Source organism: Aplidium turbinatum, chromosome 16 (assembly GCF_918807975.1).
Source record: "Aplidium turbinatum chromosome 16, kaAplTurb1.1, whole genome shotgun sequence".
Lineage (NCBI taxonomy): Eukaryota > Metazoa > Chordata > Ascidiacea > Aplousobranchia > Polyclinidae > Aplidium > Aplidium turbinatum.
This window is the reverse complement of record NC_137487.1, coordinates 9,772,078-9,898,920: the sequence shown is the minus strand read 5'-3', so window position 1 is coordinate 9,898,920 and position 126,843 is coordinate 9,772,078. Positions and strand designations below refer to the sequence as shown.

General features: G+C 37.7%; 6 protein-coding genes and 1 long non-coding RNA gene across 7 annotated transcripts; 1 reads left to right on the top strand and 6 right to left on the bottom strand.

Moving 5' to 3' along the window:
- The first annotated feature begins 24,236 nt into the window (after positions 1 to 24,236).
- On the top strand, positions 24,237 to 36,739 carry LOC145785186 (uncharacterized). The gene is made up of 12 exons (XM_082596879.1): positions 24,237 to 24,403; positions 26,396 to 26,480; positions 26,882 to 27,009; positions 27,540 to 27,639; positions 28,473 to 28,597; positions 28,949 to 29,080; positions 30,104 to 30,177; positions 30,720 to 30,868; positions 32,153 to 32,245; positions 33,968 to 34,058; positions 35,919 to 36,032; positions 36,123 to 36,739. Exons 1-12 carry the CDS (start codon positions 24,237 to 24,239, stop codon positions 36,737 to 36,739), a joined length of 1,875 nt encoding a protein of 624 aa, XP_082453005.1.
- A 6,227-nt stretch (positions 36,740 to 42,966) lies between these two features.
- Positions 42,967 to 71,824, bottom strand: LOC145785534 (uncharacterized). The gene is made up of 28 exons (XM_082597191.1): positions 71,807 to 71,824; positions 68,159 to 68,319; positions 67,551 to 67,661; positions 67,054 to 67,205; positions 63,722 to 63,884; positions 63,014 to 63,137; positions 62,759 to 62,925; positions 62,091 to 62,268; positions 61,190 to 61,341; positions 60,694 to 60,842; positions 59,702 to 59,841; positions 59,117 to 59,331; positions 58,237 to 58,404; positions 56,610 to 56,804; positions 56,060 to 56,252; positions 49,463 to 49,590; positions 48,902 to 49,077; positions 48,272 to 48,362; positions 47,891 to 48,008; positions 47,524 to 47,670; positions 46,725 to 46,856; positions 46,409 to 46,526; positions 45,950 to 46,089; positions 45,547 to 45,681; positions 45,158 to 45,297; positions 44,840 to 44,939; positions 44,381 to 44,511; positions 42,967 to 43,424 (listed from the first exon to the last, which is right to left on the bottom strand). Exons 4-28 carry the CDS (start codon positions 67,155 to 67,157, stop codon positions 43,341 to 43,343), a joined length of 3,588 nt encoding a protein of 1,195 aa, XP_082453317.1. The 5' UTR covers positions 67,158 to 67,205; positions 67,551 to 67,661; positions 68,159 to 68,319; positions 71,807 to 71,824; the 3' UTR covers positions 42,967 to 43,340.
- LOC145785185 (uncharacterized) lies at positions 67,512 to 79,050 on the bottom strand. Its single transcript, XM_082596878.1, has 9 exons — positions 79,015 to 79,050; positions 74,103 to 74,276; positions 73,685 to 73,915; positions 73,012 to 73,241; positions 72,505 to 72,660; positions 72,159 to 72,266; positions 71,807 to 71,946; positions 68,159 to 68,319; positions 67,512 to 67,661 (listed from the first exon to the last, which is right to left on the bottom strand). Exons 2-9 carry the CDS (start codon positions 74,265 to 74,267, stop codon positions 67,512 to 67,514), a joined length of 1,341 nt encoding a protein of 446 aa, XP_082453004.1. The 5' UTR covers positions 74,268 to 74,276; positions 79,015 to 79,050.
- A 1,438-nt stretch (positions 79,051 to 80,488) lies between these two features.
- On the bottom strand, positions 80,489 to 84,178 carry LOC145785184 (uncharacterized). Its single transcript, XM_082596877.1, has 9 exons — positions 84,142 to 84,178; positions 83,536 to 83,671; positions 83,176 to 83,406; positions 82,834 to 83,012; positions 82,172 to 82,302; positions 81,762 to 81,883; positions 81,275 to 81,398; positions 81,016 to 81,169; positions 80,489 to 80,554 (listed from the first exon to the last, which is right to left on the bottom strand). Exons 1-9 carry the CDS (start codon positions 84,172 to 84,174, stop codon positions 80,489 to 80,491), a joined length of 1,176 nt encoding a protein of 391 aa, XP_082453003.1. The 5' UTR covers positions 84,175 to 84,178.
- A 7,341-nt stretch (positions 84,179 to 91,519) lies between these two features.
- Positions 91,520 to 93,652, bottom strand: LOC145785144 (uncharacterized). Its single transcript, XR_014291133.1, has 2 exons — positions 93,613 to 93,652; positions 91,520 to 91,786 (listed from the first exon to the last, which is right to left on the bottom strand). It is a non-coding gene; the product is annotated as an uncharacterized LOC145785144 (long non-coding RNA).
- Positions 93,653 to 96,699: 3,047 nt separating this feature from the next.
- On the bottom strand, positions 96,700 to 98,060 carry LOC145785183 (zinc finger BED domain-containing protein 5-like). The gene is made up of 3 exons (XM_082596876.1): positions 97,898 to 98,060; positions 97,405 to 97,716; positions 96,700 to 96,755 (listed from the first exon to the last, which is right to left on the bottom strand). The coding sequence occupies exons 1-3, from the start codon at positions 98,058 to 98,060 to the stop codon at positions 96,700 to 96,702; spliced, it is 531 nt and encodes a 176-aa protein (XP_082453002.1).
- Positions 98,061 to 100,117: 2,057 nt separating this feature from the next.
- Positions 100,118 to 109,619, bottom strand: LOC145785501 (uncharacterized). Its single transcript, XM_082597152.1, has 6 exons — positions 109,420 to 109,619; positions 108,671 to 108,813; positions 108,090 to 108,139; positions 105,933 to 106,152; positions 104,069 to 104,176; positions 100,118 to 101,040 (listed from the first exon to the last, which is right to left on the bottom strand). Exons 1-6 carry the CDS (start codon positions 109,505 to 109,507, stop codon positions 100,231 to 100,233), a joined length of 1,419 nt encoding a protein of 472 aa, XP_082453278.1. The 5' UTR covers positions 109,508 to 109,619; the 3' UTR covers positions 100,118 to 100,230.
- Between the last annotated feature and the right edge of the window lie 17,224 nt (positions 109,620 to 126,843).

The following is a 126,843-nucleotide window of genomic DNA, read 5'->3' as shown; positions in this document are numbered from 1 at the left end:
TCAAGAAAAAACAGTTCATTCATTAATGCCCTTTCTCGCCTAGAGTGCACTGTAAGGGAATTCAAGGAATGCTTTCTGAAAGTTCACTGCACAGGATCAGCGCATTGTGAAGGGTTCTTTTGATAAAACTTTCTCAACAACTATACCTCGCATCGATAGACATTCATTAGTCTACAACAACTTGCTGTTGAGAAGCATCTTGAACAGGAATTGTCCGCCTAAAAATAGTTCAAAATTGTTAGAGTTTTTGAGAGTTACAGGGAAAATCACATGCGGTTATCAAGCAACACTATTTTTTTGGACTTTTTTACATCTGGCAACGCAACTTTTCCTGTCATATTGAGGTAGGCACTTTAAACATGAAGATATCCAATTCAACCACGAAGCTACGCTATTCATGACGTTATCAAGGTTACGTTTCTAGGAAGAACAAATGTAAGATATTTTCTCTTCACTGCATAAGTTTTGCAGTTCATGTGTTTACGAGTGGCAGTATATTGATAAATGCCCTCTTTGACGGCATAGCAGCTTTCTCCTGGCGATTCATCAACTGCAATTGATGTACTGGAAAGTTTCTTAGCTTAAAATAATATAGAAAAAACACCTTATTTTGGAAAACATTTTGGTGATTTTATATGCCCTTGCAAAACACGGTGGCTCCAAGTTTATTGTGACGTAACAATTTACTGAAATCATCGCCCCTTGGGATTGCCTACAGAAACAACATTCCATGATTTCATCAAAAATATTGTGTTCGATTTGTTGCTTCTTTATTATAATTTGGGAATTTCAAAACATGTAGAAATTTATCTTAATTAAGCGCACTTGTGCCCGAAATATTATCTGACAGTTTGTAGCCAACGTTGGGCAAAAGTTCTGTTCATCTGTGAACTTGGGTTGTTTTGTCAGCCAGTTCGGACTTATTTAGTAAGTCGAGATTTGTAGAATTCGGACAAGCAGCTTTAAAGAGATTGCTTCCAATGTGAGTACAAATTGATTGCTAATTTGATTGCTAAATTTAGCCTAATTGATTGCTAAATTTAGCCTTTGCCATGTGTTAATCGTCTGACGTATCTAAGCTGAACATATCTATCACTATCAGTTTTGTACGCGCTGTGTTCATTTGTAAAAGAGCTTACTTAATGACACAGTTTTATTGCGCATTATCTACGTATCGTAACGCGTTATTTTTATTTGTTATAGCTGAATTGTAACCGCATTGGAATCCTGTGTAAAGAATTTCAGACTGTAGCTGTTGCCGAAATTCACCGGCTTACTTGGCAAAAATTGGTATGGACATTTTAATAATGTGATATTTATTGCTGATTTAATGTATTGTTATTCACACTATCTGTCCGTAAAGCGCTAAAGGTCGACGCATATTCACGATGGATGTAGCAGTGTAAGAACTCACATTAATCTGCCTTGTAGTTTTAGTTTAGGCAAATGCGTGATTTGTGCTTTTATGTTATTTCAGAAAACGACTTCTTTGATCACACTCCTGTTCTGATCACTCGGGATTGTGGTTTGAGAGACTGTTGACAAAAACGTCAAGTATCATTGTAATTTCGCTCCAATTCAATAAACCATTTCCATCTATATTCGACAACAGTCGGATTGCCTTTGCGGTCGAGCCTAGTGATATAGGAGAATATCACAACAAAGAAAAATGCAAATCGTAGCTAAAAGTTAAGTCATCGGTTGACTTGGCGCAGACAGTTAAGGCGATGGTAGTCATGTCATTGACGTGGGTTTGATTCCCGCAATTGCTCTTTTTTTGTTCTGTAATTACTAGGGCCCGCAAAAGTCAATAAAGTCAAAATTTTTTAAAGACTTCGTTTATCCACGAATCAAAGAATAAAGTTGTTTTCAGCACCGTTTCTAAGAGGGACTGTTTCTAAGAAGTTTATAGGTCAAATAAAGTCAAACTTGACAATAAAGTCAAAATTTTCAATATATTTTTTTTTTTCAATAAAGTCAAAATTTGTCAAATTATAGTTTTTGATAAACTTTTGTGTTTCTTGAGAGTAATTTTTGTCAAAATCCTTGTGGAAGCATTGTAAATCAGGAACTGCGACACAGTTAAACCATATTAACCCATAAAAGCAGGAAATGTGTCACAAAGCCCACTTAGATCAGCAGCCTACGTATTTGAATAATTTTTATAAAACACTCTTTCTTCACAAACGTGGTAGAAGTCTTTTCGAAATTTAACAGTTTGGATTTTAAGAATAGCCTACTGATATTCTGTACCGTAGTACAAAAATGCCTATAAGCAAGCTAAATCGTCTTCAGCAAAAGTTAGACAGATTTGTCGAGATTTTCTCATCGCCAAAACACACGACCCACTTTTTATAATCTATTCTATAAAACACCTTGACTTTTCAACAAAATATTACGTTTGGATCTGAAATCGACAGAATATTACATTTGAGAAATTGGTATCAATTCAAGAAATAACTGTACCCTCTGTTACAGACGGTTGTTCGCCTGGTCAAACGTCATGTAGAAACCGTTCGGGTCTACTGAATATTACGTCATGGAAATTCCTAAAACATGAGCCAAAATTGCACCATCGTCCGTAAGACTCGTGTCAATCCTGTTGAAACCGGTTTAAACATGAAATGTTGCGTCGCCTTTGAGTTATCACAAATTTTTCTGATTCATTCTCGAAGTTGTTTGTTGGAAGTCGGTCGCACATTTAACTGGTTTATTTGGTGCTTGCTAGCTGGACAAATTCTCCGTCTTTTATCCAAGTAATCTGTATCGTAGTGACAGTTTTGAGGTGTAAGGCGTTGCACCAGTCATTTCGATAGCCGCGGGCTAATTTTACTGGAATACACTTTGAATAGACGTTTCGAAGGTGTGTTTATTTTTCGGTCATTACGTACAGACAAACGGATCCGGGAACTTTATGTTACAATTTTCCCACGAAGAATTATGGTTTACCGTTGTGACCATAAAAAATAAAAGACGATTCTTGTCAGTTGGTAGGTCAAGAAGAAATTAAAGCAAAAAATAAAAGACGAGTTCTTGTCAGTTGGTAGGTCAAGAAGAAATTAAAGCAAGAAAAATAAACGACGATTATTGTTAGCTGATGGGTCAAGAAGCACTTGAAGGCATAAAAATAAACGACGTGTTTGTTGTCAGCTAGTGCAGAAGAACTAATTAGAAGTACAAGAAATAATAAAAGAAGATTTGTTGGTTGGTAGTCTACACTCTTACAGAAGCAAAGAAAAGTAAAGACATTTCTTCTCAGTTTGGTACTGAAGAAAAATAACTTTGACATTCATTGGCAAGAAAGAAGATTAAAAGACAATCCATCTGTGCTTGTAGATTCAAATGGAAGAATCCAAGCAAGTTTTGTGGACTTTAGGACTTCATACTCGTACAGCTACGGTATCGTGCATTTAAATTCTTTTTTGTATTTTTACTGTCTTTGCAGTTAAGTTTTTTATAACTACTGTAGCCTAATAATTTTGTGTGTTTGTGTAACTTAATTTTTTTTAATTGTTAAATTTAGCCCCAACATTTAATATGTCTACACTCGGTGGCGACAAGGACTCGACCGCCGTCGACTCGACTGAGTTTAAGCCTGATGATGTTCTTTGCGGTCGGGCAGGCCATTCTGGGGAGGGACCCATTAACGATGAGGCTAAGTCAGTTCGAGAGGCCCGGCATCTTAGACGGGATATTTTGACTCAAATTGGGAAACTTTCTGTAGCCCTAGGTTCTTTGAGTGATAAGCAGGAACTGTTAATTTTTAGATCTAAGTTATCTACTTTAGAAGAGGAATTACGGCATTTCCATGCTCTTTTGACTAAAATCTTTAACTCTGCAATCTTGGCAGAACTTCGTGATAGGGTAGATCCCGAATTTAACTCGTTAAAAAATAACTTTGAACAAAAAGAAAGTGAGTTCTCAGATATGTTGGATGCTGACATACATCCTGAGGATAGCGCCTCAAATGTAAGCACTAGGATGTCTAGGACTTCGTCTCGGATAGTGGCACAAATTAACCTGCAGCTAAGACGAGAGGAGCTCCAGATACAAGCTGAGGCCGAAGCGAGAGCTGCTGAGGCTGCCGCGAGAGCTGAGGCCATTCGAGCTGAGGCTGCCGCGAGAGCTGAGGCCGAAGCGAGAGCTGCTGAGGCTGCCGCGAGAGCTGAGGCCATTCGAGCTGAGGCTGCCGCGAGAGCTGAGGCCGAAGCAAGAGCAGCTGAGGCCACCGCGAGAGCCGAAGCGAGAGCTGCTGAGTTCGCACTCAAAGACGCTCAGTTGAGGGCTGAACAACGTAAAGAGGTAGTTTTAGCTGAATATCGATCAGAGGCGGGCTCCCGGCGTAGCTCTAAGAAGAGCTCTTCTAGGCATTCAAGTAATGAACATCAATCGCAGTTTAATTTACATAACCTTTTCCAAACGCCCGTTCAACCTGTGAGTAGACCAGGGCAATCCACACGTTTTCCAGCTGTTTCAGGAGGTCTCGGGGCCGCGGCTAAGGGTCTTCCGAATGCTGTAGAGCCAAGGTCTGCGAATTACAACCGAACTCCTCCCCCAGAGCGTACAGGTCACGGGGCCGCCATTAGTAGTAATGCTTTGCCCCTTCACAGTTTTCTGCGCCGCTAGGTTTTGATCGCCCAACTACACGTAATTTGGGTGGTTGTGAGAGGCGTATTGCGTCTCCTGATTTTAACGTGTGTGAGGATCGTGGTCGGGCTGTGCATGTGACTGAGCCCACTCAGCCCCTTAAGGGATATAGCTTGTCTTCTCCCGCTAAATCGAGTTCTTAACAGCAGGATTGCTTTTTTGAATACCAAAATAGTAGGACGTTTTTCGATAAGGCGGCCTTGATTGGTTACGATGGTAATAATATGCCATTTATCTTCTTTAAAAATCGTGTTACGGCCTTAATGGCAGCTTCGCCCTTTAAGGGGACTTGTTTGACTTTGTTACAAGCAGCTTGTGTTAGAACAGCTGCGCAAACGATTGCTAATTTGGTTTCTGACACCCCTGGCTTGTCAGAGGAAGACAGGATAGAAATGTCGTTAGCTCGCTTGTCCCAGCGTTTTGGGGTTCGTGGAGGTCTTTTTGCAGAACCGGAAATTAGAAAGTATCGCTATGGTAGCAAATTGACTTCGACCTCTTCCAGTGATCTGAAAGAGTTTAAAGATGAATTATCGCAGTGTTTGCTTTACGCGCAAGCTTATGGTCAGCGTGACAAATTGGAAGGACGTTTTGTTTTGGATTTGGCTAAGCGACTCCCGTTTGACGCTAAGCAGCGTTATCTTGACTTTTTAGGTGATCAGTATGGTGGCACTAATGAGCCTACTTTTCAGAGTTTGTTCGATTTTGTTGTGCGAGAGGAAACGCGTAAGTCGACTGATTTTAGCATTATGCTAATGGGCGATTCTGGTGAGTCGCAGCAATTTAAAAAGTTTGGCAAAGGAAAATTGCCTTCATGTCCGGTTAGGCAGACGTCGGTAAAACCCCACGATGATGTGATGTCAGGGAGTTCGCAGTACTCGACTGTTGTTGGCGCACCGCGCGGTGGTGAAGCCAGACGTAAAAACCTACCGGCATGCATTTGTTGTTCGTCACGTGGTCAAGTTGAATATCATTTTTTGTCTAATTGTAAAGAATTTTTGCGCTTGACACCTAAAGATCGGAGAGATGTCATTGTGAAAGCTGGCAAATGCTTGAATTGTTTGCGCCAGCATATGGTTAGGGATTGCGTTCATGCAAATAACTGTCGTAAGTGTGGGCTTAACAACGATAGGAAACACTATTTTCTTCTGCATGATTTTTATGTGACGTCACGTGATTCTCTGGATTCGGTTGGGAAAGATGATGCTCGTGCCAGAGTTCCTGTGCGTAATGTTAAGATTGGAAATGTTAAAGCAGCCTTTAACCGCGTTACTGCTGCTCGTGTTTTGAATCCAATGACTGGCAAATCGAAGTTGGTGTATTGTCAGCATGATCCTGGTTCGCAGTTGACGTTTGTTTCGAGTGATTTGGTGTGTGAACTTGATCTTAAACCGTACGATAAAGCGTCGTTTAAAATGGATACCCTGGCTGGTCAGAAAGCTACTTGTGCTGACCTTGTCAAACTCAACATCCAGTCGTTAGAGACAGATGAACTGTTTTGTGATATAACTTCGGTGGTTAACCCAGCTTGGGCTGATGATGTTAAAACTTTACCGCATAAACAAGATTTAAATGGTTTCCGTCATTTTCATGACGTGAATATGTTTCATTTGAATGATTGTAGTACTGTAGATGTACTGATTGGCAACGACAACGCTTATTTGATGTGGGCAAAAGAAGAACGTGTTGGTGAAAATCGTAGTGAACCGCATGCTTTACTCACTCCTCTCGGTTGGTTGGCTTGTGGTGGTAAGTCACCCTTAGAGGAAAGCGTTGCTAAAGTGTGCAGAGTGCAGACGTCTTCAGAGTCGGATGTCATCTCTGGCTTTCAGCGTAAAATTGAGTCTCGTGATATGGAAATAGCAGACCTGAATAAAGTCATTCAGGATTTGACGTTGCAAAATGAAACCTGTGAATTGTCTCGCAATGATAAGTTGGCTAGAGAACTTGTTGAACCGAATATTGAGTTGAAAGATGGTCGATTTGAGATACCTGTTCCGTTGAAGAAAGATATTGATCTACCTAACAATTTTGTGTTGGCGTCAGATAGAGTTGCTGCTTTAAGGAAGAAAGCTTTAAAACAACCTGAACTTCGTGATTTCCTTACTGACACCATGAAAGATCTTAAATCAAATGGCTATATTGAGCGTACTGGTGAAGCAGGAAATGTCAAGGGATTTAAATGGTATTTACCATACTTTGTTACGTCACAATTAAAAAAGCGCATTGTTTACGATGGCAAGTCTGAATTTCGAGGAACTTGTGTTAATGATGTAATGTTTTCGGGTCCTGACTTGTTAAACCCTCTGGTAGATGTCTTGGCTAGATTTCGGCTTGGTAGATTTGGTCTCATGGCTGATGTGACTAAATGCTTCTTTCAAATAAAGTTACCTGAGTCGCAAAGGGATTTGTTTCGTATATTGTGGTTTGAAGATGATGACCTTGAAAATGGTAGGATGGTACCATTTCGTTTTTGTGTACACCCTTGGGGAATAAAGAGTAGCCCGTATATCGCTTGCTTGGCTATAAAGAAAATGATCGAGCAGAATCCCAGCAGTGCTGGTGAATTGACTCTCTGCAATATTGCAAATAATATGTACATGGATGATTTTATATTTTCGGCTGATAGCTTAGAGGAAGCTCAGCAAATCACTCATGAATCAATTGCTTTGTTTGATAGCCGTGGGTTTAAACTTGGTAAGTGGAGTGCTAACAAGGAGGCTATGATTGTCTTGTCAAATTTGGATAATGAGATGCTTTCACCTTTGATTCGTGACATTGACTTTCAGACTGAAAATATGACTTTGCCATCAGCGAAGACATTAGGTTGTGTGTGGCAAACCGAGTCTGACGAGATGCGTATCGCATGTTCCTTAAAGCCCTTAGCTAAACACACGCGCCGAAGTATGCTCAGTCAGCTTGGACAAAATTTTGATCCGCTAGGCTTTGGAGCGCCATTTTTTCTAAAAGCACGCCTTATACTTCAGCAATTGGCGATAGACAAGTTTGATTGGGACACCGAGGTCCCTGATAGCTTTGTTAAAGAGTGGGAGTCGTGGCTTCGCTCTTTGGACCTGCTTAAGGATTTTTCGTTACCGAGATGGTATTTTGCAAACTCTGGCAGTGCCGTTCGGATCGTGGACGAACGCCCTTTGGTACCTTTGAGTGACGACCCTAGGGATTTTACTGTCATCACCCCTGCCTCACTTTTGACCCCATACTTAGACCCATACTGTGCTGTTGGGCAACCACATGATCGTGACCAATTAAGAAGGGATTATCGGTTCAATTTGTCACTTTCTCAGCAGTTTTGGAGTAAATGGATCGATTTTTACTTGCCAGGTCTTCAGGGCCGGAAAAAATGGCTAAAAATGGCCGAGAATTTGGAGCCTGGTCAACTTGTAGTGGTAGGTTCTCTCCAGGACATTGGTAAACGTGGGAAGTATCAACTTGGGAGGGTGCATGAGGTAGTTCCACAAATTAGGAAAGGGAAGCCTGTGGTTCGTAGAGCTAAAGTTGCCGTCTGCAACTATGATGAGAGTACGGGGAAAGTGAAAGTAGACTATGTGTTGAGGGATATTTCGTGCCTCGCCCCCGTAAAGAACACCTAAGTGTTAGGGTTTGAGCCTGGTTTTGTCTGCGGTGGCCGACACTTGTCTGAGCCCAGAACAGTCGGTTATTATCGCAATCATTGTATATAGCATCATTTTTTGCGTGTACCTAATACCTATGGTACCAACTTCATGTATCGTCGTGTTTATTCTTATTGCTGTTCATTCTTTGCATGCCCTTTGTATTTGCGTATTAACTTAAACGTGAGTGATTCAAACAATTTGTGTATCATGTGTTTTTATTCATTGGCTCACAATTGTCGTCAATTCTTTTTTAGTTATGCCATGTCAGACTGTCATAACTAGGGGCCGCTATGTTACAGACGGTTGTTCGCCTGGTCAAACGTCATGTAGAAACCGTTCGGGTCTACTGAATATTACGTCATGGAAATTCCTAAAACATGAGCCAAAAATTGCACCATCGTCCGTAAGACTCGTGTCAATCCTGTTGAAACCGGTTTAAACATGAAATGTTGCGTCGCCTTTGAGTTATCACAAATTTTTCTGATTCATTCTCGAAGTTGTTTGTTGGAAGTCGGTCGCACATTTAACTGGTTTATTTGGTGCTTGCTAGCTGGACAAATTCTCCGTCTTTTATCCAAGTAATCTGTATCGTAGTGACAGTTTTGAGGTGTAAGGCGTTGCACCAGTCATTTCGATAGCCGCGGGCTAATTTTACTGGAATACACTTTGAATAGACGTTTCGAAGGTGTGTTTATTTTTCGGTCATTACGTACAGACAAACGGATCCGGGAACTTTATGTTACAATTTTCCCACGAAGAATTATGGTTTACCGTTGTGACCACCCTCTACAAAATAAGCAGTTTCGTTAGGTGAAAATAAAGTAAAAACCTGATAAAAATAAAGTCAAAAAAAGTCAAAAACAAAACTATATTCTGCCTCACCGAAGCCGAACTGTGACAGTGTGGATCAGCCATAAAAATAGTGGATTACCCGAAGTCCAAGTTTAAAACTCGACTGTTTTATTGATTCTTTGATTGCTAAGATCAAGTGTATTTATACTAGAAGAGGACTTCATTTGTTTGAGTAAGTTTTTAAAAGTAGTTCTAATTGATGGGGTATGTTTTACAGTCATAAGATCAATCGTTATACACTTTTGACATCGCACCCACTGCATCAGTACTTGATTTTACTTAAAAAATTCAGTAATTTGCTTGTAACTTTTTTTCTGTACATTTTTAAGACAAAATTCTTTGAAAATAAGATAGAAACATGTTACTTCTGCAGCATTTAAGCCAAAAACTAACTTTCTAGTATGAGCAGTTATCGTATCGAGATATGACAAAATTAGCTATTTTCAGCTCGTTTGGTGAAATTGCACGGCCACTAGAGGATGCAAGAACCCAAAATTATGATAGAAGTATTTCATTTGATATTTGGGGCCATATATCAAGACCACTTTTTGAAATTCAATTTTTTTTATTTTTCACTCCACCCTAATATACACATGTTACTATTTACAGCTTTATGAGGCTTTTGTGTAATGATATAAAGTGGTGTTAAAACTTAAAAGCACATGCACATACTTTTAACCGCTTTACTACATCTTTTCTAGACCTAGGTTTTTTTAACTCATCTGGGTTTTTTTGAACACACGATCTAGGTTTATTGGAAATTTGTTGCTGGCATCCCTGGTAGTCATATACCGGTAACTTAGCTCAACATTATTTCAATTACCGGTACTGTATAATAAATCTTTTATGATTTTATGCAGGCATTCAAGTTAACTAAACTTTTTAAGGTATGGTAGGTTAGTGACAAGAATACACAGGCCACTTATGAAAAGAGTGATTTTTGTGTAGCTCAATAATGTTTTGGATCAAAGTAATTTTCGTGTGAAATGTGATGCCGTAACCAAGGTTCAAGTATAATCAGGACTTCATGTGCATATACCAGAAACAAAGGAGATACTGCAAAACGTTTCAGCAAGTAGTTAGCACTTGTGCAAGTATTTATGTACACTGTGGTGATTTCAGAGTTATTATAGTGGTGTGTACAGTAGTGTGACGCTTTTTAGATTTTTTCATTTACAGTGAGTGGACAGCTTTTTCTGCCCTTGACATCACTAAGTCGTAAATGCCCTCATGTTACCGTATTTTACGGACCATAAGGCGCTTTTTTTTCCTCATAAATTGATCGTGCGCCTTATGGTCCGATGCGCCTTATGTATGACCACCGTCATTCTGGCAGAATAGTTTTTCCGCTTTCCGCCTAAAAAAGTCATCCGTGAATAAGTGCGAGGCATAAAATGCGACCTGACATACCTTCGAAAAACCTTAAATAAAACAATAACCCGCAGCACGTGCCACTTAAACTTTACATGCATCGGATTCAGTATTAAATTACCTTTCCAGGGATGTGCATCAATAGGTGGGCATTTGGAAGGAACTCCCAGCAGAACGCTCCAAATATGGAGGATATATTTACGATAAACATTAAAATAATACGATTTTTGCATAATAGACAACTCTTCAAACATCTTCGAATAGAACTATAATCCGCAACACGTGCCACGTAAATTTTACATGCATCGGATTCAGTATTAAATTACCTTTCCAGGGATGTGCACCAATAGGTGGGCATTTGGAAGGAACTCCCAGCAGAACGGTTCAAAGATGCTGGAGGAAATATTTACGATAAACATTAAAATAATATGATTTTTGCATAATTGACACCTCTTCAAACATCTTGAAATAAAACTTTAATCCGCAACACGTGCCACGTAAATTTTGCATGCATCGGATTCAGTATTAAATTACCTTTCCAGGGATGTGCACCAATAGGTGGGCATTTGGAAGGAACTCCCAGCAGAACGCTCCAAAGATGGAGGATATATTTACGATAAACATTAAAATAATACGATTTTTGCATAATAGACACCACTTCAAACATCTTCGAATAGATATATAATCCGCAACACGTGCCACGTAAAATTTACATGCATCGGCTTCAGTATTAAATTACCTTTCAAGGGATGTGCACCAATAGGTGGGCATTTGGAAGGAACTCCCAGCAGAACGCTTCAAAGATGGACGATATATTTACGATAAACATTAAAATAATATGATTTTTGCATAATTGACAACTCTTCAAACATCTTGAAATAAAACTTTAATCCGCAACACGTGCCACTTAAATTTTGCATGCATCGGATTCAGTATTAAATTACCTTTCCAGGGATGTGCACCGATAGGTGGGCATTTGGAAGGAACTCCCAGCAGAACGCTCCAAAGATGAAGGGTATATTTACGATAAACATTAAAATAATACGATTTTTGCATAATAGACACCACTTCAAACATCTTCGAATAGATATATAATCCGCAACACGTGCCACGTAAAATTTACATGCATCGGATTCAGTATTAAATTACCTTTCTAGGGATGTGCACCAATAGGTGGGCATTTGGAAGGAACTCCCAGCAGAACGCTTCAAAGATGGACGATATATTTACGATAAACATTAAAATAATATGATTTTTGCATAATTGACAACTCTTCAAACATCTTGAAATAAAACTTTAATCCGCAACACGTGCCACTTAAATTTTGCAAGCATCGGATTCAGTATTAAATTACCTTTCCAGGGATGTGCACCGATAGGTGGGCATTTGGAAGGAACTCCCAGCAGAACGGTTCAAAGATGCTGGAGGATATATTTACGATAAACATTAAAATAATATGATTTTTGCATAATAGACACCTCTTCAAACATCTTGAAATAAAACTTTAATCCGCAACACGTGCCACTTAAATTTTGCATGCATCGGATTCAGTATTAAATTACCTTTCAAGGGATGTGCACCAATAAGTGGGCATTTGGAAGGAACTCCCAGCAGAACGCTCCAAAGATGGAGGATATATTTACGATAAACATTAAAATAATACGATTTTTGCATAATAGACACCACTTCAAACATCTTCGAATAGATATATAATCCGCAACACGTGCCACGTAAAATTTACATGCATCGGATTCAGTATTAAATTACCTTTCCAGGGATGTGCACCAATAGGTGGGCATTTGGAAGGAACTCCCAGCAGAACGGTTCAAAGATGCTGGAGGAAATATTTACGATAAACATTAAAATAATATGATTTTTGCATAATTGACACCACTTCAAACATCTTGAAATAAAACTTTAATCCGCAACACGTGCCACTTAAATTTTGCATGCATCGGATTCAGTAATAAATTACCTTTCCAGGGATGTGCACCAATAGGTGGGAATTTGGAAGGAACTCCCAGCAGAACGCTCCAAAGATGGAGGATATATTTACGATAAACATTAAAATAATACGATTTTTGCATAATAGACACCACTTCAAACCTCTTCGAATAGATATATAATCCGCAACACGTGCCACGTAAATTTTGCATGCATCGGATTCAGTAATAAATTACCTTTCCAGGGATGTGCACCAATAGGTGGGAATTTGGAAGGAACTCCCAGCAGAACGCTCCAAAGATGGAGGATATATTTACGATAAACATTAAAATAATACGATTTTTGCATAATAGACACCACTTCAAACATCTTCGAATAAATATATAATCCGCAACACGTGCCACGTAAATTTTGCATGCATCGGATTCAGTATTAAATTACCTTTCAAGGGATGTGCACCAATAGGTGGGCATTTGGAAGGAACTCTCAGCAGAACGGTTCAAAGATGCTGGAGGATATATTTACGATAAACATTAAAATAATACGATTTTTGCATAATAGACACAACTTCAAACATCTTCGAATAGAACTATAATCCGCAACACGTGCCACTTAAATTTTGCATGCATCGGATTCAGTATTAAATTACCTTTCCAGGGATGTGCACCAATAGGTGGGCATTTGGAAGGAACTCCCAGCAGAACGCTCCAAAGATGGAGGATATATTTACGTTAAACATTAAAATAATACGATTTTTGCATAATAGACACCACTTCAAACATCTTCGAATAGATATATAATCCGCAACACGTGCCACGTAAAATTTGCATGCATCGGATTTAGTATTAAATTACCTTTCCAGGGATGTGCACCAATAGGTGGGCATTTGGAAGGAACTCCCAGCAGAACGCTCCAAAAATGGAGGATATATTTATGATAAACATTAAAATAATACGATTTTTGTAATAAAATAATTCTTATATCAAAGCGCTGTCAATCAAGAAAGAAAAACATACAACATCCTGGAATGTGGTATTCATTTCACCATATAGGCAAATTAACATCTTAACTTTTTTTTATTTTTTAAAATATATCCTCCATTTTAAACGTTATCTTGATGCATGGGGGAACTGCTTTAGACTACTTCTGCGCCGGTACTAGCTTCAATACGCCATATTGTCCACGCTGGCGTCAGTGGTCGGATAGTGGAATGGTAATCAAGCTGGTCTAGCACACTGAAGGTTCTTGGTTCGACGCTCCTCTAACGCGCTTGTATAAAATGCAAAAATCGCATTATTTTAATGTTTATCGTAAATATATCCTCCATCTTTGGAGCGTTCTGCTGGGAGTTCCTTCCAAATGCCCACCTATTTGTGCACATCCCTTGAAAGGTAATTTAATACTGAATCCGATGCATGCAAAATTTAAGTGGCACGTGTTGCGGATTAAAATTTTATTTCAAGATGTTTGAAGAGGTGTCAATTATGCAAAAATCATATTACTTTAATGTTTATCGTAAATATTTCCTCCAGCATCTTTGAACCGTTCTGCTGGGAGTTCCTTCCAAATGCCCACCTATCGGTGCACATCCCTTGAAAGGTAATTTAATACTAAATCCGATGCTTGCAAAATTTAAGTGGCACGTGTTGCGGATTAAAGTTTTATTTCAAGATGTTTGAAGAGTTGTCAATTATGCAAAAATCGTATTATTTCAATGTTTATCGTAAATATATCGTCCATCTTTGAAGCGTTCTGCTGGGAGTTCCTTCCAAATGCCCACCTATCGGTGCACATCCCTTGAAAGGTAATTTAATACTGAATCCGATGCATGTAAATTTTACGTGGCACGTGTTGCGGATTATATATCTATTCGAAGATGTTTGAAGTGGTGTCTATTATGCAAAAATCGTATTATTTTAATGTTTATCGTAAATATATCCTCCATTTTTGAAGCGTTCTGCTGGGAGTTCCTTCCAAATGCCCACCTATTGGTGCACATCCCTTGAAAGGTAATTTAATACTGAATCCGATGCATGCAAAATTTAAGTGGCACGTGTTGCAGATTAAAATTTTATTTCAAGATGTTTGAAGAGGTATCAATTATGCAAAAATCATATTATTTTAATGTTTATCGTAAATATATCCTCCAGCATCTTTGAACCGTTCTGCTGGGAGTTCCTTCCCAATGCCCACCTATTGGTGCACATCCCTGGAAAGGTAATTTAATACTAAATCCGATGCATGCAAAATTTACGTGGCACGTGTTGCGGATTATATATCTATTCGAAGATGTTTGAAGTAGTGTCTATTATGCAAAAATCGTATTATTTTAATGTTTATCGTAAATATTTCCTCCATCTTTGAAGCGTTCTGCTGGGAGTTCCTTCCAAATGCCCACCTATTGGTGCACATCCCTGGAAAGGTAATTTAATACTGAATCCGATGCATGCAAAATTTAAGTGGCACGTGTTGCGGATTAAAGATCTATTCGAAGATGTTTGAAGTGGTGTCAATTATGCAAAAATCGTATTATTTTAATGTTTATCGTAAATATATCGTCCATCTTTGGAGCGTTCTGCTGGGAGTTCCTTCCAAATGCCTACCTATCGGTGCACATCCCTTGAAAGGTAATTTAATACTGAATCCGATGCATGCAAAATTTAAGTGGCACGTGTTGCGGATTAAAGTTTTATTTCAAGATGTTTGAAGAGTTGTCAATTATGCAAAAATCATATTATTCTAATGTTTATCGTAAATATATCCTCCATCTTTGGAGCGTTCTGCTGGGAGTTCCTTCCAAATGCCCACCTATTCGTGCACATCCCTTGAAAGGTAATTTAATACTGAATCCGATGCATGCAAAATTTAAGTGGCACGTGTTGCGGATTAAAATTTTATTTCAAGATGTTTGAAGTGGTGTCTATTATGCAAAAATCGTATTATTTTAATGTTTATCGTAAATATATCCTCCATCTTTGGAGCGTTCTGCTGGGAGTTCCTTCCAAATGCCCACCTATCGGTGCACATCCCTTGAAAGGTAATTTAATACTAAATCCGATGCTTGCAAAATTTAAGTGGCACGTGTTGCGGATTAAAGTTTTATTTCAAGATGTTTGAAGAGTTGTCAGTTATGCAAAAATCGTATTATTTCAATGTTTATCGTAAACATATCGTCCATCTTTGAAGCGTTCTGCTGGGAGTTCCTTCCAAATGCCCACCTATTGGTGCACATCCCTGGAAAGGTAATTTAATACTGAATCCGATGCATGCAAAATTTAAGTGGCACGTGTTGCGGATTAAAGATCTATTCGAAGATGTTTGAAGTGGTGTCTATTATGCAAAAATCGTATTATTTTAATGTTTATCGTAAATATATCCTCCATCTTTGGAGCGTTCTGCTGGGAGTTCCTTCTAAATGCCCACCTATCGGTGCACATCCCTGGAAAGGTAATTTAATACTGAATCCGATGCATGCAAAATTTAAGTGGCACGTGTTGCGGATTAAAGTTTTATTTCAAGATGTTTGAAGAGTTGTCAATTATGCAAAAATCATATTATTCTAATGTTTATCGTAAATATATCGTCCATCTTTGAAGCGTTCTGCTGGGAGTTCCTTCCAAATGCCCACCTATTGGTGCACATCCCTGGAAAGGTAATTTAATACTGAAGCCGATGCATGTAAATTTTACGTGGCACGTGTTGCGGATTATATATCTATTCGAAGATGTTTGAAGTGGTGTCTATTATGCAAAAATCATATTATTTTAATGTTTATCGTAAATATATCGTCCATCTTTGGAGCGTTCTGCTGGGAGTTCCTTCCAAATGCCCACCTATTGGTGCACATCCCTTGAAAGGTAATTTAATACTGAATCCGATGCATGCAAAATTTAAGTGGCACGTGTTGCGGATTAAAGTTTTATTTCAAGATGTTTGAAGTGGTGTCTATTATGAAAAAATCATATATTTTAATGTTTATCGTAAATATATCCTCCATCTTTGGAGCGTTCTGCTGGGAGTTCCTTCCAAATGCCCACCTATTGGTGCACATCCCTGGAAAGGTAATTTAATACTGAATCCGATGCATGTAAATTTTACGTGGCACGTGTTGCGGATTATATATCTATTCGAAGATGTTTGAAGTGGTGTCTATTATGCAAAAATCGTATTATTTTAATGTTTATCGTAAATATATCCTCCATCTTTGGAGCGTTCTGCTGGGAGTTCCTTCCAAATGCCCACTTATTGGTGCACATCCCTTGAAAGGTAATTTAATACTGAATCCGATGCATGCAAAATTTAAGTGGCACGTGTTGCGGATTAAAGTTTTATTTCAAGATGTTTGAAGAGGTGTCAATTATGCAAAAATCATATTATTTTAATGTTTATCGTAAATATTTCCTCCAGCATCTTTGAACCGTTCTTCTGGGAGTTCCTTCCAAATGCCCACCTATTGGTGCACATCCCTGGAAAGGTAATTTAATACTGAATCCGATGCATGCAAAATTTACGTGGCACGTGTTGCGGATTATATATCTATTCGAAGAGGTTTGAAGTGGTGTCAATTATGCAAAAATCATATTATTTTAATGTTTAACGTAAATATATCCTCCATCTTTGATGCGTTCTGCTGGGAGTTCCTTCCAAATGCCCACCTATTGGTGCACATCCCTTGAAAGGTAATTTAATACTGAATCCGATGCATGCAAAATTTACGTGGCACGTGTTGCGGATTAAAGTTCTATTCGAAGATGTTTGAAGTGGTGTCTATTATGCAAAAATCGTATTATTTTAATGTTTATCGTAAATATATCCTCCATCTTTGAAGCGTTCTGCTGGGAGTTCCTTCCAAATGCCCACCTATTGGTGCACATCCCTGGAAAGGTAATTTAATACTGAATCCGATGCATGCAAAATTTAAGTGGCACGTGTTGCGGATTAAAGATCTATTCGAAGATGTTTGAAGTGGTGTCAATTATGCAAAAATCGTATTATTTTAATGTTTATCGTAAATATATCGTCCATCTTTGGAGCGTTCTGCTGGGAGTTCCTTCCAAATGCCCACCTATCGGTGCACATCCCTGGAAAGGTAATTTAATACTGAATCCGATGCATGCAAAATTTAAGTGGCACGTGTTGCGGATTAAAGTTTTATTTCAAGATGTTTGAAGAGTTGTCAATTATGCAAAAATCATATTATTCTAATGTTTATCGTAAATATATCCTCCATCTTTGGAGCGTTCTGCTGGGAGTTCCTTCCAAATGCCCACCTATTCGTGCACATCCCTTGAAAGGTAATTTAATACTGAATCCGATGCATGCAAAATTTAAGTGGCACGTGTTGCGGATTAAAATTTTATTTCAAGATGTTTGAAGTGGTGTCTATTATGCAAAAATCGTATTATTTTAATGTTTATCGTAAATATATCCTCCATCTTTGGAGCGTTCTGCTGGGAGTTCCTTCTAAATGCCCACCTATCGGTGCACATCCCTTGAAAGGTAATTTAATACTAAATCCGATGCTTGCAAAATTTAAGTGGCACGTGTTGCGGATTAAAGTTTTATTTCAAGATGTTTGAAGAGTTGTCAATTATGCAAAAATCGTATTATTTCAATGTTTATCGTAAACATATCGTCCATCTTTGAAGCGTTCTGCTGGGAGTTCCTTCCAAATGCCCACCTATTGGTGCACATCCCTGGAAAGGTAATTTAATACTGAATCCGATGCATGCAAAATTTAAGTGGCACGTGTTGCGGATTAAAGATCTATTCGAAGATGTTTGAAGTGGTGTCTATTATGCAAAAATCGTATTATTTTAATGTTTATCGTAAATATATCCTCCATCTTTGGAGCGTTCTGCTGGGAGTTCCTTCTAAATGCCCACCTATCGGTGCACATCCCTGGAAAGGTAATTTAATACTGAATCCGATGCATGCAAAATTTAAGTGGCACGTGTTGCGGATTAAAGTTTTATTTCAAGATGTTTGAAGAGTTGTCAATTATGCAAAAATCATATTATTCTAATGTTTATCGTAAATATATCGTCCATCTTTGAAGCGTTCTGCTGGGAGTTCCTTCCAAATGCCCACCTATTGGTGCACATCCCTGGAAAGGTAATTTAATACTGAAGCCGATGCATGTAAATTTTACGTGGCACGTGTTGCGGATTATATATCTATTCGAAGATGTTTGAAGTGGTGTCTATTATGCAAAAATCGTATTATTTTAATGTTTATCGTAAATATATCGTCCATCTTTGGAGCGTTCTGCTGGGAGTTCCTTCCAAATGCCCACCTATTGGTGCACATCCCTTGAAAGGTAATTTAATACTGAATCCGATGCATGCAAAATTTAAGTGGCACGTGTTGCGGATTAAAGTTTTATTTCAAGATGTTTGAAGTGGTGTCTATTATGCAAAAATCATATATTTTAATGTTTATCGTAAATATATCCTCCATCTTTGGAGCGTTCTGCTGGGAGTTCCTTCCAAATGCCCACCTATTGGTGCACATCCCTGGAAAGGTAATTTAATACTGAATCCGATGCATGTAAATTTTACGTGGCACGTGTTGCGGATTATATATTTATTCGAAGATGTTTGAAGTGGTGTCTATTATGCAAAAATCGTATTATTTTAATGTTTATCGTAAATATATCCTCCATCTTTGGAGCGTTCTGCTGGGAGTTCCTTCCAAATGCCCACTTATTGGTGCACATCCCTTGAAAGGTAATTTAATACTGAATCCGATGCATGCAAAATTTAAGTGGCACGTGTTGCGGATTAAAGTTTTATTTCAAGATGTTTGAAGAGGTGTCAATTATGCAAAAATCATATTATTTTAATGTTTATCGTAAATATTTCCTCCAGCATCTTTGAACCGTTCTTCTGGGAGTTCCTTCCAAATGCCCACCTATTGGTGCACATCCCTGGAAAGGTAATTTAATACTGAATCCGATGCATGCAAAATTTACGTGGCACGTGTTGCGGATTATATATCTATTCGAAGAGGTTTGAAGTGGTGTCAATTATGCAAAAATCATATTATTTTAATGTTTAACGTAAATATATCCTCCATCTTTGATGCGTTCTGCTGGGAGTTCCTTCCAAATGCCCACCTATTGGTGCACATCCCTTGAAAGGTAATTTAATACTGAATCCGATGCATGCAAAATTTACGTGGCACGTGTTGCGGATTAAAGTTCTATTCGAAGATGTTTGAAGTGGTGTCTATTATGCAAAAATCGTATTATTTTAATGTTTATCGTAAATATATCCTCCATCTTTGGAGCGTTCTGCTGGGAGTTCCTTCTAAATGCCCACTTATTGGTGCACATCCCTTGAAAGGTAATTTAATACTGAATCCGATGCATGCAAAATTTAAGTGGCACGTGTTGCGGATTAAAGTTTTATTTCAAGATGTTTGAAGAGGTGTCAATTATGCAAAAATCATATTATTTTAATGTTTATCGTAAATATTTCCTCCAGCATCTTTGAACCGTTCTTCTGGGAGTTCCTTCCAAATGCCCACCTATTGGTGCACATCCCTGGAAAGGTAATTTAATACTGAATCCGATGCATGCAAAATTTACGTGGCACGTGTTGCGGATTATATATCTATTCGAAGAGGTTTGAAGTGGTGTCAATTATGCAAAAATCATATTATTTTAATGTTTAACGTAAGTATATCCTCCATCTTTGATGCGTTCTGCTGGGAGTTCCTTCCAAATGCCCACCTATTGGTGCACATCCCTTGAAAGGTAATTTAATACTGAATCCGATGCATGCAAAATTTACGTGGCACGTGTTGCGGATTAAAGTTCTATTCGAAGATGTTTGAAGTGGTGTCTATTATGCAAAAATCGTATTATTTTAATGTTTATCGTAAATATATCCTCCATCTTTGGAGCGTTCTGCTGGGAGTTCCTTCCAAATGCCCACCTATTGATGCACATCCCTGGAAAGGTAATTTAATACTGAATCCGATGCATGTAAAATTTAAGTGGCACGTGCTGCGGGTTAATGTTTTATTTAAGGTTTTTCGAAGGTATGTCAGGTCGCTTTTTATGCCTCGCACTTATTCACGGATGACTTTTTTAGGCGGAAAGCGGAAAAACTATTCTGCCAGAATGACGGTGGTTATGTATGGATCAAGTGCGGTAGTGCTTTATTGCCTACACTCAAAACCAGTACCGATACTACTATTATATATGGTCCGGTGCGCCTTATGGTCCGGTGCGCCTTATAGTCCGGTGCGCCTTATGTATGAACAAAAAACTAATCAAAGCAATTTATTGACAGTGCGCCTTATAGTCCGGTGCGCCATATGGTCCGTAAAATACGGTAATAAGAGTTTGATTTTATAAGCATGGCAAAGCAGAGCTCTCTTACTCTTTGTTTGAAGCTGGTGCAGGAATCTGTAAAATTAAAACATGAATATCTAAAAAAAGTAGGGCAACTCGATAAATTAATATTTACCACTATTAATATTAAATTAGTTGGAAGTTTTAAATATATATTATACGGTACCGGTATAGAAGAAATTTAGAAGAATCAAAATTAATGCATGGAATCTGTACAAAGTCTCTACGGTACCACAGATGGCATACCTAAACTTTGAAAAAGTAAACACACTTCATGGTCACTATACCCGCTTTTTCACCAAGAGTATAATACTTTCTTAAAACAAAGTCAGAACAGAACTTAGGAAAAAACAACTATGAGAGGTCCAGGTATTTTGAGCGAAGTTCTAAGCCGCCCCGATAGCTCAATTGGTTAGAGCGTCACTTCTGGAATGAAGAAACTTCAAGACCAAGCGGCGCTGGTTCGACTCTTGGGGTGTCCGCTTGAGCAACGCACGCTAAGGACTGCTCCCCATTCAGTGGCATTTAATGGATGGAATAATTCCCCGGCAACAAAACTTCAACAATCGGAAACTTTACTCTGTCAATCTCGGTGACCAGGCCTGCATCAGTGATTCAAAGCCTCTACAAGTATGCGAAACTGCCGGGTGCAACCTAGTTCATACCTTGAACAGTTCATACCCTCAGTTTGTACCCTGAAAAGATCGAGAGAAAAATTAAAAAAAGCCGAAGTTGCTGATTGCAGTTTAATAGCACAAAGCCGAAGTCGCTGATCGGAGTTTCCACAAACAACTCGAGGGTTAGCGAAAACTGCAATCAGCGAGGGTAAGGGTTAGAGAGCATAGATTACTCGATGGTTAGAGTTAGGGTAAGCGGGAACTGCGGTTATCGAAAACTGCGGAAAATTTTTTGCGGAAACTGCAATCAGCTAGGGTTAGAGCATAGATTAGTCTATAATTAGGGTTAGCAGAAAGTGCAGAAAAATGTTTGCGGAAACTGCGATCAGTGAGGGTTACGGTTAGCGGAAACTGCGATCAGTGACTACGGCTTTGTGCTATCTTTCTCGCGATCTTTTCAGGGGGAAAATTTTAAAACGTTTGCAGAAACTGCGATCAGCGACTTCCGCTTTTTTAATTTTTTCTCTCGACCTTTTCAGTGTACGAACTGACGGTAAAAACTGTTCAGGGTACGAACTAGGTTGCATCCGAAACTGCCAGGATTAAGCTCTGCAAGAAGCTTTCCGAGGATAAGGATTCAATCAAATCAATCAAGCAGTCTAAAAAATCTATCTACTTGGTCCTTCAAAAAGCAACACAAAATGTACGGTATCTAATGTCCAGTGGCGTAGCTAGCGAATGTGCCGGAATGTGCCGCCAGGGGCGGATTCAGATTTTGCCGCCACTTCAAGATAAAGCATGTGAAAATGAATTGCGTTTTTTTATCAGATTATAATCAAAATCAAAAATCGTAATCTGAAAGTGCCGCCCCCAGACGTGCCTTCCCAGGTGGTCTGCCCCCCCGCCCCCCTAGCTACGTCACTTCTAATGTCTCAAAAAAGCATAGTTTTTTATACTGTGAGGCATTCCATTATAATTCAACAAATTTTAGAAAGAAATGTAACCACTAGGTTTCAAAAGGTGTTGGTTTTGATATATTTTGTTGTTTTCAAAATTTGAACTTAGGCAAAAAAAATTTTGAAAATCGGACAAGTGGTTTTTGAGATATCGCGTTTTGAAATTTTGTTTCTGTCACTAGGTGGCGCTGTTGGTGATCCCAATGTTTTTTGATTTTAGGGTTATATTTGGGGTAGAAAGTTGGTTGAAGTGTCTATTCCACCATTTTTCATAATGCAGAATTCAAAAATGGTCTCAAATTTTAGTCTAAAAGCATTACCCAAGGAGTTATGGGGCATTTTAAAAAATTTGGGAACCAAATGCCAACCCTCATATTGTCATGTGGGTAACGAGATATCCCGAAAAAAAATTCTGTTCTTAAAAGTTTCTTGCATATACTTCATGATAGTATAATATTTTTTTATGAGACTTTTGTCCTTTTTGCACAATGCAACCTTATATCAAAGATCTATTAATGCAATATTTGAATGATGCTTGCTTATGATGTTACAATAACAAATTACAGATTTCCTCAAAAAACTTTTTTTCATTGTGAAAATTGCCCGGGAAAACAAAATTTGACTGCAATTTTGAAACAAGGGCTGGTTTTCCCAAGCAATTTTCACAAAAAATAAAGTTTTTTGGGAAAATTTGTAATTTGTTATTGTGACATCATAAGCACGCATCATTGAAATATTGCATTAATAGATCATATAACTTCTCATGCAAGTCTTTGATAAAAGGTTGCATAGTGCAGAAAGGACAATAGTCTCATAAACAAACAGTATATTATTATGAAGTATATGCAAGAAACTTCAAAGAAAAAAAAAATTTTTGGGATATCTTGTTACCCACATGGAAATTTGGGGGTTGGCATTTGGTCCCCCAATTCTTTTTAAATGCCACACAACTCCTTAGCTAATTCTTGTAGACTAAAATTGACATCATTTTTGAATTCTGCATCATGAAAAATGGTGAAATAGACACTTCAACCGACTTTCTATCTCAAATATAACCCTAAAATCAAAAAACATTGGGAACATCAACAGCGCCACCTAGTGACTGCCACAAAACTTCAGAACGCGATATCTCGAAATCCGCTTGTCCGATTTTCAGAATTTTTTTTTTGCCGAGATGAATTTTTCACATACTATGACATATGCTTTAGTCATCAAAATTGAAGACTTAGTAGTTATTTGGATTTGTTGAATTATAATGGAATGCCTCCTGTGTGAACTGCGAAGTATTTGTGATATGTTACTGCAAAAGCCTAAATATATGTTAGTGCTGCTGTGTTAGAATGTATCTTGATTGTTTTTTTTTTTATGGTTATGCTTTCCAAATCAAAACATTGAAGTAAAAAAACGCCTATTTGCTAGTTATAATCAGTATGATATTATAAGTTATATATTTTCTATAAGAATAACCTACCATACTCATTACTCAGTTTGCATTGATAATATTTTGTTAGTTTGCAACAGCTTGGTTACTCATTACGAATGTACGGTAATTTGACACATCGAATAGCACCTAAATGACCGGGCGCTACAGTGCGTGCAGCTGAATATCCTGATGCGACAGTGTGCGCACCTATTTGGCAGGCACCTAACTGTCTGCACCTAAAAGATGTGAACCCATTAATTTCTTCATGGCTAGTGTGTCTACTGTAACTACTGAATGAAAAAATAAACTTAATTGGCTATAAATTTGTGTTAATATTTCAGCAGTTAAAAAACTTCTAAATCTACTAATCTAGGCTCATTTCTGTGATGTGCAATTTTGTTTATTGAGGGGATTTGTAGCATAATTTTCAGAATGAATGATTCGGTGTTGTATGATGACCTGCAAATGATCAATTATGATCAAACCAGCGTGTCAATTGAAACTAATGGTCACCAAAGCAGGCCCACACAATCTTCAGCCCAGAATCAAAAAGATTTTAGTCTCGCTTCCTCGTCTAGTGAAGGAAGTCTATCTCAAAGGTATGTTCAAACAGCATAATCAACTTAATATGCAGTAGGCTATGAACTTTGTATATGATGATTAGCTTAATGTGCTTACTTAGAGACACTATTTTAGAGATTGTTTTAAAAATGATTATCACAATGTTGTACAGTATTATCATTCAAAAAATAATATAGAAAGCAACTCATGTCAAACTAGTAAAGCTGACTTTTAGCATTGTTTATCTCTGAACTGATATGATATAGACCAGTGGTTCCCAACCTTTTTTGGTATCAGGGCCGAATTTCAAACTTCAGAGTACGTCTGGAGCCGCATGAAAACACTCAAGTAATTATAACAAAATTTTAAAGCATGAAAGCATGAACCAACGAATAGCAACACTAACAGCGGCAATAACTTACTGCTTTTCTCAGTCTGTTTTATAGGACCTACCAGAAATTTTACACGTTTCGAGGTGTGTTGAACATCACACCATATCAACCTAATTATTTTACTTAAATGTTTATGATTCACAATAAGTAGACAATGGGCCATTCACAACAGTATAAAGTAGGCTACAAGGTGTAAGATGTAAAATGAAAAGTTCACTGACAGTGCAACCTCTACGACACAACGACAATGCAGTTTGTAAACAATTTTGACTTCGTAAACAATTTTGACAAGTCAAAAAATAATCGCCCTAATTATTATAAATAGATTTTTTATATTTTTTGTGGGATTTTCAGGGGTCAATGAGAGCCGCGGTTGGGAATCACTGATATAGACTATTACTAACTGATCTATTGTGTTGTGCCTTTTTTTATTATTATGACATTAAACAAAGAGTTATATACGGTACTATAGCCTATAAAAAAATGATAGAAATGATATATAGCCTATATTGCAATATTGGATGATTTTAAACTAAAACGTTTTTGAAACTTAGCAGCTGATATTATATGCTTGTAGTTTTCTATTGATTAGTTTTTGAAAAGACAGTCCCCAAAATTCAAAAAACAGTATTTTGCCTAAATTGACTATCTGTGATACTCTCTGCTTTTTAACCAAATAGGCTATATATATCATACATCTCACTTTTTGGACAGCTGCTTCAGCAACACATTTCCGAATTTTCCGGTTTAGGTCATTTTTTCACAGTATTCTATCAGTTTTTCGCTATATGTCGTTTTGTGTTCCATGTCCAAATAGGCCCACAGTTTTTTCATGTGTGATATTTCCAACTTCAGCCTTAAAATCGTTCAATACCGGTACGAGTTGATCAGTTGTTTTTTTTTGTTTTTTTTATTGTTATACAACTGTATTCTAATTTTTGTAAAAAGTTTCTTTGCTCTCCTCGCTTGCATTCTCATTTAGAGCATACACTTGTATTAACAACATGTTGAAAGGGTTTGTACTTATTTTTGTGCAAAGAATTCTTGTTTAGTCGATCACTCCCCTGAATAATCTCTTTTATAGCGGAATGGCCCAATTCGGTGAGTCCGATTCGGTGAGTCCGATTCGGTGAGTCCGGTCCCTTAACGGGGGATTTTTTCAATTTTTTTTTTTAATTATTGGGTACCGTGGCCTAATTATCATTGCCGTTTTAGGGTTAGGGGTTAGAGGTTAGGAACTCACATAATCAGACTCACCGAATCGGACTCACCGAATAGTAGCAGACCCCTTTTATAGATAGTGTAGTTCCCTTAAACATATGCTGCCGTGAGATTTTGGTGAACTTCAATCCCCACACAAACAATTGTATTTTAACCATGAAACGCTATTTGACAGCGTGTTCTCACAAATCAGTCATCTACGAGAAAGACCGTCTCCGAATTAAGATATCCCCGAATCGTCAGCTCCGAATCGGGCCATTCCGTATAATCTCAAACCTTGTGGTTTGGGATTTACGAATCTTATGAAATGGAATGATTTGAGCCTTTAACCAGGATGCAATCAACTAAAGTCGCCTGTTTGTTTCAGTTGTTTGGTTACTTGCAATGTTTCAGCAAAAAAATACAATTATATTGCAGCAGCACCAGCACAGATTCCGAGAAAAGTTGCTCTGATAATGAAAAGGGAGTAATTCGTCACACTATCTTACCCGAAGAAGACAAGGTACAAAGCTGTTGTATATAGAATATAGATCTAGTATTTCATTTTCTGCTTTATACTAGTTTCACATGTTTTTTTTACAGTTTGAAGCGTCTCCTTATTAAGATATATACCTTTGTTATTTTAATGTACTGTAGGTTAAGCTTTCGTGGTGTAGATTTTATAATTGGTTGGGTAATAAGTAGTCTCCATGGTCACTACTCACTATTCAATGCATGTCATTAAATATTTTACCTTGGTTCATCTGGATATTTTTGTTGTACTAGCAACATTTTTTCTTTTAACTTTTATTACTGTAAAGTAGTAGGTTATCTTTGCTAAATATATGTAGGAATTTTTTTCTGCGAGTTTTGTTAATAGGAAATAATAAAACTGTCCTGATAACTGTGAAAGTGATGTTGCAGATGATGATGTCCTTCACTCCATCGGCCGGGGACGACCAATGGATGCCACAAGAGGATAACATTGATGGTGCGACGATCACTCTGGAAACTACAGATCGTCATCTCAAGAAGGATGTCAAACGTTTTAAGTATGTTCAGTGTTCACAATGTGATTTTGGTCTGTACTTCTGTCTGTATGAACCGCTTTCATTTCCCAGTGAAAACTCAAAGATGTATATAAATTGACAACAGTTAACTGTAGTACCGGCGCAGGAAAAACATTTTTTAGTAATCATATCCAACCAGCGATAGTTGTAAAGTGACTTTCTATTAAAGTAAAAATGTATGCTGTGGTGTATGTACGTTAAAGAATAAAGTACGCCCATCATGCTCTTGTGTATTAGTTGTTTCAAACAAAAGTTAGTGTTGGGCTTGGGTGAATTAAGGACTTTGCTGAGTCACAAAATATTAAGGCTGATGAGTTAAGTTTCTCAATTTTTTTCAACTGTCACGAGGATTGAAGCTGCTATTTCTAATATTTACACATCCTTCCGACGTTTAACTTATTGCTAAACATCACGCATAGAGCAGTCAACATACAAGTCGTTTTTTTGCATTGAATCAATGTAAAAGAAGCGATACATTTTCTGGCTAGTGATCGACATTTTATTTTTTTTAGATGCTTCTACACAGGATGCACCCGTATGTACACAACCGCTGGCAATCTGAAATCACACCAGAAAACTCACAGAGGAGAATATTTTTTCACATGCAATCAGGTAGTTGTGTTATACCGTAAAATACTCTTTCCCTGTCGGTATTGGTTGGTAGTTTGCCATTGTGCTTAGTTTTTACTCGTGATTATCTTTATCATTATAAACAAATTGTGACAACATAGGTCGCAATGTTGACTTATAGGCTACCATGCTGATACAGGGATCCTACCGTACTTGATCCTTTGAACATTCAATACACTACATTCATCCTGTAGACGTAGAATCAATGTAAAGAGAACGGACTTTGGCCGCTAGGATTGTATCTTTGAAACCCAAATTCTGAGTAGCTTGGTACAGCATAGGATTACTTTTGTATATCTACTCTGTTTGGGAAAAATGATTAATGAAGTCCCCCCTATCATTTTGATCAATCATGTAACACACAGTAGTTATTAACGCTTAGCTACTGTGGTTGCTTAACTGGCAAATCAATTCTTTTTTGCATTGATTCAAAGTTTAGTGGAAAGTGTGACGGTCTGATTTAATGTTGCAAAGTGCTCAATAGCTGCATACCGTACTTACTTGAATTTCGTTGTTGCAATGCTATTTCATTGTGCGTTATTTCTCTGAGATATAATGTAGGTTGCACATGGCTATGTGTTTTGAAGTATTGTATATAGATTTAAGTTTTACATCTATTTCGTCTTCAGCTCGAACAGAGTTAGTTGTTTATACTGTATCACGTTACATGTTGTTTTGCTTTCAATTTTTTGTTGATGCAAGAAATCTTAAAACTACCTAGTGTGCAAAATTCCCTCTGAATATCTCTTACTTGAAGTTCATTTATGCGTTATGCACGACGGATCCTGTACAAGAAAGCTTCATTGTTGTTTCAGGAAGGATGCGGCAAAGCATTTCTCACAAGCTATAGCTTAAAAGTTCACATTAGAGTCCACACAAAGGAACGTCCTTACCAATGCACGGTTCAGCAATGCGAAAAGGCATTTAATACCCTCTACAGGTGAAAGCGAGTTAGTGAAAATTCTTTCACGTCGTATTTGTCGAATCTGGCCTCTTTGGCGAATTTAATTTCTTGTGTAATATTAACATTAAATATTAGTCTTCCATCGATTTATTTTTATCAAGTTTATTTTTGTGTAGGTGAATAACTGAATATAGGCCTACTATACAGTCTTGCTGCATTGGACATCAGTCTTTGATTAATTCATTCATTAAGTTTATTTTTGTGTAGGTGATACTGATTATAGGCCTGCCGTTGCAGCCTTGCTGCATTGGACTTCAATTTTTAGATTTCTTTCAATTAATCTTCATATTAATTTGTGAGATTAAATTTGTCAAACTTTAAACACAGATTGAAAGCTCACCAGAGAATCCACAACGGGGAAACTTTCAATTGTCAATCTGATGGTTGCACAAAGTTCTTCACGACATTGAGCGATCTCAGAAAGCATTACAGGACACACACAGGAGAAAGGCCATACAAGTAATGGTTTCAATAAACTATTTTAAGATTTTTCAGGGCTCATGATCTGTTGCAAAGCTGTATTCGTTGAAAATGGGATATATCAAATTAAATTTCTTCCTTTTGAAGTACGTTGCTTGAATCATCTTAATGCTATATAATGTCAAGATAACGTTATTGAAAGTGTATTATTGCATATACTGTACCAGCATAGTGCACTGTGCAAACACAAATTCCAGCTAATAAATTGCCAATTGAAGGTTCAAGTGCTTGATTCTGAATTTGAACGATGCGTTGTATGTTTCATCACGCCTTGAGACAAAGTTGAGCGAGCGCACAAGCCACGTCTTTTAGACCAGTGCTTCCCAACCGGTGGGTCGCGACCCATTGGTGGGTCGCGAAGCTGTTTCAGGCGGGTCGCGAAGCATTTCTAAATGTTACTGAATGTTAAATTTTTCTAAAAAATACCGTCACTACTATGGATCTCACAAGCAGCAGTTTGATCTTGAGTTGAATAGTACTGCGCCTTCGCCATCGCTACTCTTCTCTTCACTTCATTCAATGTTGACTTTCCACTTTCATGGATTGTGCACCCTATTTTCTACTAGGTCGGAAAATTATTGCATTATCATTACGTAACAATTATGCAACAATGTAAAAAATATGTAACAATTAGATGTGTTGTGTCGCATTAACTTTTTCAGTACCTACGCCAGTAGTGAAGATACCATAATAAACATGTCCTATCTCATTGTGGGTCGCACAATAAAACTTGCATTAAAAGTGGGTCGCGAACTGAAAAAGGTTGGGAAGCACGTGTTTTAGACGTCATTAATGTAAACAGCATCAAAGGGTGTATTGGTTTAGTATGTCGCCTTGGCTTATTATTGGTATCTGGTTACGAACTTTCTTTGTCTTTGTCATGTGGTTTCTTAACATATCGTCATCCATACCTTTGTTTAAACTAATTACGGTAGTTTTATTTCAACCAATACAGAAGTGGTGAAATTACTGGAGAAATTCTTACGCAACCTTCTGCAATAGGTGCAATGTCCCAGATTGTAGCAAGGCTTTCACAGTCAGCCATCATCTCAAGTCTCACATACGAAGTCATACAGGTAATTTGGCTCTATAATGTTCCCTTTTGTAAACGTTATCAACTTATCATCACTAAATAAAGCAGCGGCATCGACAGTTTCCGTACGACATCCAACGTTTTATGACTCGTGTTACTCTTGTAAGACTTGAAACTATCTTTTGGTCGCTGCTCAGCATTTACCTAGCCAGCAAATCATTTTTTTTTGCATTGCAGACGTTGAATCATTGTAAAAAAGAACGAACTTATGCAGTTTAGCCAACTTTTACGCATCGTAGCTTGATGTCCAGCAATTTGTAACTGCTGCGTTAAATCAGATATTGCCACGTCCAGCAGCACTCGTTTCCAGCTACATAAATTAACTGTTCAAAGTAACCTTTGTACTGTTCTACCGTTTCTTGATATGGAAGGGCAGGTCTGACTTTGTGAAGATGGTCATTGGTCACACCACCAGACCCCATGAAACAATGGTCCTTGAACGGTAACCCTAGCAATTTGGAGAATGTGGTGTGCAGTATTCTCAATGCATAGTACTAACAGTAGCAACCTTTTTGACTTGTGTAGGGGAAAAGCCGTTTGTTTGTGTGGAGGGGGGATGTGAAAAAGCATACGCCACTCAGCACAGTCTCAAGCAGCACAAATCCAAAGACCACAAGGAAACACAAAACAACGCCAGCTCCAGCACACTTTCCCCTCAAAATATATATGACTTGGTAAGTTGAAGTTTAACGTTTTGTATAGATTTCGCTTAAGTTAGTTCTAATTATGAACTGAAGTAACTTTAACAATACAATATAGAAACGCATGAGATTTTCTTAAATTCAGTCTTGACGATCGCTTGCTATCACAGCGAAGGCCAGAAATAGCAGTGCAAACGTGCTTCTGAAATTACATATTTTTTCATCACTACCGAATTGGTGAAGTTGTTGCTGCTCGTTTGCTTTGTAAATATTTGATTTTCTTACTCTAAAGTCTAAAGCTATGTCTGGACAGTGACACCGTATTTTCTCAAAGTCTCGACCATGTTTTTCTATTGGCTTATCTCAAAGGCTGTATTGACGATTGCTGTAGAAGTTCGTAAGGCAGCAATGATAATTTTCTACTTTTTTGTCGTGTGAAGCCTTCTTCCATCGACCAAGGATGGAAAAGCTCTATTCTTTACCACTTTTGGGCCGATGCGTAATGTTTAAGCTCGGTTTTTGCCTTAAGCAACTTCAGCTGAGGTGTCTCGCCCTCTCAAGGCTTTCGAAGTAAGAAAATTAGTGGGATACAAGAGGCCCAGAGGGTTTGGTTTTGAATTAATGCTAGTTATGTGGCTCACAAAAAGTCTGCCTACAATATTGTGAACAATAGTAAGTAAATAAATAGAATTAAAAGTGACAGTCGTCTATACACATTGAAACGTAGTGGTATGTTGCTACTTGATTCAAGGTTACAGGCCTCTAAGCTCCTTTATTTTTCTGGCGACCAAGCATGGCCTACGAGAGCTTCTTCTCAGCCGCTCAATTCTTGCGCCTGGCAACTAAAATAAAAAGTCCGATAAAAATCTTGTTTTTAAAAATTCGTTAATTGATATCGTGTTTTTGCGTTCACTCAGGTAAGAAGAGCGCAAACAAGGCTCTGAACATATTTGCAGTTGTATTTAAATGCGCTGCATCCCAAGTAAATGTAGAGCTAGTCTTCGAGAAACGTAGCAATATTTCTCGTCGGCGTGAGTGACTTTGCCTTATTTGTGAAAAAGATGTTGCTAATATGAGTGAAGAGAAAAAATTTCATGTACGAGCGCAAGTGGAGAAAAAAGTTTCTAATTCCAACGGAAAGAAGAAATGTTAGCTTGTGAAAGCAGGTGATCAAGCATGGCCTACCGACGCGATGGTTTCGGAATACGGAGGCCATTTAACGACCTCTCGGTAGCCATGACCGCCGGAGCTTGGAGGCCTGCAGCTTTCTTTGAAATGTTTTAAAGTGTGAAATGGTATAATTTTCTTCTTAATTAGGACAAGGCAGCAGAAATGCTGCTAGTGGCCGCCAATTCCCAAGGAAGCGACCTACCTGGCGATTTCGACAGCACTTTGATCGCCCACATGCAGGTTCGCAATTGAATATCTTTTTCAACTATTTCAATACATTACTTTGACCTTCTTGCGCGCAATGGCTTTTTTGACAAGAAGAAGGTTTATTGAACAGGTTTCAGGCTGAAAAGTCCAGGGTAAGGAGTTAACAGATTGAAAACTTCGCTCGATCGATCTTTCATTTGCTAATTTTGTGATGAGAAATTGATTGACAAAGCACACAGAAGCTTTTACGTCTTTGTTATTACTTTTTGTTGCACTGCAAAGTGATCTCACAATAATGAGCATGAAGCATTGTCCCATTAAAAGATGATGTTTTGACGTGGATTCAACAAAACACCATGTTTATACGATGTTGTGGAATTGACTTGTGTTTTTGCAATGCAACGCGTTCTGCTGGATGGTTTGTTATCATTTTCAAACCACCCAGTTGAAACGGTTATTTTGTGATTGGTATGCAAACACGTAGTAACTGTTGGTGGTTGTTGCGCAGTTAAGAAGATTATTGCTGTATATTAGGCAAATCAGTCGTATTTTGACATTGATTCCATGTCTGAAAACGTATTTTAATGCTTAGTGAATATCCACTCTGAATACCGTTACGATCTTCATTGTTTGATCATTCAGATTGTAAACGACATTTTTCTTAAAAGTGAACAGAGACAATGAGGATTGCTTTTCCGTAATCATAAAGGTTAAAGTTACTAACCCAGTTTGAAGTATGTGTGGAAAATCTTAATTACAGGAATTGCTTGTTCCTATTTTTCTCATTGTCAGCTTTTAAATCACAGCGGAATGGAATTGCAACTCTCTGTTCTAATTATACACTGGGATTTCTCTTTGGCTTGTTTTGCGATTTTTTTCCCAGCTTCGTTTTTACGTCCGTAGACGTTAAATCAATGTAAAAGAACGAATTTGCTGACTGGGTCGGTACAGTTTTTAGTTGTGGTTTAGTGACGCAACATTCTCGCTTAACCAGTCATTCGACATGGCCATTGCTGTCATAGCGAGCCGAGTATAGTTGCTACTCTCTTTAAAACCTTAACAACCTGTTTCACCTTTATTGGGATTCTCAGAAGGTTCTGAAAAACATGTAAAAATACAAAATTGGTAATACTTTAATATGGTGAAGAATATTATCTTAACCCTCCCTACCGTAGAACTACCTTCGTAAGAACCGTAGAAAAAAAGCTAAAAGCCATATTGCCATATATCGAAACAGCCAAAGGCAGTTTATGTAAACTACGATTCGGGTGGTCAAAGTGTGACACAGCAGTTTAATTTTTAGAGCTTGATATCACGTGGTACACAGGTTGCCTTTGGGCTAAGGCTTTGGTTATCGTTACTCGTTCGTATAGATTTTTCTCTACGGTCGACTAGAGCGGTGTAGTTTTCTGAACCATCTTTTTATTTGAACTGTATATGATTTGGCCTTGCTACTGCTAGTTCAAACAATGAACTTAAATTTGGTTGTAAAAAGTTAAAGTAAAATGTTTTTACTGCTGATTTTAATATTTGTTTAACCTGCAGCACTGAATGAAAAAGCAGATTTGTTCGAGCGTCCAACTTTTAAAACGTTTTTCTTTAACTACAAAATACTAGCAGTTTTCTGTTGCAGTGAGACCATTGAAGTTATGGAGATGATGAGAGTGCCATATGCAAAAAATTGAAATGTGATGTAAAAATATTGTTCAAATTATGATCTAAGGAAATTTCTAACCACCATTTAACTTCTTGTAGGACTCCGGTTGGTCGTCCGGCCATATGAGTGATTCGTCTTTGTCATCTGCCAATTCCGTTTCTGCACCTATGCCTACCGCTACGATTGGAGGTGAGGTTTGCTTAGCTACTAGTAAATGCATGCGTTTTTTTTTTGAAAGGTTTTGTGCTGAGTGAAAGGTAAACGCTTTATCCCGCTGTGTACTTCGCTGTGGTGGGCTCTTTCGAAATTTTAATGCATTGTACGAACGTTTGAAATTATGGAAAACGAAATCGATTTTGGTGCCTGGGTTTTTTAACTTCAAGAACTGTTATACCACGACGGGTTTAGACTACTTCCGTTTTTCATACGTTTTTATTATGCCACGTCATCAATGCGTTTTAATGAAAAGTCAAGTTATGTTAGTTTGGAATTGGTAAAACTTTTTTTTTTAATGTATAAATGGGATCCTACGATTTATACCTTTCTGATAGCAAACATTTTGCAAGATTATAAAATGGGCTCAGATACCCTGCCAGAAAACCGTTGCGTTTTTTAATTGATTCAACGTCTCCCAACGTTAAATTAATGCAAAGAAGGACTAATGTGTCGGCTGGGATATAGATATATAGAGTGTATCGATTCAATTCCTAATTGCGTCTAGACGGTTGTCATTTTTACCGGAATAAGTTTTTTTAAAATACTTTGACTCCATGCCATCACCAGTACGATTGCATGAGTTCCCAGACGGCAAAATCCGTCATTTTTTTATATTTAAATCCAAATCTAACCTTGATTACGTGTCGAGAGAAACACTGTGTTTAATTCTAGTCTGTGTGACCATTTTAAACTCACGAGTTGATGTTATCCACAGGTTGACCTCCAGTTGACAATTTTTCATGCATATCTTACACCGTTTGTAGAATGGTTGCACGTATTTATTCGTTTCCGCTACCAAACGAGTTGTGTGATTAAGTTTGAAGATTGTAGGAAATTTCACTATTTTCAAAATTACAGGCTCTGAGTTTATTTTAACGTCTTCAATAGCTACTCACACGTGCTTACTATCTCGTCAATATTGTGTTATGATCACAATTGAGTGTCACTGGTCACTGGATGATGCGTGGTTTATGCTTAACATAGCATAAAGTACTTGACTGATCACTACCAACAGGAAATGACTGACAGCAATGTGCATTCATCTTGATTTGTATCCCATTACTGCTGCTAGTTATGTATTAATTTGACCATTGATCTTTTTTTATTAAATAACAAAGTTTTTGACAATTGAGTCTACATTTCTGCTGCTAAGTAGTTCACACACTTTGTAACTTGTAACGTTTAACCTGTCCTTTTACATTCTATCGGCGAGTTGTAGAAAGTTTATATCTGAAAAGGCCCGTTTCAGGCGTACCCCGATACAAGCAGCACCTTGGCGTAACATTTTCACACTGCTTTCGTTATTAAAAGCAAGGAAAAGTCTTTAGCTTAGCTGACAACAAGATGCAGTTGTAAAAAATAGCAAAATACCTGACCTGTCTTTGACTTTTATTCACAAAACAATTTCTGTAACGGAAAATCTTGCAGCGTGTAAAGTAAAGTGCATAGTTACCACCCAACTTGTGAACTTCCACAAGCAGCATGTAAACAGCTTTGATTGTAAACATGTCTGATTGGGTTGTGAAAGAATCGAGAAAATGTAAACGTCAACGTACTATTTGTTTTTGCAATACTGTCCCCACAAAAAATCGTTTTAAGCTATTGAAATAACTATTGCTTGTACTCGGTACAAATTATCAGTTTATCACTACGTTTCAACCATCATCGACTTAAGATTTCGTTTTTGTCTTTTTCAAGGTGATGCGATATAACAAAAGGCTGACAAATATATCTAGCAGCGCGTCATCGATAAAGTTTCTTAGCTTTTTTTGTGAATGATTGGAACACGTTGGTAAAAGAAACGGGTTGTGTATTGACCACTATTTGTCATAGGTTGCAACTACAACGGCGTGCAGCCGGTTGTTCAAGCTGTCCAAAGCGGGAAAAGCACTTTGAAAGAGTCTGAAATTAATTCTCTTACTCAAGTTGCGATGAAGGCAATTTCCGGTGCGTATGCCAGAGTTTCGTTTTATATGTAAATTTGATTTGACATGCAATGTTTTGACGCTGAGTTGATTAATATTTTTGTATTTTCAGAAAAGAATTTCGAGGGTGTTCCAATCGTGATTATAAAACAAGAAACTAAAGAACTATGCCAATGTCCTTGCAGTGGCAACCCTGCACAGAACACGAACAGTGCGCCTGAAAGTACATCCAGCGTGCTTCTATTGGACAGCAAAACAATTCAACAACAACAACAGCAACAACAACAGCAACAACAACAGCAGCAGCAACAACAACAACAGCAGCAGCAACAATACACTAATCCCGAGTCTAATTTTGAACTGCTTGCGTACCAGCGGCAAGCTGACCCCCATCAATCTTTCCAGCCTACGAGCATGAATTACATCAACACACAGACTGACAGCCAGCCTTTCGAACTTAGCAGATTGGACCTTTCCCCAGCCCCCACCAACAGCTTCCCTTTTGACATGCATCCTGAGTCGCAGACTACCGATGTTTCGCGGCAAATCAACAATAGCTACCAACAGAGCATCACTGCCCCTTTGTTTGCTACACCCCCTATAGACGTGCAACGACCTAAACAAAGTTGCTGCGACAATGAAAGCATCCTTCAGTGCGTTACTCTTGGCTGTAATGCTGAGCTCAATCAAGCTTTGGGAAATTCTGATTTACAAAGAACCTCTTCCTAAGTTTTTTTTTTTTCCAAAATAAGGTCCGGTGCAAGTGCTACCGATATTACATCCAACAACGTTGAAACGCTGTAATAAGGCAACTCTCGGTCTCCGGTGTCACTGTTTTTGCACTTTAGGCATTAAAGTATAATTTTACACTTTTTCATATCAAAACATAGTTACTTGCCATATTAAACCATAAACAGGCATAGCTCAGCAGCAATACGATATCAAACATTATAACACAAAAATAGCGAATGTTTTCGACTATACATATAGTCCTTTTCAAGCCTTTAAATGAAAAAAATAATTATACATTGCATTAGAAACTATTAGAGAAATACAGTATAACATCAAAAATATTGTTAAATCTAAACATTGAAATATCGCCTATCCTGCTCACATACAAAATGACTACACAACACAACGAATCAAGTGGAGAATTAAGTTTAAAGCAGGGTTGCCAACCTGTCCACCAAAAAAGCCAGATCTAGTCACAAAAAAGACCTTAAAAAAGCCAGCAATGTCTGAAAAAGCCAAAAAAAGCCAATTAATATTCATTAAACATACACATACAAAAAATTCACAACCAAATAGTGTCCCACTGAACTTTGACTTCAGCGACAACGCAGAAACATAGTTAATGAAAAGACAAGCAACTAGAAAATTTTCTAGTTTTGGCTTCAAAATGACATTTGGTCAGATACTACCACCAAATATGAGGTAGAAATTACTGCTCATCAGAGTCATCGGTAAAATACAATCGCAAATCTTCAGAAAAATTCTTTTCTGTGATTACATTGTCATACATTTGTTTCTTAGTAAATAAATGTAGCATTTTGGAGTAACAATAAAATCTTTGCAACATTTTTTTTAAAACTAAGGTTAGATTTTATACTTAATAATGCATCTAGCATCCTAAATCTTCATTCGATTCCTTCGAGTTTGTTTTCGGTAAAGTTACAGTCGAGAAAATTCGTTCTAGCCTACCACTGCATTTGAAATTGGCAGTGTTAACCAAGACAGTGCATGCATAGGGGAGACCGGGGATAGCTCGGACGATTTTTTGAAAACAGCCCATATTTTTTTAAATTACACAGCAAGTTCGTAAATGTTATTTTGTTGTAAATCCTAAAGCTTTGCCGAAAAAGGGTAGGAGTATCGTTTGTTTCAGAAAACCGGAAATGCTTATAAAAAGCATAATCTCTACTGTCCTCAAATGTCCGAAGTCACCCCGGTACCGGGGTAATTTCGGACATGCGTGGGGTCATCTCGGACAGCAATTTTATGCAGACGTTTTGAGTTTATGTGACAGTTATTACAGAATGAAAACCCAACAAATTATCAACAGCATCAGTTAACATTAAAATATTAGCGCATGTTATAGCATGAAAGGTTAATAGAAAATCTTTGGGCGGCCATTTGACGTTTAGATCCTCCGATTCGTACAGGGTTTGGCAACACCATGACAACCCTTGTGCTTTCCACAGCGTGGATATCTTCGACTTGTGGTTCAACAAATGAATTGCGACTTTTGGAGTTCTTTCTATAAATTTAATGTCAAGTTCTTGTTTCTCTCCGTCATTGTTAGATTGTTCGAAATCGACCACTTTACCGACATGAAAAACCGGTTTATTCCTCTTTGAATCATATTTGACCAGTACAAAGTCCACCACTTCTGGTTTTTCTTTTGGAATAGGTGGTGGACACTCTTCTTCACTAGACATGTCATCACTTAAATGCATTATTTCAGAGGTCAACAATTCATCACTAGAAGAACTCTCGATCAAAAGTTTTCGTTTTGGCTGCCTCTTTTTTTTTTTTCTTTTTTTTTTTGGGGTCGATAATTTTTTGGGTTGTTCCTGTTTTTCCTGCTCTTCCAATCTATTTTTCTCAGGAGTGTCGGTAGCAATAAGAGATCGGCCTCTTTATCTTCCCTTTCTTGAAGTTTGCTTTCGTGCCCCAGATTTAGGATATGGTCTTATGCATTCTGGCGTAACTTGAATTGAACAAGAGGCATTGGACAGTCGTGGGAGATCTTCACTACTCGACGGTCGTGGGAGATCTTCATTACTTGGGTTTATATCAAACTTCTGTTCTTCTTGACTGGGCTCGGTGAAAGCCTCTACTTGAACTGCAATAGGTTCATCAAGCATCAAATTGTCGGCTGCTTCTGAAGGTCGATTGTCAGATTCAGGTTCAGGACGGTCGGAGACAAAAGAACACAAGAAGTCGTCGTCCGAAAATATGTTCTGATCAAAAGGACAAATTCCGGTGGATGGAAAGCCAGATTTAATATTCACTGGTGTCGCGGCTCGATCCCATGATTGCAAGGCTATTTTTGGCAGTGTTTACTAAGTTAACCACTACACAAAGTTAACCAAACAAAAAAAAAATCAGGAAAATGCTGAAAAACTCAATAAAACTCGCATCGATTGACCCTGACTGAATTTCTTTTAAAAAAAATCGGAGAAGAAATAATGAAGCCAAAAAAGTCAAAATTATGTTGGCTTTTTTATTGTTCTGAAAAAAAATCCAAGAAAAATGAAAATACGAGATTTTTTTTGTTCAAAAAGAAAAGGCATAAACAGTTAAAAATCAGCCAAATTTTCAAAATCTGGCTTCAAAAAAGCCAAATTGGCAACCCTGGTTCAGAAGAGAAGTATCCAGGCAGATTGCGCAAGATGGATTAAAGCACAAACCAGATGATTGCACAAAACAAAAGCAACAATGAGTGAAACACACACGTGACAATTTAACTTTCATTATAATCGTCTTTGATTAAATTGTCAGGTGTGTGTTAAGGATACTTCTCCTTTGAACTTAATTCTCTACTTGATCCGTTGTGTTGTGTAGTCATTTTGTATGTGAGCAGGATAAGCAATATTTCAATGTTTAGATTCAACACTGTTTTTGATGTTATACTGTGTTTCTCTAATATTTTTTTATGCAATGTATGATTATTTTTTCTTTTAAAGGCTTGAAAAGGACTATAGTCGAAAACAGTCGCTTTGTTATATTTTTGTGTTATGATATTGTAAGGTTGCTGAGCTATACCTGTTCATGGTTTAAAAACATAACTTCTTTTTCTAAGTTATATTCAATAATTGTTTGTGTCCTTTTCACGTACATGTAACACAACATTCTTGTGTTGAGTGGGCTATCACACGGCCACTTCTGGACACGAGCGATTGGCTTCGTTCTTTGATGTCAACCAGTGACCAGAGGCATAGAAATAGCCCAAGGCATGTTTTGTATATTTCTCTCATGGCGACCCAACACAAGTCATGCCCACATGCCAGATTCAAATTAGACCGAAGGCGGATCTGCTACGCTTGATAGCTGTCAAGATTGCTAGTATATGTTGGTAGTTTAAGTAGTAATTGACAGTATTGTCTTTGTGAATATTTTGTGTAATTTTGAGCTAGTTTTGTGCTATTGTTACTACACAAATAATGTACTAAAACGTCTGGTATAATGTTTGGTCTTTGCTTCTAAATTCTAACTCCTTTTTGGTTGTTTGTACTCACCGGAACATAAACAGTGTTGACCAGAGTTGCATTAATTCGGCTATCATATACATAGTTTCAGGTTCAATTACACTACAATTACACTATTAAAATTTGTAATTACAATTACATTGCTCTGAAATTTTCAAATTACAATTATTTCCAAATGCTTAACTACACGCTTCAACTACAAAAATTAAATGCTTCAATATTTATGTTTATTAATGACTTTTAGAGTTTGATAATATCAAACACAGTCCGCGGTAGAATTGCATTTGATGAAGATTAGATTGCGAAAATTGTCTGTTCTTGTAAGTTCCTTTTTGCGGTATAATAGTTACCAGCTATTGAAAAAAGTCTTTTTGCTGGAGCTGATGTTGCAGTTAGACTTAAATGTTATTGTTAAGTAATTGTAATTTGGAGCAACATTTTTTACAATTACATAAAAATGTGTAGTAATTAATTACATTCAATTACAATAGTAATTAATCTAACTCTGGTTAAGACCTCTTTGCTGTCAGGTCATATAGTCACATTCACACAATTTGTTTTTTAAGCGCAATTATGATAAAGTTCAACGTTTGTAGTTGAATTTCATCGAATTGAATTACGGCGTTGGCTAGCTATCTTTGTCCTTTACTGTCGCAGAAACAATAATTTGCTGGTCCTGTTGACACATCCTGATTCATTTGATTCCACCTAATCTTTGTCTTGTGCGTGTGTTCACTTCATGCGTGATGATATTTTTGGTAAAGTGTGATTCGCTTCACTGGTCATATGACGTCACCTGGATAGGTGACTGAAAGTCACCGATTCTGCAACTGATCACAAATGTCGGATAGGTCGAATGCATTTCATCAAACTATCCATACCAACCAGTGAATCGAGTTATTTTCTCCGCGTTTTAGCGGAGTGATTCGAAAGCGGCAAAAGCACGTCATGTTACTTGCTCTTGATTAAAGATGCTTGAAGAGTCAGTGGTCATCATAACAACGAGCTTAATCTCCGGCGGTGACATACGCGAACCACAATTAGTCCGCAATGATTGCAACCATGCAGCACACCCCGGATGTAAGAGGATTAGTAGCATTAAGGGTTAGTTTTTCTGTTTACATGTGTTGATGCTTAATGACTAATCAAATAGGTAGGTTAGTTCAGAGATTTCTGGAAGTACAGAATGTCCAACCACCTGTCAATGAGCTGAGTTTAATTTCAGTGTTGCCAAATGTTTTTGTTTTTTTTACATTTTTGGTTAATGCGTTATTTAGAGCAGTTGGTGTATTGGCTACGGTAGTTTTCAATGTGATGATCAGAATTGAAAAAGCGTTTGACTACAAGAAAAGCACGCAAACAAAGATGAACCGTTGGAAGTAAATTTCCACGTTTTTTGTTGAGATTATGAGGTGGCCTAGGCTAGCCAAAACTTGATGAGGTTACTTCCAATAATTACCGTACCTAACTTTGTAATTCACTTTCAACTCTGGCAAACCGGTCTTAAAATGTTTATGTGCAGGAAAAAGTATTTTGCTCTAAAATTTTGTCAGTTCAGAGCAGTGGTTCCCAATCTTCATACAATTTTCCTTGTGTTGAAGCGTTGCTTCTTAGAAACCACTACCGTATATTTCGCACTGCTGTGCTGAATTAGCCTATCGTTGCAGTCAAGATGTTGCGTTTTTAGAATCCAGTAGGCTATAGTTATAACAATGATTGCCACGGAGGGTAAGTCACAAACAACAACCGTTTTTTAAATAAAAGTATCCTTGCAAAAGTAATTTATGTTTTCCAACAGAAAATTTGCCTTGTTTATGATTAGAATGTATCTGTAGCGTAGGCCTACTAGCTACACTTTATCACCTGACTTTCTCCTTCAAAAGCAAGTCTGAATAGATCTATCAGTAGAAAAGAGAACAATATTAAGCTGACGACTCAAAGAGCGTCTGTGGGCTACTATGCCAAAACGTAAATTTACCTTCCATCGTGTGCGTGACACGAGCCATACCTTTCTATCAATTGAATACAAAGATTCGATTCTCAGTCATGTCGATGAACCTCCAATTGCATGCACAATTCGAGATGTAGGCTACAACAATAAGTTCAAAAGTTTCTCAATCGTGCTCACCTTTCCGGTTGGTTCCAGTGGTACTCAATCTTTTTTGTCTTGGGGGACCCCTTTGGGTGCCCTCAAAGCGGACTTCTGAAAAAGTTTCTATCTGAAATTTTAAGCATACTGCAAATTCGGAAACTTTCACGGACCCCGGTTGAGAACCGCTGGGAGCGAATATAAGAGCCGAGGATCTACCATTTTACTAGCTATATAATATAGCCTACATGGTTGACGATGTTTTGCCGAACTACACGAAGAGGCTGTTGGTGAACGAATTGGTTGAAAGATCAACCAGTTGTTTGGAGATGCTGTGGCGTGAACTATCATATTTTTGTTATAGCTCCTAGTTTATGAATTGTTAATTGTTTGGCTTGGAGACATCAGGTTAACTAAACGACTATACGGTTGCGCTGGTCAATCTTTCAATTCTTGTAGACGCAATGCAAAACGTTTGATGTGCCCACTTTTTAGGTTGATGGAATTTGATTTATGCTAAAACTGGGTATTTAGTGAGCTCACTATGTCCCTGGCTAAAACCTATTGATAATTTTGCAATAAAAAACCTAATTAAATTTAAGCTAAAGCCGACACTTCCAATCTTGTATAATCTTAAAATGACAAAATAACACGATAGTTTTGTTTTTTCTTTAAAAATTGTAAATGCACAACGATTTACCTTAGACTATACACGTAGAAACCTACCTAACCTAACTTATAAGCCATAGATTTGTAGCTCTTTTAGGACTAGCTTACATGTTGGATCAGCCTTATAAGCTACATCCACTTATGGCCTGATTCTTCGATACTTTCACAAAGTAGCCTATCAGAAAAAATAGGCTAGCCTACTTCAATCATCATTTGAATTTTTAAAGTAATCATAGTAGGCTATTTTTGTAGAATCGGTAGCACAACAAACACATACATCAGAGCAACAAGGTTTCAACATCTTTTGGATCAATGTTCTAACTTTTCAAGAACAAAATTATAAAAAAATTGTGATACAATATCAAGCAGTTGAATCATCGAAACCATAATTTGGATTTTCTACAGACACACTTTGATCCACCGTGTAAAGTTTCTTTTGGTCCTCCTGTGAACAAGCAATAATTTTAATTTCTGTCTAAACTTCATAACAACATTAAATTAACGCCTAACAAGTCAAATTTCATAATCATACAAGCTCCTTTAGCTTTGTGGTTACGAGTAACGAGCCCGACTCAAGACCAAGCGGTGCTAATTCGGCATTTGTGGTGTGCGCTTGAGCAAGGCATTTCAGGACTGCTGTCCATATTATTAGTAACATTATGTGGGTGGAATAATTTCCTGGCAACAACATTTTAACAACATGTGGTAACTTCACTCTGTTTATCTGGGTGACCGGGCTTGAGTCAGTGGTTCAAAGAAACTACCAAGACTAAGCTCTCAAAGAAGCTTTCCCACTCCGAGAATGCGAATCAAATCTATCAATCTTTACATTGAACAGTTGCTACTCAACGTAGTCTATAAGTAGCCTACTACTGTAGTTGAAAAAACGAAGATTAAGATCTCAGCGAAATTGATACTGCAATGGTGGTGTGGTGTTTGAAAACATGGATAAGCTACCTCATACAATCTATAGCCTATTGACAGTTTGCAATATATATTGATAGTCTGCCTACATAGTCTACTGCAGTCCTCCTGTAGCAGCCATTGCGTCTGAGCATTAAAATTAAGATAGCCTACCCTCTTTTTTCCCAATTGTTTGATATAGGCTAATTTACGAATACATTTAAGAGGTTTTTGTAATGTTCTTCCTGTGTTGAAAAGGTTCAATAAATTGCATAGAATTACACGGACTTACTTTTGGCCCAGTGGTTTAAATTTAGCAAAGAGTTATAAGTGTCCCTGTAGCATAATTGAAGATCTTACTTGCAACAAAAACATCAACTTCCAGATAGAAGTTAAATTTATTTTTTCTAAATTTAGTAAGCCAAACTTAGAAATGATCAACTACGCTCAGTTGTAATAAAGTTGGTTTGCCCTTGCTAAAATGGTTACGGCACTCACCTGCTTAGAAAAGATTTTTGAAGGATTTAAGGACTTGAGAGATTCCAGTGACAACGATACACTCCTCTTATAGTAGACCATGTAAGCCACCAGTCCAATGATCACGGCCAGAAGAATAGAAACTATGACTGCTGCAGACGACATTTCAAGTTTAACATTTATAACTAATTGCCCTTTTCAGTCTAGTAATTTCTTGATGTAAGCAGGCATTGGAAACTCTGGAAATATTGATGTGTCCAGAAATATCATCTGACCTAAACCAAGAACAATATAGGCTACCTGCAGAGACAAACGCAAATTACAAAATCTTTGCTCAGTAGACCACTGGAAAAATTACATTTTAATAAGTGATGATTCTAATATTACAGAATTTCAAAGAAGCCTATTTATTAGAAGTGCTACAACTGATAAGTAAGTAGCCTATGAGTTTTATCAATGCAACAAGTGTGATCTGCAAACCTGCTGCTATAACACCGCTACTGGTTCCTCCGCCTATTGGGGTTTGTTGGAAATCTTTACATGAACTTCCTCCAAAGCCCGAGACGCACTTGCATTTGCCCTGAAGAATATCATCGTGACTATAAGTTATTTCACAGATCATTTAACCTTCTAGCCTAATACTCTACTACAGTAGCCTACTGTTAAGTGGCAGTTTTCATGAAAAAGAAAGCAAAAGCAATATATTTTGAAAAAACAGGTAAGTTGCAATTTCAAAGTAGACTCCGTCTGCTGTAGGCTAGCCCTATACTTCATAGTGATAACAGTTATATAACTTACGCCTTTACAAGTGCCATCGTTTTTGCACGACGATCCAACATCTCCACATAAGCACTTTCCATCTTGAGTGTCACAAATTGTAACACAAGAGGATGGGCAACTTTCTAAGCAATCGGGTCCCCAGCGTCCACCTCCGCAAGCTGGTTTATACGAAAATGTACTTGTTGAGTATATGCGTCTATCATTTGAAAAACATGTATGGTAGGCTTAGGCTAGTAAGTTACTGTAATTTTGGTAGAAATTGCCCATTTAGCAACAAGGCCATTTACTTTGTTAACCCAATGAACCAATTCTTCAACGAACTATGCTACTAGGCTATTTTGCTTGCTCTACAACAGCCTACTAATTCGCCAACCAGAAGTAATTCACCATCAATCAAACCAACTCACTGATGTTGCAATATGTTCCACTAAATCCTTGTGGGCAAAGACATATTCCATTCTCTCGGTCGCATTGTTCGGCCAAAGGACAGTATTCTGGGCATTGGTTTATACATCCTTGCCCCCAAAAGCCGCTAGGACATTCTAAACATAAGATAGGAAGTCAAATTTGGAAGCTAGTGAACCTTCAGTTTATTGTTTTCACGGTCAGCAGACAGATTGTTTGGTATAGATAGACTATACAAACAAAATGAAAGAAAAACAATTAAAGTTATGCTGTCATACAATATTTAATTATTGTAAGCACAACATCAGGTTATACGATGAAAAAGCAGTGGACAGTGAAATGAAAATCTTTCGTGTGTGGTTGCCAAAACAATTAAAAAAGTTATAACATTACTTATAAACTTACTTTCAGAACATTGGGAACCACCTAAACCAGCCGGACACAAACAAGCTCCACTTGCTGGATCACAAGCAATCCCAGAATCGCAAGAACAAAGTTGAGCACAGTTGTAACCAAAATGTTGAGAGTCGCATGCTCTTTCACAACTGCGATACACATGAAGGCTACAGCTTTGTCGCTAATTAATCAAACTACAATAGCAACAGACCAGCGGTTAAATTTGACCTCGTACAAAACGTCAACCCTGAAACTTTTGTCGATGCAGTTGACGTTTAACGAAATTTGAGTCACTAAGGCTTGTACGATATTTCTTACGCAAATCTATAGATGATCTAGGCCTATTTGTAATTTTAAGCAAGCTTTTGATGTAGGCTAAGGTACTGCAGAACTCTAATACAGTATAAAATAGACAGCCATCCATGTTTATGAAGAGAAGACATGTTAGGCTACAAAACTCTTGCTCACTTTGAGCCCGTATAACCAGGTGGACAATCACAATCCCCATTCCTGTGATCACATTTGCCGCCATTGACACATGAACAGTCGTAAACACAATTCTGTCCCCAAAATCCAGACGGACATTCTAAACAAAATGAAAAGATTAATTATATGGTTAGTCTCTTACAAAGGCAGTTCTATATGTAAGCTACTTGATATTATATCAAATATAGCTACTATTCACCTAAAAACCTTAACAGGTTGTTTCACCCTTATGGTAACATCAGAAGGTCATTATTCAAATAGAATATCACATTATTGTATTTCAGGTCTGAAGGTTTACCTTGATCACACAAATCTCCAGTATATCCACTTACACATGTACACACTCCTGTAGAAGCATCACAACTGCTTGCAAAATGAGAACAAAGACAGGTTTGAGCGCAACCCGCTCCCCATGTTCCAGGTGCGCAAGCTGGAAGAAAGTACGTTATTTGAAACAGTGTAAGCAAAACAGTGTACGTTGTTTTAGTATAAAATGTTATAAGCATTTCGTTTAATCGTCGTCGTCGTCTGAGCTTCTGGGGCCGAGGGTCTGTCCTTTTACCACCCCAGATTCACGATGTTCCCGGACTACACTGGAAGGCTGCTAGAGAGCAGCCAGTCTTTAGTTTCATCATCCATGACGCGCAGACTTTCCACTCCGTTAGGTGACTTGAAGATGGTACAGTCATTGATGATGTGGTCTGCGGTCTGTTCCTCTGCACCACATTCACAGGAGGAGGAAGAAGCCATTCCCCATTGGTGCATGGTTGAGCGGTAAAGCTCGTTTAATGAATTTGCTTAATGAATTTTAATGAATCGTTTAATGAATTTGCTTAAAATTTTTATGAATAGCTGTTGATGAAAATAAAGATGGAATCTTACAGTTTAGAAGCTAGTTTTATATCATTGGAAAAAATCTTTTGGAGTTAGAGGCATCTCCTTACCACGTAACATAAGCCTGTTTTATTTTTCAAAAGCCGATTTGCTTACAACTGACACTGTAATTTATTGACTCTGTTCGTCAGGTGAGTATGCGCAAAACACTGATTGGATTTTGTCGTCACGAAATAATGATGCAACAAAGCAGTTTTACTCACGAGCGAGACAGTCACTCCCACCAAAGCCAGCATTGCAAGTACAAATCCCTGACACCGGATCACACACTGAAGTAGTAGGTTGACACCGACAGGAGTACGCGCAATTCTCTCCATATTGTCCATTCGGGCAAGTTGCTTCACATAGATCTGAAACAGCAGAATCGTTAAAGTTCTCACTGATTTACATCTTACATTTAACAAAAGTTCTCAGATTGAGCATCTTGCCTTATTTCATTTTATAAAACAAACTCAAAATACTTTTATAACATTTTGAGCTGGAATTTGTGACTACAAGTCGCCTACAGCCATCCCGGTATGTGCTGAAAATCTTCAGACCAATATACAAATAGACTATATTGGAACTGACCTCCGGTGTAGCCTGCTTTGCAAGAACATGAGCCAGTTACCGAATCACATGACGCGCTGTTCAGAGAGTTGCACTTGCATTGCGCGGCACAGTTAGATCCGTACGTGCCTTGACTGCACTGTGAGATAAAACAAATTAAAAGCTAGGCAAATGCCACAATCGTATTCAAAGCAAAGATTATTCTTATCTGAACTCACTGCGACGTGGATAAATTGTCTTTTTTATTTGAGTTATCACTCTGTACGCTACTTTTACAATGAATTTGCTCTTTATGAAAGCCCAGTGTGACTATTTTTCTTTCAAAATAACTTCTCTTTAAAAACATTACGATAAGAACACGTACTGTAAGCACAAATGTTTATAATCGCGTTACGAACTTACCACAGAAGAGCAGTCGGTTCCCTGGTATCCAGGCATACAGAGACATTGGCCAGTCACAGAATCACATGAACCACCGTTTCGACAAGTTGTCCTTTAAACGAAATAAAATTAAAAGCGTTACTCTAAAATTTCTTTGATTATTTTTAATTTTGAGTCACACAAGCTCTGATGCCTGTAATAATAGGCCGATAGCCTGGCCATCTGTCATTGAGATTTGCGACAAAATCTTATCTCAGAAGATGAAAGCACAATTTATTCAAGCAACATTATGAAATGTTGTTTTTTAACCCTCTTGGCCTAATGTGGGGTTAGGAAAGAATTGTATTGACGGCGGTGAGGTACAGCCTACCACTAGTCCTCTACGAAGATTGAACAAACATTATGTAGTAGGCCTATATAACCCCAGTTAACAACCGTCCTCGGGTAACGCGACCACCACAGCGCCAAGACCATTTTACTACGTTCATAAATATTTGTTACTACATAAAACATGTCGCTTGCAAAGAAAAATCTTCCAACACGTCTACCTTGTTTACGACCTTGACTTTGGTTCTGTGAGTGATCGGGTTACCGAGGTTTGTACAGGGCTATGCATAAGTTTAAAGAACATTATCGCAGTAGATTACGTACTTGCATTGGTAGGCACAGTTTTGTCCGTAATATCCAGGCGAGCATGTACGATCACAGTAAACCCCGGAATACCCAGCACTGCAAACACATTCCCCATCCTCAGGAGTGCAACCAGTTTGAGCATTGACGCCGCAGTTTGGACATTGGTAGGCGCAATTTTTTCCGTATTTATTTGTCTATAAAACAAAGTAAAAACTATGTAGATTGGGTAGAACTAGTGGATAAGAGTTAGTAACTTTAGTTACTGCATTATGATATCCATTTGCTTGCATGGGTCCACTTAAAACAAAGCAGTTTTTTGAGAAATCAATTAATTATTGTATGCTACTTCTGCGGTCAATAAATAACTGAATACAGGTTTCATAGTATAGGCCTATTTGAGCTTATAGAAGCATTTAGTTTCGCCCTAAAATAAAAGCATCTTCACACCGACATGATTATGTTTTTCAGCTTGATACGTTTGTGCTATAGATAAGAGTGGACAAAGTGTTTTTATCAGCTTTCGATAGCTTTAAATTTAAGTTGCCTAATACCAAAAATTAAACTTGTTGGCCTACTTACCGGACAAGGGCTTCTACAATCACTTCCACTAAATCCAGCCTTACAAGAGCATTCTCCTGTCAAAGAATCGCAGGAACCATAATCTTCTGTGCAAAGACAATTTCCAGAACAGGCTGGCCCATAGGTTCCTTTTGAAATAAAGAATTCTTGCAATTTTGCAATAATAAGACCTCTGCCGGTACACTGTACTAAAAAGTTTGAGTAGCACTGTAGGCCATGCGAAAAGTGAAATTAATGTCTCAAAAATCTATGTTATATAACAACCGGTAATCGAGCTGAGGTCTATCAAGCACAGAGACTGGAAACGCTATACATTTGACCACTCTGCTGCTGATCTAGAGAAATGGTGTACAAAAATAGTGATCTCATCTATTAGAAATTTCTACATCAATAGTTCAACCTGATAAGTGGCGGCCCGTGATCGATATTTCGAAAAGAGTGTTGTCTCAATTCTTTTTTGTAAACATTTAAGCTACTGTATGTAGGCTACCTTCAGACAAGCTCTTCAAAATTTAGGGTAATGGTTCGTCACTAAACTTGACCAACTAACTGTGCCAATTAACTACCCTACACACCCAACAGATTCTGTTTGGTAAAATAGCCGACAGATTTATCGGTTTCTGACTAACATGCTTAGCCTATAAAGTGGGCTCAACAAACTGAGCTCGTCGTTGTTACGGCCAATCTCTGTACAAATCAAACGTCATATAAAACCGTTCAAGTCTACTGAATATTACGTCATGGAAGTTGCTAGAAAATGTGCCAAAATTGCACCATCGTTCATAGACTTGTGTCAAACTTGTTTGGACTTGTTTGGGCCTGTTTAAACAGGAAATATTACATCAGCTTTAAACACCTGTTGGAATGACTTCATAATTGTCTTTCATTTATTGCGTCACAGTTACTTTCTACGTGAATTTGAGATATTGATATCTATTCTGGTCATTCGTAAAATGATTGTTTGAAAGTTGGCCGCACATTTAACTGTTGGCTTAGTGCTTGCTAGCTGGACAAAAGTTCCGTCTTTTAACCAAGTAATTTGTATTGTAGTGACAGTTTTTAGGTGTACGGCGTTGCACCAGTCATTTCGATAGCCTCGGGCTAATTTTACTGGAATACACTTTTGAATAGACGTTTCGAAAGTGTGTTTATTTTTGGGTCATTGCATGCAGACGAACGGATTTGGGAATCTTACGTTACAATTTTCCCACGAAGAGATTATGGTTTACCGCTGTGACCATAAAAAATAAAAGACGTTTTTGTTAGCTGGTAGGCCAAGAAGCACTTAGAAGCAAAAAAAAATAAAAGACGAAGTTAGTTAGTTGGTAGGCCAAGAAGCACTTAGAAGCAAAGAAATAATAAAAGAAGATCTTATTGGTTGGTAGTCTAAAGAAGTAAAGAAAAGTAAAGACATTTCTTCTCAGTTTGGTACAGAAGAAAAATAACTTTGACATTTATTGGCAAGAAAGAAGATTAAAGGCAATCCATCTGTGCTTGAAGATTCAAGTGGAAGAATCCAAGCAAGTTTTGTGGACGTTTGGACTTCACATACTCGTACAGCTACGGTATCGTGCATTTAAATTCTTTTTTGTATTTTTTACGGTCTTTACAGTTAAGTTTTTTATAACTTAAATTTTGTGTGTTTGTGTAACTTAATTTTTTAATTGTTAAATTTAGCCCTAACATTTAATATGTCTACACTCGGTGGTGACAGGGACTCGACCGCCGTCGACTCGACTGAGTTTAAGCCTGATGATGTTCTTTGCGGTCGGGCAGGCCATTCTGGGGAGGGGCCCATTAACGATGAGGCTAAATCAGTTCGAGAAGCCCGGCATCTTAGACGGGATATTTTGACTTAAATTGGGAAACTTTCTGTGGCCCTAGGTTCTTTGAGTGATAAGCAGGAACTGTTAATTTTTCGATCTAACTTATCTACTTTAGAAGAGGAATTACGGCATTTCCATGCTCTCTTGAGTAAAATTTTTAACTCTGCAATCTTAGCAGAACTTCGTGATAGGGTAGATCCCGAATTTAACTCGTTAAAAAATAACTTCCAACAAAAAGAAAGTGAGTTCTCAGATAGGTTGGATGCTGACATACATCCTGAAGATAGCGCCTCAAATGTAAGCACTAGGATGTCTGAGAGCTCGTCACGAATAGTTGCACAAATTAACCTACAGTTAAGACGAGAGGAGCTAAAGATCCAAGCTGAGGCCGAAGCAAGAGCTGCTGAGGCCATCGCAAGAGCTGAGGCCATACGAGCTGAGGCTGCCGCGAGAGCTGAGGCCGACGCGAGAGCTGCTGAGGCCGAAGCGAGAGCTGCTGAGGCCGCCGCGAGAGCCGAAGCTAGAGCTGCTGAGTTCGCACTCAAAGACGCTCAGTTGAGGGCCGAACAACGTAAAGAGATAGTTTTAGCTGAATATCGTTCTGAGTTGGGCTCCCGGCGTAGCTCTAGGAAGGGCTCTTCTAGGCATTCCAGAAGTGAACATCAATCACGGTTTAATTTACCTAACCTTTTCCACACGCCTGTTCAATCCGTAAGTGGACCTGTACAATCCACATGTTTTCCAGCTGTTTCAGGAGGTCTCGGGGCCGCGGCTAAGGGTATTCCGAAGGCTGTAGAGCCAAGGTCTGCAAATTACAACCGAACTCCTCCCCCAGAGCGTACAGGTCACGGGGCCGCCATTAGCAGTAATGCTTTGCCCCCTTCACAGTTTTCTGCGCCGCTAGTTTTTGATCGCCCAGCTACACGTAATTTGGGTGGTTGTGAGAGGCGTATCGTGTCTCCTGATTTTAACGTGTTTGAGGATCGTGATCGGGCTGTGCATGTGACTGAGCCCACTCAGCCCCTTAAGGGATATAGCTCGTCTTCTCCCGCTAAATCGAGTTCTCAACAGCAGGATTGCTTTTTTGAATACCAAAATAGTAGGACGTTTTTCGATAAGGCGGCCTTGATTGGTTACGATGGTAATAATATGCCATTTGTCTTCTTTAAAAATCGTGTTATGGCCTTGATGGCAGCTTCGCCCTTTAAGGGAACTCGTTTGACTTTGTTGCAAGCAGCTTGTGTTAGAACAGCTGCACAAACGATTGCTAATTTGGTTTCCGACACTCCTGGCTTGTCAGAGGAAGACAGGATAGAAATGTCATTAGCTCGCTTGTCCCAACGTTTTGGAGTTCGTGGAGGTCTTTTCGCAGAACCAGAAATTAGAAAGTATCGCTATGGTAGCAAATTGACTTCTATCTCTTCCAGTGATTTGAAAGAGTTTAAAGATGAATTGTCGCAGTGTTTGCTTTACGCGAAAGCTTATGGTCAGCGTGATAAATTAGAAGGACGTTTTGTTTTGGATTTGGCTAAGCGACTCCCGTTTGACGCTAAGCAGCGTTATCTTGACTTTTTAGGTGATCAGTATGGTAGCACTGAGGAACCTACCTTTCAGAGTTTGTTTGAATTTGTAGTACGAGAGGAAACGCGCAAGTCGACTGATTTTAGCATTATGCTAATGGGCGATTCTGGTGAGTCGCAGCAATTTAAAAAGTTTGGCAAAGGAAAATTGCCTTCATGTCCGGTTAGGCAGACGTCGGTAAAACCCCATGATAATGTGATTTCAGGGAGTTCGCAGTACTCGACTGCTGTTGGCGCACCGCGCGGCGGTGTGGCCAGACGTAGTGACATACCGGCATGTTTTTGTTGTTCATCACGTGGTCAAGTTGAATATCATTTTTTGTCTAATTGTAAAGAATTTTTGCGCTTGACACCTAAAGGTCGGAGAGATGTCATTGTGAAAGCTGGAAAATGCTTGAACTGTTTGCGCCAGCATATGGTTAAGGACTGTAATCATGCAAACAACTGTCGTCAGTGTGGGCCTAACAACGATAGGAAACACTATTTTCTCCTGCATGATTTTTATGTGACGTCACGTGATTCTCTGGATTCGGTTGGGAAAGATGATGCTGGTGCCAGAGTTCCTGTGCGTAATGTTAAGATTGGAAATGTTAAAGCAGCCTTTAACCGCGTTACTGCTGCTCGTGTTTTGAATCCAATGACTGGCAAATCGAAGTTGGTGTATTGTCAGCATGATCCTGGTTCGCAGTTGACCTTTGTTTCGAGTGACTTGGTGTGCGAACTTGGTCTTAAACCGTATGATAAAGCGTCGTTTAAAATGGATACTCTGGCTGGTCAGAAACCTACTTGTGCTGACCTTGTTAAACTCAACATCCAGTCGTTAGAGACTGATGAACTGTTTTGTGATATAACATCGGTGGTTAACCCAGCTTGGGCTGACGATGTTAAAACTTTACCCCATAAACAAGATTTAAGTGGTTTCCGTCATTTTCATGACGTGAATATGTTTCATTTGAATGATTGTAGTACTGTAGATGTACTGATTGGCAACGACAACGCTTATTTGATGTGTGCAAAAGAAGAGCGTGTTGGTGACAATCGTACTGAACCGCATGCTTTGCTCACTCCTCTCGGTTGGTTGGCTTGTGGTGGTAAGTCACCCTTAGTTGAAAGCGTTGCTAAAGTGTGCAGAGTGCAGACGTCTTCAGAGTCGGATGTCATCTCTGGCTTTCAGCGTAAAATTGAGTCTCGTGATATGGAAATAGCAGACCTGAATAAAGTCATTCAGGATTTGACGTTGCAAAATGAAACCTGTGAATTGTCTCGCAATGATAATTTGGCTAGAGAACTTGTCGAACCGAATATTGAGTTGAAAGATGGTCGATTTGAGATACCTGTTCCGTTGAAGGAAGATATTGATCTACCTAACAATTTTGTGTTGGCGTCAGATAGAGCTGCTGCTTTAAGAAAGAAAGCTTTAAAACAACCTGAACTTCGTGATTTCCTTACTGACACCATGAAAGATCTTAAATCTAATGGCTATATTGAGCGTGCGGGTGAAGCTGGAAATGTCAAGGGATTTGAATGGTATTTACCATACTTTGTTACGTCACAATTAAAAAAGCGCATTGTTTGCGATGGCGGGTCTGAATTTCGAGGAACTTGTGTTAATGATTTAATGTCTTCTTGTCTTGACTTGTCTGACTTGCTAAACCCTCTGGCAGATGTCTTGGCTAGATTTCGGCTTGAAAGATTTGGTTTCGTGGCCGATATGACCAAATACTTCTTTCACATTTTGGACTCTTCAATTCGTAAGCCCAATTTTATTGAACTGCTTACGTACACAGGCAGTGCCGTTCGGATCGTGAACGAACGCCCTTTGGTACCTTTGAGTGACGACCCTAGGGATTTTACTGTCATCACCCCTGCCTCACTTTTGACCCCATACTTAGACCCATACTGTGCTGTTGGGCAACCACATGATCGTGACCAATTAAGAAGGGATTATCGGTTCAATTTGTCACTTTCTCAGCAGTTTTGGAATAAATGGATCGATTTTTACTTGCCAGGTCTTCAGGGCCGGAAAAAATGGCTAAAAATGGCCGAGAATTTGGAGCCTGGTCAACTTGTAGTGGTAGGTTCTCTCCAAGACATTGGTAAACGTGGGAAGTATCAACTTGGGAGGGTGCATGAGGTAGTTCCACAAATTAGGAAAGGGAAGCCTGTGGTTCGTAGAGCCAAAGTTGCCGTCTGCAACTATGATGAGAGTACGGGGAAAGTGAAAGTAGACTACGTGTTGAGGGATATTTCGTGCCTCGCCCCCGTAAAGAACACCTAAGTGTTATGGTTTGAGCCTGGTTTTGTCTGCGGTGGCCGACCCTTGTCTGAGCCCAGAACAGTCGGTTATTATCGCAACCATGGTATATAGCGTCATTTTTAGCGTGTACCTATGGTACCAATTTCATGTATCGTCGTGTTTATTCTTATTGCTGTTCATTCTTTGCATGCCCTTTGTATTTGCGTATTAACTTAAACGTGAGTGATTCAAAAAATTTGTGTATCGTGTGTTTTATTCATTGGCTCACGATTGTCCTTCAATTCTTTTTTAGTTATGCCATGTTAGACTGTCATAACTAGGGGCCGCTATGTTACGGCCAATCTCTGTACAAATCAAACGTCATATAAAACCGTTCAAGTCTACTGAATATTACGTCATGGAAGTTGCTAGAAAATGTGCCAAAATTGCACCATCGTTCATAGACTTGTGTCAAACTTGTTTGGACTTGTTTGGGCCTGTTTAAACAGGAAATATTACATCAGCTTTAAACACCTGTTGGAATGACTTCATAATTGTCTTTCATTTATTGCGTCACAGTTACTTTCTACGTGAATTTGAGATATTGATATCTATTCTGGTCATTCGTAAAATGATTGTTTGAAAGTTGGCCGCACATTTAACTGTTGGCTTAGTGCTTGCTAGCTGGACAAAAGTTCCGTCTTTTAACCAAGTAATTTGTATTGTAGTGACAGTTTTTAGGTGTACGGCGTTGCACCAGTCATTTCGATAGCCTCGGGCTAATTTTACTGGAATACACTTTTGAATAGACGTTTCGAAAGTGTGTTTATTTTTGGGTCATTGCATGCAGACGAACGGATTTGGGAATCTTACGTTACAATTTTCCCACGAAGAGATTATGGTTTACCGCTGTGACCAGTCGTACAACAAAGAAATTATAAATTAGCCTACCAACCTTGAGGACAAACAAGTGAACAAGTGTCACCAGTGAAACCCGGATCGCAAGAGCATGCGCCAGTTACAGGATCACACGCACCGTACACACACTGGCATAACTGTGAGCAATAACTCCCATAGTAACCTTGCGTGCAGGGATATTCACATCTGGATCCTTGATAGCCAGGGGAACAGTCACAGTATCCAGTGGCCTAAAACACGCAGTATTCAGAAAACTCAACATAGTTATAATTCAACAATGAACTGCTGAAGCTTTAGCAGTCTAACAGTTAGACTTTAATTAGTCGCTCTAACTACAGTGTTACCACAGTGATTGTTGTTATGTATGTTTTGAGATAAATGGACGTCAAGTTTATCTGATAACACTGAATACTAAAAGGCAAAAAAATTTAACTTGTAATGCTGTACTACAACTGAAAAACTCTTTACTCACAACAAGTAGGCTGCTTTTTATGTTTAACGAGATAACTTTCAAAAAGCCTAAATGGTTTATAATCACCAAAAACGTATTACCAAACACAAGTAAATGCATTTTTCCATTGTTTTACCTTGTCACAAACCCCATTGCTGGTACAAACGCAATTAAATTGGCAATTCTTTCCGTATTTTCCAGTAGGACATATACTCTCGCATTTGTCACCAACATACCCTTCCAAACAGTCACATAAGCCATCTGTCCTGCAAATGCCATCGTTTTGACAATTGCAGCCAGTTCCAGTGCAAACGCCGCCGCCACTTGAGCACTGAAACGGCAACTACACTTGAGAACGCTCGTAGAAATAGACCACAGCGAAAAATACAAATTTTTCAACTTTGTTTTTTTGTCGTCTGCTTGTACTTCAGGTACGTTCTATTGTAATAATGGGCTAATGATACTATATTGGTTTATTAATTGTCGCTCAACAACTACTAAAGTCTTTTAGCGACAGTCCTCTTTGTCAATTTTTGTGCCATGTTTGTGATGTTACAACCACATTACCAGATTCATCTTCGATGCTTTATGCAAAAGAAACACGATTGGTACCATTTTTGTAGTCTTTTGTATGACCCCACCCAGAATCGAACCTAGACCTACCAGCACTAGAACCGAAGGCGATAACCAATCGACCGGTGAGCTGGTTACTGAGCTTATACCAGCCAGAAAGTTTCCTTTTTTACGTCGTCTCAACACGTGGTTTGGCGAAGTTAAAACGATATAAAACTGCAGCTTTTGCTGGTTAGGATGTTGTTTGCTGCTTACATTCGTGCACACTGCACGGGTAACGTGCTACTGCACAAACAGCAGCCAAAAGAAGCAAACAGTTAATCATTTTCATTTTTACTTTGTTTATTGGCTGTGTTATCGAACTGAACTGTATTGGAGGCAGTGGCGTAGCTAGGGGGGGGGGGGGGGGGGGGGGGGGGGGGCGGACCGCTCCGGGCGGCACGTCTGGGGAGCGGCACTTTCAGACAGGACGGTTTGTTTTTTTGTTGATAATGCAAAAGTACACGGAAAATAAAAGCAAACAGAATGGCAACGTTCAAAACAGTGGCGTAGCCAAGAGGGAGGAGAGGTTTGGTGGTTACAACCCCCCCTTTGGCACGCATGTGACGTCACGATATTGAGAATGATGCTTTCAGTCTCTATGTCTCTAAAACAAAGTTTGCCTAATTTTAAACGAAACTCCATGAAAAGAGCGAGTTTTGCCAATACCAAACATTCAAATATCTCAGCCAGGAATTAGCAACAAGAAAACATAGAGACTTAGCTTTATTAAGTTACCGAAAAATTCCCAAGAAAACATGATCTTATCCTTTTGCTATGCCACCGGACAGCACCATTTTACAGGAATATTTATACTAGGGGATTTATACCCACATTTTTGTTGAAAATGCTCTCAGAATGCACCAAATCCAAAGTAATTTTTCAAAATTTTCTGGGGGAGGCCCGGTTCAAAACATACAATAATTCCACTTTAAGTCAATTAAAAAAATTTCATTTTCACATGCTTTTTCTTGAAGGGGCGGCAAAATCTGAATCCGCCCGGGGCGGCACATTCCCAAGCTACGCCACTGATTGGAGGGTGATGTTAGCAGTTGACTTGCATTCGATAAATAAAAATTTGATTGAAATCGATGAAATTCTAATGTAGTTCTTCCAGACAAGCCAAGTTAATCTGCAACTCAAATAAATACCTGAATTTCACAGGCGTCTCCTTGAAAATCGGCTTTACAACTGCACACGCCAGTGGATGGCTCACAACTAACAGTGTTGCCCTGGATACACGAACACGAGTACGCACAATCAGGTCCCCAATGTCCTTGATCGCACTGACTTTCACACGAGTCTCCAGAGTATCCAGGCTGGTGAACAATGCAAAATTGAATACTTTAATCAAAGTAGAAAATTCTGCTTCACAAATACTGTACAGTAGGTGCCGAATATAACCTTTGTTCGTTCAAGGCAATGATGTATTTAACTTTTTTTTTTAAATCAGGCTTTAAAATCAATTTGTAACTTGGTAGAAAGTTATTTTGGCAATTTAGAACACTTCAAACTAATTACTGGTTTTGAAACAATTGCTTGTGTAGGCTATACAATTAAATACAGCACATTACGAACGAAGCTCTCCTGAGCGAACTTTAGTGGTTGGAGTAACATATCCTACTGGCAACAACGCTTAAAACTATAACCTGCCAAATTAGGTTCAAGGCTTCTGCAAGGCAAATGAGTTTTATGCAAGCATTGTTGGCTGGAAATGGATATTCTCCAGTTCTTTAAATCACTTATCGTATCCTGATTTACCTCCGTCCGTTGAAGATTTAGATTAAGTGGACAGCTAGGCAAGGAAGTCAATCTTTATGCAATCTTTAGACATGTCTATGGTCCATCGTCTTGCCAAGACACAATCGAGTACCTTTCGTGGGTGCCGAACAGACGTTTATTAGAGTGTCTTGCTAGTGCTCCCATTATTTACCACTCAGCCATGAGGTGAGATTATACCGAAAATAAACGTTAGTTTTATGTAATTTTTTCAAATATGCAACAAAAACATGAATAAAAATATACATTTACCTTGCAGTAGCAAAATCCAGTTACTCCATCGCACGATTCCATTCCATCAAGGGTGCAACTACATTGTGTTTGACATCGATCACCATAATAACCAGTCGGACAAGGCTGTTGGCAGTTTGTACCAACAAACCCAGTAGGACAAAGATCACAAGCACCAGTGATAGGATCACACTCGGCCGTTCCTTCGCATACACAAGCCATCGAGCAGTCGATTCCTGTCATATGCCGGAAATACAGTAATATTAAAACTTTGTTATCACTGGAAGCCAACGAACAAAACTAATAAAAAAAAAGGTTGTGTTGGAAAGCAGTGGGGTAGATAGAAGGAAAATTTGAGGGGGTAAAGGCAACTGTTGGGGGAAAAAGGCCATTCAATATGATTTATAATGGTATTAAAACGTTGTAACAATATAAAAACATTTTTGGGGAGTCAAGATCATATTTTAGGGAGGAAAATCCCTCGTGGCTACGTCTCTGTTTGAAAGCATTGCACACAATGTGTGTAAGCCAAATATTTATCTAAGCAATAGGTGATAACCAACTGCAGCAAAAACTAGATAAAAAAAAGTTCAGTTGAAATATTACCATATTTCCCACTTGGACATGTAATTTGGCACTGCAGACCTTCGTACCCTGCTTTGCATCTGCACTGGCCGGTGTTTGGATCACAATTCTCAATGTTGTTTATATCACACGAACAGGTGTAGGCACAGTTAGCTCCAAACCTTAGAAAAGTTTTAAAAAAAATTACACTTGATTATAGCCTGTAAGATATTTAGGCCACTCTATATCGACCCCAGGACAGATATGTGGACCTCACAACGCTCGATGAACACACAATCCGTTGGCTGCTGCGCCTGGATGTAACAATGTGATCTGCGGCGGCCTCAACCGCAAGAAGAAGAAGACTACTCTATATCAGCAGCCGTCTGTTTTCTTTTTTCGTATCAAATATTGTTCAAATCTTATGCCGAGTGTTAGTTAGCCAGATCTGCGTAGCTTCCTCCATTGCTGTACTGCTACACCATGCATTCCATTTGAAAGGCGGCAGACAATAATTACGACATGATGGATGTCGTCTGCGCGAACTAGATGATGAGTCAAATCAGTGGCTGCTCGACGCTTGTCCAAACTTCTAGCCCAAGTTGCCGCTACTGCTCAAGGGTGATGAAAGGCAGAGCCCTTCGACCTTTGGAGTTCACACGAAGAAAAGATTCACACGAATAAGATTAGTGTTGTTAGTATTGTAGTAATGCTGACAATATAGTGTAGTGTAGACCGACACTCATTACCAATGGTTGTGCCTTCTATTACGGAAACAAAATAATCAACAGTTGCCTTCAACCATGCATTACCGATTGATCTTTCTGTATTCTTGTGTATTTCTGTATATCTTTCTATATTCTTGTGTAGCACTGTATTTTTATTGTTACCGAATACTAGGAATTGTAAATGTATGCTGACCTGACCAAAACAACGGTGTCTGTCGCTTTAATGCTTGCTACACTCGGCTACCAGACACATAGGCGTATATCTGTTTTCAATTAAGAAGGATAACTTTGAACTAAGAAACATACTTTCCAACTGGGCATTCCAAGTTACATGCTGTGCCCATGTAGCCAGCAGCACAAAAACAAGCTCCCGTAGAAATATCGCAGCCAACAGAATTACTGCCGCAGTTACATTGATTTGTGCAGGAAGTACCCCACTTATCTGGAGGGCAACCCTGTAAAGTTAAATTGGAACATTTTAATGTTATTTGTTTTTACAAAAATAATGCAAAGAATAATTCACCAGTGTTGCAAGATGGGATATTTGCTTCCCAGGCAAGATAGGGCGAAGAGAAAACCTGATCTGGCACTATGGAAACACTGGAGTTTGAGAGTATTTTAGAGGCCCACTGCATAATTTAATGAAAAAGGACTTGAGAAGTGAGAATACAATTGGAGAATTTTTACAGCGTGAAGGAAAAAAAATATTTAAACTTACTTGCATCGGACAATACTACTATTTTAGCTACTGTTCGTTTCTGTTAAAGCATTGAAAAATTTAGGATATGATGAAAAATCGTACATTTTCGCAGTTTATACCACTGGTTGTAGGCGGGCATATACAGTTGCCATTGGTTCCGTTGCACGAATGACCGTTGCACATGCATTGTGTGGTACAACCGCTGCCCCACGTATTACCGGTGCACGGTGAATCGCAATTATTTCCTCCGTATCCTAAATGAGCAAAAATTGGCGTAAGAACATAACGGATGACAAGAATTAAATATCTGGTCTACGTTGAGTTTTCAAAATGATACAACAGGTAGGCTATATAGAACTTCCACTGATATCATATAGCCTACCAGTCTGGTACAAGATCGTTAACTACTTTTGTTGCTCAATCTAGCATCAGCAGAGGGTGGTATTGTTGTTGGGGATGGGGATGTTCTGTTGGAGATGTTGTTTAGTCCGCCCCGTTAGCTCAGTGGTTACGCGCCCGGCTCAAAATCACGCGCTGCTGTTCGACTTTTGGGATGTGCGCTTGAGCAACGCATTTTCAGGACTGCTCTCCAGTCTCCATTCAGCGGCACCTAGTGAATGGAATAATTCCCCGGCAACAACACTTCAACAATAGGAAAACTTCACTCTGCCAATCTCGGTAACCGGCCCTGTGTCAAGAGCCTCTACAAGTATGCGAAACTACCAGGAATAACCAATCAAGGCTTTGTCAGTCCGAGGATAAAGATTCAAAAACCAAGCCAACCATCTTTTTTAAGTCCAGTTTCCTCCCTTCTATAATGACAATTGTACAAATCAATATTACAAGTGACAAAAACAATTCTTGACAGATAGCCTAAACTGCAACATTCTCCAATAGTATTTGCCTTTATATATTTTTTTGCTCATGTTATTTATTTTCGTGCATGTTAATAACATAAAAACGTTTTGTTTTTGGCTTTGAAAATTAAAATAAACCGGTGAACCTGGATAGCAAGTACATGTTCCATCTAGTGAAGAGCAATCTCCCTTTTGGCAGTTGCAATTAGAAGTGCATCCGACACCCCACTTTCCTTCCGGGCAAGCCGAGTCACATTGTATTCCCATGTAACCAGTGTTGCAAGAACATTGACCATCAGTGGCCTGACATGATGATGGAGTTGCCTAGATGCAAATGACTGCTGACGCTTTTCTCATAGCATTACCGATTAATAAATTATGCTTTTATATCAGCACGTATTTGCGAATACTGTAAAGACTGCATTCTAACCAGGCAGCAAGATTCTGAAAATTAAAAAACATAACCCAACTGTCATACAGTAGCTAGGGAATGTGCCGGAATGTGCCGCCCGGGGTGGATTCAGATTTTGCCGCCCCTTCAAGAAAAAGCATGTGAAAATGAAATGCATTTTTTTATCAGATTATAATCAAAGTCAAAAATCGTATTCTGAAAGTGCCGCCCGGGGCGGTCCGCCCCCCTGGCTACGCCACTGAGTAGCCTACAATGAGAATGTATTATAAAAAGAGGCCAACAATAAAGCAATAGCACTTTGATCTACTGTATTTACGTAAATGCGTTTTCAGTTTCTTCATTTTTATGCTACAAAATGAGGAAATAATTTAGTTAGGTAAAACTTGGCTTCACAATACTTACGCTGTTCATACAAGTGCAGGTGTTTATGCAGCCAATACCCCATTTGCCCGATGGACAAGCATTTTGACAGCGATCGCCAGTATAGCCACTTTTACAAGTACAAGTCCCAGACACAGGATCACAAACGTCAGTGTGATCAACTATACAGTTGCAGGTGCCGGTACAACCTACACGGAAATGTAGACTCAATAAGTTATGGCATACGGTCTTGATGTCTTGTTTACAAAAGTAATTATTAGGTCTGTGACCACCTACCTTCACCCCACGTGTTTGTGGGACAAGTTTGTCCACAATCGTCCCCAGTAAATCCTGACTTACATTCGCAGGATGCTTCATAGTCAGATATGTAGCCGTCGTTGACGCATTCACCCCAAGTTATCTAAAGAAAGTTTTTGTTCGCCAATTTTACATTAATTAATGCGGTGGTAAAAATTGTGAAATGAGTTCTGGACTAAAGGTGACCAGTTCTTTATCGTTTCTGGACTAAAGGTGTTACGTCACTGTAGCGATTAAGGAATTTTCCAAAATGTATTTGCAAATCTCTTTTATAGCGTAACGAATAACTCACTACAATGCTTCGGATAAGAAAAGTAGGCTAATATAATAAATACTGCGTTGTCTCCATTTCGGCAAGTGTAATTTCGGAACATTGTGATTTGGCTCTGCTAAGACTTTGAAATGATCGTAAAACATGGGAGTTGATTGAGGAAAAAGTGTGCTTCATGAACAGAACTGGTCTGAAGTGAAACCGGCCAATAGCTGGATAAGAGAGAGACTGAAAACCATTCACTCGTCAGTTGTAAGAATAGCAGCTGATGATACAAACACCGCTGCAATAATCAATGCGAAAAACTATAGCACAATCAAAACTAAATTCCCAGTAAAAGGGCTGAAGGCCGTCGTAGAAAGAAAGAATTGATTAAAGAATAACAGAAGATTCAAAACAAAACTTAAGCTACTTACGCTTTGAGGTGTTCCTCCATTTACGCACCACGGCTTGCATTCCTGTATTACGCCATTTTTCTCTTCCGCAGCTCCACTAAGGGGTGGTGGCCCATACACAGACAGTCTATATTTTCCTCCACACAATTGACCATCATCGCCAGTGCATGTCATATCGCATTCACTGAATATAGCTTATAAGATGTTTGTATACTGGGAGGACAGTGGTAAAAGTTAGGGATAAGATTTCACAATAATTCAATTTTGATTCCCAAAATGTAAATTTCACGATTTTTTACCACAGACCGATAGGTCACTCGGGAGATATTTAAAAACAATAATCGTAAAAAGATGTGAGCCACATCCAGTGATGTACGCGCATACAAAAAATATTGACGCCGTCAGCGTAAACGCAAATGTTCGCAAAACCATACGCCGTATGTGTCAACGTAACTTGTAAAAAGAGTTGGCGGCGTCAGCGTCAGCGCATATTTATTTTACACAACATGCAGGGTTTATGTTATGTATATACGGTAAAGGGCACAGTTCCGCCAATTAGCGAAGCTCACGCTTTGGTTAGCGGATTAGCATTTTCGCTAATATTTAGAAATTTTAGCAGACTCGTTAGCGAAAGTAAATTTATTGGAAATCCGCTGATTTCTTTGTTGAAAGCTAACTTTTACATTAGCTGCGCACACCACTGTGTATACATAGGTCTACTCTACAGTGACAGTGTGAACATATATTCCATAATTACGCAAAGCTCTTCTTTCGAGCCTTGTTCTGCGCAAATTGTAATGGGTCATTGTCCAGGTAGCCAATTTGGCAATCTTGTTTTCGATGGTAATTGCAAGAGCAGAAAGCCTGTCACCTGCCACGGTTAAGCGCAGGATATTCTTGATCAGTTTCATTCTGCTGATGGTCCTTTCAGCACTGGCGACAGTAACTGGTGTGGTCGGTCAGAAGAATTCTGGTGCAAATGCAAAGATTCGGACATATCTCCTGAAGGCTGTTCTTGTACGTTAAAAAAATGCTTGCCGTGACAAGTCCTCTCTCTTTCTCGATGACATAAATAAAACGATTCAATTCCATTATTAGTTCGTTTTTATTTATTTTTTGCAGTGATTGTCCAGTTCCATTGTCAGCCCCATTAGCTCAGTGGTTACGTGCCCGCTTAAAACCACGCGGCGCAAGTTCGACTCTCAAGGTGTGCGCTTGAGCAACGCATTTTAGGACTGCTCTTTATTCAGCGGCACCTAATGAACAGATCAACATTCAGCGGCACCTAATAAAAGATCAACACCGATGGAAAAACTCTGCCCTTCTTCCGAAACCCTAAATATCTAGGGGTAGTCCTGGACAGGTCGCTCACTTACCGTCAACATTTGGAGTCACTACGCAAAACCTCAACACGCACAGCTTTGCTAAGGCGTCTGGCCGGCTCAGGCTGGGGAGCCGGAGTCGATACCCTGCGCATTGCCACCATGGCGCTACTTCACGCTCCAGCAGAATACTGTGCACCTGTCTGGAGCCGCAGTGCCCACTGCCATCAAATCGACACTGCCATAAACGACGCCTTGCGTATCGTGACAGGATGCCTGCGACCTACACCATCGAAAAATCTCCTTGTCCTTGCAGGCATCCAACCAGCTGAGCTTCGTCGCGAAGAAGTTATCCTGTCTCTTTCTCGTCGAGCTACGAACCCCAACCACTTGCTCCACTCAAGTCTCTATGAGTCTGTGAACGAGAAACCTCAGCGACTGAAATCGAGACACCCATTTGTACGTGCCGCACAACTCCTGATGAAAACCGCTGAAGACCAATCCATCAGTGCGGCTACCTGGGCGGACCACCAATGGAGCTCAGAGTGGAAGAAGAACTCCTCAAGACTCCAAAGTTTCATCTCCGACACCAGCAACCACCCAACCGGAATGCATTTGCCAAGGAAGGCCTGGGTGCGGCTCAACCGCCTGCGTACTGGCGTCGGACTATTCCGCTCCAACATGCACAAATGGGGGATGGCTCCATCCGCGATTTGTAAGTGTGGCAAGGAGGAACAAACCGTAGACCACACCATTTGTAATTGCGCCATCTACCATGCACCAAATGGTGTGCGTGGTCTGCGTGAACTGGATGACAAATCAATTGAATGGCTGCTCGACACCTGCCCAAACATCTAGACCACGTCGCCGCCACTGCCCAAGGGTGGTAAAAGGCAGAGCCCCTCGACCCTTGGAGTGGCGAAGAAGGTTCAAACGAAGAAGAAGAAGAATGGAATAATTTCCTGGTAACATCACTTCAATAATCAAAAAACTTCACTCTGTCAATCTCGGTAACCGGCCCTGCGTCAAGAGTCTCTATAAGTAGGCTATGCGAAACTACCAGGAATAACCAATCAGGCAATCAAGGCTTTGTCAGTCCGAGGATAAAGATTCAAAACCAACCAACCAACCATTTTTTCTGAGACACTTCTTCATGCTGCTAGCGTTGTACAGAAATTCAAACAACTTGTACCACTCCACGAGTTGGTCAAAGCGCAAAGAAACAGAAGACATGGCCTGGTTAGTGAGAACAAGAAAAGATTGCGATTTGACTTTTTCTTCAGCTGAAAGACGACTCGAATCATCAGCACATTCGTAACCAAACATTCTCTTCCTACGTCGTACCGTGTGATTTTGAAAACACCTGCTCAATACCAATAAGCTCTGCTATTTTGCGTTGCGTTTGTGACCACGTGGTTAGCCTATATCCTGTATTTCGATAGTCTTCCAAAAACTTCGGCGGAGGGGCCCTCATTCCTTGCGGGGCCCCCTCCGATCGGAGGATTCGTTGCTACGCCTCTGGGCGTAGCCTCAAGCGACAACTATCCAAAAAAATGTGGCCGTAAGCGTTAGCGCAAACAAAAAGTCTACGCCGCAAGTCTACGGCGTAGCATTTGTGGCGTACACGTACATCTCTGGCCACATCAAAGCATGTTTATTTCTTGCAATGCGGATGGAAAACCAAACAAGCATTATTATTAATATAATCATTAAAACGCATTCTGATTTGATTGGTAGGTACCGATATCAAATTATGTCGATGGTATTACACTAGTCAAATTCGTGATGGTAGGATTATGCCAAGGATAAATGATATTTATCCAAGCCACATATAGAAGCTACAACTGTAAGCATAATAATACGAAACACATATAAATCCCCACATTCTTAACTTATTACCACAACATATAGCTCAGGATACATATGATGAGTAACAATGAAGCTGCAGGTTATATTTTAAGTGTTAACTCAATAAATTAAAAAACATATTATAATAAAAAAAATTTGTTTAAACATCATTTCTCTACTTACGAATCCGCTTTTTGGGAGAACTTCCCCACAGCATCATTGCACCAACATTCGTTCGCATACTGAGTCCCTGAGTACTTGAAACCTTGAGAGCGACATTTCTTCATGCAAAAATCCGGAGTCAAGAGCAGTTTTTCTTCATCTGTGAGGCTTATCTACAGCACAGTTTAATCGTAATTAGTGGGCTTTTTGTTTGAAGCTGCAGAGGCTTAGTACTAGCCTCTGACAAACAGATAAAAGTTTTTTTTTTAATTTTTGAATGTATTTTGCAATCAAATGTAACTTTATATTAACTGAAATTTCTGAGTTTTCAAACCTTTTATAATTTATAAGTTCAAAATAAGCAGATGCTATCAAGGGGCTTCCATTGATATCATCCCTCCAGTTAGACTTTTACTTTTAATAAGCATCTACGGTACTTTATTGCTGCTACATTCGATGTACCAGTTTTAGGCTAATCATTAAATTAGCGGAATCGAATAAATGCTGAAATGTCTTACTTCACTTTGAAAATGTCTGTCGGTCGTATCTTCAAAGCAGCCAAGATAGACTTCATTGCCGTATACTGTGTTTGCAATATCTATTTCCTGTTGTCCTACGTAGGATTTGTCCTAGAAAGGCATAAGTAATTTTACCAATACACAGATGTTATAAGTTGAGATCATACCATTTTAACCATAAGGCAGAAGTTGTTGCAACTACACCAGGTGCAGTGTTAAAATTTTGTAACCCAATACTGGTAGATCACGCAGAAACTATGCGTTGCAGCAATCGGTGTCCGACGTTTTCTTCGTAAACAGTTCTTCGTAAAGCTATTCTTCGTAAGCAATTTTTCGTAAAACAATTCTTCGTAAACTTAATTCTTTGTAAAACAATTCTTCCCAAAGCATTTATTCGTGCATGCAATGGAGATTTGATGTATACGAAGAAATGCTTTACGAAAAATTCTTTTACGGATTTCATTTCACCAACAACTGTTTACGAACAATTGTTTTACGAAGAATTGCTTACGAAGAATTGCTTTACGAAGAATTGTTTACGAAGAATTCGCCTATAACCGCAGCAATCCATTGTGGGTTTACGAAAAGTGTAAATTGGAAGTAATTACCGGGAAAACAGCGTCATAAGTTTTTAAATAAGTATGTGAAGGGTATGCTCCGATAATCTCAACATAGTCAATTCTTATTCTTCCTCTTCCACCATCCCCACCACAAGCAACGTTTGCTCCGTGTCCACCTCTTCCTCCGTCCACAGAGATGTGGTTCAAGCCTGTGTGAGAAGTATCTTTTGAATTTTGTTTCAAATAAAACAAATAGCCTAACAGAGAAACTTGGCGCCTGATTGCCTCCAACCTTCGACGAGAGGAAGGGACTTAATGATGATGATGATGATGAAGGCAAATAATGATGATTAACAGCAAAATGCTTGGACGACTGATAAATCTAATTAACGAAATAAAACGGCCAAAATGTAGATAATAAATTCATGTTCAGCACGTATTTCAAAAACTAAACTGTTTTTATTTTCAATGCTTATTATCAATAGCAATGCTGATTATAAAATTTAACCAGAGCGGACAGTTAGCCTTACTTTGGTAAAATTAAAAGCAGACTTCTACTTGATATCAAGCATCGGTGGATCAGAACATAAGGTTCTCATTGCATAAATGCAAAAACAGGCCACTAGCAAGATACGTAAGGTGACCAGCCAGGGGCGTTAAGAGAAGGGTCTAGGTGGTACTTTTGGACCCGGGCCCGGAATATTTAGGGGGCCCGGATTTAAAAGATTCCCCGCGACTTCAAACATTATCAAGATCTTAATATAATCAGATCTAAAGGAATTGCCATCAGAGGTTAAAACAGCCACTTCAGCCGTCAGATGGTAAAGTACCGGGCCCCCTTCCAGGTATAGTGATTTCCCTAACCACAATTTTTTTTCAAAAACACGAAATATTTTTCTTCACCCACTCTTTAATTCTGAATATATATATTTTTTGGTGGTAGCCTAATCACTTCTAGCTACTTGCAAATCATAGCTATAGGAGGTGGGCGGGCAGGGGGGGTTGCTCCCCCGCTGAAAAAAAATGTCGCAAATTTGGGCAAAAATGTCAAAGTTATTTGGGCAAATCAATCTTATCACAATGTTTCGATGCCTCACCAATTAAAAAACTTTACATAATTGTTGAAATTTATGAGATGCATATTATCCAATGAATGTAAATGTATTATCACCGACTTTGAAAACTGTTGCATGTGGTATTGCAATCTGGGCAGAATGATAAGTTTCGATTCGACAACTGCAAAATAGAACACTCTGTAAAAATACAGTTGAGAAACAGAGGTAAGCTTATTACTGATATTCACTAACATGTAGGGCTGTAGGCTGCATCTCTTCATAGGTAAGATTTAAAAGCCTAGGCTACTGTGTACTGGTAACTTTACAAGGTTTTTTTGTTTTTTCTCAATATCCTACTAATGTAGTTGATTATAAAAATCATTTGGGCAAAAATGTCTAGTTATTTTGACAAATCAATTTTTACCATAAGTTTTCAACATTCTACCAGTTTAGTAACTTTATAGTGTTGCATTTGGTATAAAAAACATTTTGCTTTGAATGTAAAACAGAGTATCGACAATTTGAAAACTTTTATATTTGGTATTAAAATTTGGACAGAATAAGTTTCGATTCAGTATTTTCCGAAAAAAATGCAAAATAATGCTTCGGCAAGCTGAGATAAGCTTATTACAGATATTCATTAGAATATCACACTAGCCTACATTCCTTCATTGGTAGAATTTTGAAACCTTGCTGGGTTCTGGTGAACTTATGAAGTTTTTGTTTTTTCTTTATATCCCACTAATGTAGTTGTTTGTAAAAATATTTGGGCAAAAATATCCAATTATTGGATAAGTCAATTTTACCATGAGTTATGCTATGCTCGCAAAACTTGACTTAAATACTACAAGGATAGCTTATCATTTTTAGATATGGTCAAACAAAATAAGCATTTGTTATAAACTTTAATAAACAACAGTTGTGAGGCCACATAGTGTATACACCACTTTTGTGAGCATTGATCCCGGCCACTAACTGTATTTATGTTTAAAGTGAAAAAGTATATTAATTAAAAACAAGTCGTGAATTTTCCTGGATTTAATTTCATGTTTTTGTGAGCTATATTTTAACTGTTTTCTGTATTGAATTTTTTTGTATAAACTGCTGTTTGTCTTTGCCAGTCCTGGGTTGATATGCTCAGCTATTTAGTATCTATGACACAGTATTAGAGCAACAACAATCAAATATAAAGACATATGTTATGTTGTTTTGTCATCCAATTCATGACGTTAATATATCAGGCAATGTAAACAGTGCTATTTTGTGTCATGTTTTGGTAATGTGGTCTGTATTTTGTGGCAACGATTAAGTTTGAAGCTATTATCTGGGAGTCATTTTTCTTCAGTGCTTGTGATTTGAGTAGGCCTAGCAGCTTCATTGTGAAGTAAGATTATCTTTGTAATGATCTTCTGAAAAAACATTGACTATGATTATATTGTAATATAATATCAATATTTTTGGTATCAAAACTAGTTTTGTTCAAAGGTGGAAGTTTGATGCACATAGCATGGTAAACTGTCCAATTCTTTTCAGGCTGTAGGATTTGAAGCAGCATGGATTAAGTAATGTTACTGGTTTGATAAGTAGGCCTAAGCGGATTGTCATTTTAGTATTTTTCAATGCAAATTTACAAATATTGAGTCTTTGGACTATCTTTGAATTGATAAGATTGAGCTACTTTTGGTCAGGCCTTTTATTGAAGTTGGGCTGGAGATTTTTATATAATCTGGTGACATGAATATTCAGCAATTATTGTTATCCAGTTATTGGTAAAGTCTCAGTTCAAATTTTTTTGAATCCAGTTAGGCTTAATATATTGTATATTTTTTGTGATACATAAGAATGTTTTAATTTGATGGTTCATTTAATTGGGACACAGGCAGGTCTATGAACGTAGATTAAAGTAAGTTCAGCCTTGTTTTGCTGTTGTACGTGTTTTTTTTTGCTTGTATTTCGTACACGGCCAAGTTGATGACTCTCAGAGGTTGTGAATAATTTTGTATTTTTGAAAATATATATGCAAAGACAAAATTTGGGAAAATTATTTTCGCCCCCCAAAAATGTTTTACTCTCCTACGTCTAAGTACTCTACTTTACAAAGAATTAATTTCAGTCGAAAACTCCAACAATTTTAAACATATCGACGAAGATCGTGATTGAGAGCAAGGATTTTGCGGTTTATGGAGAAATCCCTAATGCGTAATTGCACAGTTGGGAAAATTCGTGGATACAACAAATCTTTGAGAATATATAATATAAATGATATTCCTCTTAATTTTCTACATTGAACGGCATGTGTCATCCTCATTTTAACAGCACATCAATAAAATTTTGTACACAACCTTTATATTCATAACATTGTCAATGAAGGGGGCCCGAAAATAAATGGGTAGCGGGCCCGAGAAATCCTGTCAACGGCCCTGTGACCAGCCTTTTTTTCTTGACCTCCTTTCCTTCAGTAACTGCGACCATGCAATTTTTACATCCTAGGTAGAGTTGAGCAATGTTTTTTAACAAAAAGCTTAAATCTAACATTGATAGTCGAACCAGGAACGCATGATGGAAAATCGAGTGTCTTATTTTCATTATATTAAAGAATCTATGTGATGACTTTACTAACTTATTTTATACGTTAACCCACCAACATTTACAACTTGTCCTCTCAAGTACAAGCTCCCTCCACTCCCACCACCTCCAGCGCCGGAGAAATCGTAACATGAGGTTGTTTCACCACCTTTGCAACCAATTTGATCTTCGCAAGCCGGAGGACATACATCACAACTGGTTGTACCACAAATAAAATTAGTCAATCAGTTAGTGCAAGCAAAAATGCAGTTGTTAGCCTGGAAAAACGGCGAGTAATGGCTTGCTTAATCTAGAAAGTGGCAACTGAAGTCGTTCACTTTACCATCAGACTGTAGAGATATAGCAGGTTGATGTACGGCACGCATGATAGAGAAATATGTAGGATAGGTTATTTGCGTTCTCCGTACCTCGTGCTAACGTCTCCAGTTCCTATATTTCCATTCGCTTCAACGTAACCAACAATCTCAATATTACGTAAAGCATCCAATCGAATTGCACCTCCACCGTTACCACCTCTGAAAGAATAAGTGTAAAGGTACTACTTAATGAAACAATAAAAAGAAAACTAAAAGTGTTTTGATCAACACATGAGATCATTATTGATTTTTAAACTAATTTATCGCTCATAAAGTAGATTATCGTAGATCTAAGTTAATCCGATATGTAGAGAACAACAAGTTGTGTTGCAGCAAAAATAGGTTTTAAATCAGCTTAATCAAACAGTAAAGCATTTCTCCATTCTCTTGTCCATACTTTCCGCCATGGGGGTTATCCTGTACCGAATTATCATTTCCCCCGCTTCCTCCACCTGATCCAAGATGAAGTGTACTCAACAAATCGTCTCCGTAAACTTTTCCTCCTTCTCCGCAATGAGTTACATCTTTTTCTGGTCTAAGCTTACACGTTCCTCTAAGTAATAAAAAAACACACCGGTACTATAGTATACAGTAAAGTGTAATGTGAAGAAAATGGTAGACAAGTCCATCGCCATCGAGTCATCGACCAGTCGTAAGTCACATCTCAACTTTTTGAAAGCATGACAATAACAAAAATTTTGAAACATTTATTCTTCCAGGTTCTGTCAAATATTGGAAAAGATTAGAATTCTTTCGGATAGTCATCATATAGACTGTTTTGTGTAAAGATTTTGTATGCATTGTTGGTGGTGGGCCACCAGGTATGAGAAGTATATCGACCCTTATATGCAACCTAAAACAAAATTCAAACCAGATTTCAGAAAATGTTAATTCAATAAAATACCCATTTGACCCATATCCTCCTCCACCACCAGGCTTTCCATGACCTTCAGTTCCATCATCTTCCCCACCACCACCACCGCCTCCTCCAAGGTTAGATGTAATGGTATGTTGGGCTGGGTATGGTCCAGAATAAGTTTCTCCTTGAAAACCCGATTCACGTCCAGTACTAGGTTCACCTCCACCTCGATATCCCTTACCAGTGGCGGTTAGAACCCCGTAGATGTTAATATCCTATCAAAAAACAAATGTCTAGCTAAGTTAAACTTACCACTAGAACTATTGCATTTGCCTATTGCTTATTATAGCTTGATTTAATCACTGCGTGTACCAGAAGTGGTTGTTGTCGTATCCAGGCTTACTCCCGGTACTTGAAAATTTACATCAAGTAAACGGGAAGGCAAGGAAGCCAATCTACGTATCCACTTTCACGCATGCCTTGAAGTGTCCTTCCAAAGACACAGCCCACAGCCACATGCTCTTAAGCGGTGTCAAACTCGAGTGCTGTCCCAACGCTCTCACCACTCGGCTATACCAGAAGTCATATTGTGTGTTGAGTGCACACGTAACTTACAGAATATCTAAGTTACTAATAGCTTGCTACTGTAAAAACATTTGTATAACTTTTGATCTCTGGTTACTTTGACACTTTAAATAAAAATTAAGACCTACTTTACCTTGGCATAGATCTCTACTTTTCCGCTTCCTTCAGATCCATCCCAAGCTCCCACACTGACCGTGTGGAACTCTGGAATAAGAAACCGTGAAATATTGCAGTGAACTCCACTAATTTGTTCTCCATCAGACACAGACCAGTCAGCTCCCATATGGTCTCTTCCTGCACATGGAGGATGTTTTGATTCACCAAAATCCCAATATCCAACTAAACCTTGGTTGAGAGCGTTGTTCTGTAAGCCAAATAAAATTAAAGCGTAGCTACAACAAAGTAAATACACTCTCAAGAATATGCAAAATTTTAGACCACGAAATTATATAACTTACACTCTACACTACAGCATAATCAACAAAGTTTCATGCCAAATTCAATAACAAAAGTACCAAACTAACAAGGACAGTTATTAGTTACACAAGTACCGTTGAAGAATCGTGTGCCAGATGTTCAGAAACATAACTTTGTGATATTTCCTCTGGAGTTAATGTTCTCTTCCATACTCTTAAGCTTTTTACTTCTCCATTAAAATAATTGCCACAACAACGTTCACCGCCAACGAAAAATCCGGAAGGGGAACCAGGGGTCATGTATCGGACCTATGATAAGATTTTGAAACCAAATAACTTATTAGGTTAACAAAACAAGATTTATCAGCAAAATAAAGCTGCAAGACTTGAACAAAGCTTAAAGAAAAGAATGTAATTTATTAATAATAAACTTGCGTGTGGTCAAAGTTCTCATTTGATGACCCTGGCACGTCAAAGTGAAACAAAATAAAGTTTCTCAAGTAAACGGCTTTGTCAATAAGCACTATAAGGAGCAAGATCTACCGTTTTTCAGTTTGCAGACCTGACGTATTTGGTAGTTCCAAATTATTGAAACAATGAATTACGAGTTACATGAATTGATGTAACAATAAGCCATATACATCGAATGTAGTAACTAATCACTTGGAACCTTGTCAGCCTGTTTCATCCTGATTGGGATCTTCAAAAGTTTCTTATTCAAACAGGTCTAGAATTGGATTCAAATGTGCAATATTTAGTTTGTACTAGCGGTAATTTTATTCAAATAGCATCCTGTTTGAATAATAACTATTAGTCAGGTTCGTTATATAATTTCATTCAAAATTTTTGGAGATTAGCAAACCTATACATTTTCGGAAAGCTTAGACCATGAGGAATCCGAAAAACGTTGATTACATTTGCAGAGATGCCCCCATGGCCGCCATTTTGAATTTTCAAAATGACCCCTGCAAAATATATATTTTGATATATCTCGGCTCCTAATAAACTTAGAAACTTTATGAAACATGCTAATTCTATATTTTAAGGGTCAAGAATTCCATTAGAAGCATACCTAGATACCAAGCGTTAACTACTTTGCAATTATCCGCCATATTAGTTTTCAAAATGGCCGCAGAAATTATATTTCGTTACATTACTACTTATATACAGTGTTACGTCGTATTTGTCCGTAATTAAGTATAAAAAATGAAAATAATGAAATGAAAAAGTACTTATTCGTATTTCTTCTCCGCGTACTGGAAAGGCACCACACATGGAACAATCAGTGCAGTGTATCAGGAAGCAAATGTTCCAGGAGAACTAGTCGCACCAAAGCTCGAACTTACTGCAGGTAAGAACTTATCAATCCTTCCATATCATGTGCCCATTAAGCCGTGTGCCAAGCCAAAACCAGAACTTGACAACAGAGCACGGAGGTTTGAGGCCAACACAACAGGTGTTGCTCAGTCAAATGAACTGACCCAGTTAGGGTGGGTCACAGCATCTACTTTGTCCAGAGCAAGAGAAAATGATGAACAGAGCAAGATCCCCGGATGGGCAGGATACAAGTCACTCATCTCATCTTGCCAACCACTCACTCACGTTGGTGCACTGCCCCTGCTACCTGAAGTTGCCACGAGTGGCCTACTATGCTGACTGTGATTCTACAAGTATCCCAGCTGAAGACGTTAGTCGTTGGTCAGGGGTACCCAACTGTGATAACCTTCGACATGGCTCTCTACGAAAAGGCAGTATAGTTGCTAAACGCACTGGTCGTTCTGAAAAGAGAAATTGTTTCCAGACTGGGTGAGCTGCATGCTGTGATGGCTGCACTAAGAGCTCTCGGAACTTCCATAGAGAACTCGGGGGTTGATGATGCCTAAATCGAAGCCGATGTGTATAGATCTGCGATCACAAGACAAATTCTCAAGTGTGCGCACTACAAGAGAACTCTTCGTGCACACATCCACACTTACATAGCTTTGTAAAACTGGCCTTGGATCAGTTTTTCACAGAGAAGCCACATCTGAAGATTATCTGCTCAAGATCAGCAGATAAGGTTCAGGAGGCATGTACATCGTTATCTGATAACAGAAACATTACTCTTGAATCCATCTCGACTGCTCATAACCATCTGGAACGAATCCTCATAAATAAAGATGTGATGCAGCAATCGAAAGCATGGGAAACGGAAAAGTCCTCTAATGCGATGTTCAAGTCAATGATGAACTATGTTCACTGTGTGGAAACGATCTTATTCTTTGTCGAGGCATCCCGGAATGAAGAATTCAATCTCCATTTGCAAGCTGGTGAGGAACTGAATAAGCCCTATACCGGATAAAGTACAAGCGCATTTGGCCACGGTATATTGCAGATATGCATGACCTGAAGATCAACCACCCAGAGACTTGGTGTGAACTTCAAGAAGGCAATGTGTCTGTTACCAAGTGTGAGATCCCATTTGTGTCGATTGGTACAGATCGTGCATGAGAGCAGTTCAACAAGATGATGAAAGTCCGCTCTGGACTAATTGGCATTTCTAACAACACGAATGCCCGGCAACGGTTTTTCCTGGCTGCACCAAAGATGTCGCACCTCTAAGAAAAGTTCAAAGAGCAGTTTGGAGACACTTCTTCCAAAAAAAAAGTCACCCTGAAGTACAACCAGCCATTGTCAGAAAAGAGCATGAAGCTGTTGACATGATAAAAGCTACCATACTGAGTCACGGAAATCCATTTGCAGTTGAAGGTGATGAGTTGTATAACTTCATCACATACGCATGTGTTCCACAAGAAAATGTCAAACAGATCCTGACCGTCGATGAGCAGGGACAACAGCTCTACAAAGAGTATGCTGCAGAACGCATTAATGGTGATGTCAGCTTATGGGCACCAGTTAAGAAGCAGAACAGCCCCATGTACATGTCAAGAAACAAGTAGGAAACAGTCAAGGTTCGTGACCAGTCGGTCGATCTGAAAGAAACAAAAGATCTCTACCGGCGCTTCATGGTCTTATCCAGATCAGGTCGGGACATTGACCAGAAGAACGCTATCGGTAACTATGAGTTCACCCTCACACCAAGAGCACTATTCGCTCCAGATGGATCAGTTCTACCATGCACTGATAATTCAAAGCTCATCCATTGCCTGCAGCATCTGGTTGAAACTGATGGAACAGAGCATGATGCGCATGAACCAGCATCGGGTGGACAGAGAGTTAACACTGCTAATGCAGAACTGTTACCATTGGCATCGCACATGAGTCAGAAAATTGCCATTGTCAATAGCATGGTGGTCGTCCAGAAGATGACAAAGAATAAGGAGCCATCACGACAGTCAAAGATCTTAGCCAACACTTCAATGACAAGCTCATGACGTTGACAGCAGAGTTTGACGAGATTATTCTGGTGTTCGACACGTAGGCTACAAGTCTGACTCTTTGAAACAGAAAACTAGAGCAAGACGACGAAAAGACAAAGATCCTGCCTAATACCAAATCATGGATGACACCAGAATCAAGCACACATCCCACTGAGTAGGTTCCTGTCCCATGACCAAACGAAAGCAGATTTGACACAGTATCTTGTAGAAGAATTAATCGGATACAACAAGCATTCTCCAAAGCTGGTGATAACTTCAGCGTCAGGCCACACCAGAAGCAATCGGAACATCACGTTTGAAGTGAACAATCACGAAGAAGCTGACACCTTGATAATCTGCCTCGCAGCATCACAGCGGAGTCTTGGTGCGCAGTTAGTCTTCTTCAGTCTGGACACAGACGTTCTTGCTGTTGCAAACTACGACCAACTCTGCAAACATTTGTCCATTTCCATGCTATCAGGTACACTAGTGATCGCACCAATATGGAGAGCTGTAGGACAAGAGAAGGCAAAAGCATTACCCGTATTTCATACTTTCAGTGGAGCTGATAATGTTGGCAGGTTCTCAGGATTGGATAAAACCAAGCGGTTTCAACAGTACTCGAAGGCAGGAATGGAAACAATCAGTGCACTAATACACTTACCTGAGGACAGCACACTATCTCCGAATGTTAAAGATATGCTGGCCAACTTTGTCTGCACGATGTACTGCCCAAAGGGTGTCCACATAAACAACAATCCAGAATTGAGATGGCACCTGTTTTGCAAGAACTTGGCGGAGAATCAAAACTTGCCTCCAACAATTGGTGCATTAGAGGAGCACGTTGAACGCGTGCGAGTTCAGAGTCGTGTCTGGTGCCACACCACTGTTATGTGGCAACAGCTCCTTGATCCACTTCGGCATGGCTACCATCAGCCTGAAAGTGGGATTTCACCTAACCCCACAAAGATTCTACCTGCACCACAAGCCATTATTTAGCCAGACCGATGCCAATTCAAAACCAACTGCTCAACCCAGAGATGTTCGTGTCGAAGGAACAACTTGACCTGCACCGACTTGCGCCTGTGTGGGATAGACTGCGAAAATGACGTTGACTGTAATGCTGGAAATAAGATTCAGGACAGCTGTTAGAAAATGTTTGTCCAAAATATGACAGTGGCGTGCAGGCTTGCTTCTAATGAATTCCTTAGTCAACATAACTTAGTACTAGCATGTTATTGCTGAATAAAGTCTATATCTCAACTAATAAGTAGTAATGTAACGAAATATAATTTCGGCGGCCGTTTTGAAAACCAATATGGCGGATAATTGCAAAGTGGTTAACGCTAGGTATCTAGGTATGCTTCTAATGGATTTCTTGACCCTTAAAACATAGAATTAGCATGTTTCATAAAGTTTCTAAGTTTATTAGGAGCCGAGATATATCAAAATATGTATTTTGCGGCGGCCATTTTAAAAATTCAAAATGACGGCCATGCGGACATCTCTGCAAATGTAATCAACATTTTTCGGATTCCTCATGATCTAAGATTTCCGAAAATGTATAGGTTTGCTAATCTCCAAAAAATTTGAACGAAACTCTTTTTTTGACATAGTGAACCTGACTATATCTGAAAATCTCGTATATACAAAAAACATAGTAAAATCAAACAATTATAAAAGCTTACATCAGCGCTACCAATAAGATTTCCGTCCACATAGAATTTAGCAGTTTGGCCGTCTGATGTCTTAGTCAAGTAGTACCACCGGTTGACCTCTATGGCTGCATCATGTCGTATCGAGGCAGTACAATCATTTGGTGGATCGTAAAATGCTTTGAAATGTCCTCCTTCAATTCCAATTCCCCAATCTTTGCATTGGTCGAACCCTCCAGCAATGGCCTTCATTAAGATCCATGGTTTAGGTTGATTACAAAATATTCTGCACATTTTATACCAATTTTCTCAAAATTATGATAAGTTCTTCATGTAGCAGTGACTTTTTAATGAGTTTTCTTTTCATTGTAAGTATTAAATTTCAAGAAAATATTTCCATTTGAAAATTTAAGTATTGTTATGAAGAAGGAAATCTGAGGCAAAGTCAGGCTGTCTCAAAAACAAATGTCATTGTGTTATAACTTATAACTAGGGCCATTTTTATTTTGATCTAAAAAAAAAATTTTGACTTTATTTTTATCAAATTTTGACTTTAGTTTAACCTAACGAAATTGCTTGCTTTTAGAGGCCACAGTTCTTCCTTGAATTGATACCAGTTACTCAAACATGAAATTTTGTCGATTACAGACCCAAACGTGTTCAATAAAAGTTTGCCTTGATTGCGATGCTTGTTGTCGGTCCAATCCAGCTTGATGGCGTTTACTTTTCCTGTGGCTTTCAACAAAATACATTTTCTCGCACTTCACTATAAACTCGCAAAAATTGCACCTTAAATCATCCCCGGGAGTTGCATCAAATTCAGCAGGAAAATCTCAACAAATCTGTCTAACTTTTTCTGAAGACTATTTGGCTTGCTTAGGCATTTTTGTATTACAGAATGTCAGTTGATTATTCCTAAAATCCAAACTGTTGATCTTCGAAAAGACCACGTTTGTGAAGAGGAAGTGTTTTATAAGAATTATTTAAATACGTAACAATGAATAAACAATCGACAATTTGCAATAAAAGTTACTGCTGATCCAATTAGGCATTGTGATATATTTCCTGCTTTTATGTGTTAATATGGTTTAATTGTGTCGCAGTTCCTGATTTGCAATGCTTCTACGAGGATTTTGAAAAAAATTACTTTCAAGAAACACAAAAAGTTTGTCAAGAGCCATAATTTGACAAATTTTGACTTTATTGAAAATTTTGACTTTATTGAAAATTTTGACTTTATTGAAAATTTTGACTTTATTGTTAATTTTGGCCTATAAACTTCTTAGAAATAGTCCCACAGGTGTTGAAAACAACTTCATTCTTTGATTTGTGGGCAGACGAAGTCCTTAAAAAATTTTGACTTTATTGACTTTTGCGGGCCCTACTTATAACAAATTTTTAACATGCCAATTTGTTTCAAAAAGTAGCAAAAACGGTAGGACTAAAAAATAGCCTACTAATATTTTATATTAACCAGATAACTGAAATGAAAACTTCAGATCACAGCTCACATGTCGTCCATCTGCACTTGGATCGAATGCTCTAACCCAAACTTCCATCGAATAAATAGGACCTGGATTCCACGCACCAAGGTCAATGTATGAGTCAAACCCGTCTAAAACAGCTGCACAATGTGCACATGCAAACGGTGGCCCAACCTATGACAATATTTCAAATTAAAATAGCCTACCTAACTACCTAAAAACTAATATGGATAATGCCGAAGTAGACCTACATCCTGTAAGTTATTTTGAAAAGAATCTTTAGAACCATTGCAAAAAGTTACTGAAAAAAGTTAAAATTGAGTTTGGCAGATAATAAGTTTGCCCCAGTAGGCTACGGGTCACTTAGTAAGGCTGGTTTAGCTTGTCCACGGATATCAGTCGTGTTCGTCCATGATTCGTCTTAACTTTGCATGTCTAATTTAAGCCAAGACCTATATCATGTTTGTATTTCTGCTTCGATAACAAAAAATAATAATTTGACATACATTAAAACATCAAGACCATTTAAAAGAGTTTACCGTAGAATCACCTGATTGGTTTCAACACATCTAGAGTATGACGTGTCTTGATAAACAAACGGGAATTGACAGTTTTCGTTAGACCCAGTCCCGCCAGATGTCGCTACAACATGAGTAGGAACGCCAACGCAAGAACCTCCATTGAGACAAGCGGGAGCGTTGTTTCTTCAAGCAAAAAGAGACAAGTCATTAATTGTTAGTTTAAAAAGCTGTTTATTTTGTTTATGGAATGATTAAAAACATACGGTAATAAACATTACCGGTACTCACTTATCTTCATAATAAGCACAGTAGTCAAAACTTTCACAAGTACTTCCGTAATATCCTTCTGGACAGGAGCACAATCCAGAAGCATGGATGCAGACACCGCCATTTTTACATCCACAATCAGCCACTAAACATCATTAAAAATTATGAGTTTCAATTAACCTTTACATTTCTGTGGAATTTAAAAAGAGACTATTGAGCTATCGGTCGGTTTAAATGGGCGATTGTTCGTATTTTTCTAGAACATCTTATTCTTTATAAAAAATCATTCTTTTACCCAGATGGAACAAAATTGTTGCACCAAATTTCATGCCAATCAACGTTTTGTTTCGTTACAAATAATAAACGTTCCAAACCAGCTGTGATGAATGCAAAGAGAACACACTCTTTGACAAGGCGGTTCACAGGCCGTTCAGTGTAGTCCAAAAAATATTGCTTTTGGAAAACAAAATACATCACTTGAAGACAACGCAATCTTGTAAACACTTACGCAGACAACGCGCTTGTACTTTGCATCCATTGGGTGTGGTTGCACAATAATCTTGTCGGCATGTGTAAGGTGTTGTAGTGTTGTCAACAATTCCATGTCCATAAGTTACTTTTTGATACCACCTGTTGCATACATAAGAGTACGTAATAATAAATGTTGGCTGTGTCTACGTGAAATAGGCTACATTAAAACTAAAAGCAATTATCTGTAGACCTGCTATTGTTTGACTTTTTGCTTTCAGATAATTACCAAATAGCCCATATATATTGTCACTAGAGTGTGACTGAAATATGGCTTTTGGTCAGACCTTTGTAAAAAGGTAATGTCACAAAGAAGCATTTAGTACGAATGAAGTTAGAAAACCCCAAATTTGTAAGTTACCAATTAAGGTGAGACTTAGCTTTCCTTACCAATCCAAGGACATGCAGCCTGTCATTACCGAGTGCTCTGGACACTGAACTATAGCGTTGTGCATGTCCGTGCTTTCCACGTTGATGAGTCGCTGGTAAGACGGGTCGTATTCCAAGCAGGTCACTATACCCTACGCCAGGAAATCACAATATTCTACCAATTTTTTTGCGGAAAAGCAAATTAAAAAAAAAAAAACTAATGACACTATAGGACACCAGCAAGTCCACAATACAGTCTAATACCTTTACAATAAACTGTATATTGTAGGCTAGAATGGTTGGTGAATAAAAAAACAGACTCTATCAGTTTATCATAGTTCGTTGAAGTAGCTTAAAGCCAGTTGGAAAGAGGATAGGCAGAATCTTTTCAAAGGAATGCGTGAGTTAAAAATGTTATTTTGTCCAGTTTATGATTTTTAAAATGTTATTTTTCAGTAAATGTTTTAATTTTTAGTGCCGCTTGATTGTGGGAAACTTTATCCCGCATTAAAAAAACCTTTCTGGAGCAATTTGACATTTTCTCATACTTGTAAGAACTCTAAGTAACCGACACAGGTCATGTCAATTTTCCACTTGTACTTTAAGTGTTAATGCTTGTAAATTATTCTATCTCCTAATTAATAGCATGCGAGCTGACAAGTGTTTAACTGCCATCGACTTACCTTACTCTGTTGTCCTTGCCCAGAGTTTGTCACTCTGCATTCATCTGCTTCAAACCAAGCTCCATCGCAATACCTTTCCTTGCATTCACATTCAACCGCCATCATCCCAGGTGGACAAGACACATACGCTGTGTCGTCGTCCGCGGAAGACGTTGCTTCACTAGTGAAAGTTAAGGGTTCTAAATAATAACCAATAAAGCATAAACTATAATGATGTCAGCATTTGACACATCAATGGGGTTTGAAAATTGAAAAATTGTTTACTTTTTACTTGGCTTATTTCATAAAAATTACACCTAGGAAAGCTTTTAACCTTTGGAAGTACAGTACACCATGTATCACCTTCGACAACTTCGCAGTATACTCCAACATATCCCAGTTGGCACATGCAAAGAAACTGATCGACATCTGTAGCCACGCAAACAGCGTCATTATAACAGGGTGATGGAGTGTTCAAACAGGGATGAGTGGAAATAATATCAAGTTTAATCAGTTGGGCATCATTGTAGTTGAGTGTGGGGTAGCAACTTCCTGGATATCCGCCGCAGTAGCCATCAACTTTCTGACTCATCCCTAAAAGTAATGCAGATTTAGGAAAAGTAACTTAGGTCATTTACTTTAAACCTAATGAACAAGTTGGTTAGTTCTGTTGGAACATAGTGAGCTGACTAAATCCCCGGTTAAGAAAGAAAATTTTCTTACCAGTTCTATAGACAGAATTCCTCCAGACTCCTCCACACATTTCTTGAGGATCACCAACACAAGGCATATTGCAATCCGTCTCGTTTGCTTTTCCAAAATTTCCGTAAGTATGACCGCAATAACATTCCTTGGAATACTGAGGGGGAAAAGAAAATACAAAGTCTTTTATGAAAATTATTTTGCAAATTTACCTTTAACTTTGAATGAAAGTTTTGCTATTTCTAATTTGTTTCTTTGTTATTGCTGCAATAAAATAAAAAGAAACAGTATTTTAATTATATAACAACGTTTTTGTCTTGTAAGGATTGACCTGATAACTTGCGGTCAATAAGTTCATAGTATTAGTACAATTACTGACTCCGTTTATATTGACACGATCGAATACTCCAGGGCATGTCAATTTTTTTATCTACGATATATACATGCAATAAAACATTTAAAACAATCAAAAGCACTGAGAAAACGTCACAGAAATCATTTTTGCAGTGATAAAATGTGGTAAACACACATAGCCAATTGCAGCTAATTGTTTTTATAGACAAAATCGTACTTGGGTTCTGAATACGTTATAAATACGATTGATTGCTTCAACAAACAATGTCTTACTTGGGTTCCAGCGTATTCGAACCCCCCGGCCATGCAGTGTTGGCTGCAAATACTTCCTGTCATGCCATCATCATGTAGCACTAACTCTGGGAGGTCTCGTGGTCCTTCATCGATGTAACACCCCAGATAACCTGATAGACACAAAAATAAACAATTTCGAGAATTCTACAGCTATACTTTTATGGTTAACTGATGTTAAAAATAAACTTTGACGTACAAATTATGCATAATTTTCATACGAGAAAGGTAAACAAGCCTGAGAAAGGCTTAATAAAGTAATGACGCACGAATTAAATTCATTAATATTTTAGGATAGAACTCACTTTTGGAATATATCATAGGTTTGCCTTCAGAGTTGTCTCCATTTGCAAACGTCCCTTGCCATTTCCAAGTCATTTCTTTGTTTACTATCCAAGGTGTTCCAGTTAAATCGATTGAGAATTGTCCAAACGGACTGCACTGAGATCCATAGCTGTGCTTGTCGCCGGCTGTGCCATATCTGATAAAATTTATGTCAAAATGTAATTCCTGATTGCTTGTATGCCTATGACGCTTTATACAAAACACTAAACTAAACAAGCAATTCGGGTAAGCCACCATTCATGACCAAATGATACGTATTCTTTGCAAAGGCTTTCTTCATGGTCTTCTAAATAGTAGCACCTGGACTGGAAACTCAGTGGGCAACATGAGGTCAAACAGTTGGTACAACAGTTGGCCAACAGTGGGCCAACAGCCAAGTAACTAACCCTGTTGGTCCACTGTTGGTCAACTGTTGTACCAACTGTTTGGCCTCATGTTGCCCACTGAGTTTCCAGTCCAGATGCTACTATTTAGAAGTCCATGGCTTTCTTGTAGCCTTCGTATATGGCAAGGCTGCGTCAAGCAAATTTATCGCTTTTCAGACCATTAGGCATGAGACAACTCAGCAAGCGCTTTAATTCAGCAAGCGCTTTAACTCAGCATGTACATTTTAGCTACTGCCCCAGTCAGCAAATGAGATTTTTACCTAGCATCGAACTTGCTTGATCATTGCTTGCTAAACTGATTTTGCTGACTTGTGACATTCCAAATTTCGGTTTGCTCAGTTGTTACTTTCTCAGCTTCATCATTTTCAAACTATCTAAAATATTGCTAGTTCAGTCGTCACTTGCTCAACTATCATTTGCTCAGTGCACAACTGCTGAGTTGTAGCATAGGTTGTAGGAGACTCGAATTTATCTTCGATGTAGCAACGGCTTTCAGCAGCATATTTTGCCTTAACTTTTGTTTTAAACAAGAATTGTTTATCTATGCATAAACAAAGCGCAAAACAAGTTAATTTCAGAGTTGTTTGCAATCCTTACGTTTAAATAACTATTTTTTGATTAATTTGTGTAATTTGATACATGCTTTTATTCTTTGCTATTATGTTAACACCCTCGAGTAGGTTTTTTTAGTATGAATTTGCCTATTATAGAAATGGAATGATTTGAGTTATAAAAGTAAGTCTTTGGTTGAAGAGGAGAATATTACATTATCGATATTTGAAGAGCTAATTTTTGCAAAAACGGAACACCAATATACTAACAAGCTGCTTTGTTATAAGATAAAAGAAATGATCAGATATTTAAGATAAACTCTTACTTTATTTGTTTTCCTGTTCCGATTGTGAAAGAAAAAGAAAAGTCGTCAATGGACACGGCTCTTCCTTTTGGATCAAACAAGAGTTTTTCGTACTCAGTTCGTCCTCCTTCACTGTATAACTGATCAGGAACCTCCTCCAACGTACACGAAGTTGTAGAACCTGGAACCAAAAATTAAATTAATGACGTGAAAAATTGATAGTGAAAACATGTTGGTAGGCTAAATTTTCCAAAGCTGCAGAGAAGAATTTCTAAAATCTAATTCAGTCAATTTTAAAGTTGAAATTTGTCGTGGCATCTAGCATCATGCCTGTTCGTTGAAGATTTAAATAAAATAGACGGAAATGCAATGAAGCCAATCTTACTGGATATCTTCAAGGAGGTCTTGGAAAATCATATAGTTTTGATGGACGTTGAACCGACGTATTTTTACGTCGATGAGACGTTCACCAGATGCTATCCACGCACGAGCATAAGTTACTTAGTTTTACTTTTATTGAATCAACACATCTTTGACTTTTAGATTTCCATCCAGCCTTAAGTGAAATCACGGTGTAAACAACAAAATCAAAAAGGTTTCCTTTAATGGGCAAAAATGGAAGCCAACGCCTTCGAAATTGTTTAAATGTTGCAAAAAGGTTGTGCTAAATTTGTTTTGCAAGTAGGCTACTTTCAGACAGCAGAAGCCACAACTACATCTTTTCAAATCATAATATGAAGTGATGTGAAAAGAGAAGCTTTGCTAGCCTGTAGGTGGGTAGGCTTAATTAGCTTTAGGCGTAAGTCAAGCGAGATTAGCATTAGGCAAAGCAAATGAGAACTCAATGCAAATGGTTCAACTTTTTGAATGAAATTTCTGTTTCTGATTGTTGAAGTACAATTATCACTGTATAATTTTGCAGTTATCACAAACAATAGGAGGGTTGTGAAACTGTTAACCTATGACAACTAAACAATTATATGACTTATAAGACTGATTAGAACTTTAAAAGTTAGGCTATCAATTTGGAAATCAAGGAGAACATGGGACCTAACATCTAAGAAACTTGACATAGATACTTGACATTAGTGCGTTGCAAATTTTTTCTTTCTTCTGATGTGTTATACAATTTTTGCATTAAAAAGTGGCGTGCCGTATTAAACCGATAAAACCGTTAATACTCAACATCAACATAAAACCGTTAAAGTCAACTACTCTATTTTTACTAACCGACATATTGATAGAACTCTCCAAAATTAACACTTCTTCCACTGTGTAATGTTAAATATTCTTTGGGAATATTTTGAGAATTCGGTGCCATTTCTGTGCAATAGACTTGAATTCCTATTCCACTGCCATGTAGTTTTACAAAGTAATATCCATCAACCAATGAATCTTTTACATCGGTTGGAGTATTGTCTTTCAGTTCTTGACATGTTTCATAGACTTTGATTCCATTTCCAAAGAAAAAAATATTCAAAAATAATACGGATCCAATAGCAAATATGTAGCTTCTCATTTTGACAACTTCACTTTTGTATAGCTACAAATTCATGATCAAACAAAATTTCTGCATCAGCTACAGAGATACAAACCTCAACATTTAGGTGTAGTAGAAATAGCCTATGTGCAGTATGTCAATGGCAAAATATCCTATAACTTATCAGCTTCTTTTCAGCAGAAATTTTTAGGCATTGTAATGTTGGCTTGACGATGTGTCAGTTTAAACTAATAAAAATATGCTGAATAGTACCTGGCTGCCGGATTCAGACTCCGTAAATGAAAAAATAGCAAGATAAGCGACAAGTTTAATTATTAGGAGTAGCGTTGATAAGGAGGTCCAGGGATACTAACTGGATACTTTTAGATGGGATGAATTTAAGGCACCTTTTCAAGGGCCTACGAACATGAAGAAACCACGACGTATTCGTTGGATATTGTCCGATTTTTTAGAAGTGTTTTGATTTGGGGCCCGAGAATTTTCTTGCTATCAGGCCAAAATTATTCTCTCAACGGCCCTGACAGTTGAGCTTTGTAACGAAACAACGCCCTACCGCAGCTCACCGTCTAGCGCCCTGGATAAAATTAATTTGAGTTACAAAAAGAATTTTTGAAACCTCAGAAGCCCTGTTTTTGTACTTCAGGAATCATTGTTGAAGCAATGCGAAAGCTGACTCGAAAAAAACAACTGGTAGAGAGCTAGAAGAGAAGCACAAAAAGATTGCCTCTGCAAAAGTTTTGAGATGAACTTTTATAATTTGTAAGTACCACAAGCTATAACAATTGTTTCGACTGTGAGCTTGCAAAACTTTTCAAAAACAATATATTTTTTGAAACTCTAATCGATTATGTTGTTGATTTGCTGATTACACATGTGAAGGCCTAATGTCGTTCTTTTCTTCCCATTTAGGCAAGTCATAGGCTATAGCATACCATCCTGAAACGTTTGCAGTAGGCCAGCATTGGGTAATTTCTGCTAATTGCTGCTAAAGTGTCATTGCATCTTCGAAAAGCACATTTGAAGTAAATATAATGCAAGTTACATAATTCTCAATTTGTTTCTGTCCCGATGCGTAGTTGAACTTTACAATTCTTGCAATGGTGAATCTGACATACCAGCACCATTTGTTTACAATTGCATTAAGTAAACAAAACATTAATGTTTAGCTTGGTTTCTCAAAAATAATCAAAAACTCATCAATCTTGTGCATTTGCACATCATTGCACTCTCATGGTCAACAAACATTGACACATGAATTGAGTAATCTGAGATAAAAATTTGTTTTCGTATTTCCAACGTATTTTTGTATTGATCATTGGTTAGCAGCTACAACACACTGTTAACAACGTTATGTAGTTTATTTTTATTTCTATTTTTATTTATTGTCGCTTTACAACTGCTAAGGTCTTTCAGCAATAGGGGTCATTTTTAATTTTAATCAGATTTACGCTGTCATCACGTTATTACCCGATCTCAGCTCTGCCACCACTAAAACAAAAGGCGATAACCGTTCGGCAGTGGCGTATTCTCCATGCATGCAAGGCATGCACTGCATGTCTTACAATTCTGATGAAATCAGAAATCTTTCAGAAGCAACGAATTTATGCGTAGAAATTGAAAATGGTAATAGCAGAACCACCTCGCTCTCTTAATTTCAATATTCGAAACAACTGTTCGTTTTCAGAATTTGGAATTTTTGCTGACCCTGGCAACTCTGCATGCTGAGACGAGCTCAGCATGCGTTGATAATAGGTAGACTCTTTAACATAGGACAGTTTTCCGTGCGAATCAGCTGATTTCAGTCATGTGACTCAGCACGTGATATTCCGATCTTCTCCGATCTTCTCCGATCTTCTTCATCAGATAGGTATTTTTAAGGCCAAAAGAAATTCGGGGTTTTTAAAAAGTGTTTGGCCGGACTATTTTTGTTTGGACGTTTGGTCTTTTTTAGTTTTCCGATTGGCATTTGTTTGGCCTTTTTTCTTTTGGTCCTCATGTCCTTGCGGTTTTCTACTGTAGATAGTATGATATAAACTTACTTGAGACCTAAGCACAGTAGTTTAAAAGATCATCAAGAAAACGGGTCGGGTGTATGCTGAAGGCTATACACCGCTGCATAGCGTTTCAACTCCGCTTTCCTGCAGTGCAGGATAAAAATATAAAATTAAGACATTGGATTCATGGTGTGTTCCAAACCTCATTTTTTCAAAACAGCTCAAACAATTATCAGCTCAGTAAGGCTCAGATTGCAAGAAAAGCTATAAAACCTAAGGCAAATTTGCAAAATTTTCCTGGGGGGAAGCATGCCCCCAGACCCCCCCCCCCCTACACTGGCTATGACCCTCCTTTCATTGCATGCCTACGAAAATCAACCAGGATACGCCACTGCGTTCGGTCACTGAACTGGTACACCAAACTGCTGATCTGTTACTGCCCAGAACAATGAAATACTTTTTTGAATTCGGTTGTGATCAGCAAGCAAAGTAATAGCAATCCAATCCCATCATGATAAGATCTTTATCTTTTAGCAGTGATAAACCACAGCATAGACAGCATAGCCCAAACAATAACATGACCAGAACATTTACGTAATTGTAGCCGATTGATAAAATGCTTGGACGTTTCACCAGATTGAATGTTTTTAACTGCAGCATTCTTCGAGGAGTTGTTGTACCGTCAACGACAGTGCTTTTTTTAAGTTTTTTGGGCTACGGCAAACCAAAACATTTCGAAATCCACCGCAGGACATTGACTGAGGATAAGTTAGCTTGATTTTAATCGATGTAAGTTGTACCAGTAAAATCATTTACTTATACTGCGATGCAAAAGGTGTGCCTGCGTTTGTGCACAAGTAGTGTACTGTAGGCTACATTCGGGGCTTTACATCAATTGGGAGTGGTCTGATGAAAAGCGACTTACACAGTTAATTGGCGGTTTACTGCACTGTCACACGAAAGCAAATGCTGTGCGCTCCGGCCACCCCGATAGCTCAGTTGGTCAGCGAGTGACTTTGTGAACGAAGAAGCTTCAAGATCAAGTGGCCCTGGTTTGACTCTCGGTGCGAGCGCTTGAGCAACGCATTTTAAAAACTACCCTTTATTCAGCGGCACCTATTGGTAGAATAATTCTCCGGCAATAACATTTCAACAATCGGAAAAACTTCACTCTGTCAATCTCGGTAGCCGGTCCTGCATCAAAAGCCTCTACAAGCATGCGAAACCAGAAATAACCTATAAAGGCTTTGTCAGTCCTAGGATAATGATTCAAAATTATCTGCCTATGGTATTCAAAGATTCAAAACCAAACCAAAACCAACCAACATTCGAATTACCAGACTTTCGCGATACACTTGCGACCCTCTCGCGGCACACCAGTGTGCCGCGACATACAGTTTTGGAAACTCTGGTCTACGAAATGATAGTTTTGAATACTGTACCTTGAACCATTTGTTCAAGCCGTAAAAAATCAAAAAGTTTTCAAAATGATTTAAAATGGTTGTTTTCAAATTGTATTGTTGCCGATTGAGAAACATATGTAGAAAAGCGATTCAGTATGGGCATTTTTCTCAAACACAAAGTATTTTTCTTGTCATTTTCTGTATCCATGACTTTCTAATCTATGTAGGCTACTCTATCTAAATCCACACATATCCAAAGAAATTAAACTTTTGTGTTTCTTCAACATTTTTCTTTTTGTTTTCCGTGGAGACACGTTTAGTTTTTTGATATGTTTCTCCTCGCAAACAAGCAGTAAAAAGACGTAATACTTGCATAATGTTATGCAATAACGATATGATAATGTCCACTGATAATAGTATTGATTTATGTCGAGTTAGAAGCAGATTTACACTATTTCAAGCCACCGTAGATCAATAAATCTATCGATAGCTTTATGCAGAAGAGCTTAACGTTTTCATAAACTCAATACAAGACTCTTGTTTATTGAGAAGAACATGAATGATTTATGACAAATTACCGCGCTTAAAAACAATGTTTCAAAGTAAAATAAATTAAAATATTTTGCAAGTTTTGTGGTCACTACAAAAAAGATGAATCGACATTGAAACATACACTTCGTGTTTTTTGTCGTATCCTTGTAGCCACAATGTGAAAACGTAATTCCTGACCTATAAGAACTGTAAAGTGTGAAAAAACTGATTCAAGTAAAAACAAAAATTGAAGCCAGAAAACGGCTTAGACAGATTCATTGCATTTTTAGCGGAGATGGTTGTAACTTGTGTTCAGAAAATAAAATGTTGTTTTATCAAAACGGTCTAAAATGAATCAACAATAAGTTATTAAGCAAAAACAAAGTCATGTACAAAAGAAGCGGTGCCGCACGATGTAAATCAATACACAGTGCAATAAATTAAGAACATCTTGTTCCTGATGCCAAGAGCTCCCTCGTCTTCTTCACTGCGAAGGAATACCACGAAACCGGCTGACCTCGCATTATCCTTGCTACCACCTCGATGTAATTGACAGCGCTTTGCAAGCACACGGTGTGGCGTCTATGATCAGTGATTGAAAACTCAGTGCACTAGAAAATAAAAGATAGAAAATTTTTTTTTAAATAGGTATGACAGGGTGGAATCGAACCCACATCATCGAAATGTATTCCCTAGCTCTAACTCTTTAGGCCACGTTGGCTAGAAGGTACAGTAGTTTTGTTTGCCTCAGTGTGTTGCACACCCTAGCGGTTGACGAATCATTGGAACATTGGACAGTAGGTGGTGAAACAAGCCGATTGTGAAACCACCATGATGTCACATTTTGTTTGAACATAACTTAAAGATAAATTTTATAATGTTTCAATCTCTATGATAACGTGCGACAATATGTGGATTAAAAACAAGACTTTGACGATAACAAGAAATTTTGAGTGTCCCTGCAAATTTATGGAAGATTACATAACATAACTTGGGTAAAGAAGTTATTTTTTTAATCATAAACTGGCATAGCTCAGCAACACTACAACGTTTAACATTATAACAGAAAAATAAAATACAATGAACATTTTCGACTATACATATAATCCTTTTCAAGCCTTTAAAAGAAAAAATAATTATGAATTGCATAAAAAAATAATACAGAAACACAGTATAACATCAAAAATATTGTTGAACCTAAACATTTGTAAGTGAGCAAGATAGACAATTTTTCAATGTTTAGATTAAACAATATTTTTGATGTTACACTATGTTTCTGTAGTATGTTCTTATACAATGTACAAAGCACAATGGTCTATTACGTATAGTCGAAAACGTCGCTTTATTTTATTTTGATGTTAGAGTGTTTAATGTCGTATTGTTGCTGAGCTATCTGTTCATGATGAGATAACAAACAAACAATGACCAAGTCCAAAAATCACACCAATCATAAACTAAAATCCCAAGGATCACAAATCACATCAATAAGTCTAGAAAGAAACGTTTTCCACTGTTGAAAGAGATTGGCATGTCATATAAAGTTTCTCAGAAACTTGTGTTTCACAAAGAAGCTCAACAAAAAGTGAATAATTCCCCTCAAGTAGCCAATCACAAATTAATTGGCCAAAAAATGAAATACATTTTTAGTCAAGAAATAACTTTGTTGAACCATAAATAAATAAAACCAAGCAACGACAAAACATTTAACTTAGGATGGGACAAAAAAATTGTTAACGTTTTCGGCTATACACTATACACGTGTTAGCTCTTCCTTAACATCTGCACAAAGTGAATTGGTATGAATGAAATGTAACACGAAATGCACCATGATAAACTAAACATGGCAAAGGAAATTAAGGTACACCGGTTTCATGAGGAAAACACTTCAAATGAAAAAACTAAACAATTGCAAACGTCACAAAACGTAAACTTTTAAAAACATATATCCAAAAAAATGAGATGTTAAAAATAAAACGTAATTTAGTTGCTTTAGTTGTTTCAATCTAACCATATTGCAACATCGCAGCACCACATCATATACAGTATGAGCTAAAGTATTTCGAAACTTAAATTTAATGCAGAATTTCTTGTTGTTTTGTTTTTCGCAATTGCGAATAAATTTTCACAGTGACAAAGTTAGTTTTAAACGAGTTACATAAAATGGTGGTCTTTTGTTTTACCTAATACATTTTCGTTCCAAATGTCCACTACATTGCCTTAGCTGAGAATCGTTCCGACTTAAGGATAAGTTTCCTCAGCTGAGCGTTAATAAATTTTAAGTTCAGTTCAGTTCATTTGTTTTGTTGGCGAGAAAACAATATTATACAAGCACAAATAATGCGCACAACAAGGATGGCAGCGTAAGTTCAAAAAGTCATCAAAGTCAGCTGCCAGCCAAAACAGAAAAGAAAACAATGTCTACTTTGTATCAGACTACCTGATTTAAAACCTTCATATTTCTCATGACAAGTTTCTTCACAGACTGGATTTTCGTGTGCAATATTTTCGCATTTCCTGCTTTAGTACCGCAATTACATGGCAAAGCTTTCATTGAAGATAAAAGTTGATTTGCTGTAAACAAACAAACAAGCAATATCATTACAAGCAAGTATTATGAATCATTAATTACATTTGACTAGACTCAAAACGACTGATGAATGAACTTCTTCAATAAAATAATTAAGCTTAATCACAATGCTTTGTGGAAGTAATTTTTATGCGATGCTGTCATAAATCATGCCATTAGTCATTTTTGTATTGGCCAAAAGTTTTGATGACCAAATACAGCTAACATAAACTAACATACATCTCACACCCGCATTGTGAATTCCTAAGTTTCTAAGCTTGTGCTAAACTGCAAACCTTTCGAAAATCTATATTCGCAGTAGTAAAGACTTTGCCTACGCTAGTCATGTCATTTTGATGCAAATGATCTTTCTTTCAATTTGAAGTAATGTAGCCTACTGCTTGTCAGTGTACTCTTGTCATCTTCACAAACGAAAATATTCCTTACTAACAACAACAATGCTTTCAATTATTCCTCGAACAGATGTTGAAGTTTTGTCTGCAACAAACCGACACGGCTGTCCAGACAGCAAAATCACTCCTTTTCGCTTTGATTTAATGTAAAAATAACGGATTTTGATGTCTGGGTACTTGCTGTTAAACAATCAGCTAATTATACAATTCTCCCCAGAAATGCTCATTTGACTGTCCCAAAAAAGAACTGCTGAGTTACCAGCAATCAGCCGAGTTTTTTCAAGAATGCTCAATCACAAAGGTAATCAATTGACACCTCAAAACGTGAACCACAGCTAGTCAATTCCTTTTACTTCTGGTAAACAAGTCCTGGCCAAAGCCACATTCTTTGCAATTGATCATAATCGGACGTGTTTTCAATGCAACTGGAGAAAAAATGCCGGCTTGCCTCAATTGTCACTTTATCCTAGTTTCATTTTTGATCAGCTTGTTTCACAACTTTTTTGGTTTTATTGTAGTAAGTTTATTATTAGTAAACCCTTTTAGCATTTGATCACTCTACGTTAAAAATAATATTACCAAAACTAAACAGTCTGTAATAGTAAAACTTGCAAACACCAACAAAATACTTCGTTACAAAACAAAATGAATTAGACACCGTTAAGCTTTGAAACTAACCCCATACTTGCCTACGTACAATAACATAATCCCAACGTCATTGGCTGAGTGTTTGTGACCAGAAAACGTTTCCACTTGAGATATCAAAAAAATCTGAGGAAATTGAGTGAATCAGAATTGTTATAAAATTTATTGTTAGCACGATTCGTATGCACACATCATCTTAAATTCTTCAACTACATTGATGCTAATGCTATCATAGTTGCTTGCAAAAAGAGAAAAAGATGCTACCCAATGTTTTATAATCGTATCATTGGGAAGATGCTTTCGACAATAGCTTACGTAATCAAACGACGACACAATCAACTAATCTATTTAAAAGCTAGCCTGTCAAAACATGCTTGCATGCTGTAAACATTTTAAAACTTTATAATAGTTTCAACATAGCTCAGTTTCTGTTTCATTGCTCATCCAACTTCCAAGATTACATACATTACAAAGGCTAACTACATTTACAAAAAGGTGTTTGTCGGTATATTATCTAGCCATTCTAACGATCCCTTTTAGCCTATGCATTAGCAAACTGCTATTTGAAACCTTTCACTTACAGGAAAGTTTACGTTTAAGGAATGGCTTCTCACTCCACTTGTTCGAACAACCTGAAATTTATAAGTAGGCTAGTTATGAACAGTGACATAGTCTTTAACTTTTAGATACCAATGGGAAAAACGCAATAGAAAATGGTTTAAAAAAACACATTTTATATATTATGCAAATGTCCATCTTTGGGGCAAAGTATAAGAAAAAGAGTAGACTTAGCCGCTATATTTCGCTTGTCATGGGAGCAGGGTGACCAAACCCTCTGCCGTCCTCTGTCAGCTATGCTTCTGGCAATAAAAGCAAACTTTACGGGGAAACCATTGTCCGTACTTGGTCACAAATTACTGTATACAAGCATAAGCTCTAATGAAGTACCTGAGAAGCGATGAAGTCTTCTAATTCTGCTGCTCTATTTAGAAATGTGTTTCGTAAGTTTCTATGATGAGGGCGAAAACACGGCGCACCTGTTGCTGCTTCTAGGCTGGCCAAGAGACAGATGGTTATGCTATGAAGTACATTGAGATTACAGAGATGCTGCATAGCTAAAAGGATACGTAACTGTGCTTAGACTAAACTGTGACTAGCTTCTGCTGTATGACTTCGACTGTTATCACAAAATCAAACGAGTTTCATTTGAAAAAGATCACATTGGTAGCCCATTCTCAATGGCAACTTCAAACGTTTTTGTTTACGTATGCGTAACATTCAAACGATCGTCAAATTATTCAGAAAGTTAATTTGGTGATAATTACGAACCCAAAACATTATGCGATCGTAACAATGTTACGTGTTCTGGCAATCGAGACAAGTGAGTTTAAAACCAGTTTCTGTGACAATCCTATTTGTGGTGAAAACGATATCAGAAGCACGTGTTTAAGAAGGCTTATGCTTTCTGAAGTTTCCCCTTGAGTCGATTGCTTTTTCCCATTACGGCTTGAGCTGCCACTTGACCGCAAGGCGGTTTACGCTACGCACGTGTTGTTATGCAGTGTACGACTAATCAATGGTTATTCGACAATGTGCAAACTTTTGAGATCTATTTCGTTGCGAAACTTTCTTTTTGTTCGAGATAAAAATGTTTGCTTTGACTCCGTTTCGTTTCGGTTTAAGCAATTTCGTTTCACCACACTCTTCATAAGAAAACGAAACACATCAAAATTTCACAACGCAAAAGCACGCAAGAAAATTGGAAATGCAGATTTTGCTTACATTGGGGTTGGGGTCTTGGAGTAGGCTACTTAGACCCAAAGTCATTCAAAAATACGTCTAAACAAATTATTATCTATGTTTTTTATTTCGTTTCGAATTCATTTTCACAGCGTAAAATTTAACTCATTTTTCCTTCAAAAGTGTAGCATATTTCACTTAAAAGACTGACTGTGACTGTAAAGAAATGAAAGTGTTTTTATTATCGAAAAAGTACTTTCCAAAACCCATGATGCTGGGTACTCCGCCGTGCACTAATTGTAGCATATTGTGATTGTGCGGTTTGAAAAATGCCTTTAGTGGATCAATATCACTTCACACAGAATCAAATTTAAACTTTGGACTCCAGAGACCAGGAATTTTTTTTATTTAGCGAAGCATAAGTTAACTTACAATGGTTTTTGCCCTACTTCTTTTAAACGTGAAGTTGTTTTCTTTGCTCGCCACTCGTAGGCTATCTAGTTACACGTCGAGTAACAGATAGCAGATAAACGGATTATTATGTTTTAAAGGCATTCCTTTTGGGCTACTATCTTTGGCATTTTTTGCATTGGAGAAAAGCTTTTACTCTCTCTGGTCATGGTATAATTGCTAAAAACGTTTAAAATCATCAGAGATTAGAGCAGTGTTCTTAACCTTTTTTCTATCAAGCCCCCCTTCAATAATGGTCATGTGCCTCGCGCCACCCTAGATTTTAAATAAGTAGGCTATCATACCAAAAAAATTGTATTTTTGTCTGTTTATTGTACACATCAGTGAGATACTTGACACTGCTTCTTAGCGACTAGATTTTTAATGCGAGGTTTAACTCCAGAGAGTGAACAACGTAAGTCTCCTTCAACTCTCAGCCTGTTTCTGTACTTGGTCTTGATAGCAACGAGAGCAGAAAATGCAGCTTCACAAAGATACGTGGATCCAAACATTGTTAGAATTCGAAGAGCCCTAGTTGCGATAAGAGGGTAAACAGGAAGGTAATTGGCCCAGAACGTCTCAAGTTCCAGTTCTTTGAAGTATTCTTTAGCTGTGGAGTTGAACTTCATCTCAAGAAACTCCTTTTGTCCTTCTTCGAAAATATCAACTACTTCGCATTGAAACGGGTTTCTGATGAACTTCCAGGTTTCACGTTTCTCATCCAGATCTGAAAAGTATTTGAAGCTTAAAGTTGAGAGTATTCAATGCTTCGAAGATGTTCACGAGGTACGCCAGTGCTACTTGAAAGCCTTCGGACTGAAACTTGGCCAAAAGTTCCGCCTTCTGTCGTGATTTCAAAAATATTGCGACTTCTTCTTGTAATTCATGAAGCCTTTTCAGCATGTTACCTTTGGACAACCATCGAACATTTGTGTGGGAAGGCAAGGCTTTATGATCGGACTTCATATCCTTACACAGTAGCTTAAAAAGACGGCTGTTAAGGACTCCGGCTTTTATAAAGTTGACCACCTCAATAGCTAAGTTCAGGACATCCTTCATTTCAGGAGGCATAGTTCTGGATGCTAAGGCTTCAAGATGAATTATGCAATGAGTAGAACAACAGATGGATTTTTTTTCTTTTACTCTTTTCACAAAGCCAGACCGCAGACCAAGCATAGCTGGAGCTCCATCTGTGTACACCCCTACCAGTGATTCCCAGGATAGTTGGTTTTCTTCAAAGAACTTTGACACAATATTAAAAATATCTGCTGAAGTTGTACGAATTATTGAATACAATATAAAATAAGATAAAATACAAAATATGACGAACAGCATAGGTCCTAGGACATTAAAGTAATTAAAAAAAGTTGAAATTGTTGTAGAGCTCGCGCCCCCGCTGAGAGATGCTTCACGCCCCCCTGGGGGGGGCGCCCCCCCCCTCCCCCGGTTAAGAACCACTGGATTAGAGTCTGCAAGTTTGTACACTTGATCATAAATTATTATGGTTTTGGAAAAATAAAAAAAATAAATCTATTTTCGGGACAAAAGTTACCGAAAATGTACAGCAGATGTGAATTCTGATGACGGCCGTAAGAAAATAGGCCCAATGGATTGTTTTGTCGCTGTTCTAACTGTCAAAGACGCCACAACAGGGCAAATCGTGAATCCCTCCACGAGTGAGTAAACTCTTCTAGAACATGATCGAAGAGGTGACATAGAAAAAAGAGAAGCATGACCTGTAAGCAAAAAAGTGTGGGTTTCGAAACCGGGAAATTACGACTTTTTTATTATTAATTGTATGGTTATGTTCTAGAACAGGGGTGACGAACCTTTTTGCGGTCGCGGGCTACTTTGTCAATTACACATGAGTTATCGGACCACACAACTTTTTAATCGTAACCTACTATGAAATCTTTTAGAAGCGACTCAAGATATTATTCATGTAAAGTAACAAAAGGCAGATGAAAGTAATAAAACCCACACACTTGAAATTATCTTACACAAAATCGAAACATACAACAGTAAAAAATAAAAACAAATCAACTTGAGCAAAAAGGATAGAGCAACATTACTTGCACTGATAATGAAGGCAGTTTAATTTTCGAAGCGTTTGCTTTCATATGACTATGATTTCTTCTTTTTTTAGCTCTATCTTTTTTGCTCAAGTTGACTAAATGTTTCGCCCATTATGCTCCGAAACAACAAATCAGTTAATGAAATTTCTTTCTCAAACAACAAACAAAAGCCCATGCGATTCATACAGCTCAAGCTATCTAATGCAGCATTGAAGCATAAAATATTAAAAAATAACATTGAAGCATTGAATTTTTTTGCTTAGTGCGATTTTTGGAAAGTTTTTTGCTTGACTAAGCGTTCAATATTAGGTCGAACAGACGATGTGGCAACTCTCAACTGCATACTAAGATTTTCATCTGTCAGCCTCAACCTGCAACGACTTTTTGTAAAGTGCATTTTAGAAAAGAACTGTTCGCATAGATACGTGCTGCCGAAAATAGATGACCATTTGAGATTGTCAAATTGTTTTTCGGGCCGCACAAAACTCTTTGACGGGCCGCATGCGGCCCGCGGGCCGCAGGTTCGTCACCTCTGTTCTAGAATCTAGAGTTTACCCCATAGCTCGTTCATGAGAGTTGCCATCCGATATTTTAAAACCTTTACTCTTAGTCTAAAATACATATGCTAAATGAAATCTTCTTGCTTGACATTAGTAGACCTACTTGTTTTGGAGCGACTGTAAATAAATATTCTTTACATTGAAAGTAGGCTATAGTGTGGAACCTGGTTTAACTGAAGTTATCTAAATGATAAAACAGTTGTCCATCTGTATTATTTTCTTGACATTCATAGAAGAGAAACTGAAGTGATAAAGGTTTTCTTCACTGCAAATCGTTGAGATTTAGCTAACCATGCAGATCTTGCAGTTAAAAAGGAATAAAAAAAAAGAAAAGTGTTTCTATAACTCGTTTCGTATGCTATATTTCCAGCTGAGTTTAAATTGACATCAAATAACTTAAAATGTAAACTTTAACATCCTTATCATGCTGTGGTTCATATAATTCAAACAAAAAGTGTTTTTTAAAATTTCTTAATTTCACAAACAATAAAATAAATTATATTGAGCTGTTTACAAAGATTTTATTGTAAACATTTTTCACCGTGTACAGACAATATGACAGTAAATGACATGATTAATTGTTTGAGAAAAGTAGCTCATTTCTTGCTACCAAAGACAATAAAATTTCTTGTCTTTTCGTCGAATTCGTCTTGCCAATTGTCTGGCTACATCTCTGCATTTTCTGCGCCTGTAGCATGTTCTTGCGCATCCGAGCAATCTATCCGCACAATCTCGTCTTTGCCTCCGCCTTAATCTTCTTAATTTAGCATTAAAATCACAACTTTGTGGTCGGCATGCTTTTTGTGGAGGACATACTACGGGTTTACAATCTTTTGGAAGACATCGGTATGGAGAACAGCTCCTTGATGGGCAGCCAAGTGGTGAACAGGCTCTTGGTGGACAACGATAGGAAGAACATTTATTAGAAGCGCAATCTTGTGGCACACACCGATAAGGAGAACAGTTCCTCGGCGGACAACGGTACGGACGGCAATCCTTTGGCGGACAACGGTACGGACGGCAATCCTTTGGCGGACAACGGTACGGACGGCAATCTTTTGGCGGACAACGGTACGGACGGCAATCTTTCGGCAGACAACGGTACGGACGGCAATCCTTTGGCGGACAACGGTACGGACGGCAATCTTTTGGCGGACAACGGTACGGACGGCAATCTTTTGGCGGACAACGGTATGGACGGCAGTCTTTTGGCGGACAAGTATATGGTGGGCAATCTCGAGGAGGAGAACAGCGATAAGGAGAACAGTTTCTTGGAGGACATGGTTGGCAACTTTTTGGAGGACATTTAGTTGGAACAAAACAAGAATCATCTTTGCAACACTCTTCAGAACGACATTTACTTCTTCGCAAAGACGTGCACAGTGGAGACTTCACACAGACGGATGGACAGCAACCCTAAAAAAGACATTAAATCAACAATCATACAGAAAGCAAATCAAAGGGACGTTGCCCCCCAACTATTGGACAAACAGCGTATTCAAACATTATTGTTGCACTAGTAATGGGCATATGCCACTGTAGTAACCCGCAATCAGTAGCGCACCCAGAAAAAAATTTAGGGGGGGGCTAATTTAGAAATGTTGGCCGAGTGATTTGCGACAATAATGACAGTAGGCCATTGGAATATTTATATAGGCCATTGCAATATTTATATAGGCCATTATATAGGCCATTGCAATACTTATATTGCCATTGCAATATTTATATAGGCCATTGGAATATTTATATAGGCCATTATATAGGCCATTGCAATACATATAGGCCATTGCAATATTTAAAGGCACTCACCGGCCACGGCCCACAACCCACCGGTTGCCGATACATCAGGATTCGTTCTCTCAATCAGATTACAAGTTGGCCTAGTGAACCCCATGGTATTAGAACCATCAGCACTCTCATCCCTACGTCCACTCTCGGAATCTTCTATAGATCTCGACTTTTTCGTCATGTATGACAAAATAGAATTAGCTTTCCGTTTGCCAACACAAATAAGTGCGAAAACAACAACTAACGCAAAAACAGTTTGGAACAAAACACTAATTTTGTGAACAGTAAATGTGATGTGGACATTTTTCCTACTTACAAAACATTCAAAATTAGTTCGTATTTTCAATTAAAGTCCCAAACGCTTTCGTCTTTCTGCTCAAATATCGTATATACTTTTACATGTCCGTGTGATTCAGCATTGACGTACGGTACATCGGTATGTCCACCCAGGGGCGCCGGAAGCGGGGGGGGATGGTAAGTAGCCTCAAACTGCTGTAGTGAGGTTTTGCAGATTTTTTAGCACCCAAAATTTTAACCAAATATAACAATTCATTTGATGAGAATAAATTTACCTAAAAGCAAAGAAAACGTTGTGCAGTTCTGTTAATTTTTGAACTTCTTAGTAACCCTCCAGCTGTCCTTTTCGTAGGAAAAATCATTAAAGTGAGTCGTCCCGGTATTCTACTGTCCCTGCTTCAAGTTGTCTGTAGATGGAGGGGTAGTGGTGCTCTTTTAAGGTCATGTGAGCTACTGCACATTTTGCAATATAACAATTTCTGCTATTCGCTTTTAGCCTAATTATAATCTTTCATTTTTGGCTTAAAATAATATTCACGCCACAAAATTATGTAACTCAGTAGGTTACATCAATATGACATAGCATGACGCCCTTCTTTGTATACCGGACACTTATAGGCTATCATTATACTCAATTGTGAGCTGATAGATGAGCATTATCGCTATAGCTTATCTTAAAACTTTAAAAAAAATTGGTCTTTCAGTAAACAAAAGTGCCCTTTTTTCATAATCCTGCCACTCCCACCAGTCAAAAATCGTTCCGGCGCCCCTGTGTCCACCAGACATTTGACTGCGGGAAAGGGTCGCTAGTCCTCACACCCGTTGGTCGACGTTGCCTTACATGCGAGAGTGGGAGCTCGCGATGTTGGGGTGCTCAGCGAAGGCAAGTCGACCCTTGTGTTCTGTGCCACATGACCACGAGCGTACTGGAGCATCTGAATTTTAGAGACTTAAAGAAAAGTTCCACCCAAGACCATATCATGGAGTGTTCTTTTTGCCCAGATCAAAAATTCTCTGCTGACTCATTTAAAATTTTACGCAAGAGCAAATCCCAATTTAACACCAAAATTCAGGAAGCACTGTTATACTACAACCCAAATTTAAACAAACAATTATTTGCTGGAGGCGCGTCCATTCTCCTTAACATTTACTTGATGTATCACGTTCTCTGTGGTGCAAACTTTTTTGTAGTTATTTATGTAGTTGCCTTTTCTTAATGTAAGTTTACTTTCAAGAAGTTGAAATTTATTGCATTTTTTAATTATTTTTAGATTCCTGATGAAGGCTTAAAGTTAAGCCGAAAACGTTCCACTGTTAAAACTATTTGTAAATATGTAAAATATATATTGTTATAATGCTCAGCCCTGTTGTATTGTTGTGTCTTATTCATATCTAACCTGTAAGCAAAAGGAATAAATCGGGAACATACAAAAGTCAAAAACTTCATTTTTTGTGGCGGGTTTGGGGGGGGCTTGAGCCCCCTTAGCCCCATGCTGGGTGCGCTACTGCCCGCAATTACATAGGTACGAAAACTTTATCTTTTACAAAACTGTCATACAAACTAGGTTTACGACCATTAACAGTTACAGTACCCTACATTTAAGCAATAACTATTTGATGGGAAACAGAAACTTGAGCTTGAATTTTCCTAGTGCGCGCAATCTATTATAAACTTATTTGAACAATTTTCTCTTCGGAAACTACTTCTTATGTCTTTTAGACTACAAACTTTATAAACAGTGTTGCAGTGTGGCATTCAGTATTGCACAATCGTTGGTTTTGAGCTAAACGATAATTCAATAGTTTTCAATTTGTAAGTTTGGTCGTTTACTATAGTTCATCATAAGGCATGAACTAAAAATCTATAATAGCCTACATTTGTCCTATTAGCTATTAAAGTGGTTATATCAGGGTTGCAAAATTCCGTGGGAATATATCCGTTACATGCGCCCGACTGAAGATCAAACTGCGCTGGTTTGGCTTTCGAGATGTGCACTTGACCAACGCATTTCAGGACTGCTCTCCATTTAGCGGCACATAGTGGATAAAATAATTTCCTGGCAACAACACTTCAACAAGTATCGGAACCTCCACTCTGTCAATTTTGGTAACCGTCCCTGCGTCAATAGTTCAAAGCCTGAAGAAGAAGAAGAAGAAGAAGAAGAAGAAGAAGAAGAAGAAGAAGAAGAAGAAGAAGAAGAAGAAGAAGAAGAAAAAGAAAAAGTCTCTATAAATATGCAAAATTGCCAGGAATAACCCATTAGAGGCTTTATCAGTCCGAGGATATAGACTCAAAACCACCCAACCACAATACAATGATCAAATTGCTCAACATAGCAATAAATGAAATTTGACTAACTTTGTATGTTACACAGCTGCTTCCTGACCCACAGCCGCACCTTCCTAGTCTCCCTTCTCTTCGCCTTCTCATTCTGCAGAGCTTGCGTCTTCGAATCTTTCGAATATACTGCCAAAGACAAAGGGAAAGTCGTTTTTTTTTCTTTGTTTAATAAAGCATTCAAAATCTTCGACGAGTAAGCAAATTAAAATTGATTCAACCACTGCTTCAAACCTTTATACACCAGTTTGTGTTCGTTAATCTGACTTTTCGGGTCTACTAAAGGTGCAATTATTTTGCATGAAAATCAACAAAAGAATGAACCAACGAAACTAGATAGGCTATTCACCAGATATCAAATTTATAATCAACTTGTTTTCAGACCTTTCGTCAATCAGCACGGTTGACTTTATCAAAGAGCGACAACAAAAAATGTGTACGGTAATTTTTAGCATAAAAAATGGAAGAGCACAAAGGCATAGGCGTAGCCTACTAATAAAAAAATAACAAGATCCAACAAAAAACAAAATTACTGCATATTAGTGGGCTATAATTGTCAATAATACCATTGTCAATACATTAATGTGATTGTGATAGCCTTGTGTTTTCACACTGTCCCCTACTAAGTTTAAGTGAAATTGGTCACTATAATTCTATGTTCTAGTATTTTATGCCAAGTAATTGGATTATAAGCTTAGTCTACCGTACTTATTCTATCTCTTTGATGAAGTCAGTCGCTCTGACAGGCGAAACGTCGGACAAAAGGTCTGTTATCGCTTTAAGTCCGCTCAGTCGTTAAACGCGCGACTTTGTACGCGAAGAAACTTCAAGATCAAGCTGCATTGGTTCGGCTCTCGGTGTGTGCACTTGAGCAAAGCACTTCAGCACTTCATTGGTTCTGCTCTCCACTTAGCAACACCTAGTGGATGAAATAATTCACAGACAACAACACTTCAACAATTATCGGAAACTTCGCTCTGTCAATCTCGGTGACCGGGCCTGCGTCACTGTTTCAAAGCCTCTACAACAGTGTTTCTCAACCTTTTTTGGCCCAACGCCCCCTTTATGAACTGGCAAAATGTTACCGCCCCCCAACAAAAACAATTAATTACGAAAAGTGAATATAAACAATAAATATCATACTATTAATACTACAAAAAGTGCTCAATGCCAAGCAAAAAGTCAAGCAGAGCGAAATACATCAAATATAGGCTAGCTACCAGTCTCTAAAACCCTTACAGCCTGTTTTACCCTAAAAGGGGGATCATCAGAATTTTGATAATCTCCCTTTTAGGGTGAAACAGGCTGTAAGGGTTTTAGAGACTATAGTAACTATAATTATTTGATGAAAAGCAAATATATATTGGCGAGCATGAAAACAGTATAGGCCTACTGGTAGTCAGTGTGAACCTTGGGCTTGGTGACAAAGTGCCAGTTTCTTCACATCCGGTGTAAAGTCAGTGAGAAACATTCGAAGATCACCTCTTATGTCAAGTGGGTTTCGCTGTTTGGTATGTAGCAGAACAACACAGCTGAATCCCTTTTCCACCAGGTATGAGGTAGGAAATGCTACCACGAAGATACAAGCTCTTTGACGAAACGCTGGGCGGTAGATGGGTTAAACCAGAATGCCCCCTAATAATCAAAACGCTCCCCTTAATCCGAGGTAATCATACCGCCCCCTGCAAAATCAAAACGCCCCCCGGGAGGCGGTACCGCCCCCGTTGAAAACCACTGCTCTACAAGTATGCGAAACTGCCGAGAATGGGCTATTAAAGGCTTCGTCAGTCCGTGGATAAAGATTTAAAACCATTTAAACCAACATCTTTTGGTCGGTTAGCGGACTAGCCTACAAACACCAAGAACATAAGGTTCCCATCCTTACCCTTGCGTTATCGCTTGTGCAGTTCAAGCAACTTGTAAGACAGGTCCTTGCGCTGCAACTAGCTTCACAACTAACTGACGGTCCAGGATTCAAAGACACTTTTGGCATTTTTTGGTACGCCAACTCAGCACATTTTCCAATTCCATTAACTGCTCTGGCTCTTGGTTTTGGTTTTCTCCCAACTCTCTGGTTCATACGGCATCGTGTTTTGCACTTTTCTCTTAAAACGAACAAGTATATTAATTTCCTTAAGAAACTTTTGAAAAGAATAATTTTATGTGAATGTTATTTGTGTCTGGTTATCAAAGCTGCACAAAGTTTTGCACTTCAAATTTATTTTACTCAAATTGCCATTAGGCTATAAATAATCACAGAAAAATCAGACAAAATGGCTGCTTTCTTGCTTTGTGTTTAGTATACCGTACAAAAGGCCAAGTACCCAGACAGCAAATCTGTCGTTTTTACATTGATTCAACGTCTGCAGACGTTAAATTAAAGTAAAAAAACGACAGATTTTATAAGCTATGAATGTTCATATTAAGACTTCGCTTTACCCATAAAAACTTTGCACCCACCATCTGTGATTTTTATTGAACTATAATTGTTTTGTACATTTTTGTTCATCTAAAGATACCAAGGTGGGCCTCGGCTTGATAACCTTGTGTGTTTTGAAAGCTTCCTGGAGTGTTGTCTTGTCAGTGTACATTTTTGCATGTCTGTTATCTGTAGTAGCCTATACCTTATTTTCTTCTACACTGCTGTTTTTCCCCATCAAAACTAAACTTTCTAACGTTCAAATAAATTTCTCTCAATGCTTTTTCGCTGGTTGATGTTGCTGGGACTTCGATTCTTCCATTTGTAGAGTTTCTGTATTTTTGTGATTTCACATTTTATTTTGTCCAAAAAAATCATAATTTTGTAAGCCAGCAATACTTTATCTGTACAGGTAGGGGAGACCGGGGCTAAAAGTAACAGGGGTAAGTTGTAACACTATCATTTTCTCCCCAACTAAACAGAAAAATGTATTTCTCTATTGCGCCCTCTATCAAGTGTATTGTAGCTAAGTTACAGAGAAATCTTCGTTTCAATATCTCTCCGTACAGTTGAGTTATAACGAAAAGCATTTTTTGCCTACTGAAAGTAAAATTTTAGAAAAATAAACTTGTAGTTACTACGACAAGAAAAAGTAAGCTAGTGGGCTGGTCTTTTTTATTTGATATAACCATTTACTTAGGTATTTAAAAAATTAAAGGTGACCAAAAATATGTGGCATTTTATTGGTGAAATATCGAACAGTTTATGGCTTACTGCTATTGGGGCAAGATGTAACAAGACCTGTGTTATGTTCTTTGGCAGTAAATGAGCTAGATTACTTGGTAACTGTTACAATTATGCGTAATTATAAAAGAAAAAGTGAACGTGAGAATATTCCACCTGCATCACTGGAAATGAGTCTATTCGAAAAATTGCCAAAGATTACAACATATGCCATGTGACTTTGTACAGACTGGTTAAGAAAGTTGAAGGTAAATTTAACTAGCCTACCAGAGATAGCCTACTGATTGTAAGAAAAAACATTGAACACCTGTAGGCCTATGTCTTTCGAGCGTATTCGAACAGTTGTAGACCGGGGGAAAACTGGGTCAGGTGTGAAAAGTGCCATGGTTGGTCGCATTCTCAATGTACCGAGGGATTGCCAAAGTATTATTGTCACCTTTGTGAGGAGTAGGCTAAAGGAAAAATGTGAATTTTTGAAATGCCTATTATATTGAGTGCAGTTTTGCTTTAGTGTGTACCTTCTGGTGAACATTTTCTGACCTTGAAGAGTGAATAAACCTTTCTTGAGCAAAAGTGAATGTTTAGTAAAGTGTTTGCTATTTATTAGCAGCAAGAATACTCTGTTACAACTTGCCTCTGCCTGTATTACAACTTGCCCCAGATCCGGGGCAAGTTGTAACGCTCGATTGAAATTTTTCTAGGCCAATTTTCTTAAAATCCTTAATACATATCACATGGCTTTAGGTGGAATAATATGCGCAAATAGTCTACCTATACAACTAATCTCCAAAAAATTTACTCAGACTTGTTTTTACAGACATATAATAAATAATTCAAAAAATGTTACAACTAGCCCCGGTCTCCCCTATTCAAACTTACTTATTATTGGGATCTTCTGGATAATACTTTGCTCTTGATACTCTTTTTGCCTGAAATATGTTGTTGATTGAAATGAGAAAACGTAAAAATTCCTGAGCAGCATGAAACTTCCATATTTTGGTAAATCAACAATAGCTATGACACAACACATAAAAATAAACAGACAAACTGGTATTTCAAGATTTAAACTGGTCAACAATAAGCTAAAGTTAGGCTTATAGCCTGTTGCTATGTTATTTTTCGTTTAGTAAGCGACTTTTAGTCGTTTGTGCAAACGTAATTTAGCCCAGCAAGAGAATGTGAAAAAGCTGATTAATTATTCTATCTGACATAGTACCGGTAACTTGTTTTTAGTTTTCGTTTGAATTATGCTTTTAAATAACTAACACAAATGTATATTTCGCACTGTTTGTCATTTTAATCGTGAGGAGTCGCAAAAAATTATAGATGATTAAAAGGGGTCAGGGTAAACGTTTGGGAAGCTCTGGGCTACAACACCAAACAAAAAATTCGCCTGTAGAAAACTGAAACTGATATAGCGGTGAGTTTTCTGTTTTACTTTGCAAATTAACTTTGCTTACGTCGCTGCTCTCAGTAATTGTGTAAGTTGATGTGGTTGAATTATTTGAACCTTTGTGACTGCATGGTCTTTTTGGGGGTCTTTTGGAAGGCTTTAAACATTTTGAAGATTTTTTCTTTTTCTCAGGTAAAGCTAAAATTTTATCTGCAAGAAATGTTTTAATTTAAATTTGCTTGTTTTGTTAACATAGGGTCACGTTATTCCAATTCGGCGACCAACCTGAAGTAGGTTAAAAAGTAGAGGTGTTCCCATACTTGATTGAAGTGTCGGGTGTGAGAAGATAAGGTTCTCATGGTACTTAGCCTTCGGCACTAAGGAGAGTAGGGTAACCAGTTTCTTTCTCTCTGCCGCCTTTCCTGCAGCAACTATGCCCACCCCATTTATTACACCCTACGTAGAGATGAGCGGTGTTTTCAACAACAAACTGCTGAAGCAGGGAGTCGAACCAGGTTTGAACAATTGAAAAGCCAATGCCTTATCCATTGCGTCATCCCACGGCCAGGTTACCAGTGGAAAAAGTATTTTCCAAATAGAACCACAATAACAAATGTCAAAGTTTAACATTCAAAACATATTACAGAAAGTTTGAACGTTTTCTCTGCCAATTATTTGAAATAATCTTTAACTGAAGATGTATTATGCGAAAATAAAGCATAGAATATAATAAGTAAAGTACGAGTTTGAATTAAGTAATAAAATCAAGAAAATAACTATAAACTAATCATAAAATATACCCTAGTTTGTTCCTACCTCGAATATTGACTCTAGCTTTGGTAGAGAGTGTAAATTTGGCTGAGGAATTTGTAAGGCTGCAACTCTCCAAGGAAGTAATTGACATTATAGTCTAAGTGGCGCCTCTGCAAAATTTCTTTCTTCTTTTTGCCAAGCACATGATTTTTTTCACAAAATTTCTAGCTTTACCACATGATGCGTTTTCAGCATGTCCGGAGTTTTGTAACCCAACTAGAAAAAAATGGTTTGCTCCATCTCACAAATACTCATCCTTGTTACGTCACAAACAAAATTTTACCAACATCAAGTTCAAAACAAGACATATTAGCACGTTTGCACAAGCACGTTTGGACAAGGAAGTTTGTTTCAAATTTTCAAGACTACATGCCCTACTTCTACATCATTGCCGTTGCTATAGTTTCGTTATCCTTGCATCCAGATCCCTTGAGAGGATAATTTGGGCCCGGCATTAATGGGACCTCGGGCCCCAAAGACACTTCTAAGAAAGACTTTTAACTTTTAGGAAAAACGCACAACTATATATCCAAAGAATACGACGTGGTTCTTCAACTTCCTCGGCCCCTTGGAAAGGTTGCCGGGCCCAAAAATCATTTGGGAAAATGTGAAAAGTCCGAAAAGTAATTCCTGGACCCCTTCGTCAACGCTTCTGTTTGCACCAGGCTACTACACAAACAGAACATTGAACTATTGCAATATTGACACATTTTCTCTCAGTCACTGGCATTCAATAAAAGTATGGGAGAACAATGTTTAACAAGTTTAGGGGAAGACCTAGTGCCGTATCAACACCATCTGCTCTTCTAAAATCTATTAGTGGGCCACTATTTTTGACGACAGCTATTAAAATGTGTCAATGACAATGGTGTCTTTGAAATTATAAGCTTGTCCGAAAGTAGGCCTTAAGCGTTGGATTAGAGCCTCAATTTTTTTAAAGGTTAACATCATATTTTCTTTTCTTTTTTTGAAATAACCAAAGAACACTGTAGCTTACGGACCATTAATGAGCAGGTTTTAGACAGAGGTTGGGCCCACGACTTGAGGGTAGCTTACTGGGGATGGTTAATGCTGCCCCGGATAACCTATACAAAAAATGGGTGTTCCTGCTCGATAACGAATGAAAAGGCTTGTTTCTACTCATAGGTAGCTTATTATGCAAAGTACAAAGTAAATACTTTAAAACTGTTTGAATACATGCTGAATTCATACAACGTTTTGATCATGGCGACCGCTGTGATTTTGATGATAGCATAATGTTGGTTTCTATTATATATTGACTGAAACAGTAACTCATGATAATATTGGAAGTGTTCGAAACAGACTTTATTTGATCGAAATAAAGTTTTGCTTTATGAAAGGCAGGGGTTTTGAAATTTTAAAAGACCTCATACCGTCATACCTAATACTCCTGGATTGGCTTCGCAATGAGTAGAAATCTGTAGCTGCGTTGGTCACAACAATATAGTAGGAAGCTTGCTATCAAGAACCAATTATATGAACGTAAGTTTCTGGGCAGCCGATTGTAGCATCGAATAGACAGCGATAGACACGTGTTTCGCCCATGAGGCTGGGCTCATCAGTATCGCACCGTATTCTTGCCACTTGGGTAATCGACCGCCGCTGTGGCAATACCCAAGTGGCAAGAATACGGTGCGATATTGATGAGCCCAGCCTCATGGGCGAAACACGTGTCTATCGCTGTCTATTCGATGCTACAATCGGCTGCCCAGAAACTTATCGTTTATTGGAGGTCTTAATGGCTAGCGTGGAAGCTACACCGTTATGGTTAGCGAAGCGTTACTGCTGCTCGCTGTTCTAGCGAGTGATCAGCCTTGTGCTGATGGCCGGGAAGAACACCCCTTCTTCATATATGAACGTAGTTGAAGTGTGAATGAAGTGTCTGATCTATAACTTCATCGTAACTATCTGGTATTTTTTGAGAAAAAAGTCCATTTTTATACATTGATTCAATGTTTGATTAATTGAGCAAAAAATAGCTCGCGATCACTCATTTGAAGAATTTTAAGAGGATAACCATTGTGAAGCACATGGTAAAGCTAGCTACAATATTTTCTTTGTGGTGTGACTTCTAATTTTTATTGTAAATTCACTGAATTGTTTTTTGTAACAAAACTCCGTTGCATTTCTGCATCCACAATATAGTAAGAAAATTCCTCTCAAATATATTCTAACTAAAATCGTCTTTTTACTAAGACTGGGAGAAAACTGAAAAGGTTTGCATGGTCAAACAATTTTTGATTAACTTTGAGGAAGGTCATTTCAAATAAGATAATCATGTTTCTCAACTGTGCATATCATAAACAGATAATCATGTTTTATACAGCAACATGCAACGGAAAAGAGACCGTGAATTAAAGCGCAGAGAAAAGAAGAATTAGAACCGAGAAAAAAAGCAAAAGAGAAAATTTGAACAACAAAAATGTTGTTATTGCTAATTGTAGCACGCTTATTTACCATTTTCTGATGGTTTCTGACGAAATGAGAAACATATTTGTGAAAGTATGTTTGATCAGCTATCAAATGTCGGTTGCCTATGCTAATATCGCTCTATCAAGTACCTTGTTGCTGTACCACTCAAAGCGGTAAAGTGGCCCTAGCGATGACAAGGTTTATAGACTTTTAAGTTTTAAGTTCCGTTCTACTATTACTGCTTTGAGTAATAAGTTTGTAATAGTAGGAGTAATACATGATAATTCTGGATTAAAATTCTTCATTTTGTTGACTTTTCAAGAGTTATTCAATATCGTTTTGATAAAGAAAATTATTATATATTTTTTTTATTTGAATAGATATAAAGATGAATGTACGAATGAGTATGCAAGTTATCAAGAAATTTAACAAAAATTTGACGTAAAAATGGTTACCACTTGGTGTTTAAACAAACTGCGGAAGACTTGTTGAAGCTTATCAAAATTAAAGCTGATTTATCTTAGATTTCAAACGGGAATGATAGCTTGGAAAAGATATTTTTGTCTGGTCATCCCAATGCACATCTATATTTCAAGCTCGTTTGGTAAGTAATTGCAGTGAGATGAGTTTCTTTAATTTTATAAATGGAAAGCGCCTGAAAGTACAGACTAAGTGAAACAAGACTTACAAAAACGTAAACAAAATAGTAAACGAGTTGGTTTGATTTAAAATACATGTTGATTGCATCGAATAAAATAATCAAATTTCTAAAAAGCTACAAAAGTAGCCTACGTAGATTACGCTTTTAAAACAATTAGAATGAGCAACAAAATAAATTTTTAATTTGAAAACGATAAAAGAATAACTTTCTTTGTATATCTATTGCAATGGAATGTGTCGTAATTGATTAAAAAGTAAGATAACCCCGGTGAAGAATTACTTGGCTTTCTAGAAGACAAACTATCCTGTTTCAATCATAGCCAATCTTCTCCCAATGATTCGAGAATCGGGAAGTTTAGTTTAATATTTCTATAAATAAATGAAGTCGTAAAATGTTTACTATATGTGTTGATTACTTAATCTAATTTGTTTTAGCTCAAGATAACAAGGACGAAAGCTTTGCCAGATACAGCGAGTGTGGGGGGAATATGATTGAAAACCGAGCCATTGTTACCGTATGAGCGTTTTGTATTTTATGCAATTTGTTGCTGTGTAGGCTACATAGAAGATTGTTTATAATGTTTAATGACTAAATAGAAGTTACGCTTGCTCTGTTGCATAACTAAAGCGATATTCGATTAAATTTTTCAGATGATCGTAAATCATGTAGCCCATGCTATGAAACATTTCTCTAACTTGACTGAGTAACAAGTCATTTTTAAATAATCATAACATTAAAAACATTTTTGCAATACTGATCTTTATTTCCAGTCAGTGGTTTTAATGTTTTCCTTTTTTTGTTAAATTTCTCATTTTATCACATGTTTGTATATAAATCGCATATTGATAGATTTTATTTTTCTCACAAAATGATATTTTGCAACTATGGTTTTATTAGTCTCCCAATTACCCTCAAACTGCAGAAGAAATTTCCAATGTCTATCCTCCTAATATGGATTGCAAGTGGCAAAAATCAACCAACTTTGATAAAAATTTGTACCGGGTGAGTAATGAGTATACTGCTGTGGTTTTGAATTTTGGCTTTATTCCAAGTTTGCCAAATTTCTTTTTTACTGCAAAAGAAAGCGCTGTCATTTAAAAAAAATGTGCTAGAATTCTTAAATTATCACAATATTGCAAAGAACTAATTACTATCCAGGGTAGAGTAAAAATATAATTATGTGCTAAAACGCTTCTCAAAGCAACTGTCATTTTTGCCATATTGAAGAAGTATAGCCTACCTCGCTGTCTTAAAAAGTAGCTATTACAAAGATTTAATCTATGTACTTTTTTGCAAATACTTTACGTATGACCTCTTTTTTAATGCAATGCACTTGCATTGAAGCATTAGGCTACTCTAATAAAGAAATTATCTCACCTTTTAATATCCCCGTTTGTCAACTGCCTATAGTGTGTCAACTGTCAACTGCCTAGTCAATTGCCAACTGCCTTCACGAACGGCCCAAATTTGCAGACTACATAAAAAAATATATAAAAAAAAAACAAGAAAAGTTTCCAATGGAAGAAACAAAAGTAAAAATTGTAAGCCTAATATCAAAATTCAACTCTCTTTATTCCATACGTAATGTTGTCAGTTTGGTTATTAAAACTTCCACATCTTATTTTCAGGTTAAATTTTATGACATGGGGCTACAGAACAGTCCTGCAACAGACGGATCAAATACTACAGTGTGCTATGACTATGTAAACATTACCATAGCTTCCGTGGGAACGTTACAATATTGCAGGTTAGGAAGTGTTCTTGGTAAACGACTCTTCAATAACGGTTAAAACGATTAAATTGTTGGTATACCAAACTCAGCGGTTTCTTCGGTAATAATTTGAAATTAAATTGAAGATTTAAGCTAAGAATTATACTCGAGTCACATTCTTTGAATTGTACTAAAGCTGTGTGATTTAATGTTTAGAGAATATTCCCCGGTCAAAATACTGCAAAAAGTATTCACTTTAACGCAAAATCATGGACAATATCATTCAATATCAATTTCTTACAGCTTAGTTTATACAGTACAGTAAAACCAAATCATAAAAAAATTACTTATAAGAACTTTTAAATTCTTAAATGTCACAGAGAAAACAATGGGTTTGCAAGTTTATCATAATTACAGATGGAAGTATCCTACGGAGCTGATATCCGGACTAGGTCCAACTCTCACAATAGATTTTCATTCGGATGCAAGCGGAAATTATCGAGGTTTTATGTTGGTTTATCAATGTGAGTGGCTGTCGAATGTTTGAACTGTTTAATGATCGTTTTGAATAGCTCTATACTCAAATTGGCTTTTTGCTCTTCAAAGGAATAAATATCACAACAATTGCTTAACAAACTATAGAAACAAGATCATACTCGCATGATTTAGATCTCGACGACTTAATGACTAATTCATTCAATGTTTATACTCAAATAGAGAAAACATCTTTGAAAAATTAATTTCTGTGGTTTTGCATAATTGCAGCCAAAATGTAAAAGATTTAAACCACCGAGGCAGCTCAAACTCCCCAGAATGACTGAGTGAAGTTTTTGCTTGTTGTACAAATGTTGCAGCCTGTGAATTACTTTATCCAATAGCCACAGATGAATGAAGAGCTGTCCTTGCAGTGTGCTGCTCAAGTGCAAATCCTGAGAGTTGAACTTTTGTTGATGCATTTTATTTTTTCCTTACAGAGGCGGGTTTTAGTTCTCTACTTACCCACAGATCATTGAGATAGATACTTTTTAATGCCGTTGAAATAAATTTAGTGACAGTAACCTGGATGTAGCCTCTCCAGTAAATATTTTAAAGCAAATTAGTAAAATAAAAATTTGTTGTAAATTTTGTTCTGATTAAAAAAAAATTACCCTCATAAAAATGGATGTTTAGCCGTATAGCCTATTGTGACTATCCAAACTTTAACGGTTTTTGTCATGTAAAAAAAAAAGAAAAAAAGACAGTAGACCTAGTAACCTACTGTAGTTCTACAGTAGATTACGTTGTTTTTTGTTTGAATTTTGAAGTAAGATCAGAACGAATGAACATCACACAATTGCTGTGTAGGTGTGCCTAACTATGTGCCTTGTGTTCCGGACCCATGCGTGAATGGAGAATGTAGAGTCTTTGAAAACGGAATTGATTACAACTGTGCTTGTTGGCAAGGATATACAGGTAGTAAAAAAACATTCATTCAACGTCATTTCATTGCTTGCATGGTGTTAATAGAAAAAGGTTTGATGAGTTGTTCTGAGAAAAAGGTTTTATAAGCTGTGTACTTTATCAAATGATCTTTCAGTATTGCCAGATAAATGCCATTCAGTTAATTAAAATGAATATATTTTTTATTGTCGGTTGATAAAACAGACTGCTTTTTTGAATTTGAACTTTTAAACAGGATTGAGAAAAACCAGGTTTGTTTGGGTTTTATTTAAAGCAGATGCAAAAAAGGTAGATTCATGCTTATTTCACCTCCAGACTGCTTTTTACTAATGAAGTGCCTCTCACCCCCAGTACATGCTGGCATAACTCAATAAAATAATGCAGTAGGGCTGTTTAACTATGGGGCTTTCTTGCATACATGAGTTTTAGTGTAGTACAAAGTGGCATTACTTGATTTTTTGTACTGCACAGAAATATTCACTGTGTTTTCAATGTATTCTTGGAAATTTACTTCACTATCATATCCTTAAGTTTTAATTTGAAGTTTGTTTTAAGTGCCTTGTAGTGTTTTTGTTCATTTTTTCGATTTTCTAATAAAAACTGGACAAATATGTTGCTTTGGGTTTTTCATGTTTTTTTTAAGTGTTTTTTTTTAAAAAAACATCAGTTGTTTTTTGGGCTGGGTAAAATGCCGATAACCCTGCTTTTAAAATTTGAAGAATTGAGAACATCTACATATTATAAAATGTATGGTAAAATAAATACAACAAAATATACGTAATATAAAAAATAAAATAAACAGTATACTAAACAATGACATTGTATTAAAATGTAAAATGCATATATACTAGTGTTGTATTGAGGACGTACAATATTATAAAAATAAATATTTAAAAAGTTTATTTATTTTTTAAAACGTCGCAGATGTTTTTATATTTATTTATGTCTTATTGTAATAGGCCTGTGCATAGTGACCTGTTGTTACAAGATTTATTATACTATTTATATCTAACATGTTTGCATATTTAGGCTCACTCTGCGACAAAGACATTAAGGAATGCGAAAGCGAACCTTGTTTGAATGGAGGGTCTTGTAAAGAATTAAACGGAAGCTTTTCTTGCTTGTGCCCAGATGGATGGGAAGGTGCGCTCTGCGAAACAGGTGAGAAAAACTGTGCGCTTTGTTCAGTTAGCAACATCACGTTTGTAGCTTTGCCATTGATTGACTTGCTGGATAAATTACAGGTTATAAGGTTGTAGTTTCAAAGCGTTTGGTCAGTGGCGTTGACAGGGGGTCCAGGGTACTTTTGGTCCCGGGCATGAAATGATTCAAGGGGCCAGTAACCTATCCAAAGGGCCTAAGAACGTAAAGAAACCACAGCGTATTCTTTGGATTTAGTGGATTTTTTTAAGTGCCTTGTTTGAGGCTCGAGGATCTTATTTATACCAGCCCAAATTATTGTCTCAGCAACCTTGCTTTTGGGTTATAGTAATATCTATTATACAGCTTCTTGTATAAGTAGAAATCATCTTTCTGGTAGCCACTTAAACATAAAAAGTTTTGTGAGATCATTAAACAAATGAATCATTAAACCAATCAGAAGTTACAGGAACAGCGTTTCAAGCAATCAAAAGTTGTACGAAAAACAGAGAAAAAAACGCAAACATTTCTGATATAAGCCTAAAGTAAATTAAGTCAACATTTCGTCGCCCACGGTTTGGCATAAAGGGTGAAGGAAGTGGCAGTCATTTCGATTGCGTGTGTTCGATTTCCACTCAAACCATAACTCTTTTATCTCCCGTTATTACCGAACAAAGTTCAAAGTATGATCAACTCTCTAGCTGAATGCTAGAAAGGTCACAACTGGACGGTAGTCACTTAAACATGTTTTGATTGGTTGGCAGTGTCATCGAGTCTTACAGGGAATTGTCATGTTTAAGTGGCTACCCATCTTTCTACTCACCCCAGGCCCGCAACCAGGGGGGGGCATTGGGGGCATTTGCCCCCCCCGAAATTTTTTGAAAAAATTTTAAGCGTTCTATGCAGTATGAAATGTACTATGAATAGTACGTCGTACACGTAAAGCCATACTATCGAAACCGAAAGTAGGCTACGCTGGTTGGAAGCCATGCTAACGATTTTGTTCGATAAACTATAGGCTGGCATCCTCATTATCTGTTACTCAAATTCCAGGCGCGGAATTGGTGTTAAACAAAATTGCCAAATCAAGTAGAAAGTTAGACATTATGCTCTAAATTAAAATGTCATTTTGCATTTGCAAAGTCAACTTCTTTGGGCCTACAAACATAAAAGCTTGTTGAGCCAACAAAATGTTTCAGGATTGTAATTTGTAATTACCGTGTTGAGTTTATTCATATGTACGGTATCTGTTTGTTTATGTTGATGTAAATATATGTTATTGATTAATTTATGACTCCAGTCGTGCCAATGCAGTTCGTAGCCTACAGATGTTGTATTTTATTTGTAATCGACTGAACACATTACTGTAGCCTATTATCGTAATTTTCTTCCTCGGGTAGTCATAGCTAAATGAGAAAAGGTTACAAAGGCTAGTTTCCTTTAATGCTGTACTAAACAAAAACGTGATTGACATAAGTTATGACCATTGAACCGTAACATGGTAGTGTCACACATAGGCGTAGCCAGGGGGGGGCGAAAGGGGCCATGCCCCCCCAAATTTGCAAAGTTTGAGTTCCGAAGTTGAACCCTTTGTTGAAATATCTAATATAATTTGTAGAAATTTATATCGTTTTTCAAGACATTTGGCTATTAACACCCCCCAGGACTTGTTTTAGGCACACAGAAAGACACTAATAAATTTTGTAAATCGTAAATCGCGCAAAATTTACGCGATTTACGCTTCTTTTAACTAATCTGTTGAAGCAATTTCAGAATCGCTTAGGCTACCGTACTCTGTTGGGTTTTTGTGTAGCTGAGTTTCTTGTGTTCTCTAATTTTAGCCGCAGTTTTTGCCCGTTCGTGTTTAACAGCTACCTTTAATAAATTAATAGCTGTGTGCTAATAAATTTGATACAAATATTACCCTGAAAGTGTTTCCAGAAAGCGCTATAATCCATTATTTGAGTGTAATTTTGCAAAAATTTTCCGGGGGAGCATGCCCCCGGACCCCCATAGAATACGCATGCCTTCGGCACGCTCTAACCCCTCACCAGCTTTATTGCTTCCCTTGCCCCACCAGGATACGTCACTGCACATCAGGTGGCAATGTTTTAAATCAAACACTTTGTTGTTCTCTTCAATTCATCAAATATTTGGCCGCCCCCAAATTTTTTTTCTGGCTATGCCACTGGTATCACACACTCTTGTCCCTTATCAATGGGCGTGGACATTAACATAAAAATGTCACAATGCATCATTTTAATGTTTGTTCTTTGATAAAAATTAAATGCCCCCCCCGAAAATATTTGCTGGTTGCGGGCCTGACTCACCCTATATTACAGGACGATAGCAACCGAAGTAGATTTAATGCTTGGCCAAATCAACAAAAACCTATAACAGAATTTTAATCTTTTCAAAATTCCAGTTTTCTTTGTATAAGTAGGTAGACAATTTCACTGGTAACTTCTCAGAATTTTCAGCTATCATACAGGCTATGCAGCGGTTTTCATATTAGCAACTTATGATGAAAATCTAGGCTACTGTTCTGTAAACCTGGTAATGCACCAACAAAACACCCAAACAAGGATGCGCAGAAGTGTCTAAAAAAAAGAGCTGATTACAATTATTGAAACTGTATTTTATTTCACACCAGCTTGATGAAATCTGGTGGCACATGTTAAAACTTAGACTTGGCTTTTCTAGAAATCGTTATTGTGGATCCTTGCGAAAGCAACCCTTGTGCAATATCGGCAACGTGTGAAAGTGATGGCGTAGAATTCAAGTGCAGTTGTGCTGATGGTTTTACAGGTAAAAGTTATAAATAAATATAATAATTTACTAGTAACGCAAGAAGCTGGTAGTTAAATTGGCTGCTTTATTGTAATCGTCTTAACCCTTCACATTTGAATTAAGCTCAATTCAGTTTGGCTTTGTTTCCAAATAAAATCACTACAAACACTAATATCAAAAAACAATTTGCACAGCAAGGATGGCAACAAAAACCAAACCGGTGATCCACTGTAAGTTAGCTGTCACCCAAGCATTCAAATAAATCACATTTAAATTTAATTATTTATAATATTTGAACACAAGAATCAAAAGATGAAATAACAAAAAAATGAACAGTTAAGAGATATGCGCATAAAAAGATGAATGATTTAAGGAGTGGTTGTTATAAAAACTGTGGCTGCACTGAAGAATGTGCTGGAATTAGTTTCAAACGAAGCTTTCTAATTCTTATGAAAAGTATTCTCTGAATCAGCAAATTGAAACACAAAGCTAAGCAACATAGCTTATGGCTACTTTATAACTTATAACCTTTTTTTTATAACAACGCTAGTGTATTCACCAGCTATTTTATGAGAATGCTGTTTTACGGTATTCTTCACAAATTTAGGCGCACTATGCAATGAGGAAATAGATGAATGTCTTAGCGATCCTTGTTCGAACGATGGAGTTTGTGTTGATTACATAAACACGTTCGAGTGTTCTTGTAAACGTGGCTGGAAAGGATCTCGCTGTGACCAAAGTAAGTGCATTAAGTGCAGATTCCATTTCACATTACATAAATAGTTAATTGCCAAAGTTTGAGATCAATAAATTATAGTTTATTGCCGCCTTATCAACAGCGCATCATCACTAATCATTGTTGCCAATTTTTGTTATTACCTCCGGTTTGGCATACACGTCCCCTGATTTGTGCAAAAGTATAAGCTCATAAGAAATAACCTCAAAGTTTTAAGTTGATATGGCTGTGATTTCTCAACTGTATTTGATGTCAAAGTTCAAATCATTTGCCAGTGTAATTCTTTTTAGATAACTCTTCATAGGTCAATGACAATAATAGTGAAATTATACAAAAAAAAACAGGGTTGTGTCTTTTGGTTTGAAGGTTGTCATGATTTTTGCTAGCTGTGGCTATTTGCTATAGCTTTCATAACTTCATCGGTTTACGCTCTTTCCTGTACGACATTTAAAGATAGCCATAGAATAACCGAACTGAACAGAATAGTTGGAGAAAAATACAAATACAGTATTACCAAGATCTGTCCGCTTGATTTTTCGTACTCTTATAGTCTTGCTAGCTGTTCATATCTTGGTGCCCTACTGACAGGACATCAAGGGTACAAACTTCCTCTGAGCTAATTCAATAACTGGACGAATTATTAGAAATGTAGCAAGTGAGATATCCTTCAGTACTGACCCATAGTTTCGACATCAATGTGTCTATCGACACGCAAAATAAGCAGAGTAGTTTGAGAAAGCGTCACTTTAAAAATAAGTTATCTTCCGGTCCGTTAAAAATGTCAAAACAATCAGTGTTGCCATTTTGTTACAGGTTTGGACCCATGTTACTACAAACCTTGCGAAACCTTTCAAGTGTGCACTGCTGTAAATGATGACGAATACAGGTATGAAACAAACTAGCTTTAGAAAAGAACTTACCAGAATTATTATAATTGTTGCTGCTGATTAACAGACTGTTTGCCGATTCGGTGGTAGGCTAAATCATTGCATGTCATTGATTGGGCTATTATTTGCACATCGATATTTTATTTTGCTAAGATAACGATTCAAGCTAGTCTTTTGTCAGCTGTTCCTGTCCAGAGGGATACGGCGGTTTACTTTGCGCGGAAGATATCAATAAATGTGAAAGTCAACCTTGCAAGAATGGTGGTGTTTGTAATGACAGTATCAACTGGTACGAATGCCATTGCAAGCATGGTTATACTGGATCTACGTGTGAAATCGGTAAGCGATTGCTCTTAAAAGAATATCGGCATGACAAAAAGAATTAATTTCCGAGAATACCTCACGATAGATCCACTGCACCACAACGGACAACTGGCTTGTTTAGGCCTACTTGTGAGATTTTAGAGTGGAGTTAAACTTTATTTGGCTCAAAAAATACTAGCAACCTCCAACCGATGATGCAAACAAGGAATTGTGCACTTGGCTTGGTAACAATCAGTTGACACTCAACTTGAATAAAAGTAACTAAATGCTCTTTAACAAAAAAAAGATTAAACTCTCCAGTATGCAAATTAAATTAAATGGTACAATAATTAACGAGGTTGGCCACACGTGCTATTTAGGAGTCACAATAACAAACTCAACTGGAATAATACATTGATAACCTTTCGAAAAAATTATCCTTTTCTTCAAGCGTGCTGAGTAAACGTAGACAATTTATTCCTAGAAAAATTCTCATAAATGTTTGTTACAACATTCTAGCCTACACTGTCACGTACAATATGAAATTATCAACTGGGGGTTGCCACCCACAAAATACTTGAGTAGAATCCAATTCATGCAAAATAGGATAATTAAATCGTCACACTAGAATTTGAAATGAAAACGAAATTACTGCCACTTTATCAAGATAATGGTATATTAAATGCAAATTCCACTCATAAACTAGAAATAAGCAAGTTTGTGTTGAAATTTTATTTTTATTTACATCAGACTCAAGATGGTCCATATTACAATCAAACATAAAAAGTAGAAACAAAGCAGATACTCAACTCCGAAGAGGAAGAACTGAGTCGTAATGTACTAAATACAAAGATTGATAGGAACAGTCTGTTCGCATGAGTTCATAAATCCATTGGTTGGGATACAAGTTACATCGGGTTACAAACTGATATAATTTTTTACGAATGAGAGCTTCAAAAGTTTATAATAACAAACTACTGGAAAACTTCAAAACTTTTTTTACACATATATCATCTATACATTCGTATAACACACGACGCTCAAGCTCCAGTTCGCTTTGTACTCAGCAGGTAAATACCGAATTATTTCAAAAAAGTTTAAAATCCATTGGAATGGGACAATTTACCCCAAAATATGAAGAAAAAAACATGAAGAAAGCAACAAATCGTTCAGTAAAACTTGCAAAAATACTTCTTCAATAATCAAGAGCTATAGAAGTGACATTCACTACCTAACTTTATCTCCAATGTCATTATTATTTCTTTTTGCATTTCTTGCCTCCGTATTCGTTTTTTTTCTTTTTCTACTTTTCTTCTTTTTTATTGTCAATTTGTCATTTAAAAACGCAATACTTGCTTTCGTACAACTGTTTGAATGAGAGGGTGCAGAGTGCAGACTCGACGACCTCCAACGCCATATTAGGTCTACTCTACGGTCTTTCGCACTCTCTCATTGGATGCACAGTTGCACACTGTAGGAGGCTACGTTTTTGTGGCTGTTTATTTTATATAGGCCTACGTCTTGTTTCGTATCCAAACAAAAATAAATGACCACCCATTCATCCATGCTCAGTGTTACTGACCTCTGCAATTTCTATTTCAAACTATTGTTTTGTGTTATTCATTTTTTCTGAATTTAAATACTAAAATATTTTTTGTTCTTACTGATGTTTAAAGATACATTTTTGTATCCAGCCCCCACGAGGTGTACGAACCCAGGAATTCCTTTTGTTCAAAACGACACAAAGTGGCGTTCTGGTTCCATCTTGCAGTTTTATTGCACTGAGGGATACCGACTGCAGGGTGAAGTCAACTTGACTTGCAAAAACAATTCTGAATGGACAAGCGACATGCCTGTCTGTGTTGGTATGTGTCGGTATATTTTATTTTTCTCAGATATAAACGGCTTCTTTGTATTTTGCAATGTTCGCGAAATTTCACAAAGGAAACTTCTGAACAATCCATTTAGACTCTTTTAGAGAATAGGTTCATTACAGCCTACTTATCATCATTTTTTCAATAAACAAAATGCTTTTTATTTATCCATTTATCTCTGAAAGCAAGAAATTTCTGAAATTTTGCAGTGTAAAGAGCTTTACTTCCTTCCTTGAAAATACGTTGATAGACATTATATACATCAAGCAGGCTACGTATTAGATATTGCATGAACAGTAAGATCTGCCAACAACACAGAAACAACTACATCATAAACATTAAAATTACACTTTTTTCAGCAGATAGGCGAAACAACACTGTACTGTTCCTTCCTACGCCATTGACGAATGAGTTAATTTTTTTGATAAGTCTTGCTTCTTGTTTGCTGATGGTTTTGATTTCCTTTCTTACTTGGATCCTCTTGAAAGGGTAAGATCACTTTTCTATTTTATTTATTTGCTTCAGATATGCACACATGCTATGAGTAGACCTACTTCAGCGTAGCTTACTGTCACGTGTAGCAGGGCTTCCAAAACTATAGGTTGCTACCCCAAATAGGGTCGCAAATTATGATTTGTTTGAAATCTCAACAAAGGTAATATGCTGCTTGCTATGCATCTAGCAGTACAATAATGTTTAATTCATGCAGATGGTTTTCAAAAAATTTAACAAAGTCTATCGCTTACGCTTTCATTTGGCCTTAATTTAATTATTTTTATTTTCTTTCTCTTGAAAGAAAAATGGAAAACAATTTTGTAAACTGTTGACTATAAATAGAAATATTAACTTATGATAGAATAATTACATCTACATTTTCCTGTAGCAATGCGATTGAATAAACATTGCAAATTTATTCCTGCAGACCTTGGAAAATTGGAATGGAAGTGACAAAAGTTGTAAAACTATCCCGCGTTTCTCTCACCTCGTATTAACATTTCTGTTGTAATTTCTCATTTGTTTTAATCCACCGTGTGTTTTTACATTACCTTATTCTTGATTGTTAATACATTTTGACGTCGATGTGTCAGTCAAAGCTAAAAAAACCTATGTCTTGAACTTTGAAATCATTGTATGCGTATGTTATTGTACTGATAGCCTGTAACGGAGGCTAGAAGTTATCATGAACACATTTAAATACATCTTTAGTCATTGCATTTGACCACAAAAAAATAAATTGGATATGTATGTAATATGGATAAGCAACATGTAGCCTACCATAGAGAATCGATCATTCTATTTAGCTATACGACATGTCAACATTATTGCTAAAATTAAGCATCTTATTTTTGCAGGATATTTGTGCATTTGTAGTATAGCATGAAAATTATGTGCATACGAGTATACCTCATGTGTGTGTTTGTATAAAATGTTCTTGGAGTGAGACTAAGATATTGTCAAAAGTTTCAAAAACATGTTCCTGAAAGAATAGAAATGTGTTTTTAAGTTGGTCCACCAACTGAAAAGAGACATCCATCAGCTTCTTGGTACTTTAACTTGATTGTTAACAGGGACAGGCAACCAACCTAATATTCAATCAAACCTGCATTTATCTGTAATTTTTCATAGGTTTATTGTGTAGCGTGCTGTGCTATTAAGCGCAAAGAGTGCCCAAATGGAATTTTGAAGTAAAAAACGACTATAGCCTTTTAATGTCGATGGAAATAGCCTAATGTTTCGATTTATCTTTGTGCTAACTATGATGTTGATTGTTGCTGAGTGTCTTCGAGTATACATTTCCAATTGCTCAGGGAATACCTTCTTGTTTGTGCAGTGCAGATTTGACAAAGTCGAAACAGATTTAAACTCAGTTGAGAAAAGATATAAAAAACCAGCTGACTGATGTTCTTCATAAGGGTATGACGTAATGAAGTTTAGTCGATACAAAAACGAAACCTGCAGATGTGGTCACACACAAACCCACTTTTAGGTTAGCCTGCAGTACACCAAAAGGAGGTATGTCGACAGGGCCGTTGACAGGATTTCTCGGGCCCGGTACCAATTTATTTCGAGCCCATTTTATCGGCAATGTTATGAGTATAAAGGTTGTGTACAAATTTTTATTGATGTAGACTACTGTTAAAATGAGGATGACAGATGCCATTCAAAGTAGAAAATTAAGAAGAATATAATTTATAAATATATTATTATATTCTCAAACGCATTAAAATGTTTCTACATACCACTTTTTTCACCCATTCTTTAATTCTGAATATATATATTTTTTGGTGTAATCACTTCTAGCTACTTGCGTCTACTTTACAAAAAATCAATTTCAGCCGAAAACTGTAACTTGGGATAATCTTATCTACTGCTGCAAACGCATGGCGCACCTCAAATAAGCAAAATATTTGCCCACCAATACGCTTATGACGTCACTCAAGGGAAATTTTTATTTCGACATTGCTTAATGCGTGTGTGTTCGCATTGAAAAACCGACACTTTGTTTCAAGATTGCGTTTGAACAAAAAAGTTTTTTTTTGTTTTTTTTATGAAAACAAGTAAAACGTGTTCATGAATATCTAGTTTATGCATTTTAACTCTCTGTTTGCTTTTGAAAATGAACTTGCATGGCCCTTTAACAATTAATGTTTTTTGGCTTATTTGTTGTATAAAAAAGGTCACGTGATCTTGCATTGTTTTACCTGTACCCTCCTGCTCCCAGCGTTAGTTTAAACTGAAAGAACTAACATCATCTATATTTTACGAAAAAAATAATTTCTCTAAAAAAACTTTCATTTCAAGTTACACCTATCTAAAGCTACCTTGAAAAAACAACAAAAAACTCGGATTCAGGGGATATGAGTTAACAAAATGAACTACGGGGCAAAGCGGTCTGACTTATGTCTGTTTGACTGTTTTGCCTCATGACAGGAGCAAAACGGACACCAGGAATAAAAATAGTTTTTAACCATAGACAAATAAAACCTAACAACCAGACGGCATTTAACGTAGGCTAATAACATGAAAATAAACTAAAAATTACGTTTTTGGCCATACTCATGTTAGCCCCTTTCAAGTAACCAACTGACTGATGTTCTTCATAAATTGTTGGTTTCTTGAAAAGGGCTTACATGAGTATGGCCGAAAACGTTTGTAATTTTTAGATTATTTTCATGTTATTATGTTAAATGCTGTCTGGTTGCTAGGTTTTATTTGTCTATGGATAAAAAAATTACTTCTCTACCAAAATTGTAAATAGTTTTTTTTATAAATGAACAAAGAAAGAAAAACCATTTAAGTTTCATACTCTGGGTAGATGTTGTTACGTGACATGTTAATTAAAAAAATGTAATAGGTTCAGGATATCTGATTTGTTTGATCAAATGTAACACTTTAACATCAGCATGTCCGTTTTTCCCACTCTTCCCTACAACTTTCAGCAAAGAAATTTT

Coding starts and splice junctions, on each gene's coding strand:
- LOC145785186 (XM_082596879.1), top strand. CDS start 24,237: ATGAATGATTCGGTGTTGTATGATGACCTGCAAATGATCAATTATGAT. Junction 27,010..27,539: donor AAGGATGTCAAACGTTTTAA/GTATGTTCAGTG, acceptor TATTTTTTTTAG/ATGCTTCTACACAGGATGCA. Junction 28,598..28,948: donor GCATTTAATACCCTCTACAG/GTGAAAGCGAGT, acceptor CTTTAAACACAG/ATTGAAAGCTCACCAGAGAA.
- LOC145785534 (XM_082597191.1), bottom strand. CDS start 67,157: ATGAAGAAATGTCGCTCTCAAGGTTTCAAGTACTCAGGGACTCAGTAT. Junction 49,591..56,059: donor TTCACTTGTTTGTCCTCAAG/GTTGGTAGGCTA, acceptor TTATTTCAAAAG/GAACCTATGGGCCAGCCTGT. Junction 46,527..46,724: donor TGGAGATTTGTGTGATCAAG/GTAAACCTTCAG, acceptor CATTTTGTTTAG/AATGTCCGTCTGGATTTTGG.
- LOC145785185 (XM_082596878.1), bottom strand. CDS start 74,267: ATGACCCCTGGTTCCCCTTCCGGATTTTTCGTTGGCGGTGAACGTTGT. Junction 72,661..73,011: donor GGAGGATATGGGTCAAATGG/GTATTTTATTGA, acceptor TTTATTACTTAG/AGGAACGTGTAAGCTTAGAC. Junction 67,662..68,158: donor CTTATGACGCTGTTTTCCCG/GTAATTACTTCC, acceptor ATGCCTTTCTAG/GACAAATCCTACGTAGGACA.
- LOC145785184 (XM_082596877.1), bottom strand. CDS start 84,174: ATGGCCGGGGGGTTCGAATACGCTGGAACCCAA. Junction 83,013..83,175: donor ATACTGCGAAGTTGTCGAAG/GTGATACATGGT, acceptor GTTATTATTTAG/AACCCTTAACTTTCACTAGT. Junction 81,884..82,171: donor GGCTGCATGTCCTTGGATTG/GTAAGGAAAGCT, acceptor TGTATGCAACAG/GTGGTATCAAAAAGTAACTT.
- LOC145785183 (XM_082596876.1), bottom strand. CDS start 98,060: ATGCCTCCTGAAATGAAGGATGTCCTGAACTTAGCTATTGAGGTGGTC. Junction 97,717..97,897: donor TGTTCGATGGTTGTCCAAAG/GTAACATGCTGA, acceptor AATACTTTTCAG/ATCTGGATGAGAAACGTGAA. Junction 96,756..97,404: donor GAGAGTTGAAGGAGACTTAC/GTTGTTCACTCT, acceptor ATTTCTTTACAG/TCACAGTCAGTCTTTTAAGT.
- LOC145785501 (XM_082597152.1), bottom strand. CDS start 109,507: ATGTCAATTACTTCCTTGGAGAGTTGCAGCCTTACAAATTCCTCAGCC. Junction 108,140..108,670: donor CAATTACTGAGAGCAGCGAC/GTAAGCAAAGTT, acceptor AACATATTTCAG/GCAAAAAGAGTATCAAGAGC. Junction 104,177..105,932: donor GCACAAGCGATAACGCAAGG/GTAAGGATGGGA, acceptor TGTCTTTGGCAG/TATATTCGAAAGATTCGAAG.